A 144,179-nucleotide genomic window follows, 5' to 3' on the forward strand; every position below is an offset into this window, starting at 1 on the left:
TGCAGTACAGTTAAGTGCAGGATTAAAATAGTACAGGATTAACTACACGCATTTTTTTTTTTTTTTTGAGAAAGCATCTTGCTTTATCACGCTGGAGTGCAGTGGCACCATCAGGGCTCACTGCAACCTCGACTTCCTGGGCTCAAGTGATCCTCCCACCTCAGCTTCCTGAGTAGCTGGGATTACAGGTGTGTGCCAAAATGCCCAGCTAAATTTTTTATTTTTTGTAGAGACAGGGTCTCACTATGTTGCCAGGGCTGGTCTCAAACTCCTGGCCTCAAGCAGTCCTCCTGCCTCGGCCTCCCAAAGTGGTGGGATTACAGGCGTGAGCCACTGTACCTGACCCTAAGTGCACACTATCGTGCAACAGATCTCTAGAACTTTATCATCTTACAAAACTGCAATTAATTATCTATGCATTAAACAACCCCTTTTTCTCTCCCCATGACCAATCACCATTCTACTTTCTGCTTCTAAGAGTTTGATACTCTAGATACTTCATGTTAAGTGGAATCAGGCAATATTTGTCATTTTGTGACTGGCTTTATTTTGCTTAACAAGATGTCTTCGAGGTTCATCCATGTTGAAGCATATGACAGAATTTCCTTCTTTTTAAAGGCTGAATAGTATTCCATTGTATGTGTATACCGTATTTTCTATATCCATTCATCCATCAGTGGACGTTTGGGTTGCTTCTACTGTTTGGCTATTATGAATAACGCTGCAATGAACATGAGAATGTAAATATCTCTTCAAGATCCTGGTTTCAGTACTTTTGGATGTATACCCAGAAGCAGGTTTGTTGGATCATCTGCTAGTTCTATTTTTAATTTTTTGAGGAACCTCCATACTCTTTTCCTTAGCAACTACACTTTTATATCCCCACCAAGAGTGCACAAGGATTCCAGTTTTTCGACATCCTCACCAACATTTATTTTCTGTTGGTTTGTTTCAATAGTGGCCACCCTAACAGGTGTGTGGTGATAGCTTATTGTAATTTGTATTTGTATTTTCCTGATGATTAAGGCTATTGAGCAACTTTTCACATGCTGCTTGGCCATTTGTATTTCTTTGGAGAAATGTCTATCCAGGTCCTTTGCTGAGTTTAAAATCAGGTTATTTGTTTTGTTGTTGTTAATTCATAGGAGTTCTTTATATATTCTGAATATTAACTCCTAATCAGGAGTACGTATCCTTATTAGAGATATAGTTTGTAAATGTTTTCTGCCATTCTGTGCATTGCCTTTTTACCCTGTTGGTTGTTTCCTTTGCAGTGCAGAAGTTTTAAAGTTTGATGTAGTGTCATTTCTCTGTTCTTGATTTTGTTGTCTGTCCTTTAGGCGTCATATCCAATACATCATTGCCATTCAAATGTGATGAAGTTTTATGTTTTTTTTTTTTTTTTTTTTGAGTTGGAGTCTCACTCTTGTCAGCCAGGCTGGAGTGCAGTGGCACGATCTTGGCTCACTGCAAACTCCGCCTCCCAGGTTCAAGCAATTCTCCTGCCTCAGCCTCCCGAGTAGCTGGGATTACAGGTGCCTGCCACCATGCCTGGCTAATTTTTGTATTTTTATAGAAATGGGGTTTTGCCATGTTGGCCAGGCTGGTCTCGAACTCTTGACCTCAGGTGATCCACCCGCCTTGGCCTCCTGAAGTGCTGGGATTACAGGCGTGAACCACTGTGCCTAGCCTGAAGTTTTTCCCAGCCTGAGCAACATAGCAAAACCATGTCTCTTCAAAAAAAATTTTAAATTAGCAGGGTGTGGTGGTGTGCACATGTAGTCCTAGCAACTCAGGAGGCTGAAGCAGTAGGATTGCTTGAATCCAGGAGTTTGAGGCTGCAGTGAGCTATGATTGCATCACTGCACTCCAGCCTGAGTTACAGAGACCCTGGCTCAAAAAAAAAAAAAGAAAAAGGAAAGAAAAGTTTTTCCCTATTTTTTTCTAAGAGTTTCATAGTTTTCAGGTTTCATATATTTAGGTTTTTAATCCATTTTGAGTTAATTTTTGTATATAGTGTAAAGTAAGGGTCCAACTTCATTTTTGGCATGTAGATATCCAATTTTTCTGACACCACTTGTTTCCCCATTTTGTAGCCTTGGCAGCTTTGTCGAAGATGATTTGACCATATATGTGTAGTTTTATTTTGGGGCACTCTATTCCATTCCATTGGCTTATATGTCTGTCTTTATGCTAGTACCATACTGTTTTGATTAGTATAGCTTTGTAATATGCTTTGAAATCAGGAAGGGTAAGGCCTCCAGTTTTGCTTTTCCTTCTCAAGATTGTTTTGGCTACTTGGGATCCTTTTAGATCCCATATGAATTTTAAGATTCTTTTTTTCTATTTCCGCAAAATATGCCTTTGGGATTTTGATAGGATTGCATTAAATCTGCAGGTTACTTTTAATGGTATTAAGTTTTCCAATCCATGAAATGGGTTTTCTTTCCATTTATTTTTGTCTTCTTTAAATTCTTTCAGCAATGTTTTGGATTAGTGTACAAGTCTTTCTCTTTGGTTAAGTTTATTTTGATGCCACCATTGGTGAGATTGTTGTCTTAATTTTCTATTTAATTGTTTACTGTTATTGCATGGAAATGCAACTGGTTTTTTTGTGTTGATTTTGTAGCCTGCAACTTTACTGAATTCATTTATTAGTTCTATCAGCATCTTTGTTTGGAATCTTTAGAGTTTTCTAAATATAAGGTCATGTTATCTGTGAACAGAGATAATTATACTTCCTCCTTTTCAAGTTAGATGCCCTCAGTATCACAAATTATATCTTTTCATATTTTGCAACCATTAACATAGGTTTGGGTTTTTTTGGGGGAGTGGGGAGAGCTCTGTCACCCAGGCTGGAATGCAGTGGCACGATCTTGCCTCACTGCAGCCTCAACCTCTGGGGCTCAAGTGATCTTCTCTCCTCAGCCTCCTGAGTAACTGGGACCACAGGTGCATGCCATCATGCCTGGCTAATTTTGTTTGTTTTTTACAGAGATGAAACTTCACTGTGTTGCTCAGGCTGGTCTCAAACTCCTGGGCTCAAGCAATCCTCCTGCCTCAGCCTCCCAAAGTGCTGGGATTACTGGCATGAGTCACCATGCCCAAAATAACATAGTTTTATAGTTATAGTTATTTTTATGCTTTTATCTTCTAAATTCTATACAAGAATTAAGTGATTTACACAACAATTACAGTATTCCAGGATTCTGAATTTGTATATGTATTTACTTTTACTAGAGAGCTTTATATTTTTGTTTGTTTTCATGTTATCTACTGTTTTTTCATTTTAACTTGAAAACTCTCCTTAGCAATTCTTATAAGACAAGTCTAGTAGTGATGAACTTCTTCAGTTTTTGTTTATCTAGGAAGGTCTTTATTTTACCTTCATTTTTGAAAAAAAAAAGTTTTGTCAGATATAGTATTCTTGGTTGGCAGTTTTCTTCTTTCAGCACTTTGAATATATCATTCCACTACCTTCTAGCCTATAATGTTTCTGCTGAAAAATCTGTGGATAATCTTATAGTTGCTCTCTTGTACATTATGAATTGCTTTTTTTTTTTTTTTAGCTGTTTCATGATTCTTTCTTTGTCTTTTACTTGTAACAGTTCGATTTTGATATATCTTTGTGTGAGCCTCTTGGGTTTAACCTAGTTGGAATCCTGTAAGCTTCTTGAATGTGGATGTCCGTTTTCTTCCTCAGATTTGTGAAGTTTTCAGTTACTATTTCTTCAAATAAGCTCTCTGCCCTTTTCTCTTCTCTTTCTGAAGCTCTCATAATATGTGTATTGGTCTGCTTGATGGGGTACACGGGTCTCTTAGATTTTCTTTACTTTTCTCCATTGCTTCTTTTTTTTCCCCTCTGACTTGATAATTTCAAATAACGTCTCTTCAAGTTCCCCTGATTCTTACTTTTGCTTGATCAAGTATGCTATTGAATCCCTCTAGTGATTTTTTTTATTTCAGTTATTGTATTCTTCAGTTCCAGAATTTTATTTTGTTCTTTTTAAGTTTCTATTTCTTTGTTATTTTCAAGTTTCTATTTCTTTGTTATTTTCATTTTGTTCATACATCATTTTTGTGATTTTGTTCAGTTGTCTCTTTTTGTTCTCTTGTAGCACATCAAGCTTCTTTAAGATGATTATATTTATTTCCTCGTCAGGTAACTCATAGATCTCCATTTTTTAGGGGCAGTTTTTGCAGATTTACTTTATTTCTTTGATTGGATTATGTTTTCCTGTTTCATGTGCTGTGGGTTTTTGTTTTATTTTATTTTTTGCTGTGATTTGTTCATTTGAAAAACAGTCACAGCAGTCACTCCTCCCAGTCTTTATAGACCAGTATCCTACAGGGAAAAACCTTTACCAGTCAGTTCAGCCAATGATTCTGGGGCCCTCACAAACATTTTCTGAGGGTGTATCTTCTCTGGGCTTGTGTATATAATAGAAAGGCTTGCTGGTTTCTTTTTAGGAGCTTGTAGGCTCTTGTTCCTTCTAATGTCTGTTGGTAGTGCTGCAGGTTCTCTGGGACTGCAACAAGACACTGAGCTCTCTTTTGCTCTCAGTGACCCCTAGGCATCCAAAATGTGCCAGTTCCTCATAATTGCTCCAAGTAAGATGAAACAGAAACTAGTCCTGTGGGCATCATGCCAAAAAGCTGAAATGTTGAGTGTACATTCCATTCTTCTTTTTCTTTCCCAATGGAGAAGTCATGAGGTTTTTGCTCCTGATTGCACCAAGTTGTGCTGGCTTTGGGGAAGGGCTATCTTGTTTTTATATAAAATGATTTTTCTTGCCTGTTTCAATGTGGTTATTCTTTGCTTTGAGCTTGCGTGGGGGTACAACAGCTTCTTAAATGATTTCTGGGGTCTCAGAAGGCTTTTTGAACTGTATATTGTCAAGTTAATTTCCCTGTTGGGGAACGAGATCGGGAGCTTCCTATTCTGCCATCTTGCCCAGATCCTGAGCAAAGCCTCTTTGTTTTCCACAGTATTCTCGCTAGAAAAAATTAAAGCAGGGTGGAGATGCATATGGGCAGGGTCAAAGTGTGTGTATGCACAGGGATTGTTGGAAGGAGGAAAGATATTAACATTTGAGTACCCACAGTTACTCACTCAAGTTAGTGCTATCTCTTTTTAGCCTTGAAATGATCTGGTGAATGAAAACTATTTTTATTTTACAAGAAGGAAACAGGCTCAGAGAAGTTAGAAGACTTGCTCAGGTCAATCAGGAAACGAGGCAGCCAGGATTCCATCCCAGGTCTTGACAAAAAGGCCCACATCCTTTACAATCCCTGGAGAAGTGTTTTCTTTACAAGGAATTCCAAGCAGAAGGTGGTGGGGAGATGAGGTACAGGGGTGAGGATGCTCCCGAGCACATGTGGTGGGTCCTTACGTCCATTCTTTAGTCTAGTTGGTGGTGCTGTCTTCAAGTCTGGACTTGACTCCTCTATTGCATTTATGGACTATAGAAAGCATCCTTCTTGTTCAATGGATGGAAGCAGCAGTGGGGCTCACCTAGGGTGTACATTGTTAGATGCGTTGGAGTGGCCTTCTTCCTCATCTTGTTTGTTTCCCTTGGGTGGTTGGTGGACCAGTGGTACTTCCCCAGGTTGGTGGTGACCAGCTGGGCAGGGCTTCTGTGCTCTCAGGGCCGGACTCTCAATGGCAGAATCTGGAGAGTTCACGGACTGTCTTTTGGGTTTATTTGAAAAAGCAACTTGGAGATCAAAAGAGATAGGACTAGATAAAACTCACACTCCTTGGCCTCTGTGAGCCCTGGGATATCGAGCCGCTTCTCCCCTTCCTTCCTCCTTCCTCCGTTCTCATCCTGCACTGCAATCAGACTGCACGGGCCATTCCTTCAGTGGCTCCTTATTTCTCCACTCCAGCCTAGCACATGCTGTTCTGTCTGCCTGAGACACTCACCCTTATCCCCATCATTTTGTCTCTCAGCTAACTTCTCTTCTGTTATGTCACTTCCTCCAGGGAGTCCTCCTTGAAGCCTTGGGCCTGGGTAAGTGTTTAAAAATGTAGGTTTTATTATTATTTTGTTATGATTGAGATATGGCGAGGCCAATAGATAAGGAGATAATTGCCTTTGAAAAGATAGTTTGTTACAATTCCCAAGAGGAGGGGGCATACCCTGCCACTGGGCACAGGACACATAGGTTTAGAATTGGTGAGTTTGAATAATTTCAGTGGGCTCTGGGGTATAGGGATTGTCTCTCATCTGGTAGTACTTGGCCCTGGGTGATTAGGGCAAGTGGATAGTGGCCCTGAGTTTGACAGCTTGATAAGGGAGGTGGTTGGGGTATAGGCTCTAGTTTAATTGGTTTGTATATGAAAGGCATGCTTGTAGGAGTCCTTTACTATCTCTAGGAATTATTAATAGCTAGCCCTGGGAGGGGCAGTCCCTCCAGAGTGAGCAAGGCCCCAGATGTCAAAGCCTCAGAATGAAAAAGCAGGTTAATGTGGTCGATTGCCTCTCCTATGAATTCCTGCAGCTCACTGACTTAACTACACTGTGAGCCTTACAGCGCAGATGTTAAACCTCCAAAAGTAAGGTGCCCAGGCACGGAAGGTGATTTTCAGGGGCAGCTCATGCATGACTTTTTTTAAGTTATGTAGTTATTTTAATGTATATTCCAAATAAACCAGCATACCAAATATGTTACTTCATTGATAAAATAAATTTACTTTAAAAAATCATAACAAAAATGTTATGTAAAAATGTAAGTCCAGCATTAAAGAACAATTTTAAGCAAATAACATCAGAGGCTGCGAAGGTAGTGCACATCCTTTTGTTTGTCCCCATTTTATCTCCAGCACCCAATGCAATCTTGACACTCAGACCTTGTCTAAATGAGTGAATGAAGCAGCCCTGGGCTGCCGCATTGGCATCACCACACCCCAGAACATCTTGGAAAAGAGGATCAACAGTGGATGGAGCAGAGGAGTTGTTTTATCTGAACTTTTTATTGCAGATGAAAAAATTGGAAGCCAGAGCTAAAGAGAGGACTTCCTCAAGGTTCCACAACAAGTTCATGGCCAGTTCTAACCCAATCTTGTTCTTTCTTTCTTTTTTTTTTTTTTTTTTTGAGATGGATTCTGGCTCTGTCACCCAGGCTGGAGCACAATGGCATGATCTCGGCTCACTGCAACCTCTGTCTCCTGGGTTCAAGTGATTCTCTTGCCTCAGTCTCCTGAGTAGCTGGAATTATGGGCGCGCATCACCATGCCTGGCTAATTTTTGTATTTGTAGTAGAGATGGGGTTTCACCATGTTGACCAGGCTGGTCTTGAACTCCTGACCTCAAGCAATCCACCTGCCTCAGCCTCCCAAAGTGCTGGGATTACAGGTGTGAGCCACCATGCCCAGCCTTGTTCTGTTCTGTTCTCTTTTCTTTTTCTTTTCTTTTCTTTTCCTTCTCTTTCTCTTTCTCTTTCTCTCTCTCTCTTTCTTTCTTCTTTCTTTCTTTTTTTTTTGAGATAGAGTTTCACTCTTGTTGCCCAGGCTGCAGTGCAATGGCATGATTTCAGCTCATCGCAATGTCCGTCTCCTGGGTTCAAGCGATTCTCCTGCCTCAGCCTCCTGAGTAGCTGGGATTACAGGCATGTGTCACCATGCCTGGCTAATTTTGTATTTTTAGTAGAGACAGGGTTTCTCCATGTTGGTCAGGCTGGTCTCGAACTCCCGACGTCAGGTGATCTGCCCACCTCAGCCTCCCAAAGTGCTGGGATTACAGGCGTGAGCCACCGTGCCTGTCTGTGTTCTCCTTTCTTATCACTAAGATCAGCTGTGTTGCCACATAGGACTCAGTTCCAGGGCAGGACCCTTTGCTTCTTCCTGGAATCCCCTGTCTGTCTGCTGGCTCATGCAAGGCCTCCGCCAGGGGCTGGTCTGGAAGCAGCACTCCCAGCAGCAGCCTGGACCCTGGCTGGGTGCACTGGGGCTCTCAGGCACAGATTCTCCAATCTTCCAGGCCCCTGAGGCTCCGGATTTTCTCTTTTCATCAATAGAGGTTAAGGATGTATCCAGGGTCACACAGCTATAGCCAGTCAGGACCAGGTCAGAATTGGGTGTTCTTTTCAGTGTACTCCACCACCTCCCCATATGGGTGACTGGATGGAGTGGGCTGAAATGGGCTCTCTGGCAAGGTAATGAGCTCCCCATCCCTGAGTGTGCAAGAAGAAGATGAATATCCCTTCATAATCCCCCTGGAACTGTGACAGGAGATTTTGGCATAAGGTGGTTCCAGCTAAGGGCAGTGCTCAGCGAGGTTTGATGTCTGAGTCACTGAAGACCTTTGCTCTTCGGATTTCCAGCTTGTTGGCTGCTTCATGGGCTGGGCCCAAGGAGCTCAGTTACTAACACCACCAGGAAAGAGCTCTCAGGGAAACATGCTGGAAGCTATTTCCTTTTATTTGTATTTGCTGTCTTTGACTTTGGAGATTAGCTCAGCTCCTGGGAGATCTGTGGGGGATGTGTGTTGAGAGTTCTGGCGGTGAGCTGAAGGCCCTGGATCCTTGAGCTAGACCCTGCAGAAAGCGATGGATTCAGCCAAGGCCAGGGTTCTGCCTATGGGCTGATGGGAGCGTGGCATCCTGGGACACTTCCCCAGAGTGGCCACTAGAGGGAGCCCGCTCTCAGCTGCACCCCAGAAGTGATACCTGGAGGACATCCCTAGGTTGGCCCGTGATGGAGCAGATGGGATGTCAAGCTGGTCAAAGGTAATGTCTTTCAAACTTGTTAATTGAAATCTTACATGGGGCCCCACATTCCAGGGACAGTTAGCAGGGAAAAGTTTGGGGTGGAGGGGAAGGAGCAGCGTAGATAGAGGAAATCTGTCCATTTGTACACAGACTTCTGCTCAGCCCCTCTCCGCCCCCATGTTCTTGGCACTGGGCTAGGAGGGAAGCCGTGGACAAGACTCGAGGGGGAGTGGAGAGCAACACGATGGTCAGGGAAGAGAGAAGGTGCACAGCAGCTGTGTGTGCACACCCGTGCGTGGGTGCCCAGATGAGCCTCTGTCACTGCCCCAGAGGGGAGCTCAGCCTGATGGGTGGGCTGCGTCTCCAGCTGCCGCATGTCCAGCAGAAGGGGCTGGTTACCCTAATCCCCATCTGCCTCTGCATCAAGAAGCACAGCGTCCATGGTGAAACCCTGTCTCTACTAAAAATACAAAAATTAGCCAGGTGTGGTGGCAGGCGCCTGTAATCCCAACTACTGGGGAAGCTGAGGCAGGAGAATTGCTTGAACCCGGGAGGCGGAGGTTGCATTGAGCCGAGATTGCGCCACTGCACTCCAGCTTGCAGGACAAGGGCAAGACTTCGTCTCAAAAAAAAAAAAAACAAAAAACACAGTGTCGCCATTAACAGTCATGTATAAAAATGCAGGAGAAAACATCTAACACGTAGCGAACAACTCATGTTAAACAGTACAGTAGGACTGCATTTTCAAAAATGTGTGTATACATACAAAATGTTGATGTACTATTAATGATGCTGAATTCGGCTGTGGAATCCAAATTATTTTTATTGTTAAGAATTTTTGCCTCTGAATTTGTGCCTATAAATGCATTGCATCTGTAAAAGGAAAATAAATTAACAACAAGTGTTTGTTTTTCAAGCATGAGAGAGGGCCCACACCTGACTCAGGAGTGCAGCCTCTGCCTCTGGCTCCTGAGGCCCCTGCAGCAGCTGTTAGAGGCCTGCTTCCTGTCTCGTGCTGCCCTTGAGGGTCTAGGGATGGTGGGCAGACCCTGAACTGGGGTTCCTAACCCCCCTCTCTAAGACATGCCAGTGTCTTCAGCCCCTTGTTGCCTACATTCTTCTCCCACCGGTTCTCTCATTGTGCACGTCCCTCCCTACCTCCTGATCTCCAGAAGAGCTAGGCTGAGAGGTGAGCAGCAGTGGATTCCTTTGGGCCCCACCTCAAATCCTGACTGCAGCACCAGCTGCTGCTGCTTCTACTAAACACCAAAAGCCTGACAATCAGCTGCTTCTCCAACCAGGTGGCAGTTGCTGGGATCAGTTGTATACTACCATGAAACCCTCTGTCATCTCACTCCCAAACCCAAAATCCAATGCACAACCAAGAGACATTGCTCTAAGCTGAAGTGCACCTCTGGAAGCTACTAGAACAGCCAAAGATGCTCTTAACACATGTGTATACATGGATGCAATTGCAAATGAGGACATAGGCAGGTGGGTACAAACACCAGGTCCATGTTTGTACCCAAACACAGAAGCAGACACACACACCTATGCATACATAATCACATGTGCACACGTATGCATGTGGCACTCAAGCAGGTGCACAGGCAGAGTGGTGGTTATGGACTAGGACATCCAATTACCCAATTCTAGAGATGTTTATTGAGCACTTTCTAAAGTCCAAGTTTGGTTGCTGGGCTCTGGGGATGCAGAGATGGGTAAGCCACTCACAGAACATTCCACAGTGATCAGCTTCTCTGCAAAGCAGAATATGGTGTTGGGAGGAGTAGAATCACAGGATTTGGGGGCTGAGGGGGCAGATAAATTCAGGGGTACCTCCCATTTATAGAGTGTTTCGTAGTTTGTAGATCACAGCCACAGGAGGCAGCGCAGCTACTTTCCTGTTTTACTTTAGGATGTATGTGACCTAGGAGAGGCTGGCCTTGGGTCTTACAAGCTGTACTGCCTCCGGCTTCCTGTTACTGTAACTAGGGATTTCTGTGATCCCCGGGGTGGTGGTCCAGGCCTTTGATGGACCCGTGGTGACCCACGTGGCCCTGACCCATGTAGCCTCCACCTCCCCATCCCCTAGTTCGGGTCATGGGCTTCACACGCCACGTTGCTGAGGACACTGTAAGATTGCACTCAGGGCCAGGCGCGTGGCTCACACCTGTAATCTCAGCACTTTGGGAGGCCGAGGTGGGCAGATCACCTGAGGTCAGGAGTTCGAGACAAGCCTGGCCAACGTGGTGAAACCCTGTCTCTACTAAAAATACAAAAATTAGGCTGGTGTGGTGGCAGGCACCTGTAATCCCAGCTATTCAGGAGGCTGAGGCACGAGAATTGCTTGAACCCGGTGAACCTAGGAGGTGGAGGTTGCAGTGAGCCAAGATCACACCACTGCACTCCAGCCTGGGTGATAGAGTGAGACTCCATCTCAAAAAACAAAACAAAACAAAACAAACAAAAAAACCCCCAAACGTTTCCACTCTGGATGCCAGCTTGAAGGCTCTTGGTCTTGTCTTTGACTTTTAGGCAGTCCTTAGCTCCCAGAGAGAGTAGCATTAAAAATCATCATCAACAAAGTACCTCATTAGGCATAGCTTTTAATAATGCAGAATGCTCAATTTTTATTGAAATATGTTTGTCAAAACACAGATAGAAAGCACTAGAAATAGAGCACCCCAGAATGCCAGAGTTGGGAGGCATCTGAGAAGCTTCTAGTCTAATCTTCTCCTTTGACAGATGAAGTCTGAGAATCTGGGGGTTGATTCTCACTGAGGCTCTGTCCTGGGTTGCCCCAGGTGCTGTGAGGAACAGGAATGGAGGCACATGGCACCCACACTGGTCTCTGAGATGCCGTCACTCACAGCTTCTCCCCATCAGCCAGGGCCTTGGACACAGCCCCAGCCTGAGTTGAAACCTGGCCCTGGAACAGGAAGTGCTTGGAAGCTTCCCTGCCGTTGCCGTGGTGCTCACAACAACCCTGGAAACCAAGGCAAGCTCCCCCTGTCAAAGCACCTTGGCCCATAAGAAGAAAAGGGTGAGCCCCAGATGTGATGAGCGCTTCCAGGCTTCAGGCTCAGAAGGCGCCCAGCCCCCAGCTCTCCTGTAACTCAGAGGCCAGTGTGATGGGAGTTCCTCCACTCAGCACACTTCCCCTGTAAACACGCCTGTGGTGGGCAAGAGGGCTTTGGAACAGTAAGTACAATGGGTACTTTTCAGCCACTTCAGAGACCAAGAAGCGTGTCCTAGTGACAGGTGCTGCTTAGACTTGGGTCCCTCTGGTCTACTTGGCAGGGAGGGAGTTTGGGGAATCAGGAGGGGTCAGGGAGCCGAGAGACCATTGTAGGTAGCTCCTGCCCACCCACAGGGACCTTGGCACAGGCTCTCAAAACACATGAAGGGGCAGATTGCCTAGTGAGATGAAAAAAGAACACATTTCCAGGCCATTGAGATGTCCCCGGATTTCAAGATCAGCTAAAAAAGTTCTTAGATATTGATCTAAGAAAGCAGAAGCTTTCGGTAGCTGAGTGCAAACCCCAGCCTCCCTCTCTCTGTAACTGAAGCAGTGCTCCGTGGGCATAGCGAGTCCTGCGTGGGGTTTATTCTTTGCTGACAGGGTCTGCTTTAGAATGGAACCCTCTTCTCTTTTCTCAGATTCCTTTAGGCCACGTTGAGGATTCGGGGGTCTACGTCTAGGGCAGTGGGAAGCTGGTGAAGGGTTTTAAGCTGAGGAGTTCATCGTCCTGGCTCCTGTGAGGTAAAGGGATCAGAAAAGCATGTATGTGTTACCTGGGGTGGGAGAAGCCTCCTCAGGCAAGGTGGAAACTCAGCCATGAAGGAAAACACACATTGCTGTAAACTGAAGTGCACCTCTGAAAGCTACTTGAACAGCCAAAGATGCTCTTAACACACATGCATACATGGATGCAATTGCAAATGACACCGGCAGGTGGGTACAAACACCAGGGCCATGTTTGTACCCAGACACGTTTCTTTTTCTTTCTTTTTTTTTTTTTTTCCTTGAGATAGAGTTTCGCTCTTGTTGCTCAGGCTGGAGAGCAATGGTGCGAGTTTGGCTCACTGCAACCTCCACCTCCCGACTTCAAGTGATTCTCCTGCCTCAGCCTCCTAAGTAGCTGGGATTACAGGCATGTGCCACCATCCCCAGCTAATTTTGTATTTTTAGTAGAGACAAGGTTTCATCATGTTGGTTAGGATGGTCTTGAACTCCTGACCTTAGGTGATCCACCCGCCTCAGCCTCGCAAAGCGCTGGGATTACAGGCATGAGCCACCGGGCTTGGCCCCAGATATGTTTTCAAATTAGAGACTGGCAAAGGAAATACACACACACACACACACACACACACACACACACACACACGACATATTTTCATACCTAATGAAAAAATTTGTTTACCATAAACAAAGACAAATGATACACTTCTGCAACATGTATGGCAGACAAAATGTTAGTGTCCCTAGTACATAGAGAGCTCCTTAAAAAATGCTAAGGAAACTACAAGAACCCAGTAGAAAAATGCAAAAAGCCTATGATTAGGCAGTTTTCAGAAAAGAAAAATTAAAGGGCCAATAAATAGATAAAAGAATGCTCAACCCCACTGGTAGCCAGGAAAGTTCAAGTTAAAATAAGAATTTGAAACCATCCAACACTCACCAGCTTGGCAAAAATAAATATGATGATACTACCTAGTACTGGAGATGTTGTGAAAAAAACAACAACACTTATAAATTGGTGATAGGAATGTTAATTGCTGCAATTTTGGGGTAAGTGAATTGGTATTAACTATTTCAATTGAAGATACAGATCTCTGACATAACTATACCACTTGGAAGACTATTTCATAGAAATAAAAACAGTAACACAAAGAGATATATATATACACACACACACATATACATACATACACACATTATATATACAGATGCAGATATAGGTAACGTATAGATACATGTATACACACATGTACACAAACTGCCATAATAATGTGTATGCATATTGTTCCCATTGTTTTTATTATGGGAATAAAGGAAATAACCTCAATGACTTGGCAGAGGAATATTTTAATAAATAATGATGCATTCACTGTACGAAATATTATGTGGCCAGGCACAGTGGCTCATGCCTATAATCCTGGCACTTTGGGAGGCCAAAGCAGGAGGATTGCTTGATATCAGGAGTTCAAGTCCAGTCTGGGCAATATAGGTCAGTCTGGGCAACCCTGGCTCTAGAAAAATTAAAAAATTAGCCAGGTGTGGCAGTGGATGTCTGTAGTCCCGGCTACTGAGAAGGCTGAAGTGGGAGGATCACTTGAGCCCAGAAGATTGAGGCTGCAGTGAACCTTTATCACACCACTGCACTCCAGCCTGGGCAACAGAGCAAGACCCTATCTCAAAAAAAGGAAATGTAATATTATGCAGCTATGTTAAATTTTCCTTTCCTGTCATTGTATTGGTTCACTCGTTACAACAAGCATATATTATTAATACTTTTGCAATTAAAAAGTCCAATTAAGGCAATTAAAAGGCAAAGAAAAGCGTGTCTGCCCAAGTGGAATGCAAATTCTATGAGGCAAGAATCGTGTGCATTTTGCTCACTGCTGTCTCTCAGAAACGGCTAACACCTCTCTCCATATGGCGACTGCACAGGAGATGCTTGTTGGTGAATGGATGAACATAGCCATGGCTGTGATGCAGGTGAAGTGCTGTTTGGGGAGCAAAGGGAGGTCAACTGAGGTTCTTGGTCATCAAGTGCCGTGGCTTCTGCTGGTTTTACCAGCTCACCCACTTCTCCTCTTCTCTGATGTTGCTCTGGGGAACTACCCAGTCCCCAGTGAACGTTCTTGTTGGGAGAATTAGTCAAGGTGTCTCCCCTCAGGGGCCAAAGAGTGGGCCCCTGAGCTAAGCCAGGCCAGTTGGGGCCTCTTGTTGAGAATCTGGATTGAAAAGAACCCTGCATAGATGGACTGTGGGAGAGCCGCCTCATGCTAGAGGCAGCGCCTGACAACAACAGCCACCAACTCCTGGTGCGTGCCACCCAGGTCCCTGCAGCTGCTTTCCTGTTCTTTCCCAGAGAGTTCTCCAGTTTCCTTTGAGTCTATGAGACCCTCCTGTCATCACCATCCTTCCAATCAATCTTAACCTCCCCCCAACGCCATAATCAAATGGGTTTCTGTTGCTTGTAACCCAATAGCCCTGATAATGCTCAGAGATAGCTGGAAAGTCCTTCCACTCTTCCTCTTTCATGACCGTGTAAGCGAGGGTGACCATCAGTCTACAGGGCTCCAGGGCAGCCCTGGCCTACAGCCATTGTCCAGGCCTAATTCTTAATATCATCCCTTTAGTCTCCTGGTCTGAACAATCAATTATGTGATCAGCCTACTTATAGCTATCTTTTGGTCTTCCTCACTTTGGCAAAGGATTATCTTCTGTTTTGCTTTATCTGAGCCACTTTCCCAGAACAACAGCAGAGATCTGTCTATTCACCTGCTTACAAAAAAAACCAAAAAACAAAAAACAAAACAAAACAAAAAAAACAGCAACAACAAGATATTCTCTTGATTGATAGATAACCCACATTTGAGGCTTATTCATTATTGTTCCTGTGGCAAAATATAGATTCTTTAGGCCAATCTCCTCCATAATATTTTGAAAAGTATGGAAAATTTCACCTTTACCTCTTTTGTCTTCTAGGTTGCTTATCTTTTCTCTCCTGGGTAATTTCCACTTTCATTCATGATAATGTCGAACACGGTAAGTAGATCAGTTTCTCAAGAAGGTAGGTGATGAAAAGAAGCACTTAGTTATGGTCATTTTGACAATTTTCCACAAGGGACTGGGCCCTGCACCACCGAAGATCTCAAGCGTTATTGGCTGACTCGGCTGAAAAGAGCGCGTCCAGGCAGTGCCATCCAGAGAGCAGAGAGCAGGCTTGTGGTCTGAGCTGATGATGTTTTACTTCGACGTTTTACGTGACAGCAGGACTACATCTAGACTCAGATTCCACAGTTTTTAATCACTCGTCATCTTCTAGGCACTATTTCCCAAACTTTATTCTACTTTATACTTTTTACAACATTGGAAACAAGATGATATCCCCGCAATCCCCACCATCGCCATCCTCACCGTCATTGCCGCGATGACAATTACCGTCACCACCACCACCCATTATTCCCATTTTACACATGAGACCTGAGAGCCTCAGAATGTTAAGTAACTTGCTCAAGGTCACACAACTAGAAAGTAAAATTTGAACTCATATGCTCTAGTCCGTGTCCCATGGTCTCGCCACCTTTCCATTGGTGCCCTGGGTGGCTTGGGATCAATGACATCCATTCCTGTGGGTCCTTCCTGGTGCTATTTTCCTTGCTAGGTTGCTTTGAGCCTTCAGTCTAAGGTTTACATCCATGCTGGATATCATCCTTTTTTATGTAAATTGCTGAATTTCCCCTGGAGCCTCAAGAAAATGTCTAAGACCGAGCAGTTCTGCTCCTGGGCATATAACCAAAAGAATAAAAAGACAGGTGTTGAAACAAAAACTTGTCCATGAATATTCACAGCACTCTTCACAATAGCCAAAAGGTATAAAAAACCCAAGCGTCCATCAGCTGATGAAGGAATAAGCAAAATGTGGAATATTTACACAGTGGAATATTATTCAGCCTTAAAAAGGAATGAAGTATCAATACATGGATGAACCTTGAAAACATTATGTTATGTGAAAGATGCCATCCACAAAAGGCCACATATTGTGTGATTCCACTTGTATGCAATACCCAGAACAGGTGAAAACATAAAGTCAGAACATAGGGGCTAATCTTAGAAAGCAGGTTAGCGGTTGTCACGGGCTGGGGATATGGGAACAGGGAATGACAATTTAATGGGTATGGAATTTCTTTTGGGGATAATGAAAATGTTCTGGAATTAGGTAGTGGTACTGGTTGCATAACATTGTAAATGTTCTAAATGCCACCAAATTGTACACTGTAAAATAGATAAAATTTTATGTTTTGTATATTTTACCACCATTAAAAAAAATTCCTTGCCCAAGGTCTCCACATTTTAATATCTCTCTGTATGACAAGTTAGGATAAGTACTCAAAGGACAGTACTTAAAGCCTAATACTATCCCTGCCTGTGGATTCTTCAGAGAGCTACTTGCAAAAAACAATCTTTCTCCTTGACCTCTTACCCTCTGACACCTCTTGTCCTAGATCCTAAACTCCAAATTACTTTGTAGCTTGAGATCCTTGGTCTATGGGATACAGCGTCTTTGCCTTGAGATGTCTTGGGAGAAATATTAGCCATGTTCAAAAATTAACCAGCACTGTGAAATTTGTCTTGATTTCCTTCCTGCTATACAATTTGGAAAATCTGGCATTTATATGAAGTTAGAAAAAAAAGATGTCTTCTCTTTCTTTGATTACCAAGCAGCACAAAGCTCGGCTGGAACGCCGGGTCGCTGGCTCAACCAACCGGTGGCGTTTGCCCAAACAGCCTTTCTCTGGGGACCTGCTCTCACTTTCCCAGATGTGCAAGGCTCTGAGCATAGACTTTGAGGAAGCTTTGAGGAACCCAGACAGGTATGGAGACTCAAAGGTTTGTGGGAGGGAATGGCCCATCATTCCTGGGAGGGGAGGTGCCTGATGACCGGGCCACTCTGATTGGCTGGAGTGGCTGTCAAGGGCACATCTGCAAGGAAGGCTCCCTCTGGAGCCAGCTCTCAGGCATGGACAGGGTCATAAGTGGCTACTACCTCTGAGAATGTGGGTGGTTTCAAAAGTGCAGAGAAAGATTGAAATTTTTTTTTTTTTTTTACAATTTTTCTTCCCACTGGGAACTTTGAACCCAAACAGGATTCTGAGTTTATTATCCAGGGACCAACTGATTTTTTGACAAACAAAACTTAGTCCTGGCTCAGTGTTTAGACAGCTTGTGAATGTCCATTTTCACCCAGTCAATTGATCCTCTCTCAATCTCATGGCATTCCGAGCAGTAGGCTAGACCCTCACTTCCCCATATGATGAGTTCTCTCTGGCCTCTCCTGGAAACACAGAGCTGGACCCTTGCCTTAGTCTGTTTGTGTTGCTATAAAGAAATACCTAAGGATCAGAAATTTGTAAAGAAAAGAGGTTTATTTGGCTCAAGGTTCTGCAGGCTGTACAAGAAGCATGGCACCAGCATCTGCTCAGCTTCTGGTAAGGGCCTCAGGCTGCTTGTACTCATAGTGGAAGGTGAAGAGGAGCCGAGGGTGCAGAGATCACAGGGCAAGCGAGGAAGCAAGAGAGAGGAGAGAGGGGAGATCCCAGGCTGTTGTTGACAACCAGCTCTTGTGGGAACTAAGAGAGTGAGAACCCACCCCTGAGGGATGTTATTAATCTATTCATGAGGGATCTGCCCTTATGACCAAAATACCTCCCATTAGGCCCCACCTCCAACATTGGGGATCAAATTTCTACACGAGGTTTGGAGGAAACAAACATGCAATTTGTAGCAACCCTACTGCAGAAAGCACACCTCATTTCCCTGGTGCCATGGACCTGGCTTGATGCCACTACCATCCCTAGGCTGGCAGCATCAGTCTTGTGAGCTCACAGCCTAATCAAAGTGAGCATGGACTGTACTCCTGGGATAGCACCTGGCACAGAAGAACTGCCTGCTCAATCTTTGTTCAGCAAGTAGCCAAATCTTCCCTCTCTAGAGCCATTGGCCAACCCTGTTCCGTTGCCCAGTTCCTTAGTGCCAGGGCTGAGCCAGGGATGCAGATGCTGGAGCTAGGCCTAGGACCAGAGGCAAAATGATCCCAAAAGCTGATGAGAGGGTCTGGGCAGCAGGAACTAAGTCTCTAGGAGTCACTGAGCTAAACTGGAGGTGGTGGCCTGAGGGGTGGGGTGCAGAAATGGCATTTGGTGCTGGGCATTTGGACTGTTACAAGCAGTCTATCGATAGGGTTGGAACTCCCACTCCACGCTAATTCTGTGACCTTTAGTCAGTGGCTAACCCTCTTTGGGCCTCAGTTTCCTCATCTTTCAAATGGTTATATAGCACCTTCTTCAAGATGAAGAGTCATCTTGAGGATTAAATGAAGCCATATGTTGAAAATGCTTAGCACTGTTTCCGGCAAATAGTAGATGCTTAGTAAACAGAACTATTTTCTTTATTGCCTGAGCCACATTTTAGTAATTAATCCCGGTGATTTCATCTTGGGGTGTCTCAGCTCTGTGCTCTGCCAGTCAACACCCCCTTTATTTCACTCTGCCTCCTTGCACCTTCCCCAGTTCCTTCCTCCAGGACAACACCTTCCTCCAGCACAACAGGGGCAGAGGAACCGGTCTTCTGGGGAGAAGCTTTTACACATCTGGCCCTCTCCTTTGTGATATTGGGAAGCTGCATGTCCAGAGGCAGCAGATACTCTCAGGTGTTCTGGGCAAGTCTACAGCCATGCATCTGGTGCTCAGCTGATCAGGATTGGTTCTGCCAGGGCACTTGGGCTCTGTTCCATGAGCCTCTTGTCCTCCTCCTGAGATAGTGGGCTGGCCTGGGCACATGCTGATCATGGTGACAGCAGAGGGCACGAGGGTAAGCCCAGGAGCTCATGTGTCTTTCAAACCTTCCACCATTTCACGTTCACTAGGCCCCATGAACTGAGGCAAGTCACGTGGCCAAACTCCCAGTCAAGGGACAGAAAACACACTCCATCTCCTTATGGAGAGAAACTTTGCAGTATGGAAGCAGAAGGTTTGGACAGAGGGAGGGATGAAGAATTGAAGTCACTGGTGCAGTCTACTGAGTATGGGAGAAACTGATGTTCTGTAATAAACACAAACTTCTCTGGGCATGGTGGCTCATACTTGTCATCCTAGTGCTTTGGGAGGCCAAGGTGGGAGGACTGCTTGACGCCAGGAATTTGAGACCAGCATGGGGCAACATGGTGAGACCCTGTCTTTACAAAAAATTTTAAAATTAGCCAGGTATGCTGGCGTGAACCTGTAGTCCAGCTACGTGGGAGACTGAGGTGGGAGGATCACTTGAGCCAAGGAGATTGAGGCTGCATGCAGTGACCTGTGATTGTGCCATTTCACTCCAGCCTGGTAGACAGAGCAAGATTTGTCTCTAAAAATAAAAAAGAGACAGGGAAAGAGAAACACACACACACACACACACACACACACTTCTTTGTGTTCACAATAGGAATTTGTTCCATGTGATTGTGAATAACTTCTTAGAAAGAATAAAGGTTGTGTATAACATGAAGGGCTTATTCCTGGTAACTCTTGTGAACCTTCAGGCATCAGGCAACTCTCAGGTGGCAAACTCCACTGTCAGTAAGGGCCTGGAATGCCCCATGCAACATACGTTATATCCCCCAAAGCACTACATGGCTGTTTCTGCCCCACCGGGCAAGCTGTGTTCATGTCATGGATGGTGTCATTGCTGCTTTTCCCACCTGGGGGTGCTGTCTGCTTGGACAGGAGCTGGACCAATCTATTTCTTGAGTTACAGAAAGGGTCATTCATGGTGGAAAGCTGAGGGAACAGGCTCCCAGCTTCTCGTCTATTTCGGGTATGTAATTGTGCCCAGCTGGCCAACACTTCCTTCTGCTGTGTCTGGGTTTTCATGACGCAGGGAGTTCCTGGTCAGCCACTCAGAGGCGCTGATCTTCAGGCTGCTGATCTTCTTGCCTTGGTCCTTTTGCAGGTTCTGGGGCACCGAGTGTGGAAGAAGAGGCTGAGAGGAGGAAATGTTAACTTCCTTGCGAGTACCCTAATCTTTTAGTGCCTTAGTTTATGTGCAAATCGGGGATGCTGTCTTACAGGGTTGCGTGAGAATTATATGACATGATTCATGTAAGGAGCTTAGAAAAGTGTCTGGCACATATACGCTGAATGCACATGTGTCAAGCATGTCCCTGGGGTCCACAGGTGTGTATGGATGCGTGCTGTCATGGAAACCCAGAGATCCAGCATGGGAGGTGTGACTCAGGCCAGACTGGGGAGGGAGCACCCCCACGAAGGCTTAGGGAGCTGTGGCCCTAGGAAAGACCCAGAGCCCTCCCTGTCCCCAGCTGGTGAGGCTGCCTAGTGGTTTTCTCCCTTTCTGCCCGCAATGCCAAGTCCATTCAAGAGTGGGAAGAGGTCATGCTTAAGAGGTGAGAATGAGAAGAAGGGACCCCTATATTTTTATTTTATTTTATTTTATTTATTTTTAACCAGAGAGCAGTTCTGGGATAGTGGGACTAGAGACCAATAACCCATGTTATAGAGGTGTTAACCTAAATAGCAAACAGAGAGGAGAGGAAGACTCTCTAAAAGAGGCTGATGTTTATTCTGGAACAGGCATTGCAATGGAATACCAGTGCCACTGTAAACTATGTGTGTATTCAGGGAGGTAAAGGAAAACAAAGGTTTTTTTGTTTGTTTTCAGACAAGTCTTGCTTTGTTGTCCAGGCTGGAGTGTAGTAGTGCAATCACAGCTCACTGCAGCCTCAGCCTCCCAGACTCAATTGATCCTCCCGCTTCAGCCTCCCAAGTAGCTGGGACCACAGACATGGCCACCACATGCTAAATTTTTTATTTAATGTTTTGTAGAGATGGGGTCTCTCTATGTTGCCCAGGCTGGTCTCGAACTCCCAGGCTCAAGTGATGCTCCTGCCTCAGCCTACCAAAGTATTGGGATTATAAGCATGAGCCACCGTGCCTGGCAAGACAAAGATTTCTAAAGGAAAAGTGAGGAGGAGTATATCATTGCGCTGAGATAATTATCCCTGGCTTCAAGGATCCATAACAAGGGTGACACCAGTTTGAGTTGCTAGGCAGATGTCCTCGCTGTACTTTTTTTTGTGTGAGGTTGTGATGGCCTTTGTGTGCGGCTGTAGGTTTCACAGCGTCTTTTGTGATAGTTCTTAGTATGAGTCATTCATGTGTGAGAACTCTCCCTTCCTGGCCTTCCCCACCTCTATTTGTTGGGTGGATTTTTTTTGTTCTGTTTTTTTTAAAGAGATTTAGAGACAAGGTCTCGCCCAGTTGCCCAGGCTGGAAGGCAATGGCTATTCACAGGCACGATCACAGCTCACTGAAGCCTCAAACTCCTGGGCCAAAGCAATCCTCCTGCCTCAGCCTTGCGAGTAGCTGGGACTATAGGAGCATGATACCATGCCAGACTCCATCAGGGTTTTTAACACATCATAACTCCGTTTTTATTTTGATACCTTTCACAGAGACAATGAAAGAGAGAATGCTAACTGAAGGCATGTAGGTGCCAGGCATTCCAAACATTCACTCTTTCACTCCTCCCTTCCTCTGGGACCAAGAAGCAGAAAATGGAAGGACTGGGGTCCAGCCCCAGGTCTATGTAACTCTTCCTAGTTAATCAAATTGGCATTTTGCCCTTTGGATAGTTTGCTCCAGGAAGTCCGTACGTCCATGAGAAACTTACTTCCTTTTCTTCCCCTTCTGCCTTTCTCCATCATGGTCATAACCAGCCTAACAGCACGTTCCCAGCATCCCCATACCAGGCATTGCAATGGGAGTTCATCTCAGACCACTTAGTCCCAAACAGTGAGACAACTCACAGATGCCATGTGTTCCATTCACTTTTCCAGTGATCCTAAAATGAACCACAGCCCTTGGGAACAGCAGAGCCTACATGATGAATGGTATATCTTGACAAGCAGCCCTCACACCCAGGAGAAGGCAGTGTGCTCGCCTCTGTTTCCCAGCATCCCTTTGCTCAGCCAATGACACTGATGTTTGTGAGCGTAGTTGAGTTCATGGACCTTGCGCCATATTTTCCAAAGTCTGTGGCTCCATTTTGGGATCATGGTCTGAACTCTTGACTCTGGCCAGCTCTTCCCAGATGTGTCACCCAAGCCACGAGGGGGATCGAGGGAGGAAGCGAGGGTGGCTTGGGTCAGATCTCCACTGCTCCTGTTGAATAAGCAAGTCCAGCTCCCACTGCCTGCCTCAGGCTGAGTCATTGGCAGCCATCCTCCCCTCTTGGAAAGGGCAGCACGTGGTTGGTAATATTCTGGACACAGGCTCCCACCCATGCTTCCTGCATGCACCCTGGCCCATGGGGTCTCCTGGGATTGTTGGAGACAGCGTGGTGAAGTTGACACTGCATGACACAGAGCAGCTGTGGGCACAAATGTCTCTTGGCTGGCTGGCTTTCTGGGATGACTGTCTTTAAGCTGCGAATATGTGACTCAAATTTTGTTTCACTTCCTGGCTTAGCACGATGAGTCCATGGTGTTTATCTATGTGGTCATGGATTCATTAATGAATATTTGCTGAGCACCTGCATGATGGCTTGTGCCGGGGTCATAGCAGTAAACACATGCCCCATCTGTCTTGCAGAGGATACACAAGTAAACAGGCAGCCACAAGATACTCCAGAAGGAGTTTTAAGGGGGAAATCCCAGGACGGGCAGGGGTAAAGCCACTGGCCCAGCCTCCCCAGAGAAAGCAGCAATGAAGTTTATTCTGAAGAATGAGTAGGAGCTTAGCAAGGGGAAAGGCGAGGAGGAGAGCAATTGGGAAGAGATGAAAGCAGCAGTTGGCAGGTCCAGGTGCAGGCTGCTGAGAAGGGCTGGAGTGGGGACCGTTGAGGAACCAGGCTGCAGAAATATGCAGGAGCTGGTTAGCCATGCTAAGGAGTTTGGGCTTTCCCCCAAGAGCAATGGGGAAACACTGGAGTATTCTCAGCAGGAGAGAGACAAGACCAAATTTGCATTTTGTGGGAGGCAGGCCTCCGAGCAGAGCAGGGCTGGAGGCTGGGAGACTTTGGCAGTGACTGGAGGGAGACCACAGGGGCTTAGAGGAAGGCTATAGCGAGAACACCAAAGAGAGATGGACAAATTCAAAAGATCTAGGCAAGTGATGAGATGTAACAACACTCAGCATGCTGGCTTGGGCAACTGCAGGCTGGTGGTGCCATTTCCTGAAATGAGAATCTGAGTGAGCAGGGTAGGATTTGGGGTAGATGCTAAGTTTAGTTTTTGGACACACTGAGAGTGGGACCTGTATGACCTCTAAACAAAATTGTTGGTGAGTTCACATCCCAGAAATGAGCAGAACCCTCTATTCTTTTCTCCCAGCAGATATTTACTGAGTATCTACTATATGCCAGATAATGTTTTAGACACTGAATAAGGTGTCATTCAGGCAGCCAGTTATGACCTCACATATCTCCTCGGTAAGGCCTACCACAAACTGAAAACAGGAATCAGCATTATGAGCCAGCTATCAGAAAGCCTACAGTTTTTCAGATCGGCAAATGGTGACCTGAGGAAACTCTTCCAAAGGGCGAGATATGATTAGCTTGATCAATGGGTGCTTTAAGGACATTTATGCTAGAATAATGCATGTTGTAGTTGGAGAAAAATGTCAATATTAACTCCTGGATTTTATGTTTGCATTTTCCCTTGAGGTTATGCATGTCACAAATCCAGAAGTTTTTCTGTGAGAATTTCAAGAAAAAGGACATCCAAAGTGGGGAAGCAGGTGAGTTTGTGTTATCCGTGGATTAAGCCAGAATGTTGCTGATTTCAGGGGCATCTTGTGGTCTTTATGGAAGGAAACCAGTCCATAAGCCAGGGCGCTAGTGTATAAGTTGCAATTCTTATCCACTTCCCAGCGTCTAAGAAATAATAGGTGCCCGGTAAATATTTGTCAAATGTGCAGTGAGTGAAGCCAGCCTTGGTAAACACATTTTCATATGCTCCTCGCCATGATAAAGACAAACGTGTTGATGTCAATAAATAGCCCACACCTGTAATCCCATCAGGAAGGCCCAGGCGAGTGAATCACTTGAGGTCAGGAGTTCAAGACCAGCCTGGCCAACATGGTGAAACCCCGTCTCTACTAAAAATACAAAAACTAGCTAGTCATAGTGGCATGCACATGTAATCCCAGCTACTCAGGAGGCTGAGGCAGGAGAATCACTTGAACCCAGGAGGAGGAGGTTGCAGTGAGCCAAGATTATGCTACTGCACTCCAGCCTGAGTGACAGAGCAAGACTCCGTCTCAAAAAATAAAGTAGTCTTTGTATTGAAAGACTAAACAGAGTGCAGCAAGCATAAAGCAGCTGTTCTTTGTCTCTTTGGGCTCTAACCAGTCATGACTTGGACGTTCACAGCTGCACTTGTTCAAGAGGACTTTTCTAAGGCAGGATCAAGAATCAGGATAGGTCCTTTTTTGCTAGAAAAAGGTTCATTGAGCCTCATGAGGAGGCAGCTTCTTAAAGCGGATTTTTTTTTTTTTTTTTTTTGGATAAAGCCTACTGCATGGTATGACTGCCTGAGATCAGATCCAGACTCCTTTCCTAAGAGAGGCTAATAAATTCTTTTCTCACCTTCAACTCTGAACAGGAGAAGTAGTCTGAGACCATCTCCTGGCATGAGAGAAAGGGCTCTGGATTGATTAGTGATGGCTGCCATGTATTGGCCATCCTGAAAGTGGAAATTGACATCCAGTGAGTGAATATGCTATATCCACAATTCCGCTCCTGCCTATAATCACCCTGATGGGCTGACACTTTTTCTAACTCAGCATAACCAGACCACCTAAGGTGATGTAATATTTGAGATGCAAACCCCCCGAACCCCAGCACTAAACAATATCATAACATTGGTGAATAACATAATAATAACAATAACAGGAAGAAGAATCAGGTACCCAAGGTCACACTGTGAAACTAATGGCAAAATCAAGAAATACATAGATGGGGCTAGCGGCCCTTCAGGTCCTGTCTGGCATTCAGATTGAGGGTTCTAGGCACCTCTCCTTCCCCCAGCTCTGTACTAACAACATAGGAGGTGAGCCATGCAGAGTCCTCTCCCCATGGCCTCTCAAGCCTCACCTGGCCTGGCATCCTTGGTTTCGCCATCTGCCCTCCTCTATCAAAAAGCCTTTTCTTTTAGCGATCACTGATTTTATCCTCAGGTTAGATGCCCCTGAAGAAAGTCTTCTACAGTTTGCAAAGAGCCTTGTTTATATTGTCAAAGGAGGTCATGAGAATCCTACCCTAATTGGTGGGCCTGCTATTGCCTTTCAGATGGGTCATGCCCATCTGAATTGTATTGGTATTCAATACCATCTGAATCTGTTGGTATTCATAGCCCAGTAGTTCTCAACAGAGAACTGGGGGGTGATTTGGCTTCACTACGGACACTTGGCAATGTCTGGAAAGATTTTTGGTTGTCACCGCTGGGGAGGGAGTGCTACTGGCATGTAGTAGGTAGATGCCAGGGCTGCTACTGGCATGTAGGTAGATGCCAGGGCTGCTACTGGGCATCCACAGTGCACGGGACAGCGCCCCAACAGGCACGTATCTGGCCCAAAATGTTTACAGTGCCGGGGCTGAGAAACACTGTCATAGGGGAAGCCAGAATGAGGACCCCCAAGAGTGCCCCAGACAATGTCCTTGTTCCACGAAGCTTTTCCTCATTCCCCACATTGGAAGGCAGCACGAGTGCCTCTGAAGTCCTACAGCTGTTAGCCGACAGCTGTCCTGGACATGTGACATGTCCTGGGTGACCCTGTAAGACTGGTTTGGTGTCCCCCTCAAAGCCACTAAGCCCCCGAGGCCCACACTTCACTGCTTCCTTTCTGAGGTGCCTGGGGAGGCTGCTTGCCTGCTTCATCTGCTTAATGATCCACCAAGCAAAGGAGTTGGGGGAGAGGAAGCTGATGCATCTTTGGGTGGGGACATTATTGATGTGTTTGCTCAGCATCATTTTCTGTCCTCAGATGTGATTCTCGAGTGCCTGGGCTTCAAATGGGAGCTCCATCAGCCCCAGGTTTTTCAGTCTGAGACCTTGGCCAAGCTCTACCTCAAAGCCCTGGCGCAGGGCACCACACACCCCCTGAGGGAGCTGGAGGAGCTTCTGCGAGGTACTTCCTCCCTGGCGCCCAGTGCTGGAGCCCCAGTGCCCTCTAGCTTGACGGTCCCAGCTTGGAACATGGTTATCTGTTTTGAGACCACGGTCACTCTAGCATTCAAGAGCAAGGCTCCACAGTGTTATCTCATCCTGTGACAGCCTCAGTTTCCTCAACTGTAAAATGGGGATAATAGTTCTTAGGATGTGGCTTTTAAGAGTAGCGGAGGTACTAGGTGTGAGGTTCTAGAACAAGGCCTGGCACACAGCAAGCACTCAGAACATGCCAGTTATTATCTTCGTAATAACCCGAGTCTTGTCTGGCCAGCCCAGACATAGAGACTCTACCTACTTCTTTGAAAAGAAAAAATGGGCTATGTGGAATTTTCTGAAGAGCTTTCTGGAAGGAAGGTGGAGTTCTGATATCTGTGGCTTATTTGGCCCTAAGTATGCTAGTTCAAGTCCCACATGTGTGCATCTATTTTGTTGTTGTCTTTGCTTTTCTTCCCTCTTCTCTTCTCGTCTCTCTTCCACCTTATTCCAGAAAGAATGTAGGCCACTTCTTTGTTTGTCTCCTTTTCCAGTCCTGACCGCCCCAGCCTCCTCTCACCTGGTCTCTAAGTTGTCTCCATCTGCACTGCCAGCTGCTGCTTTGGGCTACAGGTTGGCATCCCCTTGGGCTGACTCATAAGCAGGTGCCATGGAAAATTCGAGGCCCCCAAAGCCAGCCAGCATACCAGTCATGATGGACTTTCTATTTCCAAGACATGACAGCAAAGCCCTGTTATTCTAGAGCCAGACAGGCAGCCGGAGCCCCCAGTCACTCCCCCTCCCTGAGCCTGAGCCTGGAGGGAGAGCCCCGTGACCTGCGGGAATCTGACTCAGCCCTTCCCTGTTGTGCAGGCAGTGAGAGCCAGCTGGGCTCCTGTAGAACTGCAGCAAGCTCGGTGCTGGCTCATGAGCCTCTGTGTTTTTCTGAAGCCTTTGTCCCAGTGTCTTCAAGGGCCAGACTGGGCTCTTCCATCTCCCCTGTACCCAAGTCAAAACATTCACCAGGCCATCAGTGAAAGACTCTGGTGAGCCAGACAGTGAGTTCATGGAAAAGCAGGAGAATTTGGAAGCGGAAATGGAGTCATTAACATTACAGTCTTTAACATGTCTAGAATGGGTCCCTAAAATGAAAACATTTAGCCCTGCTAAGACAGCCACTCTGATCCAAGCCTCCCTGCTAGAGGCTACGCCTGGCTGAGAGACAAGAGGGAAGGTGCAGAGATGAAACCCCAGTGCCCTGGACTGTCACAACTCCAGGGTCTCCTCGCAAGCTCCATGGACCAATCAAGCCCTGGGATTCACGTCTTTCAATAGGAACAGTCACAGTCCTTCATGTGCCTTTAAAAGTGAACATATCTCACAATGGTGGTTTGCATACCTATCTCACGGTTATCACTTTCATGTTCTTGAGATCATCTGTGTTGCTATCCTGGAACTTCTGGCCAGACCCTGGAGTGCTGGACTCTGCAGAGATGCACAGGCACTCCAGCTGCTCGATTTCCTTCCATGGAGAGTGGAGGAGCAGCTGTCCTGGAGAGGACATGTTTATTCTCTAGTGTGGAATCCAAGGAGGAAGTGGCCCACTTACTAAAAACAAACTAACCACCTTGGCTTTGGAGAACTTTGGAGAAGAGTATGAACAAATTATTGATATCTTATCCAATTTGGGGGTTTTACTCGACCTGGAGGGAATACTGAATTTCTGTCTTTCACTTACTCTGACATAACTGATTCCCTCCCTCCTTCCCTCCCTCTCTTCCTTCTTTTCTTCCTTCCCTCCTATGTGGAATGCTTAGCTTATGCCAGGCATTGTGCTAGGAGCTTACCATCTGAGGGGACAGACAAGCCCAAAATGATGAGAAAGCATGACAAATATTGTGACACATTATAATATTAACTGCCACCTCCTGCATGCCTACTGTGTGCCAGGCGCTCACATGCATCCTCCCATTTACTCCTTGCCATGGGGTGGATGGCAGGCTGGCGTGAGCAGATGGGAGGCCTTGTAGTCATACTGGAGAAGAATGTGACCCAGAGTGGAACAAGCCTGGTGCTTAGTAGGTTCTCAGTGAGTATTTGCTGAGTGAGAGCCAGCACAGAGCCAGCTGACGGATGACAGCAAGGGGAGATGGAGGGGAAAGGATCCTTTGCTCTCTCTTTCTTTATAGTTGCACAGGATGATGGACTTTTTGGCTCTGGCTCACATCATTTTTCATTATCTGGAACCTTGAGCTCCCTGGTGATGGAATCCATGTGCTGCATTCATTCAGCCGATATTTACCAGCACCAGTGTGTGCGAGCCTGCGGTGGGCCCAGGGGGTGGAGCGGCGAGTGAACCACCGCAGCTGAGCTGCTGGGGGGAAAAGCACAACAGGGACACAGAGTAGTAAATAGAAAGTCATGGTCAAGTTAGTCTCTGAAGAAGAATAAAGCCAGTTAGCGGGGGAGTGGGGTGCTACCTTACATTTGGGGTCAGGAAAGGCCTCTCGGGGGAGGGACATGTGAGAAGACCCCCGATGAGGAAGGGAGGGTGGGAGCCCCACACCATCCCGAGAAGCACGCCGGTGAGGGGGCAGGTGAGGGCATGATGGGCAGAGCGGTGGGCAGAGGTTGCAGGCCATGTGGGAATTGGGGCTGCTAGTGGGGCCTTGGCTTTTGCGCCAAGGGTGTGGGGCACCTCTGGAGACCTGAGAGCAGTGCCAGTCTGTAACTCACATTCTAGGATGACTGAGTGGATGGCGTTGGCTAGTGATGAATTGGGCTACCTTTTCCCTTCCGCCTGGAAATCCTCGGTGGCAGGGGTCCCCAGAGTGGAGCTCTCTGGGGCAGAGTGACAATAGCCACTGCATGGACACCTCAGTCCCATGTTCACCCTTCAGCAGGTGGCACTCCCATTGCCTGCCTGCACTGCTCCAGGTGCTTGGGGTACAGAAATGACTGAGGTTCACTCTGCCCTTAAACTGCTCAAAGCCTAATAAGAGAAAGGATGGGGGAGGTCATAAATATGTAAAATGCAGTGTGAGCATCAGTTTCTCAGTTTTGACAATGCACAGAGCTATGCAGGATCGTTGGGGGAAGTTAAGCGAGGGATACGTGGGAACTCTGCACTATTTTTGCAACTTCTTATGAGTCTTAAACTATTTCAAAGTAAATAAGTATTTAAAAATGCGTCTATAGGCCGGGTGCGGTGGTTCACATTTGTAATCCCAGCACTTTGGGAGGCCGAGGCAGGCAGATCACCTGAGGTCAGGAGTTTGAGACCAGCCTGGCCAACATGGTGAAACTCCATTTCTACTAAAAATGTAAAACTAGCCAGGCATGGTGGCGCATGCCTATAATCCCAGCTACTTGGGAGGCTGAGGCAGGAGAATAGCTTGAACCCAGAAGGCAGAGGTTGCAGTGAGCCTAGACAGTGCCACTGCATTCTAGCCTGGGCGACAAGAGTGAAACTCCATCTCACGCACAAAAATTAATTAATTAATTAATTAATTAATTACATCTATGAAGCAAAGAAAATATAGTGTGATACATGTCTTGATACCTCATGGTCATGCCAGGGTGGTGGGTGCCTGCCACTGTGTCTTCACACATATCGGTTATCATATCTGTTATCATATCGGTTATCACATCCATCCATCATCATCTCATTTCCTTTACTAGCTCAATCACCTAAGAAGACCAAAGAAAAATCTCCTGCAAAGAGGATCATCATTTCCTTGAAGATCAATGACCCACTGGTCACTAAAGTCGGTATATATATACCCATCTATATTCTGAAAATGCCGTTGAACAAATGGTCCTCCCAGATTTAAAAATGAACAAGCAACAACAAAGCAAAACAAACCAACAGTAGACAGTGTTCAGGGCTTTCTTATTAAAAAGGCCCAAACGTGCAAAGAAAGAAGGAGGGAGAAGGCTAGGGTGACTTGGGGGAATGGAAGAAGGTGGAATACTACTAAAGAGAGGTTCTTGTTATTGAGAAAGGGTGTAAAGGATGCAGAGACTGGGAGAAGATAGCGGCTTCTCAGAGATGGACTCAGCGGCAAAGGAATTGCCGCTTTAGGCTCACACCCACCCAGGGAAGCCATCAGGCCCAGCCTTGCTCCCAAATAACATTTTACCTGCCTCTTCCTGCCAAGGACCACCCCTTACCTCCCCCAACTTGGGATCACTCTCTCCCCATCCCCTCACAGCCACTCATGGGCAGACTTCTTTGTTTGTGCAACATCCGTGATGTCACGTGATAGCACTTGTTTAGGAATCACTTGGTGAGGAAACTTCAGCACTAGTTGGGCCATTTGTCGCCAGAGGACACTGTGACGATGAATCAGCTAAGTCCATCTGGCCCCTAGCCAAGGCAGTTCAGTTCCTGAACCATCAAATTATTCTGGCTCTTTCCAAGAGTCTTTAACCTTTTTGGAAGTCCCCAGACTCCAAGGAGAATCTGCTGTAAGATATATGTTGTCTCCAGAAAAAAAAATGCATGACTTGCACACAACAATCTGCACCTATATGGGCAGTCACATTCCTGCGCAGGCCACAGACCCCAGGTTAGGAGAGAACCCAAGACGGTCTCACCCCTGAGAACAGGATCCTTTCAGCAGAAGCTCAGCTTTCTTTAGCTTCAGCCTCAACTCCTTTGGGAAGGCTGGTAGCACAGATCGTCAGCTTCCGGGTGGTGCCTGCATCCAGGTCAGAGGTGGCGCATTTTCTCTAAGGGCACCTCTGCCTGCCCAGCTGCAGGAGTGAGGGAGGGCGCTGGGTGGTGTCCTGCGTGCAGAGCCCCACACTGATGGCTGTCTTGGCTGTGCCTCCCCAGCCTTCGCCACGGCCCTGAAGAACCTCTACATGAGTGAGGTGGAGATTAACTTGGAAGATGTACTGGGAGTGCTGGCTTCTGCCCACATCCTCCAGTTCCGTGGCCTGTTTCAAAGGTAAGGAAACAAGGCTGACTTCGGGCAGGGCCAGGCCTGGGGGAAATCGGAAGGGCAATTCCTGGCCCATTTGCTGGAACATTCCTCTTCACTGGGCTAAGACACCTCAGGTGTCTTTGTGCCAAGCATGGCCTTGAGCCTGGAAAGGAACTGAGACACTAATTCACACTAACAGCTGAGCCATCTCTCCAGCAACATGCTAGTTTTAACCAAACGATTCTCGACTCACAGGAATGAAATGCAAATGGGAGGATTTCTACCACTGGGACGGACTTCATGTGTATACACAGTGACTTCCTAGTAGCCCCCAAACCAGGCTTGCTTATCAATTTCACCTCTTTTCATTGTTGGCTAAAAGAAAAAAAAATCTCTCTCCTTTAAGTCATACACACACACAGAAGCTGGCCATTGGAGGACAAGCTGACTTTTCCATCACTGTTAGACCTACATTTTCCTGCTCATTTGAGATAAAGTCTCGTTTTTTCTTGTAAGTAATATTTTTGTTATAAATGTTACGTACGGTCATTGTAGGTCTTTTGGAAGAGAGGAAAATGCAAAGATCAAAGTTAAAATTGCCCTCAAATCCCCCTGCCCATTTTAGGCATAACCTCTCTTTTGGACATTCAGACCCTGCTGGCCCCCATGGGCTGCCCATCGGGAGGATTCATCAGGGTGTGTTGGGGGTGTGGGGACGAGGTGGTGGGGAACCAGGAGGCATTCAAAGTGGGTTGGCATTGAATGTGAAAGCTTCCTCATCCTGACGAGGGTTGCCTGGGCTCATGGATGCAGAAATCATGAGCATGATGGGGTAACAGACATTGCTTGGTGTTTCCACCTGCATCCGAGCAGCCGAGGAAACGCACCCTGGAGGGGTGAGAGTCAGAGCTCCCAGTTTGCATTGGGCTTTTCCTGCAAAGTCAAAAGCAACCTGGGTCCGTGCAGGTTCTGTGCTCAGTTCTGCAATAAGGTGCCCCTTAGTCTCTATGTACGTTCGCGGTCTCTGACATAAAATGTGGCTTATAACATTTGTCCCATCTACTTCCCAGGACTTTGTTGGGGATTAGGGGATGTCAGCACATAGGGCTTTGGGTTGGAGTGTTTGCCTTTCGGTTCTCAGCTCCTTGCAGGGATGACCTCATTTCATCTTCCCTGCAACCCTAGGAGGTAGAACTATTACTATGCTCATTTTACAGATGAGAAAACTGGGGCTTTGGGAAGTAAGCAACTTGGCCAAGGCCACACAGCTGCCAAGTAGAGAAGCCAAGACTCAAAGGTCAAGGGGCCCCAGAGCCTGGACCTCTAACACTGTACTATACCACTTCGCTTGGGTGAGGTGGTAATGTTGTCACTTGCTCATTTGTGGTTCTGACCCTCCCTTCAATGGCATCTAGTCAGGAGAGGTTTGCTTAGGGTCACTCACTTGTCAGTTTATTCACTCACACCTACACTCATTCATTCATCTGCCTCAAGGACAATTTCTTGGGCTTCTCTGGGAGGCCAAGGAGACAGTGAGGGACCAGATGGGCAGGATCCCTGCCCTCTAAAGTCTCCTGTCCAACAGTCTCCACGACACCAGAAGTGAATAAAGGTGGATGGAATGAAGTCTGGGAATTCCTAACTGGCAAATGTTGTGCGATGTATTATTAAGTTCAAGCGAAATTAATATCTATAATAAGAAAGAGCATTGCTTAGAATTTCTCCTCCCTTTTTTGTGTGTCCTGTAATATTCCTCCATTCCATTAATGCTTATGAAAGGAAGTGAACCAAGTAGAAAATTATTCATGGGATTCATTTCTCTAGAATATTTTGTTTCATCTCCTGGGCTTTTTGAGGGATGTGTGCCTACCGCACTGATGTCCTGAAGACAGAGGTGGTATATTGTAGCTTTTTTTCCTAATTCCTGATGCGATTCAGTATAAAGAAGAGATCAGGGCAGGAGGTGGTCTGCCTGTTTTGTTTACTTCTTAAGCCTCAGGCTCATTATCTGACTGAATGAAGGAATGAAATAATATACCATCCAAGCCAAGAGAAGACATTAGCTGCTCTGCAGAGGGGAGAGACAGGTCTCTCCTGGGGATCTTACAGGTTTCAAGTCATTTTTTGTAGAGTTCACACGGTCAGATTCAATCCCATGAATGTTTTTGAGCTGGTGCCTCATTCTGGGGGCTCATGAAATGACTGGGTCCAGGCCTTTGATCTGGAGCATGTGGCAGCCTCATTGGGAACGCAGGCGCCTGGACCTCTCTGCAGGGGACACACATTGAAGAGGGCCTGGAGTCTTGAACAGGCACTCCAGTGTGTCAGCATGGTCAGACTGTGGGGTTAGGTGGCTGTGGTAGATGGGAAATGAATAGTTGCAGGCAGAGCCAACTGGTGTAGCGTCTTAGAACCATCTAAGGAATCTGGCCTTGACCCTGATGGTGGTGGGGTGAAAAGTCCAGGTTTTCCTGAGATTCCCATGTCCCTTCCATTGTATATATCACCCACTGTCAGCCCAGCATAGCCTTGTGATGTATAACCATGAAATCACAGCTCCTTTACACAGAGCATTTCTGAGCAGCTATTTCCTGGTGCGGTCCAGGAAGTTATCTCTGACCTGAATGCTGGCAGGGTAGCTTCTGTCTTGAAGTGGGGCCTCTGGCCACCTTCTGTCTCCAAGCCTTAGCTGCCCTACCTTAGGAGCAGACTGGAAGCCGCATCTAACCTTCAGAACTCTCGCCCTGGCTTATCCAGAGATGAACCAAGAAGGGCAGCTTCTTCATCCTCTTTTCCCCTCCCCCCACCTTGTTTTGAATGCCAGAGCAGGAAGGGCTTTGCAGTTAATGAGCCAAATCTTTCATTCCACTGATGAGCAAACACAGGCTTGCCTGAAGCTGATGGGACCTGCCCAAGATTCTCCAGATAATTGTGGTGGGGCTGGGATTCTAGGTCAGAGGCCAGGGCGAGCCTGCACACAGTTGGGCTGGGTCTTGCCTGCCTTTGAGAGGCTGATGGTGCAGTTGGCAGGGTGTGGCACCAGAGGATACATGTGTGTTTGTGTGTCCATGTAACAGAAGTGCCCCAGGTCACTCTGATAGCATCACAAGGTTCAGGGGCTGAATGAGACCTCACAGGTTATCTCAGCTGAGCTCCCAGGCAGTGGGAAATTGCCAGATGACAGCTTAATTCTGAATCACACATACCCGAGGCCTCCCATCTTGAAGGGAGGCAGTGTGTGCACACAGCTTCCACTGGGTGATGTTCCTTTGACTCTCATGTCAATATCTTCATTGGCACTTGGGCTGGAGTCACAGCGGGGATTATGGCTGTCACATGCCTGTACCAGCACATACATGCATGCATGTGTATGCACACACACGCTCACACACATACACGTGGAGCACCTCCCTGGTTGTCACTTGGGTTCCTCCAGGCTCACAGGGCCAGAGGGGCATTTCCTTGCCTGCATGCAGGGCTGAACTTCCTCTGTGGGCAATTTCCTGGTCCTTTAGAATTTCCGGAAGAGGAAACCCCCCACTTCCCTGAGCCCAGAGGCGAGCCCGGGTGGCTTTCTTTGCTTCCTTTGGTCTGGGAAGTCTGATCATTCCAGTCCAGCCCAGCCAATGGGTTTGACAGTGAAGAAGGAGAAGCATAAGAAAAGGTGCCAGCCTCCTGGGGCACTCATTTCTCCCCCGCAACTCCAAGCCCAGCTAGTGCTCCCTGTAGGTTTTGACAGACAAAAGCTGGCACCTAAAGGCTCCTGTGCCCAATGAGGGTGGGGCCCGAGCCTCCTGTTCAGCCTCGTCACACCTTGGGCTTCACCCTCTGCTGACTGGTGAGGCCATGAGCTCCAGGAGGAAAGGGCCTCCACCTGTCCCTGGTGGTATTTCCAGAACCAGCAGCACAGGTCAGCACAAAGCTGGCACTCAGGACGGATTTGTATGGGGAGCACTGCTTCCCGGCAGTCTGTTGTTTCATGGGAGGTGGAGGGAGGTAAGGAACCAGGTAGAAGGAGGAAGGCATGGAAATCAAAACTAAGGCAGTATGTGGGGAGGAACAATCAGGGTGACTTCCAAGAGGAGGTGGTGCTGGACCTGAGCCTGGAAGAATTACAGCAGTCAAAGCGGGAGAGAGAGGGGACAGGGTGGAGCAGCATCAAACTGGGATAAGCCTGGCCACTAAGACCCAATGCAGCTGCAATGGCCAGAGGTTTGGATGAGCCCAGGTTATGCAGGATCTTGTAGCCACATGAGCAGGTCTTGGTTCAGTCAGCAGAGCAGGGAGCCTGAGCTTGGGAGGGGAGAGTGGCAGAGCCTCTGTGGTTTAGGCTGAGCCCCTCCTGTGTGAAGGATGTGGTATAAATGTGGGAGGCTGCCGGGCAGGGAGGCTGGCTGTTGAGAGGCCATGCAGAGGCTCAGCCGAGAGACCAGGAGGGTCTGAACTAGGTAGGGGAAGTGGGGGCGGGAGGAGGGGCACACTCAAGAGACAGCCAAGATGCAGGATTGACAGGACTCAGCAGTCTTAGAAGGCAAAATGCCTAGAAGATGACAGCAGCGCCTCATGTTTACTCAGCACAGGTTTCCCCAGTACTCAAGACAACCCCTTCTAATGGGTAGAGTTAGTCTCCGTGTCTGAAGGGCCGATCCTAGCACACAAGGGGGTAGAGTGCCTGGCCATGACCAGATTATTTATTCATTTATCATTTCTTACCTTGTTGTAGTAAAGGCTTTGAGTGGCTTCCATGAATACATGAAATAAAGCCACAGAACACCATTTTTTTTTTTCAGGAGGAAGAAAAAGATGGAGAGGCTACCATTGTATACTAACTCTAATAACCACACTTTCCCTAAGATGGGCCATACATTCAGCTCTGAACTTGCTAGCGGCAGATAAAAAGGGAAACTTGATCAGTGATATTAGATACAAACTAGATAACAGTTTAAAAAACAGTTCACTTGGGAGAAGTACAGCTACTATTAGTATGAAAACTGTGGATGTCTTCAGCAGACGACCCCAAGCAACCTAATGGTCAATGTCCTCAACAATATCTGTAGAGTAAATGCAACAATCAATCTTATAATGCTTTTTTTTGATGTTGGCAAAAGCAGCACACCAAAATGCAACTCAGTAAAATCTACTCTCCAGGGATGTGGTTGGTGGTGGTAACGAGACCCCGTCTGCCTTCTGGTCTGGCCTTATGGAAGGATACATTTTAGAATAAGTGCAAGGGGTACTGGATGTCCTTTAAGCCTCTGCCCATGAGCAGTGTGTATCTCAACTGAGTTTAGGACAACCATTGAGTCATAATGAGTTCAAGGTTGTGCTTCTGTATGAGATCCCAGTGGCTACTCTCTGGTGCTCTGCTCAATGAAGTGAACATGCTTCAAGGCAATTTTGCTGCAGAGACGTTAATATTAGCTGTGAAAGTTCAGTCACTGAAACATCTGTGACCCTACCTGCCACATAGCACATCTACCACACTCCATTCACCCCGGCTCATGCCCTTCTTGGAGGGAGGCAAGGAACCAGGTAGAAGAAGGAAGTCATGCAAATCAAAGCTAAGGGAGTATGTGGAAAGGAGCAATCAGGGAGACTTCCAAGAGGAGGTGATGCTGGAGCTGAGCGCAGACGAACTACAATAGTCAAAGAGGGAGAGAGAGGGGACAGTGTGGAGCAGTGTTAAACTCAATGGCACTGCAGCTATGCTAGCCCTGACATTCCCTCAAAGTGTGGCACCTGCTCCTGCCCCCAGGGCCTTTGCACATGCTGTTTCCTTTTCTTGGAAAGCTAGTCTTCAAATCCCTGGCCCGGCCAATTCTTTGTCCTCCTCTTTCAGGTTTTAAGTGCTTCTCTTCTGACTTCTGGTCACTTTTCTGATTTAACCACACTAGGCTGAAGTCTCCATTTTCTGCCTTCCCATCACACCTTGTTCTTTAACTTTTTAACCCTTAACATGACTGCCAAATGTGGTTATCTGTCTGAAAGTTGACTTAACATGTCACCTCACTGGCCCATTTGTTCTTTGCACACCAAGAACCTCTCTGGGTGCCTAGCACATGGTATGTGCTCAGTAAATAGATCCTTCATGGGTGGGTGAGCCAAATCAGCGGGTCCTGGTCATGAGCTCACAGAGACCTTCATCTGAGAGCTGCTCTTTGATTCCATTTGTGCACAGAGAGGAATGGGACTTGAGGCCCCTCTGATGGCACCATAAGGGTCTATACAGGAAGACAGTTCTCAGCCAGGGGGATGACCAGATGGCTATGTCGGCTAAAATCAAACCTCAACTCAGCACCTGGTGGCACTTCAGCTTTGAGCAATAATCCTTGTTCCCTGCTATAGGGTTACTTTGTTTTCTCCTGAAGGATTTGATCTCTGGCCTCATCTCCCAGCCCAGAGCTATTTCTAACAAGCCATGTTGGTCTTGTCCTCTGGCCAAATGTCCATACCCCTAAAGCGAGGCTCCCTTCCGTGCAAAAGTCTGCTGCTGTCCTGGAGTTGAACGAGAACCTCTGGGACTTTCCAATTCTCCAAAAGTAGCGTGGGGTTCCTCCAGAAACTGCAGTTCTCTCTCTCCAGGTGCGTGGATGTGATGATAGCCAGACTCATGCCAAGCACCATCAAGAAATTCTACGAGGCCGGCTGCAAGGTGAGAACAACCCAGACAGGGCACATCGCCCCTTGCGGGGGGGGCCTTCAGGAGCAGCCCAGATGCTGGGATTTTACCCGCCAGGCCTATTTCCCTCCAGAATATCTATTTGAAGTCACCAAATATTTTATTTTGCCACATGAACACATTTGTTTTTTTTTTGTTGTTTTTTTTTTTTAAATCATTTTGTTTTTAAAAGGATGTTTGAACACCAAAAAAATAGGAAGACTTTAATCTTAGATGGGGGACGAAGCAGCATAGCCTTTCTCACTGAAATAGCAGAAGACCTTCCAGGACATTCTTGCTGGAGTTGTGAGGTCCGGACTCACCTGGGTCTAATCCGTGTGTCAGGGTTAGGAATAAATGATAGAATCCAACCTCATTCTCAGAGGAGAAAACAGAGCCACGGAGGGCAGCAACCTGCCCAGGGGAACCAGCTGGGTCCGAACCCCAGGCGCCCTAACTTCAGCAATCTCTGTATGGCCACCAGTGACCTGGGGGGGGATACCAATCAGCATACCACAGTTCTCCTTTCATCGCGTCCTCCCCTTTGCCCCACTGGTAATTCCAAGGCCACTTGTGGTGGCAACTGCATCCTGGTCAGCATTTCTCAGCAACGCTTGGGCTGCAGAAGGACCCCAGGCCCTGAAGCTATTCGAGGTGTACTAAAGCTCTTTCAAGGTCCCTGGCTCTGGGAAGCCTTTTCCACTTTCTCTGCCCTTTAATTCCTGCTTTTTGGGTGTGTTCACATCAGAGCCTCAGAACTCCTGCGAGGTACACCCCTTGGGCCCTCCATGATCAGCCACTGACTTGAGCCCATGGGCAAGGCCTATGGTCAGGCTGCCTGGGTTTGCATCTGGCTCTGCCACTTACGAGTTGTGTGACCACAGGCAAGAGCAGGAACCTGGGAGCATCAGTTTCCCCACCAGTGACACAGGGATAACAGTGAACCCACCTCATAGGTTTTCGATGAGGATTGATTTAAATCAACTGAGTGCAGCGCCTCGAGCATAGAAAACACTTAGAAAATGTATCTGCTGTAATTCATGTATTTTGTAGAAAAGGTTTGCGTGCCTCTGCAATGACTCTCCCTCTGAGCAGACGTGTAGTGTCGTCGCAGGCCAGCAGAGGGTGCCAAGAGCTCAGGACTTCCTTCATCAACTGGCTTTTTTTGTCTTAGTACAAGGAAGAGCAGCTCACCACCGGCTGTGAGAAGTGGCTGGAAATGAACTTGGTTCCTCTAGTGGGGATGCAGATCCACCTCCACAAAATCCCGCAGGACCTGCTCCACAAAGTGCTGAAGTCTCCCAGGTCAGAGCTGGCTCCCAGGGTGTGGCCCCTGAGAGGGGGATGGGAGAAAGTAGGGGCCAGGCTGGGGAGGGAGGTGCTCTGGTGGAGGCTGCACCCCCACCTTAAGCTTCCTGCCCTCCTGGACAGCTGGGCCTTGGCTGGGGCTGGAACTCAGGGTGCTGTGTGTGGGGCTGGGGAGAGGGCTCCCTTCACACTCCTTCTTGTGGGTAGGGACCCTCTGAGTACCTGCTGTCTCAGGTATTTTCACCTGGGTGTGAAAAATGAAGACTTAATTGCCTAAGTAATTTTTAGAAAAAATCCTGACAACATTAGTGCACATTCATTATAGAAAATAAAATCTCTCACCGTAAATCAGTTTACATCTCCGGCGCTGACTCCTCTGCTGAATAACTCTACACCCACATATCTGATCGCCTGTTTGACCTCTCTGACAATTAAGATTAAAAGCCATTTCTCGGTGCCCCTGCCCTTTCCTGCACTCCAACCCTGCCCCCAGTGTTCCTCCACCATCTGACTAGCGGATCAAGCTAGAGCCTTGATAGTCCTGGACGCCACTTTGACCACACCCCAACCCTGAGGTCATTTCTACTTCCAAATCAAGTCCAGCGCTATGGGCCTCACTCCAGGGGTAGCAGCCCCAGCCCAAGATCGGAGGTCCAATGTCTCTTATTTTGGACCAAGGTGACCTCTAACTGTCTTGCTTCTGGTCTGGACCCCCTTCTAATTGTGTCTCTAGTCAACAGCCTTTGCCTCTGGTGACCTGGCTCCTTCAACTCACACAGCATAAGTGCAGCCATGGGGCTCCCCTCCCGAAACTTCCCTGATGAACACCTCCCCATACCGGGCCTTGGTTCATGCCTATCCTCCTGCCTGAAATGCCTGTCCCCTGCCAGGCTCCTTCTCCCTTACAGCAATTCATGGAGATGTTTCCTAATGCCGGGCTTTTTAGGTTATTTCCAATGTTTTACCAATATAAATAGCACACTGGTGAACATCCTTCAACATTTGTCTTCATCTCAGATTCTTCCCCACATTAAATTCCTAGAAATGAAGTTACTAAGTCAAAAGAACTTTCTATTTTGTGTTAGTCTCTTAAACATTTTTATTTGAAAATAATTTCAAACTTAAAGAAAAGTTGCAAGAATAATGCATAAAATATATACAATATATAATGCATAGAATATATGCAGTAATGCATAGAATATACATTCTATTCTATGAAAAGAATATATGCATAGAATATATACACAATAATGCACAGAATATATAGTTACACCCGGTACTGCCAATCACCCTAGAGTTCAGTTTCTGCCCTGCTTGCTATATCATCTGCATCTCTACATGTATCTACAAATACACTTGTTTTTTCTGAACTATTAATATTTGGGAGTAATTTGCGTTTATCAAATTCCTTTACTCCACATGCTTCAGTGTTTATTTCCTAAGAAAAAGAATTTTTGAAAAATATAACTATAGTGCAGTTATCAACTTCAGGAAATTTACATTGATGTAATACTTTAATGTCATTTGCCAGATACTGCCTTTTATACATTTTTTCTTTCTTCAGTGCTGTTTAGGACCACATAGTTGTCATATCTCTTTAGGACTCTATTTAAAAGGATCTTGGTACCCATTTCCAAGTTACCAAAATTTTATTACCTCTCAGTAAATTTCAAAAGTGATAACTAAATTATGCTGAAAATCCTAGGAGAATATTAGAAAATGAGTGTTTACTCATGTGTATGTGTGGAAAGTGTTCTGATTTCAGAAATTAGATTTGGAAAGATTTATTCTACTGTTGATTTGAATTGGCTATGTAGCATGCAATGCCCTCATGTTTACAGAGATGCAAGGCAGGTAGAACAGAGTTCTGGGACAGAGGGAAGGAGACCCTATTCTCTAGGAAGCCTCCAGGAGTCCCAGCCTCATGCCAGCCCAGGGCACTGGCTCACTCCTAAAGTCATTCCGTGGTGTTCTCTGCTTTTCCCCACTCAGGTGCTCCCCTACTCCCCAGCGGAGCAAAGGTTGTGCAATTGTTGAAGAAAAGATAAACATGGCATCCCTTAGACTTTTCATTATATTGTCCCTCCCTTGGAAAGGCTGAGCTGTCACACCCTGGCAGCATTAACCAAGAAAGGAGAAAAAAAAGTCTGACCACAACCAGAAGGTTAGTGGTGGGATAAGCCTGACAAACGTACGCTGGGCAGAAAAAGAGGTCAAGAGCATTACGTGTCAAGTGTCTAGACTCACCAGCTTGGCAGACATGACTGATGTGGAAAATGGGTCCTGCTCCTCCGGCCCCTCCCCAGGAGCTGTCTGCACAGACAGTCCAGGGCTATCACTGAAGGGGAGAAGAGCCCTGTGTGGCTTCAGGCATGTTATCAGCCGTGTGCCCAGGCTGACCACTCCCCAGGCTCTGCTCACATTTTCTGAGGTTGATCTCCAGTGGCTGCCGGCATTAAAGCTTGAGGGAAGTGGGAGACAGGGTTCAGGAAGACGGGGGCTTGTTAGAAGTTTCACTGGCTAGAGCTTCTCATATTAGGGTGCTTGTGAGTTTCAGACTGCTGGCCGGTGGATTTGGCACCACGGCCCACAGCTGTTTCAGAATGCACCTTTCTCGAGCTAACATTTTGGTGTGTGCTGTGTGCTATGTGCACTGTCCCTTTCTATCCCCACCACCCCATGTGGTGGGCACAGTTATTATCCCTGATATAAGAGGGCTAATGATGGGCAGGGCAGGGCCTCCACTGGCTCCAAAGTCCACGTCTTGCCCTGTGTGCTGCACCCCTCGTTGTTGGTCATGGAGGCCAAGGCTACCAGCGACAAAAAGGACATAGCGAGAACTGAGTGGTCCCAAGGAGCCACGTAGCCCCAGAGTGGGATGTGTGGAAATGCAGACTCCAAGGTCAGGGGTGGAGTGGCCCTTGGCCTGACTTATCTGCCCCTCCAGCTGTGGGGCCAATTCCCTGTTTGTGGTCACATGTGTTTGGAACAACGTCCATTTCTTAGCAGATGCTGCAGCTTCTGGGCCATTCAGCCGTCTCCATCTGAAGTCCCTCGAGCTCATCTTCCTTCAGGTTTTGCTTTCCATTTTGTAAACCACATGGGGTAAAATATGCCACAGTTTTCTGACCTCCTGGGCCTCCGGTTTAAATTTATTTGCCTGGCATTTGGTTTCCAGTTAATTCTCTTCTTATAGGTCACTCTTGGGTTACCCTGTTCTACTAACTCTAATATTAAGAAACTTTCATTCCAAGTTCTGTTTTTCTGGAAGCCAAGCTCCTCAACGGATTTAGGAGGATGGAGACCTCAGAGCACTGTCTAGCTCCCATCTCAACAAAAGACTACCTTGCAACCAGGGGCACTGTATCCCTATGTTTCCAATTCTCCCTGACTTCCCACCTATAACCCGAGAGGTCTCGCGGTCTCAGGAATTCCCTAAGAAGAGCTACGCATGTCCTTGTCGCATCTGTCCCACGGCTTTGCCCTCCAGCATGGGACAAAGTTCCCATGGGTGTCTGGGACACCCCTGGGCACCTATCTCAAATATAATAGTGCCTGAGTCCAATGCTTCTTTAGCTAATACTAACAATACCCACCAATTATTCAGCACTATACAGTTGTTGTTGTATACAGAATACTCTGAGTGAGTTATCCAGACTGATTCCTATAGCAACCTAATGAGGTGCATACTGTTATTGGCATTTCTTGCCTGTGGAATAGAGATGATAGGAAATGACGGGATCAGCTGAAGGTCTCCTCCTGCAACATGAGAGTTGGGATTTGAACCCACATCTGAGTGGTCTAAAGCCTGTGGTCCTTACCAGCTGACTGATGTGCTCTGCATGAGGCCTTCTTTTTCCTGATTGATGGTCAAGAACAATAAGAATATTGATATTATTTTTACTGTTAAAGTATATCTCCTTGTAGTTTCTGGAAAAAAAAGTATAAAGGTAGAATTATAATACAAAACACAATTGTACTCATCTCCCCAAATGAACGAATATTAATATTTTGTCTTAAATTGAGAAATCAAACATTTCCAATGAAGCAGAAGTCACCTATGTTCCCCTCCCAGTCCCATTCCCTTCCTCATTTCTGCCTCCTTCCCCTCCTAAAGACAATTAAACCACTGTTAGGAACTTGTGCAGATTTAATCTATGTAATTTTACTCTTACCACATGAATAATATTGCTTTAAAAGATTTAAACTTGAAATACATGTTCTCATCATGATTGTAACGTTCTGCAACTTATTCACTTATAGTGTGTTGTGTTCTCTCCATGTTGATATTTGCATATCTAATAAGCATTTAAAATTTTAATTATAAAGGGTTCTATTGAATGAATGCACAACGATCTCTTTTCACTCCCTTCCTAATGGCCTTTTGCTTTGTTTTGTTTTGTTTGTTTGTTTGCTGTGACAAGCGATGGAGCAGTGGGCATCCTTGTTCATATCTTACTCACGTGGTCATGGCTTTCTCTATGGTCTACATACAAAAGAGGGCTTTTATTGTTTATATATAATTTTCTCAGTGAAAAATAGAGGACAGTGTCTTATGAAAAGTATTTTTTTCCCCTAAAGAACAATTACCATTTACATTCCAATGGCTGCTAGTGAGTGCCAGTAAACACACATGGTATAGCCCATAGAGGGAGGTTCAGGTCCCTGTGGGTTCTGTCTTGATTGAGGCCATCAGAGCTCTTAGGTAAATGAAAAGGTGTGTGAATGTCTTTGGGGTGGTTGTCTGTTGCAGAAACAAATACTTTCAGGTCTGATATTGACCTAAAGACAGAGGAATTTACTTTAATAATTATCCTTCATAAATAACAGAACCGGGATTCTGATTCGTGGAGCTCCCAAGGACTCCCCCATGTTGCTGCTAGCCCCTCTTTAGTAAGACCTCAAAGGACATTCTGGGCTCGAGGACCTCAGGTGTGGAGTCTACACTGGAAGTCACACCACTTTGCCAGCCCAGCTAACAAAGTTCTTCACGGGGACATCATACCAAGTGGCTCTGAGGAGAGTCTCCCCTTCCGGCCTCACGATGATTGCCAGATGGTGACAAACTTAGTCCTGTCTGGCCAAAGTCCATGCATTTGTAGGTGGCCTGAAAACCAAAGGAGAGGAAAGAGACAGTTTTACTCTGTTCAGAAATAGCATGAGAGGTGGGTGACATTTTCATTGTCCTTTAGAGTCACGGTTTGTCTTTCGTGCCACCCACCATAACCACATACAGTGGTTGAATGTGGAAGCAGTGATGTATTTTAAGGCCAGGGTGTTATGTCCATGGCCAGAGACTGAAAATGTCAACGGTTTAAGAAATGTTGAAATGGCTCCATAGATAACCATCAGAGGCTACTAGAGAAGGAGGTTGGGAGATAGCCACACTTACAGAGCTGACATTACGGGGTAGCAGCTATTCTTTTTTTTTTTTTTTGAGACAGAGTCTCTCTATGTCACCCAGGCTGGAGTGCAGTGGTGTGATCTCTGCTCACCGCAAGCTCTGCCTCCCAGGTTCACACCATTCTCCTGCCTCAGCCTCTCAAGTAGCTGGGACTATAGGCGCCTGCCAACAAGCCTGGCTAATTTTTTGTATTTTGTATTTTTAGTAGGGTTTCATCGTGTTAGCCAAGATGGTCTTGATCTCCTGACCTCGTGATCTGCCCGCCTCAGCCTCCCAAAGTGCTGGGATTACAGGCGTGAGTCACCGTGCCCGGCCAGCAGCTATTCTTTGGCAATGCTCATTTATGGAGGAGAGGCCTCATGCTGCAGCAGGTACTGCACGGGCTCTGGAGCTAGGACCTGACCCTGCCACGTATCCATAAGAGCTTCCATCCGCTGAGCATGTCATGATGTGCCAGGCACTGTACTAAGCACTTCGTATGCATGCAGTCAGTAGAATGATGGCCCCACAGATGTCCACATCTCACTGGCTGGAACCTGTGAATATGTTAGGTCGTATGGCAAAGGAAACTAAGGCTGCAGATGGAACCAAGGTCACTAATCAGCTGATTCTTTTCTTTCTTTCCAATTTTCATTTTAGGTTCAGGGGTACATGTGCAGGTTGTTACATGAGTAAATTGCATGTCACAGGGATTTGGTGTACAGATAATTGTGTCACCCAGGTGATCAGTATAATATCCTTGATATAGTTTGGGTGTGTGTCCCCACTAAATCTCATGTTGAGTTGTAATCCGCAGTGTTGGAGGTGGGGCCTGGTGAGAGGTGACTGGATCATGGGGGTGGATTTCTCACTAATGGCTTAGCACCATCCTCTTGGTGCTGTTCTCCTGATAATAAGTGAGTTCCACTGAGATCTGGTCATTTCAAAGGGTGTGGCACCTCCTGCCTTGCTCTCTCCTGCTCTTGCTCTGGCTGTGTGACCTCCTCCTCCCCCTTTACCTTCTGCCAAGATTGTAAGTTTCCTGAGGCCTCTCCAGAAGCCAAGCAGATGCCAGCATCACGCTTCCTGTACAGCCCATGGAACTGTGAGCCAAGTAAACCTCTTTTCTTTACAAATTACCCAGTCTCAGATATTTCTTTGTAGCAATTCAAGAACAAAACAGTACAACCCTGTACATAGTTTTTCAATCCTCGCCCTCTTCCTACCCACCGCCATCAAGTAGGCCCTGTGTCTATTGTTCCCTTAATGGTGTCCATGTGTACTCAATGTTTAAGCTCCCACTGATAAGTGAGAACATGCAGTCTTTAGTTTTCTATTCCTGTGTCAATTTGCTTAGGATAATGGCCTCCAGCTCTACACATGTTGCTGCAAAGGACATGCCTTCGCTCTTTTTTATGGCTGTATAGTATTTTATGGTGTATATGTCCCACGGTTTCTTTACCCAGTCCACCATTGATGGGCACCTAGGTTGATTCCGTGTCTTTGCTATTGTGAAAAGTGTCCGCTGGCTTTAAAATGAGGCGCTTATTCTGGATGTCCTGGGTGGGCCCATGGTGATCACAAGGGCCTTGTAAATGTGAAGAGGGAAGCCAAAGAGTCAGAACCATAGAGAGATTTGAAGATGCTGAACTGCTGACTTGAAGACTGAGAAAAGGGCCATAAGCAAAGGAATGTGGGTGGCTTCTAGGTGCTGGAAAAGGCAAGGAAACAATTCTCCCTTGAGCCTCTAGAATGAACACAGCCCTGCTGACAACTTGATCTTAGCTTGTTTGGTACTTCTGACCTCCAGAATGATGAGAAAATAAATTCGTGTTGTTTTGAACCACTTGGTTTGTGACAATTTGTTATTGGAGCAATAGGAAACTCATACACTCACCTCATCCACTCTGCACCACTCTCCTCTGAGCAGCTGCTGTGATCACACTTTCACAGATGAGGACATTGCAGCTGCGGGGCAGTTAAGCAACTCACAGGAGGTTCCACAGCCAGTCTGGTGAGGAACTGAGATTCTAACCTGCCCTGTACCCAGGTCTGAGCCCAGAATTGTGTGACCTTGGATAAGTTATTCAGGTTTCAGCCCTCAATCATGGCCAGAACTGAGGTGAAGTGAGTGAGGCACCTTGGTGCAAAATTTAAGGGAGCACCAAAAAAACTTAGTCATCAAGATGCAGTATATTTTAGTGTAATATATTAGAATTAAAATTGATGCAAAAAATGCCATGATGAACAAAATACTAAAATTTTAAATAAATGTAGGGTTAATCTCAATTTCTACATCTATAAAAGTAAGGACTATATCCTAACTTTGCAGGATGGTTGTGTGGAATTAAATAAAAAAATCTACACATAACAACTTGGGAACACCTGGCATATAGTAAGAGCTCATTAAATGATGATCATTGTTTTGCAGGGCACAGAGGGTGGGTGAAAACACAGGCCCTGGTGTCAGGCTGCTGAGATTCAAATCCTAGCTCTGCCATTTCCCAGTTGAGTGGCCTTGAGTAAGCTGTTTACCTGCTTGATATCTGAGGCTACCTTCAGACTCAAAGGTGGTGTCACCTCATTCCCAAACTCATTCTAACCAGTTTCTTACAAGCAGCATGATTTTGTGCTATTTCTGAAATTTCTTCTCAATCTTTTTGTTTTGGCCAGGTTGTTTACCTTTAGTGAATTCCATCTTCTGAAAACAATGCTTTTGTGGGTCTTCTTGCAACTAAACCACAAGATTCAGGCAATTCCGACTTATGAAACCGTGATGACATTTTTTAAGAGGTAATATAACTTAGTGCTGATTGATGAAATACACAAATACTGAAACGTACAAACACTGCTCATAATATCATGGGGGAAAACCATCAGTGATATAATTTTTCATAGCATCATTCAGAGGGCAGGTTTTTTTTTTAATAGGGCCTAAGATTATAGGATGCTTTCAAACCACCAAATTACCTGGAAAAGTAAACAACATGTAGGTGTTGTACTAAGATAATCAGGTGCTTCTGGGAACTTGCTGTGTCCAGTAACAGGCATGATGCAAAAGGTACTCCTCTGTTCAGGAAAATGACCACACTACCCTGGCCTTTAAAACTTCATTAAAAAAAAAATCAGCTTTCTTAGGTTGACTAAAACTCACTTTTTCTGTGGAAGTAACTGGTGGTATTACCCTGTTAGGTTTGTGTTTCTGGTCCCCACAGCCTCAGGAATGAGGGCTTCCAAGCGTGACGAGGCGAGTTTAAGGAAGTGGAAATAAAGATGCTTCATTTCTTTTGCATGTGTGAGTTTAGCAGATAAACACGTCTTCACGTAGTGACCTGTATAAGCCAAGTTTCATTTGCATTGTTTTGAAGCATTTAATTCATTTCTGGAACAGAACATCTGTGCACTGCGTTAAGTAAAGAGCCCACTTTTTTCTCTGTCTTGTTATTTGAGGAAAGCAGTATTCAGTGTCGGAATTATATGTACTTTGTTTAGTTTCCATATAATTTGCTTTGAACCCAAATGTTTTACCCGCCCTCCCCCACTCTTTTAATAGCCTATGAGACACTTTTTCCAATGAGTCATGCACACCGGGAGGAATTGCTGTTTGGCTCCAGGTCAGCTCTCCTACTGGAAACGTCTTAGCACTGGGAGATAGGAAAAAGAGCTAGAATGTGGTGATTCATTAGAACTGTGTTTTTAATATGGAAGAAGCAAGTGAGGAGCAGGGAGTTAAGGTGTGGGCCCCCTGCCAAAGTTGCTGTTTCCGAGGCCTTCGCTTGTGCTCCCGAGCCAGAGACGCCGCAGCTCTTCCCTGGAGTGGCAGGCACAGGGGTGTTTCTCAGCACCACAGCCTTTCCATTTTCCTTTCGAATCTACATTGATTTGTCCCAGACCTCACATCGCCATGCATTTCCCCAAGCCCCCTGATCCTGTATAATTTTCTTCTTTGGAAACCATTTGCTTCTTTCCAAGTCATGTCATTGCCGCGACCTAAGCAGTGATGACAAATCTTTCAACAGGGGCCAGAGTCCTCTCAATGTAGAGTGGAGGTGGCTCCAGACAGCCAGAGCCTGCTGTGTCCCTTCCCCAACCTCCCTCCTTCCCTGCTCGGCCCTCCCCTCTCTCCAGCAAGCTTTGGGTCAGACTGGGAGAAAAGATGGGGAAGTGTAGGGCTTGGATGTTCTCCCCTGCACACTGTCCAGGCCCACTCTGTCAGCAAGGAGGACCCTGTGGCCCACTTTTAGCACTGTGAATGGTTCTCCTCCTGCCCAGCTCAGCTGCTCCAGAGTGGTAGCACCTCACAGTTGTGTCTTTGTCATTGGCCTCCATCTCCCAAATGCATCTCCTGAGCCCCGGGCTCCTTCACCTGGGGGTCTGCTCTGGCTGCTCCTGCTTCCCCCAGTCCCTGCCTGCTCTGCCTTCTCTCTGTCTATCCGTGATGGGGGCCTCCCACCACAGCTGCTCTGCCCAGCCCCTGATGAACCCCTCAGTTCATGTATATGTCCTGCCCCTCCCAGGGACATCATAAGCAGCTTCAACAAAGGACTTATGATCCTTTCTCTTGCCCCAACTTGCCTGGGACCTTGCTGGACTGTGAGTCTCCATCAGACTTTTTTTTTCTTTTTTTGAGACAGGGTCTTGCTCTGTCATCCAGATTGGAGTACAGTGGTGTGATCATAGCTCACTGCAGCCTCAAACTCCTAGGTTCAAGTGATCCTCTCGCCTCAGCCTCCTGAGTAGGTGGGACTACAAGAGCATGTCACCACATCTGGCTAATTTTTAAAATTATTATTTGTAGAAACAGAGCCACTGTTGCCCAGGCTGGTCTCAAAGTCCTGGTCTCAAGTGATCCTCCCACCTTGGCCTCCCAAAGCACTGGGATTACGAGCATGAGCCACTGTGCTGGGTATATATATGTGTGTGTGTGTGTGTGTGTGTGTGTGTGTGTGTATATATATATATTTTTTTTTTTTTTTTTTTTTGAGGCAGGGTCTCACTCTGTCGCCCAGGCTGGAGTGCAATGGCACAATCTCGGCTTGCTGCAACCTCTGCCTCCTGGGTTCAAGCAATTCTAGTGCCTCAGCCTCCCGAGTAGCTGGGACTACAGGCACGTGCCACCACGCCCAGCTAATTTTTATATTTTACTAGGGTTGGGGTTTCACCATGTTGGCCAGGCTGTTCTCAAACTCCTGCCCTCAAGTGATCCTCCCACCTCGGCCTCCCAAAGCACTGGGATTGCAGGCGTGAGCCACCGTACTGGGTCCATTTTTATGTAGCTCAGTTCTTCTCACAGAAGTGGGTCTTAAATGCTGATGGAAAATTCAGAGAACGTCATGCGTGTGGCAACTTGATATCATAGAGATAGCAGACCCATTTCCGTTTCTATTGATGGGTGGCACCCGCTGAGTGCACTAGCCCAAGAAGGATTCTCAGCTCTTCTCTAGGCTCTGAGAAGAAGAATGTCGCAGTAGATTAGCGGTGTCTATCTTGGCTGCAGGAGCCAGGCTTGGTGGCGCCCTGGCTCCATGTTTGCCATCTCCTGCCAAGGATCCCCAGGGCTGACCAGCAACAGTGCGGGGGCTTTGTAGCTGCTGCTGGCCTAGCAGGGCTGGTGGCCGGAGGGCTCCAGCTGCCCCGAGGCGCCTCAGCTCCCTGTGGAGGTGGAGGGAGACTGCAGGGAGTCACGGACAGCCTGGGCCAACATTGTGTCACCAGGGGAGTTGAGCTACAAAGTTCAAAGGGGCAAAGGGAGCAGCTAATCAAGGAAGCTCCAGTGGTCACTGACAGGGATGTGGCAGGAGCATTTCAAAGTGAGACAGAGGAGCAGACCCCGGGCCAGATGGTAAACAGGCTCGGAAATGAGAAAAGAAGGAGCTATTTGGCCCAATTTTTAAAATTGCAAATATTGATCAAATAATTTCAATGACAGAGCAATCTACTTCCCGGGGAGGGGGACATGTTGAGGCCATCACATTATGGGAACTGACAAGTTGGAACTGCACTTTCCTAACATGTCAGCAGTGGGACAAGCTGAACAAATATTAGCTCACCCGGACCTTGACCCTACCAGGAAAGAAGCTGAGCAGCAACTGCGGGCATGGCCTTGGCTGGCCCAGAATCCGGAAAGGAGGGTCGAGAGCCATTAACTGAGTAAAATGAGTCAGACGCCCCTTTCCTCATCTGTCTCAGCAGTGTCCGGAAGACAGGCTAGGAGGGAACGTAGTTGAATAATTGACTTCTCCAGCAACAACTATACCCAAAAATAAAGACATACGTCCAAGCCATTTCTACTCTCCCATTTTCTTTTGTTCATTAATTTTTTTCAATCTTTCATTCAACAAATATTTTTTGAACATGTGCTCTGTGCCTCAGACACTGACATAATGTTAAAGGGGCAGTTTCTCTGCCTAGCCAGATGTTTAGAAACAACTTCAAGTTTATTTTTGTTGCTATCCAAGAACATCAATGTAAGAAGGAAACAAACACACATGCACGGTCGTGTGTGGCTTGCAAACACATACAAACACACACCTATGTGCACATAAACACACAACTACACACATCTAAAGCATAAACACACACACACACACCCCTCTACACTCTACAGCCTGTTTTCCTGGCAATAGCTGGTTGAGAAAAACGAATAGGCTGTCCCAAATTAAATTTAACATCTCCTTGTAGGAAAAACAAAAAATGTAAGCAAAGCTGTTGCCTTCACCCATGAAGGAAAAGTCATCATTTCATTCCACTTGGTAGTCTGAGAAGTTCAGGAAAGCTGTAAAAACTTGTAATCGGAGAAAGGGCAGAAGCAGGCAAATTTTCAACTTTTTAAAAGAACATTTTAAAATCAAGGCATAAAATACAGAAAAGTGCATGAACCTTAAATGAAGAGCTCAATGAATTTCCACAAAATGAACACACCTGTGTAACCAGCACCCAGACCAGAACAGGGGACATGGCCAGTCTCTAAAGCCCATTATCTCAGTCCCTACCTCTTCCACCAAAAGTAAACAGTATCCTGACCTCTTTTACTACCGATACATCTTCCCTTTTCTTGAACTTTGTATAAATAGAATTCTGTAGCATATGCTTTTAAATGTCTGGCTTCTTTCACGCAATAGTGTATCTGTAAAATCCATCCATGTGGCTGCATGTAGCAATAGCTCGTTCATTCTCATAGGATATTTCATTATATGATTATACCACAATTTATTCAGATGTTGGTGGACATGTTCAGCCGCTAGGAATAGTATTGCTATATACAACCATGTACATGTCTTGTGGTACACATAATTATGTGCTTCTATTGGGTAAAAACCTAGGAATAGAATTACTATGTCATAGGGTATGAATAAGTTCAACTTTGGTAAACACTGCCAAATGGTTTTGCAAAGTGGCTGCGCTAATTTATTCCCTAACCAGCAGTGCATGAGAATTCTGGTTTTTCCATATCCTTGCCAACACTAGGTATCTTCAGTCTTTCACTTTTCTTTTTCTTTTTTTTTTTTTTTTTTTTGAGACAGTCTTGCTCTGTCTCCCAGGCTGGAGTGCAGTGGCATAGTCTCAGCTCACTGCAACCTCCACCTCCCGGGTTCAAGTGATTCTCCTGCCTCAGACTTCTGAGTAGCTGGGACTATAGGCATGCACCACCATACCCAGCTAATTTTTGTATTTTTAGTAAAGACGGGGTTTCACTGTGTTGGCCAGGCTGGTCTCGAACTCCCAACCTTAGGTGATCCACTCGCCTTGGCCTCCCAGCTGGGATTATAGGCATGAGCCACCGCTTCTGGCCAGTCTTTCACTTTTCTAATGGATGGAGAGTGGAACTAATTTGCCTATTCCCTCTTAATTTACGTTCCCCTGCTAATGAGGTTGAGCATTTCTTTATATATTTGTTAGCCATTGGGTATCTTTTTAGTGAGGTGCCTGCACAAGTCCTTTCCCCATCTTTTCTTTGTTCTTTTCTATGTTCTGCTACGTTCTGGTCCGTGTCCTTGTTGGATATATGAATTCCAAATCCCTTCTCTCTGTGGTTGGCTTTCTCACTTTCAGAATGGTCTTTTGTTGTTGTTGTTGAGAGAGTCTCACTCTGTTGCCCAGGCTGGAGTGCAGTGGTGTTATCTCAGCTCACTGCAAACTCTGCCTCTCAGGTTCAAGTGATTCTCTTGCCTCAGCCTCCTGAGTAGCTGGGATTACAGGCACGTGCTACCACGCCTGGTTAATTTTTTGTATTTTTAGTAGAGACGGGGTTTCACCATGTTGGCCAGGCTGGTCTCGAACTCCTGATCCAGGTGATCTGCCTGAATCAGCCTCCCAAAGTGCTGGGGTTACAGGCGTGAGCCACTGTGCCTGGCCTCATAATGCTCTTTTGATGAACAAAATTTTAAATTATAAGGCAGTACAATCTATCAAGCCTTTCTTTTATAGTTAGTGCTATTTTTTTTTTTTTTTTTTGAGATGGAGTCTCACTGTGTCACCCAAGCTGGAGTGTAATGGTGCGATCTCAGTTCACTGCCACCTTTGCCTCCTGGGTTCAAACAGTTCTGCGCCCTCAGCCTCCTGAGTAGCTGGGATTACAGGCACGTGCCACCACACCTTGCTACTTTTTGTATTTTTAGTAGAGATGGGGTTTCACCATGTTGATCAGGCTGGTCTCGAACTCCTGACCTTGTGATCCTCCCGCCTTGGCCTCCCAAAGTGCTGGGATTACAGGCATGAGCCACCGTGCCTGGCCTATAGTTAGTGCTATTTAAGAATCTTTGCCTATTCCAGTGCCATGTGGATATTCTCCTATTTTCTTCTAGAAGCTCTATTGTTTTACCTTGCATTTAGATCTAGAGTCCATCCAGAAGTATTTTTTTAAGTATGGTGTGAGGGAGGGACCGTGGTCACGGTCCTTCTTTTCATAAGGATGCACAATTGATCCAGCACCGTTTACTGGAAAGGCCATGCTTTGCTCACTGCTCTGCAGTGTCACCTTCATCATAATGTATTTTACATGCTATGTGTTAAATGTTACTGTCATACAACTATATGTATGACACATACATCATTTTTAGTATCTCTATTCTGTGCCATTAGTCTTGTCTATCCTTGAACCAATACCACACTTTCTTAATTACTGTTTCATTATAAATCTTGAGATGGAATAAGACATTCCCCAATTTTGTTCTTCTCCAAGATTACTTTGGTCATTCTTGGTCCTTTGGATTTTCACATATTTACTTTAGAATCAGATTGTCAAATTCCACCAAAAAAGACAAGAGAAGAAAATGCTGAGATTTTAACTGGGAAGACATTGAATATGTAGATCAATTTGGGGAAAATTAGAATACTGAGATTTGTAATCCATGAAAATGGTATAAGTCTCCATTTATTTGTCTTTTAAAATTTCTTGGCCAGGCTCAGTGGCTCATACCAGTAATTCCAGCTCTTTGGGGAGGCCTGAGGCCAGGAGTTAGAGACCAGCCTGGGCAATATAGTGGGACCTCTTTACAAAAAAAATGTAAAAAATTAGCTGGGCATGGTGGCACACTCCTGTAGTCCCAACTACTTGAGAGGCTGAGGCAGAAGGATCACTTGAGCCTGGGAGGTTGAGGCTGCAGTGAGCTGTGATTGTGCCAATGCACTCCAGCCTAGATGGCAAAGTGAGACCCTGTCTCAAAAAAAATTAAAAATAAAAATAAAATTTCTTTCAATAAAATTTAATAGTTTATTGTATAGAGGTCTTGCTCATCTTCTGTTGTATTTATTCCTAAGTATATGATGTTTGCTGACTCTATTGTAAATAGTATCATTTAAACATTTTTATATTCTAATTGTTTGGTGCTGATATATAGAAGTACAATAGTTTTGTATATTGACTTTGTGTTCATATATTGATAGATTTTCTTATTTTAGTAGACTGTACATTCTCTTGTATGTTTTCTACATACAATTATGTGATTTTTAAGAATAATACTAGATTTATCTCTTTCTTTCCAAATCTTGTGTCTTTCACTTATTTTTCTTCCCTTATTGCACTAGGTAGACTCTCCAGTATGATGTCGAATAGATATGAACATCTTTTGATAATGACATGAACGTCATCTGATAATGAACATCTTTTTTTTCTTCCCAGTCTCAAGCAAAAAGCTTTCAGTAATTCCCCAATCTATGTATGATGTTTGCTGTGGGTTTGGTGTAGATACTCTTTATCAAATTTTGAAAATCCCCTTCTATTTCTAGAGTTTTTAATCATGAGTGAATCTTACCAACTTTACTAAATGGTTTTCAGATTCTCTCAAAATGATATATAGTTTTCTCCTTTTTGCTGTGAATGTGGTAAAATATATTGATTTTTCAAAGCAATAAACTTTGAGGTGTGATTTAATTACAGCAAAATGAGTACATTTTAAACGTACGGTTTGATGACTTTGATAAATAGATATGCCTGTATAACGAGCACTGCAATCAAGATATAGAATTGTTGATTTATTTTTTAATGGTAAACCAACTTTGTATCCCTAGAATGAAACCAACTAGGTCAAGCAATGTTATCCTCTTTTATGTCACTGAATTCTACTTGCTGACTGTTTAGAATTTTTGCCTATATATTCATGAGAGATATTAGCTTGAAATTTTCCTTTCTTGGTTTATCCTTACCAGCTTTTAATTAATATTGAGGTTATACTAATTTCATCAAATACATTTCAAAGCAGTCCCTCTTTTTCCATTTTCTAAAAGAGTTTGGGAGAGACTGCTGTTCTGTCTTCCTAAATGTTTGGAAGAATTTATCAGTGAAGCCATTTGGGCTTGAGATTTTGGAAGACTTTGTTATAGATAGAATTTTCTTTATATATAGTATTATTAAGATTTTATGGGTCTTTTTGTGTCAATTTTAGTTATGTTCTGTTTTTCAGGGAATGTGTACTTTTCATCTAAATTGTTTTAAATTTGTTGACACCAGTAATTAACAAACTTTATCTTTTGAGAGCTTTTTTGAGGAATAATTGGAACTCAATAAACTACACATAGCTAATGCTTCAATTTGATGAGTTCCAGTGTACATAAGTACCCACAAAATGATCATTACAATAAAAATAATGAAAATATCCATCTCACACAAAGGTTTCCTTGTGACACTTAATAGTCCACTCATAGGCCGGGCACGGTGGCTCATGCCTGTAATCCCAGCACCTTGGGAGGCCGAGGCAGGCGGATCACCTGAGGTTGGGAGTTTGAGACCAGCCTGACCAACATGGTGGAACCCCTTCTCTACTAAAAATACAAAATTAGCCAGGCGTGGTGGTGCACGTCTGTAATCCCAGCTACTTGGGAGGCTGAGGCAAGAGAATTGCTTGAACCTGGGAGGCGGAGGTTGCAGTGAGCCGAGATTGTGCTATTGCACTCCAGCCTGGGTGACTGAACGAGACTCCAACTCAAAAACAAAACAAAACAAAACAAAACAAAAATCCACTTGTCCTCTTTGCTCCAGCCCTACCACCACCATTGGTGGGCAAACACAGATCTGCTTCTATCACTCTAGATTTGTTTGCATTTTCTAGAATGTTATACAGTCATGCGTCACTGAATAACTAGGATGTGTTCTGAGACATGCACTGTTAGGCTATTTCATCCTTGTGCAAACATCATAGGGTGTGCTTACACAAACCTAGATGGCATAGCCTAATACACACCTGGGCTATATGGTACAGTGTATCACTCCTGGACTGCAAACCTGTACAGCATGTTCCTGTACTGAATATCATAGGCAGTTGTAACACAATGGTAAGTATTCGTGTATCTAAACATAGAAAAGTACAGTAAAAATATGATGTAAAAGATAAAAAAAAGGGTACACCTGTACAGGGCACTTATCATGCATGGAACTTGCAGGACTAGAAGTTGCTCTGGTGAGTCAGTGAGTCAGTGGTGCGTGAATGTGAAGGCCTAGGACAATACTGGGCAGTACTGTAGACTTTTTTTTTTTGAAATGGAGTTTCACTCTTGTTGCCTAGGCTGGAGTGCAACGGTGCAATCTCGGCTCACCGCAACCTCTGCCTCCCAGGTTCAAGTGATTCTCCTACCTCAGCCTCCTGAGCAGCTGGGATTACAGGAAAGAGCCAGCATGCCCAGCTAATTTTTTGTATTTTTAGTGGAGACGAGGTTTCTCCATGTTGGTCAGGCTGATCTCGAACTCCCGACCTCAGGTGATCCACCCGCCTTGGCCTCCCAAAGTGTTGGGATTACAGGTGTGAGCCACTGCGCCCAGCCTACTGTAGACTTTATAAACGCTGTGTACTTAGGCTACACTCAAATGTTCTTTCTTCAATAACAAACTTTAGCTTACTGCAAGTGTTTACTTTATAATTTTTTTAATTTTTAAAACGAATTTTTCATAATAACACTTAGCTTAAAACACAAATACGTTATATAATTGTACAAAAATATTTTCTTTATAATCTGTTCTATAAGCTCTTATCCTGTTTCTAAAAAGTTTATGTTAATTTTTTACTTTTTAAACCTTTTTGTTAAAAACTAAGCCACAGGCCAGGCGCGGTGGCTCACGCCTGTAATCCCAGCACTTTGGGAGGCCGAGGTGGGCGGATCACAAGGTCAGCGGATCGAGACCATCCTGGCTAATACGGTGAAACCCCATCTTTACTAAAAACACAAAAAATTAGCCGGGCATGGTGGCGGGCACCTGTAGTCCCAGCTACTCGGGAGGCTGAGGCAGGAGAATGGCATGAACTTGGGAGGGGGAGCTTGCAGTGAGCCAAGATTGTGCCGTTGCACTCCAGCCTGGGTGACAGAGCGAGACTCCGTCTCAAAAAAAACAAAAAAAAAACAACTAAGCCACAAACACATGTATTAGTCTAGGCCCACACAGGGTCAAGACCATCAATGTCACTGTCTTCCACCTCCACATCTTGTCCCACTGGAAGGCCTTCAGGGGCAATGACACCCATGAAGCCATCATCTCCTATGATAACAATGGCTTCTTCTGGAATACCTCCTGAAGGTCCTGCTTGAGGCTGTGAACTTTTTTTTTTTAAGTAGAAGGAAAACACTATAAAATAAAGATTAAAAGTATATAATAGTAAGTACATAAGCCAGTAACAGTCATTTATTATTCATTATTAAGTATTATGTACTGAACATAATTGCATGTACTACACTTTTATCCAACAGACGCACAGTAGGGTTTTTTTTTTTTTAACACCAGCCACACCACAAACACATGTGTTGTGCTATAGAATCACTAGACCATAGGACTTTTTCAGTCCTGTTTTTCAGCTCCATTATAATCCTTTGGGACCACTATCTTATATGTGGTCTGTTGTTGACTGAAACGTTGTTAAGTGGTGCCTGACTGTATATATAGAATGGTATGTAAATAAATCATGGAGTCTGTACTCCTTTTTTTCTAGATTCTTTCACGCATCGTAATTATTCAGAGATTCATCCATGTTGTTACATGTATCAGTAGCTCTTTTTGTTGATTGCTGAGCGATATTCCATTCATGGATTACCAAAATTTGTTTTTCTATTCATCTTTTCATAGACATTTGGGTTGTTTTTAGTAACTTTATAAAGAAAGTTACCATAAATATTCCTGTACAAGTCTGTATGGGAGAATATACTTTCATTTATTTTAAGTAAATAAATTCCTGGGAATAGAATGACTAGGTAAAACGGTAGATGTATGTTTAACTTTTTAAGAATCTGCCAAACTGTTTTCCAATGTGGTTGCACTATTTTTTTTTGTTTTGTTTTTGAGACAGAGTCTCACTCTGTTGCCCAGGCTGGAATGCAGTGGCATGATCTTGGCTTGCTGCAACCTCTGCCTCCCAGGTTCAAGCGATTCTCCTGCCTCAGCCTCCCGAGTAGCTGGGATTACAGGCACATGCCAACACGCCTGGCTAATTTTTGTATATTTAGTAGAGACAGGGTTTTGCCGTGGTGGCCAGGCTGGTCTCAAACTCCTGACCTTAGGTGATCCACCTGCCTCGGCCTCCCAAAGTGCTGGGAGTACAGGCGTTTCATTTGCTCCACATCCTTGCTAACATTTGGTCAGCCTTTTTAATTTTTGCCAATTTAATGCGTTTGTAATGGTATCTCATTGTGATTTTAACTTTCATTTCCCCAATGACTAATGATGGTGAGCATCGTTTCGTATGCTTATTTGTCCTTCATTTATCTTCTTTAGTGAAAAGTCTGTTCAAACCTTTGGCCCATATTTTTAAAATCGGGTTGTTTATTATTGACTTGTGAGTGTTCTTTAAATATTCTGGATACAAGTCCTTTGTCAGATACGTATTTTATAGATACTTTCTCCAAATCTATTACTTATATTTTCACTTTCAAAATAGTGTAGTTTGAATATCAGAAGTTTTTTATTTTGATGTTCAATGTGTTGACTTTTTTCTTCTTTTCAGTTCATTCCTTTTGTGTCCTACTTAATAATGTTGCCAAAGCAAGATGACTATGATTTTTCCTCTATGTTTTCTTCTGGGAGATTTATTGTTTTAGCTCTCACATTTATATTTATGATTAATTTTGAGTTAAGTTTTATTTATATACATATTTATATATATATATATATATATGACGTAAGGGTTAAGGTTCATGTTTTGCATATAGATATCCAATTATTCAGTAAGATGTGTTGAAAAGAGTATTCTATTTCCTTTGAATTGCTTTTGGCACCATTGTCAAACATCAACCATATGTGTGTGTTTATTTTGGGACTCAATATTCTGTTCCTTTAAACCATATTCCTATTTTACACTAATACATTATCTTGATTAGATAATTCATTTTTACTAAGTCTTGACATAAGGTAATGTAAGTTCTCTAGCTTTGTTCATTTTTTTTCAAAGTTATTTTGACTACTCTACCTTCTTTGCACTTTCATATTAATTTTAAAATCAGCTTGACAGTTTTTGTAGAAAAATCTCGTGGAATTTTGATAAGCATTGTCTTCAACGTACAGGCCAATTTGGGAGGAATTTACATCTTAACAAGATTGAGTCTTCTGATCCATGAATATGGTATATCTTTCCATTCATTTAGGTCCTTTTAAACATCTTTCATAAATGTTTCATGTAGTTTTGCACAGTGTTTAGAAAATTTATCTCTAAGGCTTTCATATTAATACTATTGTAAAAGGTATTATTTTAACTTTGATTTCTGATTGTTCTTTGCTGTTACGTAGAAATACAAAATTAATTTTTTTACATTGACTTCGTATTATACAACCTTAGTAGAACTCAATTGTACTTCTAGAAACTTTTTTATAGATTCCTTAGGAATCTACATAGGCAATCATATCACCTGTAAATAAAGACAATTTTATTTCTTCCTTTCTATCTGTATGCCTGTTTTTGTTCTTGCCTTATTACACTGAATAGAATATTCAGCACATTGTTGATCAGAAGTGGTGAGAGTGGACCTTCTTGCCTTGTTCTAGATTACAGGAGGAAATAATTTAATCTTTCATTATTAAATAAAATTTTAACTATAGGTTTTTTATAGATAGGCTTTATCATGTTGAGGAGGTTCCTTTTATTTCTAGTTTGATGACAAATTTTATCAGGAATAGATGTTTTATTTTATCAAATGTTTAGTTTGCCCTTCTTTTCCTGGTTTCATAGGTGGAAACTTAAGTCATTGGTTTAAGACCTTTTTTTTTCTAAGTGTTTAGTGCTATAAATTTCCCTCTAATTATTGCTTTAGCTGCATCTCAGAAATTTTGATATGTTGTGTTTTAATCTTCATTCAGTTTAAAATACTTTCTAATTTTCCCTTTGAGTTCTTCTTTGACCTATGGATTATTTAGAACTGTGTTCTTTGTTTTGCAAATATTTGAGGATTTTCTAGATATCTTCCTGTTACTGTTTTCTAACTTAATTCCATTGTTATCAGAGAAAATACTACATATGATTTTAGTTCTTTTAAATTGTTGAGACCTGTTTTATGGCTCACAATATAATCTCTCTTGGTAAAAATTTTTTAAAAGTCTTTATGATTGTATTTTATGTCTATTTTTAAAAATTTCAACTTTTATTTCAGATTTAGGGGGTACATGTACAGGTCTGTTACATGGATATATTACATGATGCTCAGGTGTAGTACAATGGACCCTGTCACCCAGGTACTGAGCATAGAATTCAATAGGTAGTTTCCCAGCCCTTGTCTCCCTCCCTCCCCACTCTAGTAGTCCCTACTTTCTGTTATTCCCATCTTTATGTTCATGTGTACCCAATGTTTGGCTTACATTTATAAGTGAGAACATACGGTATTTGGTTTTCTGTTTCTGCATTAATTCACTTAGGATAGTGGTCTCCATCTGCATTCATGTTGCTGCAAAGAACATAATATATATATTTTTTAATGGCTGTGTGGGATTCCGTGGTATATATGCACTACATTTTCTTTATCCAATCCACCATTGATGGACACCTAGGTTGATTCCGTGTCTTTGCTATTGTGAATAGTGCTGTGATGAACATATGCCTGCATGTGTCTTCTTGGTAGAATGATTTATTTTCCTGTGGGTATATACCCAATGATGGGCTCGTTGGATCAAATGGTATAGTGCAATTTTCAGTTCTTTGAGAAATCTCCAAACTGCTTTCCACAGTGGCTGAACTAATTTACATTCCCACCAACAGTGTGTAAGTGTTCCCTTTTCTCCACAGCCTTGCCAACATTTCTTATTTTTTGAATTTTTAATAATAACCATTCTGGCTAATATAAGATGGTATCTCACTGTGGTTTTGATTTGCATTTTTCCGATGATCAGTGATGTTAAACATTTTTGTATATGTTTGTTGGCCACTTGTATGTCTTCTTTTGAAAAGTATTTGCTTGTGTGCTTTTTCTACTTTTTAATGGGGTTGTTTTTTGCTTGTTGATTTGTGTAAGTTCCTTATAGATTTGGGGGTATTATACCTTTGTTGGATGCATAGTTTGTATGTTTACTCTGTTGATAGTTTCTTTTGCTGGGCAGAAGCTCTTAAGTTTAATTAGGTTCCACTTGTCAATTTTTGTTTTTATTGCAATTGCTTTTGAGAACAATCACAAAATTCTTTGAAAAGACTGATATCCAGAAAGATATTTCCTAGGTTTCTTCTAGGATTTTTATAGTTTTAGGCCTTACATTTAAGTCGTTAATCCACTTGGTAAATGTTTATTATGTTTTTAGTATCTGTAGAATTTGTTGTGATGGCCCTCTTTTCATATCAGATATTGATAATTTGTATATTTCTCTTCTTTCTTTCCTCGATCAGCATTGATAGAGGTTTATTTTATTCATTTTTTAAAAAAACACCTTTTGACTTGACACACCTGTTGATATTTTTCAATTGTATGTTTTCTATTTCATTAATTTCTCTCTTCATTATTTCCTTCTACTTTCTTCAAGAATTATTTGATATGCTTTTTCTAACCTCTTGAAATGGGTATTTAGAGATCTGATTTCCAGGCTCTCTTCTTTTCTGATTTAGAGCTATACATTTCCTTTAACTGCATCCCACGAGTTTTGATATAATATGCATGTGTATGGTGTATTGGGTCAGGAGTGGGGGTGGCTTTATCAGACATTCTAGTAGGGGACAGGTGGGTGGAGAAAGTGAGGAGGCCTTGGGAACAGTTGCCACTCTCTCCATGAGGGGCAAAGGGTCTGAGCTCTGGTGATATCAAGAAGATGGAGTGGAAAGAGTGTCTGTAAGAACAAATATGGTAGCAAGAGAATTAATTCATTCATCTGGTTCACCTAGCTAGAGAAGGAGATGAAAGAAGATGCGAAAAGCAGCCCATTGCAGTTTGGAATCCACGGTGATTTATACAGAAATATGGCACCTGTGGAAGATGATCTTATTTTGGATTAATTATGGTGAATTTAGAGAGATCAACTCATTTATCGGGAGCTCAGGGGTTTGGTGTATTTCAAAAGCTATCTTGCTAGAGTGATCCGCTTGGCTCAGTTATCCCCAAGAAAACCCTCCAAGAGTACCCTCTCTCCCCACAGTCTGATTCAGATGCTCAGTCTCTGGTCTCCATAGTATTGCATGCCCATCTCTGTAAGCTTTCTCACTTGTAAATAAAATAATTATTGGGATTATCTGTTCCTAAGCATGGCTCCCACACTGGCCATTTGCAGCAAGGGCTGTGTCTTACTCGCTTTACCCTCCCAGTCCTCAATCTTTCATTAAAGAACAGCTTCTAGCTGTTGACTAAGTACTGAATGAATGGTGCTTTGAATGTTCTTTAATGGCGGTTTTAACTTCTGAAATATTTCACTTTAACTCTGAAAATTACTCTGCATTGCATGTCAGGTACACACTGTAAGAAGGAATATAGTGACTTTCTGGCCAGTTGTTTAGTGTTAAATGGAAACAAGTGTCATGTTTACAGAGTGATAGCTTGAAGTGCACAAAGCATGGGATGGTTTCAGTCCTGCTGGGTATGGATTTGACCTTGATTTGCAACTTTCTCCTTCCAGCCTTAGGCATTACAGTGTGTGTGCTACATTTCAAGTGGAACAGTCTTCTCAGGGCCTAGGGATGACTCTCCAGTTGCTTTGTGTATGTTCAGGCTCAGCAGGAGATTGACAAGTAGCTTCTTGCTTCGTATGTGTCCTTTTATGGTATGTGGGACAGGGCTGTATCTGAATGACTGCTAGAAGGGTGGAGAATTCAGTCCTCAACCAGGTGAAATTGGTCAGTATTATTAGAAGCAGAAAATGTCTTCCCACCTCAAAAACCCTTCTGCGGGAGGATAGTGTAGAACTCTTCTTGTGATTATACTAATTGAAATGAGTGGCAGTTTGGGAGCTACAGGACAGCAAAATGCATTCAGTTCATGTCAGTTTGTAAATTACTCACTTTACTAAATCAAAGAAGGTTGATGCTGGAAAGTGCCTTAGAGATCATCTGGTCTCACCCTTTCATTTTGCAGTTGAATAAGCTAAAGCCCAGGGATAATGAGGAGGTTACTTAGGCTCCTTTTGCAAATTGATGGTGGTCCTGGGGTTGACCTCGGTCTTCTAGGTCTTCTGACACTCTTCGCTCTTAGGGTCAAGGGCAAATCATAACAGACATGTAATTCTAATCCTTAGCTGATTTATTAATCACTAAATAGGTATCTCTCAGACACTGAAGGGTAGATTCTGGCAATGAGCTTCCACCTCACCAGAAGGAAGTAATTTGAATGTAGCCAATGAAGCCAATTCCCATATGATCCCAACTTCTAGATTCCCCTGATTCTCCAGCTGAGTCTCTTCTTTCCTGTGCCCTGCCCAAATCTGACCCAGCCTTTACAGAGCTGGACAAAGCCGGTTCCAGAAAGCCTTCTCTGATCTCACTTGTGCACTGGGTGAATTCCTCTTCTTAGCTCCTCTTTGCGGAGAGAACAAGAGCATGTGCTGGCTGTATGGGTGTGCACTGGCGAACCCAACAGCACCTTCCCCCACCCATTCCCCCACATACCATTCCCAAGGGACCGCAGAGGGAAACTTTTAAGGAGAGCTTCCCTGCCATGCCCTGTACCGTGGGTGCCCTGAGCCCACTGATATCTTGAGGGAAATGTGCTATGATGCTGTGTCCCCAGGGTGGGCGAGGCCATGAGCCTCTTGTGATTCATGAATGACATTTGCAGATGTAGCCAGAGTTAGCATGAAACTGGTCAACCCTGGTGTGTCAACACTGATCTCTTTACCAGCACATTAATTTTGAAATATCCCATGAGTCATGGACATTAGGGCCATTAAATTGTTCTCTTTTAGAATAGCTCAACAAAACCTTGTGCAGGGAGGTTGATATATTCTGGGTCAAGAGGATTTCTCATCATCTGATGTTCATGCTTCTTGCCTTGTTTGTGTCTTCTCTTGCTCTGAGAGGTGATGACTCTGCTCCCCTTCAACTTGGATCTCTGGAACCTGAGTCTCTCTCGTTCTCAAGGTCCATAAATATTATGCTTAGTTCTTACTAACTTTCCACTTCCACCACGTTGCTTCTTGGCTTTCCAGGCATATTGAGAAGTGCCAAAACATACCTTCAACAATAAGCATGGAGGAGTGGAAGGAGCACAAGAGTCTGGGTGTAGGAGGTTCTTAAAAAGGGCAGCTGTGGTTATGATTAGACAGGATTTCCCTTTGTGCTAGGGTCAGGACCATCTTGACAGACAGAAGGACATTGAACTCGGTCTCAGTGAAAAGCTGATAGGTCATGGTGACAGCAGACAGGACCACATGGGCATGGAGATAGTGGCATAGACTGGCCTGTATGTGCAGCAAGTGTGTGTGAGCATATGCACCAGGGCTGGCCCTACTGGCCTAGAAGATAAGTTGTGGGTGAATGGAGGCATGGGATGATGGAAATGAGGCTGGAAAGTTTGCAGGGACCAGGTCGTTCATCCAATTAATTCACCCAACATATTGCAAGCTAAGTGCCAGGCACCAAGAGTACAACAATAAACAATGCAGACACAAACCCTGTCATCATGGAGCTTGCAATCTAGGAGCAGAGACAAGCAATAAATCAGACGTATGTTAGAAGAAGTCAGCCCCGAGTCTCAGCCCCACCTCTGCCATTCACTGCCTGTAGACTTTGGGCAAGCACCCTAAGCACCATGCATGGAGGTAACAACACACACTCACCAGGACTGATGGGTGGGTCAGCCCTGACTCGAAGAAAAGGCCCAAGACAGCATGTGACAGGGGTTCTAAAATGTGGTGACCTTTGGTAGGTTATGATGTGGGGGTGGCAGCAGGAATTATTGTTTCATTTACCACACTTGAGTGTTAGGAGCCAAGAGGACCATTTCCTGGTTTTATATATATATATAGATAGATTTTTTTTTTTTTGAGATGGAGTCTCGCTGTGTCGCCCAGGCTGGAGTGCAGTGGCATGATCTCGGCTCACTGCAACTGCTGCCTCCCATGTTCAAGTAATGCTCCTGCCTCAGCCACCCAAGTAGCTGGGATTACAGGCACCCGCCACCATGCCTGGCTAATTTTTGTATTTTTAGTAGAGACAGGGTTTCACCATACTGGCCAGGCTGGTCTCCAACTCCTGACCTCAGGTGATTCGCCCACCTCGGCCTCCCAATGTGCTGGGATTACAGGCGTGAGCCACCGTGCCCGGCCTCCATTTCCCGGTTCTTTGATTTCAGGAGTGTCCCAAGTCTTCTACACTGAGTTATATTTTGAAAAAAACAAAAAACAAAAGCCACTTTCTTTTCTCATTGTGAGTTATTGCCCTAAAATGTGTATTTTTTTCAATCATTGTCTTAAAATTTAATATGTTAGTTCAAGTGTTTCTCAAATAAGCAAAGTCACTTTTAACCCTAATGTCTTTTTTAAACTGGGGCAAAATATGCATAGCATGAATTTTTCCCATTTGAACCATTCTTACGTGTTCAGTTCGGTGGCGTTTTTATTCACATTGTTGTGCAGCCATCTCCAGAACTTTTCCATCTTCCCAAACTGAAATTCTACCCATGAAACAACTCCCATTCCCCTTCCCCAGCCCCGGGAGCCACCATTCTACTTTCTGTCTCTATGAATTTGATGACTCTAGGTACCTCATAGAGTAGAATCATCCAGCATTCACCCTTGCGCCTGGCTTACTGCTTCCAGGTTCATCATGCGGTAGCATATATGTATGTTAAGGCTAAAATCTGAAGTGCTGGGACTATCAGGGCTGTGGGCCTGATACTCGCAGGAAGGGTGGAAGGCTCCAGCAGATGACAGGGTAGAGGAAGTGAGAAAGTTGTGGCGAAGAGCACCTCTAAAATACAATATGTACCCATCAGAGGGAGACTTGTCCCCAGATACTGTCTTTCCGAGTCTATGGGAGATTTGTCCCCAGGGTCTGGCAAGTAGGACCCAGAGCCAACCTGGATGTATCTTTCAGTAGCAAGGAACTGTGAACTGTCTTCCCTAGAGGGGTCACGCCCCAGGGTTTCTCAGTGAACTTTGGGAGGCATAGACCATTACCTGAAGTTGTCTCAAAAAAGTAAGCGCTAAACCAAAAGAGGTCTTTGCACAAACAGAGCGCAGTACCAGGGAAACCATGCCAGTCTTTGAGTCCACCAGTGTAGCCAAGCACAGTAGTCCCCAGACTTAGCAGCTGCTTGCTCCCTCCCATCTTACGTGACACCATGCGAATGCACTCACCACTGGACCAGAGAGGAGCAGGTGCCTCCGCTCCCAGACAGTTAAGTGGTGCCAAGTAAAATAGAAAATGTGCTGGACAGGCCCTGAGTGGCCTGTGTAGGACACTGGCTCCAAGACAATGGACCTTGCTAGGCTCCCAGAGCCGGGTTATATTGATCGGTTCTGAGGGTGGACCACAACCCTTAGATCCTTTGAGACTTCAGGAAATCAAAAGCTGAGGACACCACTTTCTTTCTTTGAGGTGGCCCATAACTTGGGTGATTTGGAGGGTGGCAATGATGATGAATACCACCAAGAACAATTGCCTGCATTTGACGCTGCTTGAGTCCATTCACTTTCCCTAGGGCGGGAGGACAATGGTGGTGCTTATAGGTGTTGAGGGCTCACTGGGTGCCAGCAGCCGGCCCAAGCCCTTCCCAAACACTGTCAGCTTTACTCCTCCCTTCTCCTCAAGGCACCACCTGTGGCTACTGCTCCCACTTGATGGAGGAGAGTAAAGCTCTGAGAGGCCCAGTCACAGGACTGTGGCTGGCTGGGCTGGGATGGGACCCTGGTCTGCCTGCCTCGGGGGCCCCAACTTGGTTGGATGATGAGATGACTCATGGCCTCTCCATGTCAGCCACAGAAGTGGGCATCATTGCCACTTCCCAGAGGCCCCGAGGGGTCATAAAGTCCAACCAGCTCTCTCAACAAAGCTGTTTCCAAATCCTCTGGGACAGGATGGCTGTCCAGAGAGGCCCTGGCTGAATGGCCTTCGGGTCTGAGTGCCTCTCAAAGGGAGGATCAGGGTCTCGGTTCCTCTTGCCCCTGCCAGCAGCCTTGCCGTGCCAAGCACATCAGCAGAACCGGCGTCTGGAGCTTCCTGGTGGAGGGCAATGCTTTCCTCCAAATGAGTCCTTTCCTTTCTGGGATTGAATCTGTATTTCAGCCGCAGCTCCAGCCGGGGCCCACTGCTTAGGGCAGCACCCGGCTGTGGAGTGCTGGCCATAGGTGCTGGCTTGTCCCTAGAGCACTGGGCAAGGCTAGGGAGGACGGTGTCAGCTTGGCCCCTTCTTGCCCCTTGGAACCTGCTGCCTAGCCATGATGACGCCTCAGCTGTTCCTCCATGACATGATGAAAAATAGGCAGAAGAAGGAGGAGGCTCAGATCATCTGAGGAAAGGAAGTGAGCGAGTGTTGTTTGTCCCACGAAGATGTCAGTGTTTTCAGGGCACAGGCACCGCACCCACCAGCCCCGGCTCCACTTACCCTCAGTAATGGAGGGCTATTTCCAGAACCAGTAGTTCTGCACTCCTGAAAGCATCCGCCTGACCTTATTTATGGCTGCTCTGTCCACCTCCAGAGACAGGCACAGGGTAGATACTGGTAAATAACCCTTGAATTGAATCAGAACTCACTTGTCTTTGTGCCTACAACTTTTCTGCACCTCTAGGCCTATCTTCTGGGACCACTGGCGTGGAGCAGTTGGGCGGTCCCAGGAATTCCCAGATCTTATGAAAATAAACGGTTCCGGGAAAGCTGGTGGGCATCTCTGACAGAGGGGACCACAGGGCCAGTGGTGCCCTCTGTCCAGCTGGGACAGGGTGTGACTTGGACACCACTCTTGATTTACGGAAAAATAATCTACAAGTACCCTGCGTGGGTCCTATGCAGGCTCTGCCTTGAGGGAGTGACTGCATTTCCAAAGGGACTTGGAAACATTGTTCCCCATTGTCCCCATTTATGAAAAGTGACCATTTTTGTGAAGTAAGTTATTTCAAAACAAGGGCAGGGAATGCATGTCTGTGTGTGCGTGTCTTCTCAAAAAGAACTGGATCTTCTCAACCCAGCGCTGACCTTCGGCTCCATGAGGAAGTTAATTGGAGCTTGGTATTAACACTGAGTATAGCAGAACTGATCCTGAAACCAGCTGCTAAAACTAGTTCCCCACACAGCCATTTTCTTCTTCTTTTTAATTTTATCAGAAAGCACTTTTGCAGCGCCTAATTTGGTCGCTTACTGGAAGGGCAGCGTATGTACAGGGGGAGTCAGGAGTCCTGGGTTCCAGTCCGAGCTGAGCCTCTTTTTCCTATCTGTAAAATGGAGCTCACGATCCTTGCCCCGTCTGCCCCACAGGAAGTTTGTGAGACTCAAGTGAGAAAATGCATATTGAGGTCCTCTGTAAAGTAACATGTGTTCCCGTCAGTCACTTAATACACATTTATTGAGCACCTACTATGTGCAGAACTCAGTGGTAGATGCTGAGGGGAATATAAGCATTTGTCTCTATTACCATCTCTGGGGCTGGACTTTATAAAATGTCATCTAAGCCACCACCTGCTTCCATATACCTGACCCCTCCAGAGGGACGGAGGCCCCATCTTCCCCTGGCTGGTGAAGCCACTAGTCTCTACAACATAGCTTTCCCTAGCCCGAGCTAATTCCAGAGAGGAGTTTGCTGAAGGTCTGTTATTCTTCTTTATGCCTCTGCTAAGCTTTCCCGAGAACTGTTGCTTTCTGGACCGGGACATAGGACAGAGCTTGAGGCCACTCTTCCTCTGCTTGCGTCTGCATGGCATCACCAAAGGTAAGTAAGCCCCGGTCCAGGCGAGCACATCCATGGGAAAGCTGCTGGGCACCTGCCCACCCCTCAGCCACTGCTGGGGGAGCCCCACCTGATGTTTCCAAGGGAATCACCTGAAACATGGCATTGTCACTTCCAAGCTATGTGACTTCGGGAAAGTCATGTAGCCTCTTGGTCTCACTTTCCCTGTCTGTAAAATGAGGGTAATCTGAGCTCTGATGAAATATAGTGATGGCTAGAAGGGGCTTATATATTGTGAAGCAGTGTATAGCTACCAAGGGCTGTTTTACTGGCATCTAATTGTATGTCCTACCTCTTCACATGTTTCACTTCTAAGCCCCTTGTTCTGCAGTTTGGGAGAAAACTCTGGATTTGTGCTCCCTCAACCTCATGCTCTGGGCACAGGGGATGGTACCTGTAACTTGGAAAGAGGAAAGAAATGTTGGGGAGTATGTTTTCAGCAGTCCAGGAGGCCACCCAGTGAGATCTTTGCATCTGAAAGGACCTCTGAGAACATTTTCAAGGCCATTTCCAGCTATCCAGATATAATAAGTAGCTCTAGAACTCAGGAATGGTTGATGGGGCCAGGTAGTTTTGTCCAAGTTGCTTCTAAACACTCCAGAAACACTGATTACCTGATCTCAAACCTCCTTTCCCAGGCAGGATTGCAGCCAGGGGGCCGTGAATGTTGGGGTGAGGCGTGGTTGTGGGGGAACACTAACTCTTCCCCAGGGACCTGGGAAGGGAGATCTAGCAAAAAGTATGGGGAAAAAAATAAAAATAGAAATTTTAAATTGGAGCTATGTGCAACCTAAATATCTTCTTCCTTTTTACTTTGTAATTTTTTTGATAATATTGTGAGAACTGAAATATCTTTAAAGAATAAGGAGGACTGGTCAAAGCTGACCTTCGAGGGCCACTGATGGCTTTTCCTTTAACAATAGTTCTCAAAGTACCTTCCAGGGTTCACTGGGCAGCAATATCTTCTTGCAGGATTGTTAAGAGTATATTTCATTCAAAATAATATGTTACACTTAAATTTTACATTAATATGTAGTATAGACATTTTTTTAAACTGAAGTTGAAATGGCCATCCAATTTGGAGTGAATGTATTGGTTCCTTTGGAAGTTTGTTTGTATAAGGTGGTTTTTTTGCGTTTTTTTGTTTTGTTTTGTTTTGTTTTTTTGAGACAGAGTCTCACTCTGTCCCCCAAGGCTGGAGTGCACTGGTGCAATCTCGGCTCACTACAACCTCTGCCTCCTGGGTTCAAGCGATTCTCCTGCCTCAGCCTCCCAGGTAGCTGGGATTAAAGATGTGCACCACCATGCACAGCTAGTTTTAGTAATGATGGGGTTTTGCCATGTTGGCCAGGCTGGTATTTCTGTACGTTCTTAAAAGAGAATTGATTTGGAATATAAAAGTAATTGATTCTGAACATAACCACAGTGACCCTGAGATGTTTTATTTCCACTTTGTCAATCAAACCTTAAAGGAGACCATCCACCCCTTTCCCTTCCCTCAGCTCCTGACTTCTTCCTTTTCCTTTCTGTAAATGAGACTTTTGAGGCTCTGGTGTGAATAAAACTAAAAAACATTCTCTTTGTGTTTCTTCCCAGGCAAAGATCTGGAGGTGCTGCGGCACATTAACTTCTTCCCAGAGTCGTGGCTGGACCAGGTTACAGCCAACCATTACCACGCAGTGAGTTGCCTGCTCTGCAAGGACACAGTTGTCGAAATTTATTGCCTCTCTGACTTTGTTTTTTCTGGAGATGTGTTTCACATTTGAAACCTCTAAACCTCTGAGGTCAGGACATATCTGGATCATCCTCCAGGGAAAGTGGGGAGAGCAGTGCCTGGGAAGGAGAGAAGGGAGGAGACCCAGCCTTGGAATCCGGGTAGTTCAAGCTCCCATCATATGCATTTTTGTTCTTGGTACAAATTAACAAATGTTTGGACGAAATTACTCTTCCTCCAGTAATAAATGAGCATGTCTCTCTCTGTGCACCCTCAGCAACATAGAGCATTTAAATTTCAAATCACTTTTCTTAATTGAGAAGGGAACAACGGCGTCTCATTTTGTAACATACATTTCCTTTATTACTGGTGACTATGGATGTTTTCCATGTGGCATTTCCCCTTTGTAAATTGTCCATGCAAACTGTCGTAGTTCTTATGTGTTTTCAATCTCGCGTTTTTAGAGATGAAGAGGGGCAGTGTATGATGTATGAGTCACCAGTTAAAATTCAATCCTGCTCAACAAATACCTATTGTAATGTGCAAGCCACAGTGCTCAGCGCTCCACGCACCGTAGATCTTGACTCCGTGGAAGGAGGTGCTTTTCTGGGGCATAACTCAGGACCATGCTCTAACAGGGCAGCAGAGGACTGACAGAGAGGGGACAGTCTGTGCAGACAACTCGGGAAGTCCCCACCTTCCTCTTGGTCCTCTGACTCTGCCCACCTCCTTCCTTTTGTCCCCTGCTGCCAATGTCATCCTCTCGAATTCCGCTCCCTCTCCTCCCCAGCCCTCACCTTGAGCCTCCCATGAGGGGCCTTGCTTGCTCTTGATTTTGTGACCGTGATCATCTCTGCCCCATGTACACATTTTATTTCCCAAGTGAGACTGCTCAGGTACTTTTCTTTTTCTCCTTGCATCCTCTGAAAGCAGGATGCAAGGTACTGTGGTGACACAGTACCAGACACAGTACCAGACACAGTAGGTTTTCAATAAATGTCCGTGAACTGAATGAATGGCTGAATGTGAGTCTAGAGGCAAAACTCTTTTTCAAACCTGGTGAGGAGTGCAGGGATCAAGGAAGAGGCACAAAGATGAAGAGAGGCACTCGTGTCCAGAGGATCCCACTGTGGTCAGCTGTGTGCATTTTCCTTTCAGCTGGAGAATGGGGGCGACATGGTCCACCTGAAAGATCTTAACACCCAGGCCGTGAGATTTGGGCTGCTCTTTAACCAGGTACTGAGAACTGCACCTGAACAAGGGGAAGAACTGTCCCTCTCATGCTTAGTTAAGAACCTTTGGAGGGCAGCCACGATCACTTCTGGCTCCTGGTAGGAAGGTCGGGGGACCAGAAGAGAGAACCGCAGGTGTCTTTCCTGCATGGTCGTCAGCTCCCAGGAAATAAAATTCACAAGGCAGAGGCCTGGGACAGGCCATTTAATAATTTCCCCACTAAGGAGACCAGCGGTCCTGGTGGTACTGGGATGGAGGAGTTGCCCTGGGATGTAGGACTACAATTCTAAAACCAGGAAACGCCAAGGCAAACTGGGAAGGGTTGGTCTTTCTATTTCCCACAAACACCAACAGTTGCAAACTGGCTCAACAAGAGACTCCATGCCAAGTCCATGTTTAAGCTTATAGGGATGAACTCAGTCTGGGCAGCTATTTTGATGGATCTCAGAATAAAACTGCAGTGGGTCAAGGAGCTTGATTGCAAGGCATCTTGGCACTTAGTGACCAGGGGAGCGTTGGGGTTGGTAGCTGTGCTCCATGCTGGGTTCCCTGTGATGGAAACAATTCTCCAAGAAATCACTGATCTCCTTTGATTATTTCAAGGCACCCCCGCAGTGATCTCAAAAGAATTCACGTTTCAAGAACTACGGGTGCCGAATGTATCATCAGAGAGTCCCCTCTGAGTTGTCCCTGGAGAGGCTAGCTCAGCCTTTTGGTTGCAGAGACATCGTGCCTAAGTGGGCAGATGCAGAGCCAGGACTTCCTGCAAATGCTATGAGTGGCTCTTGGGCCCATCAAATTGAAAAAACATGCTTTGTTTCAAAGGTCTATAGACCACAGGTCATCTAAGAACATACCTATCCTATTCTTTACCTCACTAAGGAACATGGAGAGTAAATAATGTTGTCACTGTTCAGTAGCTACCACTAAGTCTACTACTAACTTCTACTAACTGTACCAACTGTTTGTAGTGAGACCAAGGAAAGGAGGGTCTGAACCCTCCAGAAACACTGGTTACCTGATCTCAAACCTTCTTTGCCAAGCAGGATTGCAGCCAGGGGACTGTGAATGTTGGGGTGAGGCATGATTTTGGGGGAACACTGTAACTTTTGCAAACTTGATGGGTTCCCAGGGACCTGTGAAGGGAGATATAGGGAAAAGTATGGGGAAAAACATAAAAATAGAAGAAATTTTAAATTGGAGCTGTGTGCATCCTAAATATCTTCTTCCTTTTTGCTTTGTAATTTTTTTTGTAGTATTGTGATAACTGAAATATTTTTAAAGAATAAGATGGATCAGTCAAAGCTGACCTTCAAGGGCCACTGATGGCTTTTCCTTTAACAATAGTTCTTGAGGTAGCCTCCAGGGTTCACTGGGCAGTGGTATCTTCTTGCATGATTATTGAAAGTATATTTCATTCAAAATAATATAAGTTACAATTAAAAGCATTAATATGTGGTATAGAATTTTTTTTTAACTCAGGTGGAAATTGCCATCCAATTTGGAGTGAATTTATTCCAAATTGTTACTAGTAATTACTACTACCAAGGATTTCAGTTTAGCTTTCCCCATGTTTCCTGGGTTAAAATTGCCATTGTATTTTCACTTTCAAATCAGTTGCTGAATGAGTGACGTTTGTTGTTGTTGCTATACTTTGTTTTACCATGTCCTCTTGACTTTTTTTTTTTTTTTTTGAGATGGAGTCTTGCTCTGTCACCCAGGCTGGAGTGCAGTGGCGCAATCTCGGCTCACTGCAAGCTCTGCCTCCCGGGTTCACGCCATTCTCTTGCCTCAGCCTCCCAAGTAGCTGGGACTACAGGTGCCCACCACCACGCCTGGCTAATTTTTTGTATTTTTAGTAGAGACAAGGTTTCACCATGTTAGCCAGGATGGTCTTGATCTCCTGACCTCGTGATCAGCCCACCTTGGCCTCCCAAAGTGCTGGGATTACAGGTGTGAGCCACCGTGTCCAGTCTTTTTTTTTTTTTGAGATAGAGTCTTACTCTGTCGCCCAGGCTGGAGTGCAGTAACACAATCTCAGCTCACTGCAACCTCTGCCTCCCCGATTCAAGCGATTCTCCTACCTCAGCCTCCTGAGTAGCTGGGACTACAGGCACGCGCCACCATGCCTGGCTAATTTTTTTTTTTTTTTTTTTTTTTTTGGTATTTTTGGTAGAGATGGGGTTTTGCCACATTGGCCAGGCTGGTCTTGAACTCCTGACCTCAGATGATCTGCCCGCCTCAGCCTCCCAAAGTGCTGGGATTACAGGCGTGAGCCACCACGCCCGGGTGACTTTGAATACTAAATATTTTCCCCCCTTCACTTTGTTGTTTCTCTTTCCCAATTTAGGAGAATACAACTTATTCAAAAACGATTGCTCTATATGGATTCTTCTTTAAGATAAAGGGACTCAAACATGATACTACCTCTTATAGTTTTTACATGCAGGTAAGGATAGAGTGCATGAAAGTTATGTCTCTGAAACAGTCTTTTAGAGTTCGAGTCAATCCATGTTGAATTAATAATAACTGATTCATCATTAATTACTCATTGACATGAAATGTATTGTAAGTGCTAACCATGCTCATGTATGTGATGTCATTTAATTTTTACAACAACCTTGGGAAGTAGGTATTGGTAGCCCATTTAGCAGATGAGGATCTGAAAACTGAGCGTCTTTGTGTTCATATGGCCTCTATTGGTAAAGTCAGGATTAGATTCTAGTCTTCTATCTCCACATGTGGGGCTCACTTCATCTTCAATTTATACATACAATTCAGTTATTCGCCCATGAAGATAACCGGTAATGCCCCCAACTGGGAGAGGGGGTAATTTTGTTTAGCTGCAAAGCGGGCTGTGGGCAGGACCCCAGAAAAGTCAGGAGGGTGCTTGACTTCTCCATAGTGCTCCTGCAGGACTTTAGGAGAGGCAGGAGAATGTCACATTTAGGAGTGGAGAGTCCGCAGGTGAACGGCCTGCGAGCTATAGGACCAGGGCAAGTGCCAGGAACTCTCCTCTGTGCAGTTTCCTCACCTTTAAGACAGAGAAGGTAACAGGATATACCTCACCGGATTGTTGTGAGTTTAGATGTGTTAATTTGTGCAGGGTGGCTTGGAACAAGCTTGACACACAAAGCACTATATGCATTAGGGAAGATGAAGATGATGATGTTGACGACGACAATGACAACTATGATGAAAGATTGCTGTGTTCCACTTAAGATTTGCTTACAAGTCTCTTCCCTAAACTGCAAGCTTTTGAGAGGCCATATCTTATTAATCTTTTTATTACTACTGCCAATCACAGTACCGAGAACATAGAGGAGCTTTATTTTTTTATTTGTCTTTATTTTTTGAGATGGAGTCTCGCTCTGTCGCCCAGGCTGGAGTGCAGTGGCATAACCTTGGGTTACTGCAACATCCATATAAAGGGGCTTTAAATGACTGAATGAATGAATGAATGGATAAACAAGTGAATTAATGCATGAATGAAGAAACCAGACTTTTAGTCCCAGCTTTGCCAGTACCTCATATGTGCCCTGGAGCAAGTCATTTCTCTTCCGCGGGCCTCAGCTCTTGGTCTGCACTGACTCAGGCATCTCCCTACACAATGAATTCTTCTGGGTGGAAGAGACGAATTATGTGACAGCAACAGTCCAAATGCCCTTATGAGTACTACATTGGTTTTTTAATTCTGGCAAAGGCATCATAAAACTTGACTTAATGGTGTTTTCCTAGATTGGCCAAAGCCCAGGCCATCAGCCACTGGTTTATGTATGGTGGGGGCTCCAATGACAACTGACCCAGCAGCAGCAACTTTTAGGAGATGGTGCCAATTGGGAAATGCCCTCTTGCTGCCTGCACACATTATATACCAGGGTCTATATGCCAGACTCCAGCTTTCGCTAACTCCGGGCCACCCCGATTGCAGTTCCACCTAAGGTGAATCACTCTCTTTGCAGAGAATAAAGCACACAGACCTGGAATCCCCCTCCGCGGTCTACGAGCACAACCCCGTCAGCCTGCGAGCGGCACGCCTGGTGAAGTATGAGATCAGAGCCGAGGCCCTGGTTGACGGCAAGTGGCAGGAGTTTAGGACAAACCAGATCAAGCAGAAGTTTGGGTTGACCACGTCATCCTGCAAAAGCCATGCAAGTGTTCATGTTGTCTTTTTCTTTTATTTCCTTTTTGCTCTTTCTCTCCCCCACCCTTTTGGGGATCACTGGCTTCTAATCTCCAGTGCTCTACACTGAAGATCCCTGGAAAATCTGGCTCAGTTTCTTAAGGATTATCACAGCCTCAAATAATGCTAAAGAGAAATCTCTTCTAGAATGAAAAACCATGGATACAGATAACTATAACCCAAATCAGACTACCTGATTTGGGTCACACCAGATCTATTTTATAAGCATCAAAGGGTATTTTTTTTTTAGGTGAGGAGGCTCCGTGGAGTGTATTTGCCATCACTACCTCCACTGATGCCTGTGAGTGGCACATTAATTTCCCTGAAATCCACAGCCCAGACCCACCTGCCTCACTCTGGCCCACTGGGGAAGGGCTGGGCCCATCTACCTCAGTGGGTGGTTGCCAGCATCTAGGCAGATCCACTGCCTGGCCTGGCTTCTGACCAGAATAAGACTTTGCTACAAGCCAGTGAGTAATTCCCGGTCCTGACTGCACATCAGAATCACCTGGGGGCTTTATAACTACCAAGGCCAGAGCCCCACCCAGATCACCAGACCAGATAGATACTCCGTGGGTTGGGCCAGGGTATCAGTATTTTTAAAAGCTTCCAGGTTATTTTCTATGACGTTAGAAATCACAGTAACAATTTCCTTTGTGGGGGTGAGGGAGAGGGGCTGGGAAATTAACTGACAGAGAACATGAAGGAGATTTCTGTGGGGTTGGAAATATTTGTTTTTTTTTGTTTGTTTTGTTTTGTTTTGTTTGAGACAGAGTCTCGCTCTGTCGCCCAGGCTGGACTGCAGTGGTGCAATCTTGGCTCACTGCAAGCTCCACCTCCCGGGTTCACACCATTCTCCTGCCTCAGCCTCCTGATTAGCTGGGACTACAGGCGCCCGACACCACGCCCAGCTAATTTTTTGTATTTTTTAGTAGAGACAGGGTTTCACCATATTAGCCAGGATGGTCTTGATCTCCTGACCTCATGATCCACTCACCTCAGCCTCCCAAAGTGCTGGGATGAAATATTTGTCTTGTTCAGGGTGATGGTTACGCAGGAGCATTTACTTGGTGAGAATTTATCAAGCTGTCCTCTTCAGATTTGTGCACATTATTGTGTTTAAGTTATTCCTAATTTATTGGCAGTTTATTTCAAATAACCTCTGCAGGTTATTCTGATGTGCAACCATAGTTGAGAGCCAGCATTTTCTACAGCTGTTAGTCCTTCCTCTTTCCCCTTCTGGGGGGCAATTGTGTTTATCCTAAAAGTCACATTCACTTTGTTTTGTTTCACGTTTTAGACCTTGAAAATCCAAACTGTGGGCATCCCAATCTATGTAAGTTTTGCATTCATCTTCCCAGCATCTTGACAGTTTCCAGAAGAATCTATGGGATTTTCCCCCACTGGTCTGCATAAAAGAAAATAAAATGACATAAAAGGGAGCACTCAAGCATTCCGTTGCCTTTCCTAGTTCGTTATGGTCTTGTTCGAACTTTTGTCCACGTTTGTATCATTTGAGGGTGGAACGTGCCAGACCCGAGAATGCATTTACCAGCGCTGCCCCACAGCACCCTGAGTCCAGCCCTGACTTTTTGCCCTCTCCCAGCACCATGGAAGCACCAGCAGTGGCAACAGACTACGGCCAGGAGCATGGAGCACTTCCCTTAGATACAGCTCTGCCTGCTACACAGAACAACATGCCTGCCAATCGTCCCTGGCAGTTTGGGCTCAGACAGACAAGAGGTAGGAGGGAAAGGAAGTGATTCTTAAGTACAGAGTGACTTATTTATTATCCCATCTTTTAAACTGAAGCTCTGCAGTTTGGAAAGAGGGAAGTAGAGAGCCTTCCTTCCCACTTCATTTATTTTCTATTGCAGTGTTACAAAGGACCACAAATTTGGTGACTTAAAACAACACATTGATTACTTCAGTTTCCATGGTTGAGGAATTCAGGTGTAGCTTCACTGGGACCTATACTCAGGGCCTCATAAGACTACGGTTTAGTGGCAGGCATGCTGTCTTCTCATCTGAAGAGATGGCTGGGAGAATTCATGTCCAAGTGTGTTCAGGTTGTTGGCAGATTCATTTTCTTGCAGCTGTATGAACAAGGGCCCCAGCTGCTACTGGGGTAGAGAGAAGGCTGCGCAGGCCCCAGTGGCCCCCTGCAGTTCCCTGCCATGTGACTCTCTACAGACATTTCAAATCATGGCTATTTGCTTCTTCAGGGCCAGCAGAAGAATCTCTCATTCTAGTCTGCTAAGACAGCATCTTATATAACGTAAGGTAATCATAGGAGTGGCAGCCCCTCCCCTCTGCCCTACTCTCTGGACTAGAAGGAAGTCACACGCTCCACCCACACCCAAGGGGACAGAATTATACAAGGGGTCACCTGAGGGTGTGTCCACCACACTGTATTACCCATTGTCTTTGGAAAAGTGATGGAGAGTCGATGACACTATGCAGACAATGAGGTGGATAAGTTTAGTCTAATAATCACCTTAGAGTCAGACACAGCTGGGGGAGCCTCCTTCCCAGCAGAGGAACCTGTGCAGTGTGACCTGGCAGGGAGGAGCAAAGGAACGGGGTGTTGGGAGCCTGTTGGCAGGTTCTCCCCGCCCGTCTCCAAGCCCTGTTTCCCAGGCTGCCTCACCAGTCTGCTTCTGGCCATGTCCAGTCAATGGGAGGTGGGGATGGGAGCTTGGAAGAGAGAGAACAGGAGAGGCCTGGATAGTTTGTACCCTCTGGGCTCAGAGGACGTTTTCCAGCAGTAACTATGTCTCCTTCCTCCGCTGCCCAGCTCGTGCCCCAGCTCATGCCCACGGCCTCCTGCCAGGGTTTCAGCACCCATCAAAGGTCCCTGCTTCTGGTTCTGATACCACCTCATCCCTGTGTCCCTCCAGGCTCTGGGGCAGTGGGGACTTCCTTCACTGCAGTCTCTGGGTCGTCTCATTCCCTGTTTAGCTTCTTGAGCTTTACTTCATCTGGGAACCAGTTCTCTGTATTATATTGATTCTGTTTGAAACCCCTAGAGTAGTTTATTTTCCAGGTTAGTTCCTAATGTGAAGGGTTTTGGTGAGTTGGCAGATGTGGCTCAGTGGGGTGGATGATTGGATAACACGGCCTCAGTGATTCTTCCCATCCCTGCAGGGCGGGGTCTAGGGTGAGGCAAGTGAGGCACTTGCTCGGGCATATAACCTAAAGGGGCACCGAAATACTTAGTAATACAGATAAAGAGTATTTTCATTCAATGTTTTAAAAAACCGAAATCAACACACACAAATCTATGATAGAGCTTGGTGAATTGTCATAAGGTGAACACACCCATATAACCAGCACCCAGATCAAAAACAAAAAGAAAATAACTAGCACCCCAGACACCTCCAGTGGACCCCCCAAGGTGAATACAACACTGACTTTCATCTCCATGAATTAGTTTGGCGCTTTAGTTTGAATATCTTACAAACAATCTGACAGTGCACACTCTTTCATGCCTGCATGCTTTTGTTCAACATCACATTTAAGAGATTCATCCAGGTTTTCACCGGGAGATGTAGTTTATTTTCAAATAAGATGATGGTTTCACTTTTTTACTTTTTAAAAACTAAACGTTACTTCAATAAAATAATACATGTTGTCACAGAAAAGTGAGAAAATACAAAGAAGAAAATCGAACGGCCTGGGACTGCTGTCACTGAGATGTTTGGTAGGCGACCTTCCAGGAGGAATTTTAGTGCATTTATAATTTTCTTTCCATTTAAAATGGGATTTGCAGTTCAGAGCTTCATTCTTCTCTTGAGAGAGCTAAACAGGATGGCAGGGTGTAGTGGCTCATGCCTGTAATCCCAACACTTTGGGATGCTGAGGTGGGTGGATCCCTTGAGCCCAGGAGTTCAAGACCAGCTTGGGCAACATGGCGAAACCCCATCTCTACAAAAGATATAAAACTTAGCCGGGCATGGTGGTGCGCAGCTGTAGTCCCAGCTACTTGAGAGGCTGGAGTGGGAGGATCGTTTGAGCCCAGGCAGTTGAGGCTGCAGTGAGCTGCAGTTGTGCCACTGCACTCCAGCCTGGGCAACAGAGCAAAACCCTGTCTCAATTTAAAGAGAGAGAGAGAGAGAGAGAGAGAGAGAGAGAAAGAAAGAAAGAAAGAAAGAAAGAAAAAAAAGCAGAGAAGGCAGGGGAAGTTAAACAGGATAACAGGATGATTTCTTTAATAGGGAGCACAGTATTTGCGGAGGAAGGAGATGGTGTGTTTGTTTCACCTTCAAATTGTGGGGCATCAGAAAAGTCACTTGTCACTTACCGTCCATGACTGTCATTTTCTGATCTATAAAAGGGACATAAACTCACCCCTCTGCCTCCCTCTCAGGGGCTGTGAGCCCCGCAGGCAGCACTGTATGTAAGGCCTCTTTATGGACCAGCCCCTGTGCAGATGCCTGGGGGCTTGGTGTTACTGGCTCAAGAAAAAATGCAACCTTGTGGCATTTTACGACAGCTCTATAGGATAACAGGGGTGACAAGAACTAAAAACACTGACAAGCAAGTCTGTGGATGTCTAAGAAAGGAGAGGTTGTTTGGAAGCGTCTCTGAAACATGAATGATTGCCCAGTCTCTAGGGGAAACAACTGTTAGGTATTTGAAATACGTAAACTCATGCACCAGGAGTTTGCAAGAGTGGGAGAAACTTGCCAAGCAGCGATGCCAAAAATGTGTCTGTAAGGTGAGCGGTAAAGCAGAGCGGGGAATGTTAGGGAGGGGCTGGGGCAGGCAGGAGGAAGGCAACCCCAAAGGGAAAAGGGAAGGACTGAAGGATTGGGCTGCCTCCCCTTTCTCTTGGGCAACAGGAAGGTACTGGAGACAGTAGGACTTGGGGTATCAGGGAGGGGCCCTGTGATGTCATTTCCACCTCCTAATTGTACAAGGGGGAAATGGAGCCCCAGCAAGCTGGAGTAATGATTCTGGTGGGAAAATGCTTGGTAAGCACCGTCTCGCTGAATCCTCCCGACCCCATGAGGTAGGTGTATTTTCCACGTCTGATAAGAAGGAAGCTGAGGCCGGGCACGGTGGCTCACACCTGTAATCTCAGTACTTTGGGAGGCCAAGGTGGGTGGATCACTTGAGGTTAGGAGTTCAAGACCAGCCTGGCCAACATGGTGAAACCCTGTCTCTACTAAAAATACAAAAATTAGCTGGGTGTGGTGATGCGTATCTGTGATCCCGGCTACTTGGGAGGCTGAGGTGGGAGGATCGCTTGAACCAAGAAGGTGGAGGTTGCAGTGACCTGAGATTGTGCCACTGCATTCCAGTCTGGGCCCAGATAAAGTAAAGTAAATTTATTCATCCAAGTCTCCTCAGTGTGACAGAGTTGGGAGTCCAGCTCAGGCCTGGCCACAGGCCTATCTGTTTCTATTTCCCCGATGGCCCACTGAGAAGAGTGGAAATGTTTTAGGGTGTTTAATTCAGGTATTTCTTGAACATCTATCTGTTCAAAAGCAATGTGCACGGAGCATATGCTGCGCGCCAGGCTGTGGTGTGCAGGGTGTGCCTCATATGATATCTCATTCGATTATGACGGGGCCTTGAGCAGGGGCAAGGGTGGGAGAGTGGCACGTACCTGGACCTGGAAGGATGGGGGGTTGTCCTTGTAGGTGGGGATGGAGGGAAACGGTACACAGGTGGTGTTCCAGCCTCATGGCTCTAGGACTGAATATGCATCTGAATTACCTGGGACTTCGTGCATGTGCAGATCCTGGGCCCCAGCTGAGAGAGGCTGATTTTTGAAGTCTGAGAGACAGTCAGAAATCTGCACTATAACAGGCTTCCTGGGGGATGCTGATGCAGGGTGTCTGTGGATCACACCCAGAAACTGATCTGTGTGTCAATTCCACAGCAGGGTTTCTTACTGTGCTCCACACACCCAATTGTCTTCCTTATCCAGTGCCAAAACAAAATCCAAACAATAACAAAAAACCTGTGAATTGATTTCACCACACTGGCTGATTCGGAACAAAGCAAAACTGATTTCCTAGAATATGAAATAAACAGAACTTAGTAATGAGGCCCCTCCTGTGGGTGAGCCATAAGTCACAGTCCACCCCTTTCCACTAGGGGGCATGGTCCACCTCAAAAATTTTAGTGGCAAAAATTTGCAACCTAAAAATTCATTTTACAGCAGGGAGTCCCCTTGCTTTGTGGTTGAAAGTGGAGCTGTACATCCTGGGAGAGGCTCCGTTTATCCAAACATCCACAGTATGCACATCATAAAATCTCTGAACTTGAGAAGTGTTAGTCTTGAGACAAAAAATCTTAAGATAATTTTAGAAGCTTTTCTTACAAGGGAGAAGTTCATAGAGATTCAAGGGAGAACTTGAATTTTAAAGCCCAAAGTCCCAATGCCCAAAGCAGTGGCCGTGAGCACTGGTTAACGAAACATCTTACGTGCCATGTCTGAAACGCCTCGTTCACTTCTCCCGATGCCCTTCTGGCTCACCTCCTAGCCCCTCCCCTCCAACAGGGGAGATGGCCCTGGACTCATTTGGTGCACACCATGTCTTTCGGGTTCTAGAGTACAACTGACCTGGGTTTGGGTCTCAGCCCTGCCCCTTACCAGCTGTATGGCCTTAGGCAAGCCATCTAACCTCTCTGAGCCTCAGAGACTGATCTGAGATAGGCAATCAAACTTATGGTAAGAATTAAATAAGTTGATGTTTTCTGTAAAGCACCTACCACATAATACGTGCTTTATAGAATTTATTCCTTATTTTTTCACCCTTATTGCTTGGAGTCAGGTAGTACTTGTTGAAGGTCAAAATGGTTGCTGTGCGATCTTAGGCCAGTCCCTTTTCTTTCTCTGGGCCTACTTCCCTTTATGCAAAATGAAAATGTTGACCCAGGTGCTCTCTGCAGTCTTTCCGGCTGCAATCATCAGATTCTCAAATTCTGTGAATACGGAAGAACAGATGTGAGTGGTTGAGCCTGTGAACCAGAAGGAGGAGGATCTGGGGAAAGGAACTGTCTTATTTTCCTGTGGGCTCATCAGAACGGGAATGAATTGGAAAGAGTAGAAGGTTTTTCCTCGCCCCTCTTCATAGGGTTTTGCATCCTGGAGACTGGTGCGTCTTGTAATACCCGGGAGGAGAGAGTTTGTTCTTGCTCTTGTAAGCCCAGGCTACTGTTTGGGGTTCGCCAAGCTGTTGGAGAGAAGAGTGAGCTTCCCAGGGATGACCTGAGTACCAGAAGTCCCAGGCCCTGCTCGCACACGGGGGTAGGTGTAGGATATGGGGGATTGGGCCTCTGGGCCCTGAGGCCTTGAGAGCTGGCGGGTGTTGAAGGAGGTTCTCCTGGAGGAGACAGAGACAGAAGAAACCTCTGTGAGACAGACCCTGAGGGCAGCACCAGCCAACAGAACTTTCTGCAATGATGGGAATGTCCCATATCCACTCCATCCGAGGTGGTATCTGATGTGGTATCTGACGTGGTAGCCATTAGCCATGCGTGGCCTTTGAGCACTTCAAATGTGGCTGGAGCCAATTGAGAAACTGAGTTTTCAATTTTGTTTCATTTTAATTCATTTAAATTTAAATTGCCAGAAGCTTAAGTAGAAGAAGCAAGGTAACAACAGCACCCAACATGAAACCAGAACTGGATGCTTCCTGGCTTTGCAGACTCTCTAGGGTTCTGAGCCTCTCAGTCTCTTCCCAGGCCCCCGACGAGTGGAGCCTCAGTGGCAGGCCGTGCCCATGCCTAAGGCTCAGTCTGAGGCCGCCTCAGACTTCTTTCTGGAGAAAGTCGTGCTGCGGAAAAGGAAGGTTCCCATGCTGGGGAAGCGGAGCTTAGCTCTGTATTGATATTATTCTTATCTTGCTCCTTCTACTTGCGCTAACCACTTAAATTTAAATAAATTAAAATGAAATAAAATTTAAAATTTCACTTAGTCACTCTAGCCATGTTTCTTTCTTTCTTTTTTTTTTTTTTAACTCCTCCTTGCAGAGGAGCGCTAACTCACAGGCGGTGCGCCCAGAGTTGGCCAAGCCGTGTTTCAAGTGCTCCGTAGACTCAATGGCTAGTGGCTGCCCTGTGGGCATGGCAGATGTGGGACAAAGGGCTCCTATGGCTGCTCCTCATGACTTTGAGCTTTGTGACTTTGAATGAGTCATGTGACCTTTGTGCTTTCGTTCCTTGACTTTACTCACGCCACAGATTTACAGCGAGCTGCTGCAGGCCAGGCTTCGGGTGAGGTTGTGAAGGTGAACAAAACACACACTCTCTGCCATCTCAGAGCCTACCGTGTGTGGGGAAAGACAGTTATTAGTGGAATATGCACTAAAGAATGCCTGGGTGCCCTGAAGAGCACAGTTGCCTGCAGCACAGTTTCCAGAGAGCATAAAGCAAAGAAAGCTGACCTAGATCCTGGTGTGGGGGTCAAGGCCCAAGGAGAGCCCTCCCAGGGGAAGCAATACTTACACAGAGAGCTGAAGTCAGAGTGGGAATTGAAACAGGTTTAGGTGAGGATGTAGAGAAATGGCTACTCATATGCTGCTGGTGGGAGGGTGAAATGGTGCAGCTGCTTTGGAAAACTGGTGGCTCCTCAAACAATTAACGTAAGCACCATGTTACCCAGCAATTCTCACCTCTAGTTACATACCCCAGAGAAAATGAAAACATATGCCCACCCAGAAACGTGAACACGAATGTTCGTAGCAGCATTATTCACAATAGGCAAAACATGGAAATTAGCCAGGAGCGATGGCGTGCACCTGCAAAAGGGGTGAGGTGCCTGTAGAAAGGGGGTTGGCTCATGCCTATAGTCCCAGCTGCTTGGGAGGCTGAGGTGGGAGGATGACTTGAGCCCAGGAAGTGGAGACTGCAGTGACCCATGATTGCACTACTGGACTCCAGCCTGGGTGACAGAATGAGACCGTCCTTTACAAAAAAAAGAAAAAAGTGCTCACTTTGGTAGCAGATATACTAAAATTGGAGTGATACAGAGATTAGCATCACCCCTGCAAAAGGATGACATACAAATTTGTGAAACGTTCCATGTTTTTAATAAATTTTTTAAATTAAAAAAAAGTAAAAGAAAAAAAAAAGAGAAGTGGAAACAACCTAAATGTCCATCAGTGGATGCATGGATAAACAAAATGTGGTCTACCATGCAATAGAACATTACTCAGCCCTAAAAACGAATGTAGGACTGGCACGTGCTACATGGATAAACCCTAAAAAAAAAATCATGCTAAGTGAAAGAAGGCAGTCACAAAAAAACACGTATTATATAACTCCATTCATACAAAATGTCCAGGGGAGGAATGTCTACAGACAGAAAGTGGATTCGTGGTTGCTTAGGGCTGGAAGATAAGAGGATGGCCACTAAAGGGCACAGGCTTTCCATTTCAGGTGATGAAAATGTTTTAAAATTGAACGATGGTGATGGTTGGACAACTCTGTGAATATGCTGAAAACCACTAAACTGTACACACTTAAGTGGGCGAATTGTATGGTACATTAATCCTATCTGAATAAAACTGGGGTTTTTTTGAAAAAAAAAAAAAAAAAAAAAAGAGGAATTGGGGGCTAAGGAGAAGATTCAAGCCCAGACAACATGTGAAAGTGAGCCTGGTGCCTTTAAAAAACATGGGAGAAGGCCCCAGTGGTCAGAGCTAGCACAGCCAGCAGCAGAGGCTGGAGATGTGGGCAGCTGGGACATCCCTGGATTTTGGTCTCTTTCTCAAGAGCACCTAGTATTCAAGAGTTTCAAGCCTGTGGCCACCCTGATGAAACCCGGGTTTTGAAAAAGTTTTTCTAGATGCTGTTCGGCAGCAGAGGTGAAGGGGGGCTTGGGCAAGAATGCCAGGTGTGGCAAGAATGCCAGGTGTCAACATGGTGTGGGATGTGTTGTGGGTGAGCAATGACTATCTGGGCCAGTGATGCACGGGTAAAAGAATTTACCAAGACAGTTGTAGATAATGAAAGGCAAATTTACTAGAGAAAGTAGGAAACCATGTTGTGAGAAGGCAATGGGCAGGCCAGCAGAAGAGGAGCTGACTGCAAGGAAACAAAGGCTGGCTGGAGATTTTATAGAATAATGCTTATGCTATATGCCAAAGAGGGCTTTGTGCAATACTAATAATGCAAGGTTGCAGTGAGCCAACTTGCAGATGTCTGGTGGTAAGCTGGGTGCACGAGGGGTACCTGTTCTGGGCCATGAAGAAAGGCAGATTTGCGGCTTACCTGCCTCTTCTTTTTGCTTTCTTTTGCTCCCACCAGCCTGACTCCTTTTCCCTAATTAGAACTCCACAGGAGGACAGGCTGGGAGAAATGTAGAGCCCCTGCCCCATCCCAGAGAGGGAGGGAGGATCCCTTAACTTCCCTGCATGATTCCTCAACTTGCCCTGGTCCTGAGTTACCACTGAGGGGTGTGACTGTGGCCCCTTGGGGAAGAAAGCTCCTCTGCTATCACATATCACAAAGGGGTTGCACCAGTTTGTTTAAAGGCACACATTCCCAAAGGACACTGGCTGGTGGCAGTATAAATTGGCACTGCCTTTCTGAGATCAGTGTGGCAGCATACTAGAAAAGATCTTAGGATGTTAATTACTGTGGTAGATGATGATAACGATGCCCCCGGTGAATCACACCTCCCTGTGTCCACACCCCTTGGCTTTGTGGTGCCACCCATCAACAGATGAAGTCTATTTCTACATCCTCTTGAGTCTGGGTTGGCCCTGGGGCTTGCTTTGGCCAATAGAGTGTGGCAGAAGTAACATGGTAGCATTCAGTAGTTTGGAGCTCAATGTGCCTTGCAGCTTCTGCTCTGGCCTCTTGGAGCCTTGGGACCGTGTAGTGCAGGGGCCTCTACTGACCTGCTGGAGGGTACGCGGCCATGTGGAGGAGAACCTCAGCCCAACCACCAGCCCCAATTGCGAGACATGTGAGTAAGGCCATCTGGAACCTTCCAGCCCAGTCGACCCTCCTGTGGAATGCAGCCTCATGAGTGACTCCAGAAGAAACTCTGCAAAGGATTTCTTTAGCCAACCCTCAGAATCATAAGAAGTAATTAATTGTTGTTTTAAATCACTAAGTTTGGTGGTGGTTTATTACCCTGCAAGAGCTAACTGAAATACATACCCTTTGAATTAAGCAAATCCACTTTAGTAATTTATACTTAGAAAATAAAAATCCAGAAAATAGCCCATGATTTAGGTACAAAGGCATTCCTTATAGCATTGTTTGTAATACAAAGCATCAGCATGATTTTAGATGCCTAACAGCAGGAATTAAACAGAATAGGGTAGATCTGTACACTAGACAATCATTAAAAAGTTTTTGTTGAAGCAACCTAGTGGCAAGATTTCCAGAATATACTGTTAACTGGAAAACTAAAACAATTTTTTAAGTATGCAAATATGATCTATTAAAATATGCATATTCTAAATATATTTTAATGAAATTGATGGGTCCAAAAGCATATGCAACTTTGATCTGATAGTATAAAATCGCTCTCTAATGTGGATGTGATAATTCGTCTTCCTCCCAACACTGAGGAACCTTGATGCTGCTTTCTGTCGCTGTTGCTGGTGGTAAAGGGCCCTTGACTGACACATTTGAGAGGCTGGTCAATCCATGCACAGAGCTGATGTGAGTTAAGGCAAAGGAAGCTTCAACCTTTATTTCACTTAGCAGGATTCCCTGGTTTCTTGGCCACCCAGAGACACCTTCTCGGGACTCATTTCTCACCCAACCGAAGGGGCCTGATGTGTTCCCGGACTCCTTTAAGGAGAGAGAAACTTTGGGTGCAGCATCACAAATTGTAAGCAGGAAGCCAGGCTTCTGAGAGTCAGATGGAACTGCAGCCGGGAGCAGTGGGGGTTGTCATTTGTCTGCCCTGAGCCACCAGAAAGGGTTCAGTGAGTCTTGAACACAGTGATTAACTTCTCTTTAATCTACGCATCACTGCACAGCACAGCCAATTGCTTGGCTTCCCCAAGAAGAGTCATGAGTCATTCAACGTCTTACTGTGGCCTGAGCACGTTTTATTCCAAGCAGGTGCGACTGTCCCTGTATGTGCCTTCGAGATACCCAGGAAATGAATAATGCTTGTTGTCCCCCTCCAACAGCAACTAAACATTGAATGAATGGTTTACTATTTTAATAACAAGTGAATATTGCTCTAAGACTCTTTTTTTTTTTTTTGCTTGTTCAGTGCCAGGGAGATAGGTTCCCATTTCTTTTCCTGGCTGTTGGGTCACGGCTGAGGGTCCCTGGGATGTGGGGCATCTCCGTAAGTAACAGGAAGTATATTAACTCGTGGGTTAATTGAGAAAATCATTGACAAAACCACATGAGTGTGTGCTGTGCAAGTGACCCTTGGACTGCCATAGAGGCCAGGGATAGAGAGGGAAAATTGGACCCAGCTGTGGCCTGCTTAGCTCTTTTCTTCCAATGTGGGTCACTCCTTGAACTAGGACAGTCTGCAGGTGTTCCCATTGTGCTCAGACAAACACTCAACTCTTAACCCTTGAAAGAAAGAAGTAGGAACAAAGGCCTGCTCGGGCATGTTGGAGACGCAGAAATTGTGGAGGGAAAAGCAGCGGGCCCTTTTCACATAGTGGCTGCTTTATCCTCTCTTACTCTATTATACAATCTGTTCAACTTAGTTAAGACCCTATAGATCTAGATTCCACTCCCTCCTTCGCTACCACTCTCTGGCTGGGTGACTTTTGGCAAATCGTCTATCTTTTCTGAGCCTCAGTTTCTCATCCTCACAGAACCATTGTGAACACAAAATGAGGGGCAGAATGGGGACATGTGATAGGCAGAATAATGGCCCCAAAGACAGCCATGCTCCAATCCCCGGAACCTGTGAAAGTTAGCTTATGTGACAAACGGAGCTCTGCAAATGTGATGAAGTTAAGGATTTTGAGATGGGAAAATGATCCTAGATTATCCAGGTGGGCCCAATATACTCAAGGGGTCTTTATAAGAGGGAGGCACGCACTCAGAGAGGCAGAAGGCAATGAGACTACCGAAGAAGAGATGGGAGTGATATGGTCACAAGCTGGGGGATGCAAGCAGGCCCTATAGGAACAGACTCTTCCCTAGAGTCTTCGAAGGAACCAGCCCTGCTGACGTTGACTTTAGCCAAGTGAAACTGATTTCGGACTTCTGGCCTCCAGAACTGTAAGAGAATAAATCGGTATTATTTTAAGCCATTAAGTTTGTGATTTGTTACAGCAGCTGCGGGAAACTAATGCAGGCTGATTTGTAAAGTCCTCCTGTGAAAATGGAAGAATCTCCTGTAATGTAGCCAGAGCCAGGTGAGGCCCAAAGGGGTGGGTGTGCCTGATAAGCCAGGAACGTGTCAGCCCGCAGGTGTCTATTTGCATGAGCTTATTTGCAGGGTGCTGCCTGTGAGGCTGGATTATGCCTGCTGCCTGACCCTGCCTGGTCACCCAGATATGAGCCCAAGCCCAGTGAGGAGAGACTCCATGGACAGAGGTGAAGGAACTGTTCTCCAAAGGATGCTGACAGCTTGTGGGTACAAGCCGTGCTGCTTTGGGGCCCAGATGACAGGTGAGATGTGGAAGGGGGCAGGGACATTTGTTCCATGTCTGTTGCACACTTTATGGCATGGCTACAGCCGGATAGACACCACCTGATGTATTCTGACACCCTGAAGGCTACAGACATCTCAAGACCACTAGCTGACCTCAATCTTGATCACTGCCCAGGTGGCAGTGGAGAAATGTCTTCCTGCAGGCAGCAGGCATCACCAAAAGGTTTGAGCCAGAGATATGACGCTCCCCTGAAGATACCATTGCAGGTGGTTAAGCAAAAGCCACTGGCATTCGGATTAATGCGTGTTGGTGCCCACCCACAGATAAGGCCTTGGGACCCCCAGGCCACTGCAGGGCCTGCCTTTTGGCATGCACCAAGGTTTCTCTCCAGGACACCTGTTCCCTATGGACCCACTGACCTGAGTCTCCAGCACAGACATGACCACACCTCCCGTTTTGCAAGGAAATCATGTATGATTCTCTGGGAAAAATGCTTTCCAGTTCTTATTACTCCTCCGTACCTGCAACACATATTCTGAATCCACCTGGAGAGCCATGAAACTCGATGGCAAGTGGCAGGCCAGATGCCACCAGGCTTCTACTTCTGGCCCTGTGTCTTCACTCTATCTTATTTTCTGGCTTCTTGCCACTCTCTAGACTGATCTTGCTCATTTCTGGCTTGTTCATCATGACTCCATGAGAGCGTGGACTTTGCCTTTTCCCCCGTGGAACGCCTGGCTCTGACACGGCTGCACAACACGTCACAGCACTCATATCTCAGTGAATTAATTAGTTGACACCCCAAGCATACTGAGGGTGGAGGGCGGATGCCTGGGACTTGAAAGACGTGTGGCACATCTCCAGGTCCACTGCGCACTGGGCTGGAAGATTTCAGAAACGAGCCGTGTGGAAACGGCACAGGAAGCCCACAGAGCGATTCTTCCGTTGCAGTTGACTGAGGGAGGGTCAGTGGAAAGCTGTGGGAGAAATGGACCTGGTCCTCCCGCCACGTGACAGCTTCCTCTTCCCTGAGGGTGCTGGAGAGACTGGGGATGGGGGAGGGAGGAGGAAGCAAGCTGGGTTTCTCCTTTGGATCTTTCTCTTCCTGCCTTCTCCTCCTTGGCCTCGTTTTGTAGCATCGTTACAGACTGCAACTTCCGTCCCCGCTGCCATCTTGCCTGTCCTCCCTTCTCAGGCTTGACTTCTCCAGCCAAGTGTTAAGAGTATTCTGGAAAGTTCCTTCTGGGTCACCCAGTGCTTAAGAAAATCTCACAAGAGGATCTTAGCATCACTGTGTTTTCCATCTTGAATCATTCTGGTACTAAAATTTGTGGTACCAAGGTAGAAAGAGGAAGAAAAGGGGAAAGAAAGAGGCAGAGGACTTCATTGATTCAAGGTTTTCTCCTTCTGGAAGTCAGTCCACAAAATCCCAACTGTTCTTGATCTCTGAGACTCTCAAAGCCCTACATGGATAATGCTTGTGTGTGATAGGAACCAATTTTTTTCCCCTAGTTCATCTTAGATGGACACTTGTATGAAGTACAAAGAAAAATGAGTAACTCAAAGATATACAAAATACAATCTCACTCATGGTGCATTTGTGTGTGGCAACACTCCAATGCTCTAAAGGTTTCTAAATGCTTACTCCCCATTTCTGCAGCTATCCCATTGAGCATGGACAATAACTGTCTGTGCACTGGTACCAGTCCGCAAACACACTTGGAGCTCACAGTATAGATTCATGGACAGACTGCCTGTTTAAGGCTGGAGTTCTGCAAGTGTTCTTTATTCTTTAGTATATGAATCTGCAGCCAAAGACTTCCTCAGTAGAGAATGAAAAAGAAAAGCCAGTCTGATGCTTTCCCACTCACCCTGGTCTTGCTACAGGGAAAAAGTGAGCTCCAACAAACAGAGGGTCACTAAGCCACTGTCTCCTTGGCAGCAGACAGAGAGGGCCTTGTTTGGTTGTCCAGGACTGTCAGAAAAGGGAGAAGCCACACTTCTGCCATGAGAGAACACTGGAGGTCATGTTGGGTGGGAAACGGGGTGTGTCATGGTGCCCTCCACCAGTCCTGGCAGGAAAGCTGGCCCATGTGAGAGGAATGGTTACTGCCACATTAGTTCCGAGGATTGGCATGAATTTTGTGCCATGATTTCAAAGTCGTGATGACTCCATTTAAAAAATGATATTGGAGGGCTAGGAATGGTGGCTCATGCCTGTAATCCCAGCACTTTGGGAGGCTGAGGCAGGTGGATCACCTGAGGTCAGGAGTTTGAGACCACCCTGGCTAACATGGCGAAACCATGTGTCTACTAAAAATACAAAAATTAGCTCAGCATGGTGACTCATGCCTGTAATCCCAGCTACTTGGGAGGCTGAGGCAGGAGAATTGCTTGAACCTGGGAGGTGGAGAGTGCAGTGAGCTGAGATAGCACCATTGCACCCCAGCCTGGGTGACAAGAGTGTCTCAAAAAAAAAAAAAAAAAAGGTCATTGGTACCTAGGATGGCTTGAGTGTTTACTATGTGGTCGGCTCCCAAGGTGTCATCTTCAGCTACCCTATTTGGTTGTTGCCATTGTTATCATTGTCACTTCACAGATAAGGCAACTGGCCTCAAAGAGCCAGAGGGCCCGGCCAATGAGGTGAAGCTTGTGCATGGCAGCTGGGATCTGAACAGGGACCATCTGGCTTCAGGGCACCCTTATCTGCTGCATCAGGCCACCTCCCAGGTCCGTAAAAGGGGCTATTCAGGATGCTTTGGAAAAATATTCCCTAGCACAGGGCTCCCTGGAGTCAAAGGCAATCTCTGTGCATTGAAACTATGTAAGAGCAAGAATACAGCCACAGAAGTCACGTAGAGCAATAGTTCTCAAACTTGAGCATGCATCAGAATTACCTGGAGGGCTTGTAATCACACAGACTGCTGGCTCCCAACCCCAGCAATTCTGACTCAGTAGGTCTGGGTGAGATGGGAGAATTTGCATTCAGCAAAGCAGCAGGTGATGTTGAGGCTGCTGGTCCCTGGCTCACACTTTGGGAGTCCCTGGTGGAGAGACAGGCAGGACTGTGCTCTGGGACATGGTCTGAATAGGATTGTTACTCCCTGGGTGAGGCGGTCCTGAGGGGGTGCAGGTGAAAAGCCTGCTGATAGCTCCGCTGTCCACTCCAGACATCCTCCCTTCACCCCTTTGCAAAGGACAAGTCTCTCTAAATGCAACACAGCCGTACTCAGCTTTGGGGCATGAGGGATCAAAAGCAGATGCTCTGATACCTCTTGGACTATGTTGCTAGCCCCATGCCAGGTGCAAATTAGGTGTTTACTAAGTGCCCAGGTAGATTCTCTTCGATTAGCAAATCCTGTGAATTCCTAGATATCCCCTGAGTGGAAGAAAGAGCTGATACTTTTCCTCCTCCCCATATTATTTTACTTATTTTTAAAATTGAAGATGTACTGACTCAGCTCAGAAATGACAAGGTGATACGGTGTGGATACTTGTCCCCTCCCAATTCCATGTTGAAATGTGATCCCCAGTGTTGGACATGGAGCCTGATGGGAGGTGTTTAGGTCAAGCGGGCAGATCCCTTGTGAATGGCTTGGTGCCCTCCCCATGGTAATGAGTGAGTTCTTGTTCTATTAGCTCATGTGAGAGCTGGTTGTTAAACAGAGCCTGGCTCCTCCTCCTTCCTCTTGCTCCCTCTCTCACCATGTGACATACCTGTTTCCCCTTTGCCTTCTATCATGATTGGAAGCTTCCTAGGCCCCCACAACAAGCCAAGCAGATGCCAGCACCATGATCCTTGTACAGCCTCCAGAACCATGAGCCAAATAAACCTCTTTTTGTTTGTTTGTTTGTTTTTTTGAGACGGAGTCTCACTCTGTCTCCCAGGCTGGAGTGCAGTGGTGCGATCTCGGCTCACTGTAAGCTCTGCCTCCCGGGTTCACACCATTCTCCTGCCTCAGCCTCCTGAGTAGCTGGGACTACAGGCACCTGCCACCGTGCTTCGCTAAGTTTTTGAATTTTTAGTAGAGACGGGGTTTCACTGTGTTAGCCAGGATGGTCTCCATCTCCTGACCTCGTGATCCGCCCACCTCGGCCTCCCAAAGTGCTGGGATTACAGGCATGAGCCACCGCGCCCGGCCATAAACCTCTTTTTAAAAATAAATTACCAGCCTCAGGTATTCCCTTATAGCAATGCAAAACAGACTAAGATACATGGGAAGGCAATGGAAAATGAGATTCCATAGGGAAGTTGAAATTTTATGCAAGAGAATGAATAAATCAATCCAGCACTCCTACAGCCCAGGCAGACAGGCTCTCAGTGCGCTAGAATCCAACCTGCACACGGTGGGTGACACTGTGTTGTGACAGGCGATTGACTTCTGCCTGAAAAGTGAATTGCTCTGTGCAACAAAACAGCATTAGACTTGACAGATGGCACTATTATTTTAGGACCCTCTTGGACCTGATCTTACTTTTTAGAGGATCCACTTCATATCACAGCAAACATGTGAAAACTCAGCCCCTTCCATATTACATCTAACCTATTCTGTTGTCAATTTTGAAAGGATTTTTTATAATTGTGCTTTTGGAATTATTTAGCCATAAGAAATATTTAATGTATAACTTGGCCATGATTCCTTAGCAGTCTTGTATATTCAGAACTTTTTGTGAATTGAAAGAAATCTAGGCTGGGCGTGGTGGCTCATGCCTGTAATCCCAACACTTTGGGAGGCTGAGGCAGGTGGATCACCTGAGGTCAGGAGTTCGAGACCAGCCTGGCCAACATGGTGAAACCCCGTCTCTACTAAAAATACAAAAATTTAGCCAGGCATTGTGGTGGATGCCTGTAATCCCAGCTACTTGGGAGGCTGAGGCAGGAGAATCACTTGAACCCAGGAGGTGGAGGTTGCAGTGAGCTAAGATTGCACCACTGCACTCCAGCCTGGGTAACAAGAGCATAACTCCATCTCAAAAAAAAATTGTGTGAATATTTAATTAAATATGTATTAATTCCAATGTTGTTATTTCTTATTTTAGAGCTAATAGATTTTTTTTTCCTTCAGCATTTAATCATGTCCAAAGGCTCGTAGGACCAGGCACTGGCTTTTTAGTGCCTACAGGTTAAAATATTCCTGCCACAGGTAGGGATGCTCTTCCACAAACGCCTCAGCCTGGGCACTGTCCTGTGGACGTCTGTGAAGCTCATTCCCTCCCTTCCACCAATTGTGAGCACAAGCGTCACCTTCACCATGAGGCCAGCCCTGGCCACACTCTCCCTTCCTTGGCCTCCCCAGTCCACTTTACTCTGCTTGCCTTTGCCACCTTCAACAGATCATGACATGTACTCACTTATCATGTGTACTGTTTACTGTATGTCCCTCCCAGCCCAGCCCCACCTACTCCATTCAGATAGAACAGAAGCTGCAAGAGGACTCAGGGCTTTGTTTTTATCCCAAGTACCCAGAAACATGCCTGGCACTTAATAAATATTTGTTGGGTAGAAGTGCACATGTAATTGCAGCTAGGGGTCAAGATACTAAATGGGGGCTTTTCCTTATGTGACCTGAAGCCAAGGAAGGAGACAGAACCTTCTCTTGCATAATAACATCTAGGAGAGCTGTTGGCCAAGCTTTACCTAGAGGATGAGGAAGGTCTGGGTGTTGTTTCAGTGCCCTAACTGCCAGAGCTTGAACTCAAAACTGGGGTTGTGCAGGCAGGATGGCTTTAGTTGGGTGCAGGGAAGTCCAATCCAGGTAAATGTCATCTGGTGCCTCCTTGACCTAGATGGCCTAGTTGCCTCTGATGGCCAGATGGCAAGGAGGTAACAAAGGGAGTCATACTTCTGGAACATACTTCTACAGTCTTCATGAAGTGCCCCTTCCCAGACTTGTTCCGTCCCTCATGTGCATACAGTGCTGTTGAAATCATCTATGTCGTATCTTCAAAAGTCACCATCAATTTGCCCTCTGAGCCATTATATGTGCATTTGTTTTAATATCAATAATTATTTGTCCCCCACCTTTACTGTGTGTTATTGAAGTACCCCAGGCATACCACGTGGAATCCTAGGTGGGCAGAGATGTTCTCAGCTATTGGAAAAGCTCTGGACCCAAGGATTCTCCTATAGAATCTCTGAGCTGAGTGCTCATGGCCTCACTGAGAGCCTGTGGGGCTGAGGGAGCCCCTGCCACTGAGCCCCAGGCACACCCACCAGGAATCCACAGAGCCCATGGTTCAATTTCCAGCTGCGTCTTGTACCGCATATGACAGGGAACATTTTCTGGTTTCCTCTGACCCCAAAATCAACCCATCTACAACTGGGAGGCATGGGAAAAGGGAGTAGCCGTGGCATCGGAAAAGGGAGCAAGGTAAGAGATACTGTGAGAAAGTGAGGAGCTTTGGAATGTTGATGGATTCCTTGGGATTGATGATATTAATAAAAAGCTACAGCCCATGACAGGGTTTAAATTCATTCTGGCTGTCATTCACTCTGTCATTACGAGGGCAAAGAATCACTATCTTCCTGATAGACCTAAGTTGGTCAATGTATTTAAAAGGCATTCTTGGTTAACTAAAGGACATTTTTGCCCTCTCTTCCTGAAGGAAAGGCCAGTGAAGATGGTGTAGAAGAGTTATTTTATCCTAAGGAAAATAGAAAGTGATCCACTGGCAGTACAGGTGATGCCCACTAATGACATTTCAGAAAAGAGCCTTTGGCCTAATTGCTCCCCTCCACCCCCAAGCCTGTCCCACTGCCTGGAATCCTGCCATTAGAAATCTATTTAAAACAACATTAGAAGACTGTTTGGTGGAGAAAAGAAGACAAATTGGCTAGACACTTTAGGACCCGAGGAATGACATGGTAGTGAGTTCCTTGGTCTTCTTTTTGTCCCCCATGTTCCAAAATGCACACTGGAGAAGCTGGCAACATGGAAATACCAATGGCTGCAAACAAAGAAACTCCCAAGAAAAGCGGACTGTCTATAGCCAGAGGACCAGGGAAGGGGCAGCCAAGCAACACAGAAAACTCTTAGACAGCAGCCACTCTACTGCAGCCAAACTATAGGAAAAACTGTGTCCCCACTACCACTCAAGCCAGCACAGCTGAGTGGAAAGCTTAGATATCCCCCATCAGCAGGCTGCAATGAGTTGCTCCAATTCCACCCGCCTCCACACACACACTTGGGTGCCTACAGAACAGGCCAGGTGGGAGGATAGGACTTGTAGCAACAAGCCTCCGACCCCTCGCCCCACCCACAATGTTGGTTGAGAACACCCAGGGGACCTGGACTTCCACTGCCATCCAGAGATGATGGGGTGCCACTCCCCTTCCTTACTGGTGTGGTGTCAGAGGAAGGCTAATGGAGAGCTAGAACTTCCACTCCTGCTCAGCAATCAAAAAGCTCCTCCCCTCTGGGTGTCAATGAAGGTCAAGTCAAGGACCTGGAATTCCACCCTTACCTAGCAGTAACAAATTGACACACCTTGCCACCTGCCACAGTGGTGTCACAGAAGACCTGCTAAAATACAAGGGTTAAATAAGTTCCAGAGTCTCATATCAACATGTCCACGTTTCAGTAAAAAATTACTAATCATACCAAGAACCAAGAAAATCTCAACTTGAGTTAAAAAAGACAATCAACAGACATCGACACTAAGATGACACAGATTTAGAATAATCTGACAAAGATTTTAAAACAGCCAGCATAAAAATGCTTCAACAAGCAATTGCAAACATGCTTGGAATAAATTTTTAAAAATAGAAATTCTCAGCCCGGAAATAGAAGTTTTAACAAATAAATAGAAGATTCAAAGAAAAACCAAATGGAAATTTTAGAGCTGAAAAATACAATAAGCAAAATTTAAAACTCTGTGAATGGACTCAAGAACAGAATGGAAAAGATAGAGAAAAGAATCATGATCTTGTAGTCCCACCTGCTCAGGAGGCTGAAGTGGGAGAATCAACTGAGCCTGAGAAGTCTAGATTGCAGTTAGCCATGATTGTGTCACTGCACTCCAGCCTAGGTGACAGAGTGAGAACTTGTCTCAAAAAAAAAAAAAAAATCATGATCTTGATAATATAAACATAGAAATTACCCAATCTGAGCAAAAGAGAGAAAATAGACTGAAAAATAAACACAGCCTAAGGGACATATGGCACTATGACAAAAATATTGTCATATGTCATCAGAACGCCAGGAGGAGAGGGGAAAGAGGGTGGCGCAGAAAGGGACCAAAGAAATAATGACTGAAAATGTCCCTGATTTAGCAAAAGACATAAACCTAGATTCAAAAAGCTAGCTGAATGGACCCCAAATGGGATAAACTCAGAGTAATCCATGCCAAGAATCATCATAGCCAACTTCTGGAAACTAAAGACAAGTAAAATATCGTGAAAGCAGCCAGAGAGAAATGATGCTTTACCTATGGAGGTAGGGGCGGAACAAAAAACAAACAACAAACAAACAAAAACTATATTTGAATGACAGCAGATTTTTCCATCAGATACCATGGAGGCCGGAAGGATGTGGCAAACATTTTTTCAAGTGCTGAAAGAAAAAAACCATCAACCTACAATTCTATATCCAGTGAAATACCTTTTAAGAATGAAGAGAAGGCCAGACACGGTGGCTCATGCCTGTAATCCCAGCACTTTGGGAGGCCAAGGCAGCAGGATCACTTGAGGTCAGGAGTTCGAGACCAGCCTGGCCAACATGGTGAAAACCCATTTCTACTAAAAATACAAAAATTAGCCGGGTGTGGTGACTCATGCCTGTGCCTGTGGTCCCAGCTACTCAGGAGGCTGAGGCCGGAGAATCACTTGAACCTAGGAGGCAGAGGTTGCAGTGAGCCAAGACTGCACCATTGCACTCCAGCCTAGAAAACAGAGCAAGACTCTGTCCCAAAAAAAAAAAGAAGAAGAGAAAATGAAGATATTCTCAGATAAAGAAAACCAAGAGAATTTGTCACTTGCAGACATACTCTAAAAGAAGAGCTAAAGGAAGTTCTCTAAACACAAAGAAATGATGAAAGAAGAAACCTTGCATATTACACACCTATTAGAATAGCTAATATTTTAAAAACTGACAAGAACAAATACTGGTGAGGATGTGGAGAAACCGGATCTCTCCTATATTGCTGATGCAAGTGCAAAACGGTACAGCCACTCTGGAAAATGATTTTGCAGTTCCTTAAAAACTAAACATATGCTTACCATGTGACCCAGCAATTTCATTCTTGGGTGTTTATCACAGAAAAATGAAGGCTACGTCCCCACAAAAATCTGTACATTATTGTTCATAACAGCTTTATTTATTTATTTATTTATTTATTTTTGAGACAGAGTTTCACTCTTGTTGCCCAGGCTGGAGTGCAATGGCACGACTCAGCTCACTGCAACTTCCACCTCCCAGGTTCAAGCAATTCTCCTGCCTCAGCCTCCTGAGTAGCTGTGATTACAGGTGTGCAACGCCACTCCTAGCTAATTTGTATCTTTAGTAGATATGGGGTTTCACCATGTTGGCCTGGCTGATCTCGAACTCCTGACCTCAGATGATCCACCTGCCTTGGCTTTCCAAAGTGCTGGGATTGCAGGCGTGAGCCACCGTGCCAGGCCCATAACAGCTTTATTTGTAAAAGCCCTAAGCTGGAAACAACCAAAATGTCCCTCAATAAGTGAATGATTAAGCACACTGCAGTACATCTGTGCCATCGGATGCTACTCAGCAATAAAAAGGAATGGACTATTAATACACACAACAACTTGGATAGCTCTCAAGATCAATCTCAAAAGGTTACATGCTATGTGATTCCATGTATGTATCATTCTCAAAATGCCAAAACTATAGGGATACAGGATAGAGATGTAGGACGTCAGTGGTTTCCAGGGGCTAAGGATGTTGGGGGATGGGGTGGGGAGGAGTGTTTGCGACTATAAAGTGTAGCACAAGGGAGATTGTTGTGGTGATGGACTAGTTCCACATCGTGATTGCATTGGTAGTTACACAAATGTAACAAAATGGCATAGAGCTATACATGCACATTGTACCAATGTCAATTTTCTGGTTTTGCTATTGTAATATAATTGTGTAAGATGCAACCATTGGGGGAAACTCGGTGAAGTGTACAGGGGGTCTCTCTGTACTATCTTTGCAACTTCCTATGAATATTTCAAAATAAAAAGCTTTTTGACAAATAAGTATTCAGAACATGATGTCCTTTTGTAAAATCTCTTAGCTGTACCTACAGGTGAATGTATCTGTGTGGAGAGGTATCTGGAAGGATGTTTACCTAGTTTTTGAGTGATTATTACTGAAAGGTGACATTGAGGAGTGATTTTCACTTTCTTAATATTCTATTCATTATTTGAGTTATTTTAATTTAACATCTAAAGTAGATAAAAGGGCCCTTACAGGCACTGGGAAGAGGGAAGGAAAATGGAAAGAAGGACACATTTCATTTTGCCTTGGCCTGTGGTAGGCATGGACTATGGGTGATTGGATGGATTTGAGGCCCAGAGCCCCAGGAGGGATTCTTGCCACTTTCATTATGGGATAGCCTCTCTGAAGAGCCCAGTACCGCACCAATTGCTTTCCTGATCATCGATCAGGGCAACTAATTTCCTAGGCAATTAACCTGCATCATCCCCTCACCCCTCTTCACTATGCCCTTGAGAACGTCTCAGTTAATTAACTCAGATAATTTCTAACTCTCACTTGAGCCAGCAATTCTTAAATTCAGTTTAAAACTCAAATTTAAAACAGACAATAGAGATCCTGCTGTCTTTTTAGACTGGTGGATATTAACACTTCCAACTAGTAACAACACTAATAATGTAATCATAATTTTTTGAGCCCCAGTGTGCTAGGTAATGTTACCACCAACTCTTAATACATTATAGAAGGATCCTTTCATGCAGGTTAATTAGATAAACATATGTAAATTTGATGGCATTTTTCTTCATTTTGAAGAGCAAGGATTTGTTTTGATTTTCCCAGTGGGGAATTTGTGTGTGCAGGATTATGATGTTAAGTTGAACTGCGGTGTCTGTGTGTGTGTGTGTTTCTGTTAAGCCCAGCACTCTTGTGTCTTTTAAGATTGTCATGGTAGACATGGCAGGAAATGCTAGACCTTGAGTCCCAGCTCTTCCATTTCCTAGGTGCATAATATGCTCCTCTTTCCTCCTCTGTAAAATGGGACACACACCTGGCAGGGTTGTACCAAGCTCTAAATGAAACTACATGTGCAAAACTGAATCTAAAACAGTGTGGCCCACACAGTACTTTGGTTTTGCTCCACTTGTCTGAGGGTCCATCATCAAAGAAGACATAACAAGCCCATTGCCTTAAAGAAGTGGTAAAAGTCTAGGTGCAAAGATGCAAAAGGCTCTAGATGAGAGAATCAGGCAACAGGTGCAGGTGCATGGCTTGCAGAACTGACTGACTGTTCAATGAGTTGATAGAAAGCCTTAATTGAACTGGAACTGGCTCTCAGCTTTATCCTGTGAGCGTGTAGAGAAGATGGGGGCATCAAGAGACTCAAGGGGATTGCTCAGGCTCTGCTGTCACTCTCTAACCTTGAGCACATCTTTTCCCATGGAGGGGGCTCCTTATCTGTATAAGGGTGGAAAGAGAAGCTGGCACAGCCTTGCTGCCTCCCTCCTAGCATGGCTATGAGAGACAGCACTTGTGAATGGCTCCTCAGTTGGGGTACCTCACAGACATGCCAACTGAGGGTGATGCGGTGACTGACAGAGCCATCTCCAACCCACAGGCTCACAGAGAGTAGGATGAGGGCCATACCCCACCTCCAGACTCCCTCTTCCTAGGCTTCTAACCTGCTTCCCTGGCTTGCTGATGTCAGTTGCATCTTCACTAATGAAGCAAATGATGCACTTTCTTTCCCAGAAGGAGGCTGGTGGCTGCAAAAGAGACAGCCCCAACTCAGGATGGGAGAGCACCTGGGCTGATGTTCTTCTCCAGTGGCAGCTTGGAGTGGGCACTTCCTTTGGTCCACGTAGCCCCAGAATGTTTGCCTTTGTTACCAAGATAGGCCCAGATGCACTTTCAAAGAAACCAGAAGCTGCTTCTCTTCAGGAACTTCGTTACCCTGGTTACGTGGCAGGGACATCTGTCTGCCACAGGGGGAGGCCCTTGATGGTAACTAGTGCTTTACACACACCACAAAGGCCAGGTCAGAGGGGCTTGGCCTCAGGGCCACAGGAGAACAGTCATTTACCGCCATGTCTATCCTGTCCTGCATTTGGTGACTCGTTCTCTCCATTCATTGTTCATTCATTCAGGCACTCATTTGCTCTTTGGTTTTATTAAACTATCAGTTTGGTCATCCATCCATTGATTCATTCAGTTATTCAGTTAGACATTCATTTGTCCATCAATCTTCTCATTCATCCATCCCTCCATCCACCCATCTCCCCATTCCTCCATCCATCCACCCATCCATCCTTTCATTTGGTCAGTCAGGAATTAAACTAGCCAGGCAATCAATAGATGCATAGGTACTCCAATATCCAAAGCACTGTCTTCTGGGAGCAAGGAGGGAAGGGCACTAACATCCATTGCCAGATTACAATGTGCCAGGTACAGTGCCAACCTCTTAACATATTTGATTTTCACATTAATCCCAGAGGCAAGTATTATGCTTCCCACCTACAGAGGAGGAAAGTAAGGCCAGAGAAACTGGATGACCTGTCTAGAGACGGTACAGTAGGAGACAGAGCCAAGGTTCCAACCCAGGTCTTCCTAGCTCTTTAGCCCATGTCTTTTCCAGTTTCTGTTTATCATCACTATTTACAAAGTGCTTTGGTATTCCTGTGATACTTACCACAATCCTGGGAGATGCATCATATTGCCCCACTGTGCAAATGACGAGAGCGTGGCTCAGGGAGGTTGTGAGATGCTGGAGGCCACACGGTGGCTAAGGACAAAATTAGAACTTGAACTCAGGTCTTCTGAATGCAAAGGTTTTGTTCTTTCCACAGCATTGTGTGCTCCAAGAATTAGCCACATGGAGTAGCAAGTTCTGAGTGGCTCTGTTTACTGGGTATACGGGAAAGAACCCTGGGTTCTCGGGAGGGGGTGATGATCAAGTGCTGGGGGGCAGGGGAGGATTTATAAAGGAGAGAGAGCCAAGCCAGGCTCAAAGGACTAGGGAATGTTGCCAGGTGGAGAGCACTCCGAATGAGGCAGAGGTGTAGAGTCTGTTTAGGGGTTTGGCTACAGCAGGACACCTGTGTTGGGCAAAGAAAGATGGAATGTAGGTGGGGCCTTACCTTCCAGAAAGACTGCTCAAAGAGTCCAGAGGACTTAAGTAATCCACAAATCTGACTGTGTCTCTCTCTTACCTAAAATTCTTCAATATCCCCTTTCCATTTCTTCAGGATAAAACCCGCACCCTTTGCCTGGTTTACAGGGCCCTCTGTCCCTGTCTCTCTCTCTCTGTGCACCTGACTGACCCCCAGCAGCCCTGCCCACAGGGCATCCTACCTCTAACACGTCTGTGTAGGTGCCTGGATGCAGTGGCTTCTCCCGGCAATGACTCAGGGAGCAACTTTTGTTTCAAGGAACCGTATGGGCAGGCCCGCCACTCCCTGGCTGGCCTCTTCCATCCAAAACAAACAGTCTGGCAGGCAGCATGTGGGCCCCAGAATTAAGAGAAGGGCATTTCAGGATAACCAGGAGAGCTTCCAGAGAAAAGCTCATTTGTTGTTAGGAAGTAAAGATGAACCCAGGAACAGGCCTGGGTAGGTGTGGGTGTGTGACTCCTCTCATGGCCCCATAGACACCATAATAAAAGCCACTTATTGAGCACTTACTGTGTTCTAAGTCCCATCTTCACAACTTCTATGCAGCAGAGGGATCATTTGCCCAAGGAGGAAACCGAAGCTCAGAACCCTTTAGCCAGTGGCTCAAAGTTCCACAAGCCAGCAAGCAGTAGATTTGAACTCGGGTTTGTCCGTCACCAGTAGCACCCTTTGCAACAGCATCATGAACCAAAGAGCTTAGATCGCAGAGATGTGATCATTTAGGTCTTTGCAAAAGATCAATCATTTTCATATTTTTAGAGCAATTTTCCTAAACAATGTGCCAATCATCTCTTTAGGACAAAAAGCCCAAATGGATGGAGAACTATTGAACCAGGACATTAGGCTTTCTGAGTGGTGCTGCTGGGTTGCCATACTGGATTGAGAACTATACTGATGGGCTTATGTAATCAACAAGAGAAAGGACAAGAGAAATCAGAGAAGGAATCCCACAATGAATCCCAGAATGGTCCCCTCTGACCAGCTTCCTGGGCAGCTCCACATTCCCCAACGGAAGGGGGGCAGTAATGGAGAGATCAGGGCCATGTAGCAGTGCCCACGATGGAGCTCAGGGCAATGCCAGGACTCCAGCCGCCAGTCCCTTGTAGGTGGGCTCACTTATGCCCCACCTAGGGGCTCCATTCTCCCAGGCTCTTAAGCCCATCTCCACAGGGGCCATATGGGGCTCAGCATCTGATGTGAAGCCTAGGGGCTTGGAATTAAGTCACCTGGAGCTGCTACCAGGAGTGAGCCCTGGGCAACTGCACATCACATTCAAGCTGAGTTTGTTCCACTGGATTTCCTGTCAGACTGTCCACAGGGGTCTCCAGTTCCTTTCCAGGCCTGGGGCTTGCCTAGTTTCTGCCAACCTCCCTTCTGAAAGCCAGATTTGCCTCCAGGCTCATCCACCACACCACTATCCCTTGATGACCCCCCCCACCTCCGCTCTGGCCAGTAGGTGCTGACGCTATTGAGGTAATTAAGACATGGTCCCTGCTCTTGAGGAAATCATGATTCCCAGGGGAAAACACCACTATAATCTAAAAATGGGGAGCAGTGGGGTTGCAGAGGAGAGAGGGCCACTTCTGTAAGCTCAGAAAGATGTCTCAGAGTCAATGAGTTTTGATTGGAGTTAATGTTTGTGTTCTAGTGTAGGCAGATTTTATTTGTGAGAGGTTAGGGGGTGGGGTGGGGCTGAAGGAAAAACCCGTTCTGGGCAGAGGAAGCAACGTGAAAAAAGACACAGGAGAGGAAACAACCCAATAGCCTCCAACAGGTGAATGGAGAAACAAACTGTGGTGTATCCACACAAGGGAGTACTATCCAGCAACAGAGAAGAATGAATTGATACATGCAACACAGAGGAATCTCAAAATACTTAGGCTGAGCCAAGGAAGCCTCACATAAAAGAGTACATACTGTATGAGTCCATTTATAGAAAGTTGTAGAACATGCAAACTGTAGTAACAGAAAGCAGACCAGTGGTTGTGGTTGGGGTGGAGAAGGTAGTCGGGGGGAAAAATAAAGGGGCAGAGGGCAGTTCTGGGGGTGACAGATGTGTTCAGTGTCTTTTTTTTTTTTTTTTTTCTTTTTTGAGGCAGAGTCTTGCTCTGTCGCCCAGGCTGGAGAGCATAATCTTGGCTCATTGCAACTTCCACCTCCTAGGTTCAAGCAATCCTCTTGCCTCAGCCTCCCAAGTAGCTGGGATTACAAGTGTGCGACACCACATCTGGCTAATTTTTGTATTTTTAGTAGAGATGGGGTTTCATCATGTTGGCCAGGCTGGTCTTGAACTCCTGACCTCAAGTGATCCACATGCCTCAGCCTCCAAAGTGCTGGGATTACAGGCATGAGCCACCGCGCCTGGCCTTGTTCATTGTCTTGATTGTGGCAATGTTTTCACAGGTGTATTTATAGGTCAAATCTTACCAAATTGTACTCTTTCTATATGCCCACCGTTTATTGCATATCAAGTATATCTCAATAAAGCTGTTTTCTTTTTTAAGTCAGGGAACCTGGAATAGCTGGGGTGTGGGGAACCCTAGGCAGTTGGATTAGCCTGAAACAAAGTATCTGAAAGCTTAGAGGCCCAGGGAGAGTTGTGGCAAGGAGCTCGGATTTTATTCCGAGGCAATTGGGAGCCATTGAAGGCTTTTAAGCAGGATAATGGCTCTATCAGGTTTGTATGGGAAAATGATTGTTCTGGAGAGAGGCTGGTGAGGAGTCCAGGCACAGATGGGAGGACCTAGGAAAAGTGAGACAGAGAGCACTGATGGATTCAAAAGGTGTTTAGGAGTCAGAATTGGCAGGACTTGGTCTCTCACTGGATATGGGGAAGGAAGACGGGAAGGAGTCAAAGGTGGTGATCAGGCTTCTGTTTGGGTGACTAGGAGCTGGCAGAACTGAGATGAGAACTCATAAGGGGCTAAGCTTTGCCAGGTGTTGCCCTCAGGATGCTGACTGCTGTTTCCAGGGCTTCTCCAGGTATGGACAGCAGCTTGGAGTTTCTCTGCTTTTGGGCTGTGGTGCTTCGGACCACCTACATGCTCTCCCTGGAGCCAGCCTGAGGGGCTTTGCCAATTCCTTCCGCTCCCTCTCAGTGGTGCTAAGATGCTAAAGTCATGCCCAGTTTCTGGCCCAGATCTGTCCTTGTTCTGACAGGGAGGCAGACAAATACTAAGCATCCAGGGAGAGGTATCATGGGAAGATTCCTGGACCAGGAGTGGGGAGCTCCAAGTTTGACTTTGACTGTTTCTCCTCTTATCTTCAGTTTCCTGTCTGTAAACTGAGGCAGATAAGATCCTTGGGTCCCAGCCCTGGCTGTGCATTAGCATCATCTGAAGGTCTTTTAAAACTACTGATGACACAATGAGATTCCATTACACATCTACTAGAAAGGCTAAAATAAAAAGGTTGGCAGTATCAAATGCTGGTGAGAATATGGAGCAACTGGAACTCTCATACACTGCTGGTGGGAGTAAAACTGGTGTACCAATCTGGAAAACAGTTTCACTGTTTCTTATAAAGCTAAATGTACTCTTACTATATAACCCAGGAACTCCACCCAATATCCAAGAGAAAAGAGTACAATTGTCCACCAAAGACTTGCATAAAAATGTTCATAGCAACTTTATTCATAATAGCCCAAAACTAGAAATTCAAAAGTCCATCAACTGGAAAACAGACAAATTGTGCTTTGTGTGCAAAAGAGAATATTACACAGCAATACAACACACATTGACGAAGATAAATTTTATAGACACAATGTTGAGCAAAAGAAGTTAGATCCAAAAGAGTATAATACATACTGTGTAATGACAATTATATGAAGTTCAAGAACAGACAGAACTAATCTATGTAGATAGAAATCAGAATAGTGGTTACCTCTGGCTGCCAGAGCTAGATGAAGCCTTCTGGGGTGTTGAAATGTATCTTGCCCTGGATGATGGACACATAGTTTATTGAGCTTTATACTTAAGAGTTGTAGACTTTACTATATTTAAGTTACACCTCAAAACAAAGCAAAAAGAAAAGAAGGAAAAAATAATAGTAATCCCAGTTTCTTGTGACCAGAGATTCAGATTGGGCTGGGGTAGGGTCTTAAGAATTTTTTTAAAGCACTCCCAGTAGTTCTAATGTGAAGCAGATTCTAACGTGCGTGACACGCATGAGAGCAGTCCCTCTTAAAGACCTTCTTTCCCCAAGGATCCAGGACTTGGTGCAGGAGAAGTCTGCTGCTAGGCTTATCCTGGAATGTGCAGACTGCATTTTCGGATGAGGAAATAGGTAGAAAGCTTTCTTTTATGTGAAGGAAGTTTTGCATGAAGTGCTGGTGCAGAGATGGCTGCTGGAGTCTCCAGCATGGGAGCAGTCTGGCTCTGTCACCATGCCGCTGCACTGGCTTCTCAGAGTCAGCCCCACATGCACACCTGCACTGGCTGCCCTTGGCTGGGGCCCAGGCTTGGCATCCCTTCTCGGCCCCTGGAAAGCCGCGCCAAGGAGTCAGGAAAGCCGTGATTCGCATAAGTCGCAGTGGGACTGGGCGAATAATTGTGAATGGAATTCGTGCTTGTGACTTCTGGTTCTCACAGCTGTGGATGGGGGGGATCACCATGGGAATTCTGAGTATTGTTCAGCGCTGACTGCAGCTTCCATTGTTGGGCTCTGATTACAGCTTTTGTTTCACCATAACGTACTGTTATTAAATGCCAGTCAGGAACAAAGATGTACTTACATGCCAGGGGGTCAGGGAAGGCATGCTATTTCTAAAGCTGCCCCTGCTGTTAGTCTAAGGGCAGGTAGGTTGTAGGGGGAGGAGGGCAAGCTGGAGGCTTTTAGATGAAAGTGAAATGTTTCTGAAGGAGCGAGACAAGATGGGAAATGATGACGTCATCACAGCCCTGCTCTAGTCTTCCCATGTCAGTTCATTTATACTTATTTATTTTTGTGGCCAGGAGATAGTGGGGGTCGGGTGCACAACCAAACATCTACTGCACATTAGAATCATCGGGAGTGCTTTTCAAAAGTCTTAGATTTGTGGGGAAACAAATTCAAGTGCCCCCTTAGCTTGGCGGCCTGAGCCCTGCTAAGTCAGGCCTCTGCTACGTCCCCAGCACCATATCCACATGGCCCTGTTCTCCCATCGCACCAGATTCCACGAGATACTACACCACAATCCCATCCCAGTCACCCTCATATGAACAAGGACCACAGCAGTCAAAGTACTTTTAGAACCTACCCACTGCCCACGTGAGAGACTCTGAATGTCTTTTCGCCTTGGTCAGGTGGGCTCAGGGAATCGGGCCGAACTAAGTCATAGAATTGCTGACATTGATGGAGCCACAAATATGTGCCAGACCTTTATTGCATTATTTTATTTAGGACTAATGATGGGGCTGTGAAGTGGGAACTATTGCCAGAGAAATGAGGTAACGTGTTCAGCTAGTCAGGGCAGATGGACTCCAGGGCCCCAGCTTCTTACTTTCCTTTCCTGGGCTGGGGCCCATGACATCCTGACTCTCCTGGTGGAAGCAGTGACTTCTGTGCTTCTCTTCCTTTTTTTTTTTCTTTTTTGAGACGAGGTCTCACTCTGTTGCCCAGGCTGGAGTGCTGTAGTGAGGCGATCTCGGCTCACTGCAACTTCTGCCTCCCGGTTCAAACGATTCTCTTGCTTCAGCCTCCTGAGTAGCTGGGATTACAGGTGCCCGCCACCACATCCAGCTAATTTTTATATTTTTAGTAGAGATGGGGTTTCATCATATTGGCCAGGCTGGTCTCGAACTCCTGACCTTGTGATCGGCCGCATCTCGCTCTCAAAGTGCTGGGATTACAGGCGTGAGCCACTGCGCCCCGCCTGGTGAGGGGAAGGGGTCTGAGGGTACAATTCCCACAGGCCAAGGAGCTTGTGAAGCCCAAGATGGACTTGTTCCCAGATCCTCTCTCCCAGCTTTGTTCGCAAGGAGTCTTCACCTTCTAGAATGCTCCCTACTTCAGTGCTGCAATCAGCAACCCAAGTGTGGTCCTGGATGATCATCTTGATTCAGAAAATCTTGTTTTTCAAGTTTTCACACCACATTGGAGCAAGAGTCCACATGTTTGGATGACAGCAAGCATCCTGTGCTCTGCAATTTTAGGGTTTACCACCATCTCAGGCCTGCCACATGTGGTCAGGGTAATTAATGTATGACCTAACTAGGGTGTAGATGTAGCTGGAACCCACCAGACCCCCAGAGATTATAGGGTTGTTGGGGACCTTTAGAACTCCAGTGGCATTCAGCAATTTTAGATCCTGTCCAACCCAGATGTTCAGTGTTGGGCTCCCTTCCCTGTCTGATAATCCTAAGGCAGGAAAGACCTAGTTCTGCTCTCTACAAGTCTTGGAGGCAAGCATCTCCCCGGATGCCCAATTTTTTTTTTCCTTTGTGGGCCTGGAATTTGGGCTGGTTGCTGACTTATTCAGAAATCCTATTCTTGCACTTTGGTAAGCATAAAATGTGGACAGTCTTTCGTGGCACCTTCCTGAAGGAGGATCGTTGTGCCCCAGCCCTGGGATGCAAGAATTAGCTCCAGAAGGAGACTCCAGTCACCTCATTGGTAATCTGGGCAGGCCACTTAATCTGTGCCTGCTTGGGGTGATTACTGAGAATCATGCTTCCCCTCACTCGGTCGTTGCCAGTTGTGTGGCAGGGTCAGAGAGCCAGCTCCGACTCTTCACCCACAGAAGCAACCCCACTGACTCGCTGCCTGGAGTTCTTGTGCCATTTTTACACTAAAAAATAGGGAAGAGCCGTTTTTAACTCTCTGCTACCCAGTTTCTGGAGGGGACACAAAAAGAACAAAGCTGGGTTCAGAGAGTGTTCAGTTCATGTTTAATTCTTGTTTTATTTTGGTTCTGATTTCTGGTTAGAACAGAGGTTTGCTTCTGGAGGTACTCCTGCTTGGCTTCTGATGCTGGCTCTGTCCATAAAGGGGGCTGTGGCAATCATCATTCAACACATACTTCTGTTGTAGGCACTCAGGATACAAGCAGGAACAAAACATAAAATCCCTGGCCACATGGAGGTTACAGTTTAGAGGGATACGCAGAAAAAAATATATATATATGCACATATATAATATGTACGAACGTGACCATTGCTAAGGCGAAAAAGATAATGCAGGAAATGCTGCAGACGTCAAATATTAGAGAGGTGACTAGCATTCAGGAACTTTCTGCGTGCCTCTGTATGCTGCTTTTTGTGTTGTCAGAGGGGCTGACGTCTGTCTGGAAGCCCCAGAGCCCAGCACTAAGCATATGGAAGGGGCCGAAGAGCTATTTTTGAATGAAACATCAATGTACTTCACACGTGCAAAGCATGATGATAATGATGACAGTGATACTTTAAAGGTAAACTGCAGGCCAGGGCAGTGGCTCACACCTGTAATCCCAGAACTTTGGGAGGCTGAGGAGGGGGTAGATCACTTGAGGTCAGGAGTTTGAGATCAGCCTGACCAACATGGAGAAACCCTGACTCTACTAAAAATACAAAAATTAGCCTGTCATGGTGGCAGGCACCTGTAATCCCAGCTACTTGGGAGGCTGAGGCAGGAGAATCACTTGAATCCAGAGGCAGCGGTTGCAGTGAGCTGGGATTGTGCCACCACACTCCAGCCTGGGTGACAGAGTGAGACTCTGTCCCCCCCGGCAAAAAAAAAAAAAAAAAAAAAGGAAACAGCTAAACTATAGATCCTTGAATTCAGACTCCTCCTTTTTCTTCAGATGAAAAGTAGCCATGGAATATTCCAGCATTCCTCAGTGCCTTCAGTGAGTCCTGAGTGTTCTTGGTTTGCTCCCAGACTGTAATTTCCCCGTACTATTTTTTTAAAATAACACTGAAAGCACTGTTATGTAATAAACCTCTGCATCCAAAAAAAAAAGGCTGGAAGAAAAGCAGAGAGCTTTTTTTTTTTTTTGTCTCTGTATTTACTGGCTGATCAGGAGCTATCAAGTTCTGGTTATACTGCAACCTCAAAGCAGTCCTGGGATTATCTTGTCGTGTGTCCTTGAGCAAACTGAGTTATTTTTCTGGCTTTCTTCACTGTATGTAAATATGGCTTTCAATGATAAACAATTTTGGGGGCTTGTTATGCAAAAAGAACAAAGGAACAATTTTTTTTTTTCTTGAGTCCCGTTCTGTCCCCCAGGCTGGAGTACAGTGGCACCTTCTCAGCTCACTGCAACCTCCATCACGTGGGTTCAATTGATTCTCCTGCCTCAGCCTCTCGAGTAGCTGGGACTACAGGTGCCCACCACCATGCCTTGCCAAGTAGAGGTGGTTTCACCATGTTGGCCAGGCTGTTCTCAAACTCCTGACCTCAAGTGATCCGCCCACCTTGGCCTCCCAAAGTGCTGGAATTACAGGCAAGAGCCATCACACTGGCCAAAGGAACAATTTCAAACCACTCATCAATGATGTCAAACAACATTCAGGAGAGAGATCCGGCGGGTCCAGCCTGGAGAGGGTGAGAGGCTCTTGGCCTAAGTGTTCTATTCTCAGGACCAGTATTTTCAGATCAAATAAAAGATGTGAATTTGACTTTGAATTTCAAATAAACAAATTTCCCATCTGGAATCTTCTAGGATTCTAGCACTGACAAGCTAGAGACTCCTTCCAGACCTTCTAGCCAGGGAAGGCAAACTCAAATGCCTAAAGGGATAAGACAGGTGACACCTAGATTTTTATTTTTAAATGTTAACCACACATTCAGTTAAATCAACAAAAACCCACTGTGTGGACCAAAGGAAACAATCTGCTCTGGCTACTTTATAAACTATAGTGAGGCCAAACCCTTTCAACCATTATACAGATGAGGCTCCCAAAAGGGACAGATGTCAGCAAGGCTGCATAGCTAAGATTTCTTTGATTATCAAAAGATAATCAACGTATCACGTTGGATGAAAGGCAATTGAAAATGCCAAGTCTCAAAGAGGCAGTTAGAGAGCCGTTGTATGCAGTTTGCAAGATATTTTCACCTCCATCAATTTATCAGACTCTGAGAACATTCTGCAAGGCAGGCAGGGTGGATGACACTCATTTACAGTCGAGGTCACTGAGGGTCAGAACGGCAAAGTGTCACTCTCTGCATAAAGTCACATAGGTAAGTCTACACTGGAAAATCTAGGGCTGTTCTTCACTACACCTCTGATTCAGATAACAGGTAGACTTCCTCCAAGATTTTAATAAAGACAAACTCAAAATCCTATATGATGCCCCATGAAGAGAAACAAGTCAGGAGGCCAGGCTGAGCGCCCAGACTTCTAACCCAGTTCGCAAATAAAGAAGTGGCAAAGTAGTCAGATTCCAGCCTGTCACCAGGGTTGTGTCTTCTGTCCTAGCAGCTGTACAGCTTGTCTTACCACTGGACATTTGTTTCATGTACATTTTCACGTAGGAAGGATATTCTAAAAGATGTTGATAAAGATTTTTTAAAGGGTTTGAAGGGGATAGGATGTGATCTAAGGTTGTGCAAGGAGAGGAAAGGAAGAAGCACACAAAAAGAAAAAATATTTATTAAGAGCCTAGAGTGGCATGCGCTGTGAAAGGCGTGGCATGTAATTCTTTCCCAGTTCTTTGCATGTCTGAATATTTCTCATTCTTCAGGTTTCAGCTCAAATATCACATCCTCAGAGAACTTTCCTTGCCATTCTCTCTGAAGAGCCTCCCCCACTCCCCGCCACCGCTACTGTCTCTTGAACTTTCTCAGTCTGGCCATTCTATTAAAATCTGGAACGATTTTGCTAGTTTGCGGACTAGTTTCCCCCAGGCTGCAGGCTCCATGAGGGCAGTGACAGTGTCTCTTTCTCAGATGAATGCCGGGTTGCCTATCGCGTACTTGGCACACAGTAAGTGCTCGAGAAATTGCTAAACACTCAACGAATATTTACCCGAATACATATTTATGCCCCACCGTTGCTAAAAGAATTTCTACTAATCCTTCTTTAAGTCTCTCTTATCCTCCTGTACTATTAACACCATTGTAAGTACGCGGTGGAGCTACATTTGCAGGGAGAGAGAAGAGCGAAAAATTGGCGCGCAGAGCTGTAAAGCGTTTTTCTCCAGGTCACACCGCAGCCTGTAAATTTGTGCCACTTGGACCGATTATGGGACAGCTTGCAAACAAATTATCTGCAAACTAACGAAGCCTATTTTTAAAGATCCCTGTTCCTCGCAGCTCTAGGCGATGACATCAGAGAACCCGGAGTTCCACCTCCGAGCCAAGCCCGGTGGTGCTCAAAAACTACGAATACCAGGAAGCACCGCGGCGCGGCGACCCAGAGCTCCTCACGCAAGCCTCCCCGGCCCGCCGAGGCCGCCGCCGCTGGAACCAGGAAGACGCCAGACACCCGGCCCGCCACGCCGCCGGGACCCGCGCGGGGCCTGCCGGGACTCGTAGTCTCTGCAGGCTGGGAGCGCCCTCTCCGGAATCTCAGCCGCCGTCTGAGGGCTGAGGCAGCGTGGGGACGCGTGCGCAGTGCGCGGGCTGGCCGTCGTGGACGCCGCTCCGGGCAGTCGAGCCTCTGTGGGAGCCGGGGCCGCGGCGGCGCGGGTGCTCCGGGCCGAGGCCGCGGTAAAGTTTGGCTTGAAGAAGGCGACCGCGCTGGAGCAGGGGTGGGTGACGGGGCCGGGCGCGAGGTGGCGGCGGCTGCGGGGCTGCCGGGCTGCTGGACCGCGGTTCCCGCTGAGGCGAGCGGGGAGGCGTCCGCCGAGGGGCCGTGGGTGCGGGTGAGTGCGGATCCGGCGCCCCCTCCGCGCACGTCCGCCCCACGCGCCACAGCACCTGGAGGCCGCCGGGCAGGCTCACCTGCCCTGGCTCGGGGCGGCGGGAGGGGGCGGCGTCTTCTTCCCGTGGATCCCCGATTGTTTTCCCGACGTCAGCCCTCGGCGGCGCCCGGCGGGGGAGGGCGGGAGGCCCGCGGCGGTCGCGGGGCCGACGAGCTCCTCGGCGTCTCCGCCCCCCGAGAAATCCCGCTCGGGGCGCGGTGCGCGCAGCTGCCCGGGGATTCCCGGTGGCGCCGGTCGGAGCGGCTCCGTTCAGGGCTGTGCCCGCGGGGCGCGCGGCCCCGGGCATCCTTTCCTGGTGTTTAATGCATTTTAGCTTCAGGACTTGCCGAGGCCGAAGCCGGCTCCGCCCTGGGCCCTGAAGTCGGGCGGTGTCCGCGATTTACCTCCGCACCTTCGGGGCAGGTCGCCAGAGGCAGCGTTGAAAGCGACTTGCCCAAGGTCACGCAGGTGGCACCGGGGAGGCGACCAGACCCAGGTCTTTCGACGCCGAGGCCAGCTGCCAACCGCAGAGCTTTGGGGCCGTCTTGAGTGGTTTGTGGTTTGTTTCAGATGCTTTCTATTGACCTCCTGGAAAGAGGGGAAAGTGTGTCATAATGAAAGCGGTCCTGTTGCTTATAGTGTTTACTGCCTTTAGTAGAATTCTGGTGAGGCTGTGCCCACGAGCAGAGCATCTACCGTGGTCTGGGCGTGTAAATAATGAAACTTCTTTGCTTTCTGGGGGCAGTACAAGAAGAGGTTCAAGGAACAAATAAATATCCAGGCTGTTTCTGCGTTTTCCTCTTCTGTTTCACCTTCCGATTCTGCAATACTTGTTTTCTTATTTTACAATTGATCGTTGACTGTTTTAATAAGATTTTCTTTGTTTTAATGAAGTCATTGCCCCTTGTGAGTTAGTTTTCTAAATAGAAAATCTTATTTCCTGTGTGTTTAATGACTGGAACAAATAGTGCACTATGAGGTTTACACCATTGTCTTTTATCTTAGAACTCCTGATCAATCTGCTTTATTTCCTCAAGTACTCAGCTTGCATACTTTCTATGTTAATTTGATGCCACTGAAACCATTTACAGCAAAGTTTGGGTAAGAGTTATGTGATTCTTTTGTGAAACTGTGTTTTTTTTCACAATCTGAAGAACTTGAAGACCCGTTATATTGAAACAAGATTTATTCTGACCAAAATACCTGTTTACTTTTCATGCTCTTAATATTTCCTGTTGCCACACTTGTGGAAAAGAAATATTTCCCCCAGTGGAGTTAGTTTAAGTATTTTTTATCTTGGCCAATTTTCCCAAGGAAAATTGCATTTTAGAGTACTGATACATTTAAACAAGAGTATTTAAGTTTGACAGAATTTGAATTAATAAAGTAGTTAATTTATTTTATAGTGCTGTGAACCTTACACTGTATCCACTGACAGTTTTCTCTTGTAGCGTATACCTGTATCAAGATACATGGCTGTGAATTTAGTGACATTAAGAAGATATATAAATATATGTGTATACACACCGCGCGGGCGCGCGCAGAGCTTCCAATCTTCATCTTGTTAATTAGTATTTTCATTGTCGCTTTGGGAGGGGGGAAAGTAGCAGGTTTGTTTCTTTTTTCTCCCCAGTTTTAGCAGTGTAACAATAGGAAAGATGGTATGTAAAATTGAGTTTGTCATAGACTAGGAGAGACAGTGAAACAGGATAAGTATACAATTGTGAGGAAACTGCCATGAGTTCATAAGCCGGAAGGACCTTTTTAGAAGTGTTTAAGGATGTTAAGAATAGCATTGGATTCTTTTCTTTAAAAGTCATTCAAGTATCGGTTGCTAACATATAGGATATGACAATATTGACGACTCCTAGGAAGATACTTGGGAAAGGTGGAAACATTTTACATTTTTATGGGGACTTCCCTCCACAAAAAACATTTAATGGAGATTTAAACAAAGTGGCTTTTTGACTTAAGCCTGGAAATTCTTTATTATTATTATTATTATTAGTCATGCTGCAAATCCCGAAGTTATTTTAGTTGTGTGATAATTTGTAACCCAGAATGAAATCTAATAAATAATTTATTAATATAATTTAAGTCATACTTTGACATTGACATATTGCTTGATGTCAAGTCATTATTGTTTAAGTAACTTATTTGAGAATGGGGAAGATAGTTTTCTGAATATAATGTAGTAATTGTTTGTGACAATAGTAACATTGCTTTTATTAGAAAATGTTGGGTTGATATAACTAACTGCCTTAAAGTATTTCCTATTTGATTCCAACTGTGAGCTGAGGTAATATGCAAATAATTACTTTTCTCATGCTGGAGCAGTTTACTTTTGTTAATATTAAAATTTAAATTTCAAGATTAAAAAATCTTGTTTTAGATCTGCAATGATACAATAAAATGACTTCAGTAGGAGGTAAATATTAAGATTTGGTTTTAGGTTTTTTGACCATTTGTGAGTACATATCCAGCATTTAAGAATTTATTGACATGGTATCTGAAAGGAACGCTTTCAGAAAGGGCAGAAAACTTGGTAGCTTTAGATGATTGTCTATAATGCTTAATTATTTTTAGAAACATAAAAATATGGGATGTTTTTATGTAAACATAAAGCATCCTGTTATTTGTTATAGCACTAGAACTCTCTTACACTTACTGAGCAATATTAAACCATTGGACCCTAAGTAACTTTTTTTCTTGTGGGTAGTGTCTAATAAGGGATATGTGAGTTTGTGATTCCTAGAAGATGCTTAAGCAAACATATGTTTGCTATTTATTTTAGTAAGCCTTTTAATTAGTTGAATTGATTATATTCAGGAAGATGGGGTTTTTGGGATTTTATAAGCTTTCTTTGAACTGGAATTTCTGTTGGATATAAAAGAAAATTAGTCATTTAGGATTTTTTTAAGTTAAATAAGTTTTAGAGCAAAATATTGTTTCCTACATGGAACTCTTATCAGGCTTGTGAGTCTGATAGCTTTATTCTCCAGAAAGTTGTGGTTTTTAGCCCTTTAGGCAGCCTAGCCTTTTATGGTTTAACCATTGAACTCTAGATTCTGGATTGAATTTAACCTCTTGAAGGAAAAGACAATCACAGGCACTAGAATTGGAAGTGATCTCAGAGGGCTTCTAATGTAGCATCTTACCCGGTACAGTAAATCCCTCCTGAGAATTTCCATGTCAGGTGTTCCCTCCCATTATTAAGGATGAGAATGCTATTGCATATGTCATCAGGTTATTCAGCAGTCCAAGCTTACTGAGAACAAACACAAGAGTTTTAATGAGTTTTAATTTTCACCATTCACTGCATTTAAGTGTATTTTGTAGGCTCTTTCCCACCGCACTGTCCTCCACCCCCCATAACATGGGTAAATGATAGCTTTTCTGTCATTTACAGTTATCAAAAAGCTCTAGGGTGGGCTCAGTGGCTCATGCCTGTAATCCCAGCACTTCAGAAAGCCGAGGTGGGAGGATAGCTTGAGCCCAGGAATTTGAGACCAGCCTGGGCAACATGACGAAACCTTGTATCTACAGAAAATAGAAAAATCAGCCGGGCGTGGTGGCACGTGCCTGTAGTCCCAGCTAGTTGGGAGGCTGTTGTAGGAGGATCCCTTGAGCCTGGGAGGCAGAAGTTCCAGTGAACAGAGATTGTGCTGCGGCACTCCATCCTGGGTGACAGGAGAGTGAGACCCTGTCTCCAAAAAAAAAACCAAAAAAACAAAAACAAAAAACTGCAGTCTATTCCCATTTGAATATTCAATCTCATATATATTCAATTTAAAGGGTTTTTTTTCCCTTCCTTACCCCATGGTCAGGCCACTTACTTCCTGAAGCACTTGGGCTATGGATGGCTTGTGGTAAGCTCCTGGGATACCTCTTTCCTTTCCCTCTTGAGGGATCTGTTTGGATACAAACGTGTCAAGAAGAGAAGTAGAAAAAGACAAGTGTTTATTATCTGGTGCTATTAGAGTCCTCTCTTGATTAACAGTGTCAGGCCATTGCAGTCCACTAATAGGCAACCAAACTGGCATTTTTTGGTGAGATCTTGCAGGGAGACTCCTGCTGCACAGTTTCTGGGTATGAAATTTTCTGTAGCTAAACCTTTTCCAACCTACACACCCATCTGCTTGCTCCCATCCTGTCAGTTTACCCACTGGTTATGTGAATGTGTATGAGTCGGGGTGAAGATGTTTTCTCTCTGCAGCGAGATATTTTGATAATGGCAAAACAACTCCAATCCAGGTACGCTGTGGTTTCTATTCAACCCACTGGAAACTCACTTCCTTGTGATGTCGAATAGTGGCATACAGACTACTTAAGTCTGCCTTCTTTCTGTGCCCTGCCATTTCTCATCAATTCTCTTTGTCCCCCTTTTCAAGTAGACACATGGGGTCAGTCACTCAGCCTGCTGCATAAGCAGACGTGGAACTGGAGAATGGGATGCAAGTCTGTTCTAGGCCCCTCTGATCTTCGTGAGTGATTTCTGTTAGAGGCCCCGCCACTGTTTTGGTTGAAGACCTTCTTTTCCCTGTGTTCTTCCTGAAGACTTACAGTTCTTTCCCTCTCTTCTGTCAGCTGCTCTTGCAGAATGGAAGGATGGTGCTGATTAGGGTGCCAGAGCCAAGCCTGACTCTACAGATACTTGATCCTCGATGTCTGTATATCCTCAGCTTTGTGTTTGTCAGTGATTGTGGGGCAACAGGACTAGTCCCACTCGACGTGTTTTAGCAAATAATAGTGAAGGCTTGTGGGCCTGATGAGGTCTCACTGTACAGAATTTAATTTTTCTTTGCTTTTTCTTATATCACTCAGGCTGGTTCTGTGTTTTGCTTTATTTTTGGCTTCCTGGTTCCTGACCGATGAGGTGTTAACTGTAGTTATGTTAATTTATGACTGATTTATAAGATCTAACTATACCTTAGGTATGAGTAAAGCTGAAGGAGAAATTTGGGTTGGGGGGCATGTTGATAATATAATTGTGTCTGTTTTTGCCTCATGTAAGTTTTACTAAAAATATAAATTCAAATGGAAATACAGTGTTTGAAACTTTTTCCTTCCATTATTTAAATAAATCACTTAAATCTGGTAAATGATTCTTGTCTGATGAGGAAGAAACAACTTTCTATCTGGAAACTTAATGTTAATCTTTGATGCAGTAATTATGGATTACTTCATCCTTCATTCAACAAAATAGTTACTGAGGGTCTTGCATGTGACAGCCACTGTGTTAGGCATTGGAGAAACAACAGTAAATAACAAATCCCTGCTGTCATGGAGCCTACATTACAGTGTGGGGAAACAGACAAGAAACAGGTAAATAAGTAAACTGTATCATTCGTTAGATAATCAATAAATGCTAAGGAGAAGAATAACATGGGGAACCAAGGTGGACATGGCAAAACGGTTTGGAGGATTTGCAATTTTAGGTAAGATCTAAAAGGAAGTATTCACTGAGAACGTGACTTTGAGTTAAAAGTCCCTGAGTGGGAATCTTGTCTGGTGAGTCCAGCGGCCAAATGAATGAGTAAGGTGGGTATTGGGATGGGGTAACAGGGCAGACGAGGCCTTAGTGGTCTTTATGAGGGCTTTGGTTTTTAGGTTTTTACTTTGAGTGAGATGGGATCTCATTGAAACAATGGTTGTCAACCTTGGCTGAACGTTAGAATTATTGGGGAAGCTTTAAAAAAGTACTGATGCCTGGATCCCATCCCAGAATTTCTGATTTAATTGGTCGGCGGTGGTGGGGGAGGCGATGTTTTAACGTAGGCATCAGGAATTTTTTAAACTCCCAGGTAATTCTGATAAGTGGCCGAGGTTGACATCTATTGCATTGAAGAGTTTTGAGCAGAATGAGGTATTACATAGTATTGAGGAGTGTGACTCTAGAGCCAGACTCCTCCAGTTTGACTCCTGGCACTGCCACTCCCAAGCATGTGACCTTGAGCAAGTGCCTTAGTTTTCTCATCTGTAAAATTGTTATAAGGATTAAATAAACTAATATTTAGGTATTTAGAAAAGTGTTTTATGAGTAGTAATATGTGTAAGTGTTTATTAAGTGAACACTTGAATAAATGTTTTAATGGGATCACTTTGACTGCCATGTTGAGAATAGATTGAAGTGGGGTAAGGGCCAGATCCAGGAGAGGCCCTTGGCAGTAATCCAGGTGGGAGGTCATGGTCACTTGGACCAGAGAGGCAGCCAGTGGTGAGAAGTAGGATTCTGGTTATAATTTGAAGATGGAGATAACAGGATTTGCTGATGGATTGGACGTGGGGTAGGATATGGTTTGGATTTGTGTCCCCACCCAAATCTCATGTCCAATTGTAATCCCCAGTGTTGGAGGAGGTGCCTGGTGGGAGGTGATTGGTTAATGGGACAGACATCCCTACTTTCTGTTCTCATGATAGTGAGCGAGTTCTCTTGGGATCTGGTTGTTTGAAAGTGTGTACCTCTCTCTTCTCTCTTTCTTCCTCCTGCTCCTGCCATGTAAGAGGTAACTCCTCCCTCTTTGCCTTCCACCATGATTGTAAGTTTCTTGAGGCGTCCCCAGTCATGCCTCCTGTACAGACTGTGGAACCGTGAGCTAATTAAACCTCTTTTCTTTGTAAATTACCCAGCCTCGGGTAGTTCTTTATAGCAGTGCAAGAATGGACTACCACAGGGTGAGAAAAACTTAAGTGTGACTTCAAGATACTTTTCCTGAACAACTGGAAGAAGGGAGTGGCCCTTTACTGAGCTAGGGAAGGCTGTATCAGGTTTCTGAGGGGAATATCTGGAGCTCAGTTTGTTAAGTTTGAGATGGCTTGTTAGATAAGTGGAACTGTAGAATAGGCAGTTGTATACATGGGTCTGGAGGTCAGCAGTGTTCAAGGCTGGAGATAACAGTCTGGAAGTCATCAATATTTAGGCCTGTGAGAATGAGTAAGCTCACCAAGACACTGAGTATATATAGGAAAGAGATCCACAGACCACCCTCTGGGATACTCCAACAATAGAGGTCTGGGAGATGAAATATTCCTTAGGGTTTCTAATGTACTCTAGAATGAAAGACAATTGTAATTGTTTCTTTTTTTAAAAAAAGCTTTATTGAGATATAATTCACACCATATAATTCACTTATTTAAAATGTATGGTTTAGTGCATTCACAGTTACGTGGACAACACCACAATCAATTTTAGAATATTAGTATCATCCCCAAAGAAACCCTGTACCCTCCCATCCTTAGACAACAACTCATTTCCCCTGTACCTAGGCAACTAGTAATCTACCTTTTAGCTTTATAGATTTGCCCATTCTGCATATTTCATGTCAGTGGAATCATACTATACTTGGTTTGTTTAGAGAGAAGTGGTATCCATTAGTACCTAGCTTCTAAGATTCAATAGATACAAAGTTATTTGGTAAAGGTGGGGGCTATAAGATCTCTCCAGTGTAAAGATACATCCTGTTTAGTAACACAACTGTGGGGTGATATTTTGAGACTGAATATTCTGTTTCCTAACAGCTTTTCATCTAGTGATTTTAGTGTTCATTGAAGATGCTTGTGTAAATCAGTGAGACATTGGGATTACAAAGTGGTGATTTTCCATTACTGTCATATCTTCAGAAATTATGTAGTTCATATTATTTCTAATTCAGACGTATTGTACACAGTTTGTTCTTTTGTTTTTTGTTTGTACCTCTTTTCTCTCACTGTGAAAGTCTTGGTTCCTAATAACAAATAAATGTTTTATTTTAAATATAATCATATCAACATATTTACATTATCCAATAATGTACATTATAATGGTCTGGAAGTCTTATCATACCTAAAATGTTTCACATTACAGTACCAAGTAGGAATGCTGGATCATAGGATAAAAGCATATATGATTTTGTTAAATAGTACCAGATTCACCCAGTAGGGTTTTACCATTTTGCCTTCTTGCCAGCAATGTAAGAGTTTCTGTTTTCTTACAGCCTCATCAGTATAGTGTGTTGTCAAGCTTTTGAATTTTTGCCAGTCTAATAGATGAGAAATGGTATATCTGTATAGTATAGATTTAAAAAACTTTTCTATTATGGAGATTTGTGAACATCCACAAAAATAGAATAGTGTAACCAATCCCATGAACACCATCATTTAGCTCCAGCAACTACCAACCCAGCCACCAGTGCCTCCTCTGTTTATTCCCTTCTCTCAAATTATTTTGAAACAAATCCCAGATAACATTTTTTTCTTTTCTTTCTTTCTTGCTTGCTTTTTTCTTTTCTTTCTTTCTTTTTTTTTTTTTTTTTTTGAGAATGGGTCTTGCTCTGTTGCCCAGGCTGGAGTACAGTGGCACAGTCATAGTTTACTGCAGACTCAGTCTCCCGGGCTGAAGCGATTATCCCACCTCAGCCTCCCAAGTAGCTGGGACTACAGGCACACACCACTACACCTGGCTAATTTTTTTTTTTTGGTAGAGATAATGTCTTGTCATTTTGTAGGCTTGAACTACTGAGCTCACACAATCCTCCTGCCTCAGCCTCCCAAAGTGCTGGGATTACAATTGTGAGCCATCATGCCTGGCCCCAGATAAATAACATCTTATTTTATATCAGTAAATATCTCTAAATGAAAAGGACTCCTTTTTTTTGGTAACAATCACAATGCCGTTATCACACCAAAAATAATGTGTCTGTTTTCTTAATATCAGACAATATTCAAATTTCTGATTTTCTTAAATATGTCAGGTTTTTTTTTTTTTTTTTTTTTAAGAAACAGGATTTAAATAAAATCCACATGTTGTGATTGGTCTAGATATCTAAAGTCTTTTTTAATTCATAGGTTTCTCCTCTAGTTCCTTTTCTTCTCCTGCTTTTGAATTTAATTTTAAAGAAACCAGTTATCTTTCCTGAGCCATTTCTTACCGTATAGATTTTGATATTTGAATCCCTGTGGTAGTCTCTCGTGTTCTTCCTGTTCTTGCGATGTCATTGGCAATGGCCACATCTCGGTATGGTTTTTTGTATTTGTCCTATTGTGAGTGATACTGAATATCTCATCATGTATTTAAGGGCCATTTTTATATCTCTCTTGGTACAATGTTCATGTCTTTTACTTATTTTTCTATTGAACGTTTGATATATTTCCCTTAACATTTTTTGCAAGCTCTTTAAATGTTAGGGAGATTAGCCCTTTGTCTATGATATAAGTTGCAAATATTTTCTGCTGAGTTTGACTTTGCTTATCAGGTTTTTGCCATGGAAAGCTTTTAAAAAACTTTATTTGGCCGGGTGTGGTGGCTCACGCCTGTAATCCCAGCACTTTGGGAGGCTGAGGTGGGCGGATCACGAGGTCAGGAGATCGAGACCATCCTGGCTAGTACGGTGAAACCCCGTCTCTACTAAAAATACAAAAAATTAGCCAGGCGAGGTGGCGGGCGCCTGTAGTCCCAGCTACTCGGGAGGCTGAGGCAGGAGAATGGTGTGAACCCCGGGGGGCAGAGCCTGCAGTGAGCCAAGATCGCGCCACTGCACTCTAGCCTGGGTGACAGAGCGGGACTCTGTCTCAAAAAAAAAAAAAAAAAAAAAAAACAAAAAAACCCTCTATTTGTAGTCATTTATAAATGAGTTTTTAAAATTGTTACTAGTCCAGGTGTGGTGGCTCACACCTGTAATCCCAGCACTTTGGGAGGCCAATGTGGGTGGATCATTTGCTGTCAGGAGTTTGAGACCAGCCTGCCCAACATGGTGAAACCTTGTCTCTACTGAAAATACAAAAATTAGCTGGGCGGTAGTGGCGCGGTGCCTGTAATCTTAGCTACTCAGGAGACTGAGGCATGAGAATTGCTTGAGCCTGTGAGGTGGAGGTTGCAGTGAGCTGAGATCTCGCATCTGCACTGCAGTCTGGGCAACAGAGTGAGACTCTATCTCAAAAAAAAAATTTTTTTTTTAATTGGTACTGGATTTTTAACCTTTTGAAGTTACATTCAATAAACTGTATCTGTTTAAAATGTATAATTTGATGAGTTTTGACCATGTCTGCAGCACATTAAGATACAGAACATTTCCATAACTCTGAGAAGTATCCTCATGCCACTTATAGTCCTTCCCTTCACCCTCAGCTCCAAGCAACTACTGATCTGCATTCCATCCCTATAGATTGGTTTGCAGTTTTCAGAATTTTATAGAAATATAATTATTTCTATAAATAAATAACACTAAAACCACTAGTTGAAATGTTAGGAAACAATTATTATAAAAGGCTGTATCCTTTTGTGTCTGGCTTTTTTTTTTTTTTGAGACGGAGTTTCGCTCTTGTTGCTCAGGCTGGAGTGCAGTGGCGCGGTCTAGGCTCACTGCAACCTCCGCCTCCCAGGTTCAAGCAATTCTCCTGCCTCAGCCTCCTGAGTAGCTGGGATTAGAGCATGCACCACCATGCCCAGCTAATTTTGAATTTTTAGTAGAGACGGGGTTTCTCCATGTTGGTCAGGCTGGTCTTGAACTCCCGACCTCAGGTGATCCGCCTGCTTTGGCCTCCCAAAGTGTTGAGATTATAGGCGTGAGCCACTGTGCCCAGCCTATTTCTGGCCTTTTTTCTACTTAGTATTATGATTTTGAGATTCATTCATGTTGTTGCATCTGTCAGTAGTTCCTTTTTACTGTAGAGCAGTATTCCATCTCTACTGATTTGTTCTATGTCGCATATCCTTTTTGGTCTGGCTTCTTTCACATACCAAAATACATTTGACATTTATTAGTTGCACATGTATCAATAGTTTGTTCCTTTATTTTGCCAAGTAATATTTTATTGTATTGGATGCACCACATTTTGTTTATTCATACACCAGTTGAAGGACATTTGGGTTGTTCCTGTTTTTTTGCCAGTTATGACTAATACTGCTATAAACATTTGTATCCAATATTTGGTGTGAACATAAGTCTCAATTCATTTGGATAAATACCTGGGAGTGGGGTTGCCGGGTTGTTCGCTAAGGATATGTTTAACTGTAAAAACTGCCAAACTGTTTTCCAAAGTTGCTATGTCATTTTGCATTTCCACCAGCAATATATGATAGTTCGTTTATTTCACATCTTTGACAGCATTTAGTGTTGTCAGGGGTTTTTTTTTGTTTGTTTTAGACATTTTAGTAGGTATGTTATAGTATCTTGTGGTTTTTATTTGCATTCACTTTCCTGACTAATTATGGTAGGCATCTATTCGTGTGCTTATTTACTATTTTTTATATTCTTTGTCAGCTTATGTGTTCCAAGTTATTTTTACCATTTTCTTATTTGGTTGTCTTATTATTGAATTGTAATAATTACCTGCCTGTTCTAGGGTATCATTTGCTGTCTGGATACATACATATTGAATATTTTCTTCATTTTGTGGCTTGTCTTTTAATTTCTTTATGGTGTCTTTTGAAGAGCAATTTTAAAGTTTGATTACGTTTCAAATATATCAACTATTATATGGTTCAGGCTTTTTGTGTCTTATCTAAGAAATATTTGTCTACCCCTAAGGTCCTGAAGACTTTGTCCTATATTTTGTTCTGGAAGCTTTATCATTTTACATTGAGTCAGTGATCCATTTGAGTTAGTTTTTTTCCTCATAGATAGTCGATTATTCCAGTCTTGTTTGTTGAAAAGACTGTCTTTTCTCTACAAAATTGCTTTGGCACCTTGGTTGAAAATTAACTGTTCTCTCTTCCTGTTTACTAGAAGAGTTTGTAAAAGACTGGTGTTATTTTTTTTCCTTAAGGGATTGGTAGAATTCACATATGAACTATTTCTAGGCTTTGACTTTTCTTTTTGGGGTTTTAGTAATGAATTCATTTGCTTTAGTAGAAATAGGTACTTCAGATTTTCTTTTTTGTCTTATGTCAGTTTTTTCAAAGTTGTGTTTTTTCAAAGAATTTGTTTACTTCTAAATTGTCAAATTTGTTTGCATGAATTCTTATTATCCACTTAATGTCTATAGGGTTGTAGTGTGTACTTCCTAATATTGGTGATTTGCTTTCCCTCTTTCACTTGGTTCACATAGCTATAGATTTATCAATTTGATCTTTTCAAGAAACAGCTTTTGGTTTTAATTTGTATTGTTTGTTTTCAATTTTATTAGTTTCTTTTCTGATATTTATTATTCTCTTTCTATTTTGGGTTTACTTTACCTTTTTCTAGCTTTTTAAGGTGGAGTTTATGCCGTTGATTTTAGACCTTTTCTAATAAAAATATCTTGACTATAAATTTTCCTTTAAAATCACCTTTAGCTGCATATTACATAATTTTGACTTTTAAAATTTTTCATTTAGTTAAGAATGTTTTCTGATTTCCCTTTTGATTTCTTCTTTTACCCATATTTTATTTAAAAGTGTATTTTAATTTTCAAATAGCTATTCAGGTGATAATTTCATCTATAGCACTAAAAACCAATGAAAATTCTGACATATACTTGTTTATAAAATTCCTTGAATGCTCTGTATATTGTATTTATATGGTATATGCCTGAGGGCTTTTCTGTAGCATAAAAGAACAGTTCATTATTTTTCACTGTTCTCTGGGTTGAAGGAGCTTTTGGGCAGTTCCGTCTCGGGGGTCTCTCTCTTGTAGTTGCAGTCAGATGGCAGTTGGAATGAGAGTCATCTGAAGGCTTGACTGGGCTGGATGGTCACGATAGCCCCTTCACTCACTCTGCTGGAATTGCTGGGACAGCTGGGTGTGGGCTGGTCACCTCTCTCTGCACAGCTTCTTCATGGGACTAAGTTGGCTTTCACACAACAGGGCAGTCTGAAGGCAGTCAAATTTCCTACATGACAGCTGACTTCTAGAGTGAGCATTCTAAGACATTTAGTTTTTTCAAGTAGATAATTTATTTGCTCTACTCTTTTAAACTAAGAAGTAAGATAAACGTATGGGGCCAGTCATCGTAGAAACTGCCTGGTAAGTAACGTTACAGCATCCTTTTATTTTTTTAGTCGAGGTGAAATTAGCATAAGATTACCCATTTTAGTGCGTACAACCCAATGACATTTCATACTTTCACAGTGTCAGTGTTGTGCAACTATCACCTATATCTACTGTCAAAACATTTTCATCACCTGTTAAGCAGCTCTTCTGCATTTCCCACTCTCTTCAGCCTCTGGCAACCACCAATCTATTCCTTGTTGCTCTGGATTTATCTATTTAGGATCTTCCATATAAATAGAATCATACAACATGTACCTTTTTGTTGCTGGCTTTTTTCATTTAGCATGTTTCCAAGGTTTATCTAGGTCGTAGCATGTATCAGTACTTCATTCCTTTTTATGTCTGAAAAATATTCCATTGTATCCACATTTTATTCATTTGTTGGGGTTGTTTCCACCTTTTGGCTATTTGTGAATAGTGCTGCTATGAACATTTCATATACAAGGGTTTATTTGACTACCTGTGTTCAATTCTGAATATCTGAATCTCAGAGATACTGTGGGTTCAGTTTCAGTCCATGGCAGTAAGATAAATGTTGCAATAGAATGAATCACACTAATTTTTTGGTTTCCCAGTACATATAAAAACTATGTTTACACTATACTGTAACCTATTAAATGTGCTATAGCATTATGTCTAAAAAATGTACACACTATAATTTAAAAATATTTTATTGCTTATAAATGCTAACAGTCATCTCAGCCTCTTCAAATGAGTCGTAATTTTTTGCTGGTGGAGAGTTTTAACTCAATGTTGGTGGCTGCTGACTGATTAGGGTATAGGTTGCTGAAGGTAGGGGTGGCAGTGGCATTTCAAGAAACTGCTTTTGTTTGCTCATCCATAGAAGCAACTCCTCATCTGTTCAAGTTTTAGCATGAGATTATAGTAATTTAGTCACATTTTCAGGCTCTTCTAATTCTAGTCCTTTTGCTGTTTCTGCCATATCTGTAGTTACTTCCTCCACTGAAGTCTTGAACCCTCCCAAGTCATCCATGAGAGCTGGAATCAACTTCTTTCAAAACCTTGTTAATGTTGATATTTGGACCTCCTCTTGTGAATCATGAATGTTCTGAACAGCATCTAGAATGATGAATCCTCTCCAGAAAATTTTCAATTTACTTTGCCCAGATCTATCAGAGGAATCACTATCTATGGCAGCTATATTTCAAATCACAAATATATATTTCAATATCACAAAATGTGTTTCTGAAATAATAAGACTTGAAAGTTGAAATTACTCTTTGATGCATGAGCTGCAGAATGGATGTTGTGTTAACAGGTGTGGAAACAACATAATCAACTTGTACATTTTCATCAGAGCTCTTGGGTGACCACGTGCATTGTCAGTGAGCAGTGATATTTGGAAAGGAATCTTCTGAGGAGTAAGTCTCAATAGTGGGCTTAAAATATTCAGTGGCTGGGCGTGGTGGCTAACACCTGTAATTCCAACACTTTGGGAGGCCAAGGCAAGCGGATCACCTGAGGTCAGGAGTTTGAGACCAGCCTGGCCAATGTGGTGAAACCCTGTTTCTACTAAAAATACAAAAATTAGTTAGGCATGGTGGCATGTGCCTGTAATCCCAGTTACTTGGGAGGCTGAGGCAGGCTGAGGCAGGAGAATTGCTTGAACCTGGGAGGTGGAGGTTGCAGTGAGCCAAGATTGCACCACCACTCTAGCCTGGGTGACAGAGCAAGACTCCATCTCAAAAAAAAATTTTTTTTTCAGTAAAACATGCTGTAAACAGGTGTGCTGTCATCCAGATTTTGTTATTCTATTTTTAGAGTACAGGCAGAGGAGATTTAGCATAATTCTTGAGGGCTCTAGGATTTTCGGAATGGTAAGTGAGCAGTGACTTCAGCTTAAAGTCAGTAGCTGCATTAGCACCTAACAAGAGTCAGCTTGTCCTTTGAAGCTTTGAATCAGGCATTGACTTCTCTAGAGCTGTGAAAGTCCTAGATGGCATCTTCCAATAGAAGACTTTCACATACATTCAAAATCTCTTTAGTGTAGCCAACTCCTTGATCTCAGCTAGATCTTCCTGGATAACTTGTGGAAGCTTCTATATCAGCACTTGCTGCTTCACCTTGCACTTTTATGTTATAGAGATGGCTTCTTTCTTTAAAAGTCATGAACCAACAACCTCTGCTGGCTTCCAGCTTTCTTCCTGCAGCTTCTCACCTCTCTCAGCCTTCAAATAACTGAAGAAAGCCTTTCTTTGGGTTAGGCTTTGACTTGAGGGGAATAGTGTAGCTAATTTGATGTTCTGTTGAGACCAGTAAAGCTTTCTTCATATCAGCAATAAAGCTGTTTCACTTACCATTCTCATGTTCACTGAAGTAGCACTTTTAATTTCCTTCAGGAACTTTACCTTTGCATTCATAACTTGGCTGTTTGGTGCAAGAAACCTCACTTTTGGTCTGTCTCAGCTTTTGATATGCTTCACTTACTAAGCTTAGACATTTCTGGCTTTTGGTTTAAAGTGAGACACTTGGCTGGGCATGGTGGCTCGTGCCTGTAATCCCAGCACTTTGAGAGGCCGAGGCAAGAGGATTGCTTGAGGCCAGAAGCTCAAGACTAGCCTGGGCAGCATAGTGAGATCCTGTCTTTACAAAAAATAAAAAAGTTAGCTGGGCGTGGTGGTACATGCATGTAGTCCTCCCACCTATTCGGGAGGCTGAGGCAGGAGGATTTCTTGAGCCCAGTAGTTTGAGGCTGCAGGGTTGCCACAAACCTTCAGTTTGTAAAAACCCCAATATCTGTGAAGTGCAATAAAATGAAGCACAGTAAAACGAGGTGTGTGTGTACCTAGGTACCTAGGAGTAGAATTGCTGGGTCATATGGTAATTCTATGTTTAACTCTTGGAAGAGCTGCCAAACTGTTTTACACAGCTGTTGTACCATTTTACATTCCCACCAGCAACGTAGGAGGGTTCCAATTTCTCCATGTCCTTGCCAACACTTGTTATTTTCCTCTCTTTTAATTATAGCCATCCTAGTGGGGGTGAAGTTTTATCTCATTGTGGTTTTTTTTGGATTTCCCTAATGACTAATGATATTGAGCATCTTTTGATGTTCTCGTTGACCATTTGTTTATCTTCTTTGGATAAATGTCTCTTCAAGTCATTTGCCCATTTTAAACTTGGACTAAAGTTTTTGAGTTCTGAAAGTTACTTATATATTCTGGATACTAGACCCTTGTCAGATATATAGTTTGCAAATATTTTCTTTCCTCCTGTAGATTTTCTTTTGACTTTCTTGAAGTCGTTTGATGCAAAAAAAGTTTTAAAATTTGATGAAGTCCAATATATCTTATTTTTGTTGTTGCTTATGCTTTTGGTATTATATCTAAGAATTCATTGCCAATTCCAAAGTAAGATTTACCCTATATTTTCTTCCGAAAGTTTTCTAGTTTTAGCTCTTAAATTGTTAATCCATTTTGAGTTAATTTTTATATATGGTGTGAGGTAGGGGGTCCAGCTTCATTCTGTTATATGTGGATATCCAGTTGTGCCAGCACCATTTGTTGAAGAGGCTTTTTTTCCCCCACATTGAATGGTATTAGCACCCTTGTTGAAATCAGTTGACTATAGATGTATAGGTTTATTTCTGTGCTCTTAATTCTTTTCCACTGATCTATGTCTATTCTCATGGCAAGTTGATAGCTTTTACCTGTGGTATATGGTAGTATAGAGTATTGATTTTTCAAGCTTTGATTACATTGTGAACTTTTTTTTTTTTTTTTTTTACAAACTTATGGTAAATTTATTAAAGAAATTATTTCCTTTGAAGTATCAGATTTATAAGAACAATAACAATAATAACACACAAACTTAATGGATAGTTTTATTTAGAACTTTTTGGTGTATTTTATCATTTCTCTGACTGCATATGGAATAGTGATGCAGATACATAGTATATCAGTAAGCATTGTAATTGAATTTTCACTGTAAGTTAAATTTACCTTGAGCCTCTAAATAAAGAACTAGTTATGTAAATTCATCCTGCCAAAAGATGTGATGGTGCCAGCTATAGAAGTATCAGAATAGTAACAGCTGTCTGGTGCAGATTTGGGCTAAGCATCACATCAAGAAGGAATCACATGTCTGTAGTCTCTAGAGAAACAGTGCTTGGCACCTAACCGTTTTTTAACTTTAATCAGTACAACAAAAGTTGCAGTACTTTAGAACCAGAATATGATACACCTTTTAAGTCTATTTTAATCTATAATGTCTCTTTTTCTTTTTTTTCTTGTAATAATTTACTTGCTAAAGAAACTTTTTGTTTTCCTTTGTTTCTTATAGTCTGGCTCTTGCTGATTGAATTCCTTTGGTGCAGTTTAGCATGTTCCTCTGTGTTCTGCATCTCCTGTAGATTGGTATTTGGATATAGAGGGGATCTAAAAAACATTTTTTCTTGTTGCTTTATGTTCACGTGATAGGTGATGTTTGTGTCTTCCACCAGGAGGCATATCATACCTGCTTATCTCTCTTTCCAGTACATTAACTAGTTTATTTTGATTCACTTTAGTTTTAACAATTCAAGGGTTTTTTTAAGAAAGGATGGTGTAGAGCATAAGATTAAGAGCTCTAGAGTGCGGTAATCTGGATTCAGGCTTTGACTCTTGGCCTACTAGTTTTGGAATTTTGGAAAATCACTTCCCCTCTGTGTTAAGTTCCTTATCTGCTGGGGATGATTATGCCTACTCCTAGGATTGTTTAGAAGATTAAAAGAGTTAACGTATGGAAAAGAACCTTATACAGAGCCTAGCATGTAGCAAGTGGTCACTAAATGTTAACTGTTGTTGTTTTGTGAATTTAAAAATATTCTAAAATAATCTAAAGGATAGATTATCTTGATTTGTGAGGAAATTAAAATTTGGATAACTATTTTTCTTGGCTCACCTGGGGTTTTTTTTAGGGAAAAAGTAAGTAAATTATTCAGCTGAGGTGAGTAGCTCTCTGTTGTCCCCATCACAGTGAATAAATAGTTACATTTAGTAACCACTCTTCACAAACTTAATTTCAAAAGTGATTTTTGTCAATGCCTCAGATGTTGGTGTGTGTTCATTTTAATTGGCCTTACCTAATGTTGGCAAGTTGCCCCCTCCTTGAACAGATTTGCAGTCCGTGAGAAATACTTTCCTGTTTCATAGGGAGCTTACTGTTAATATTTTTATTTTACAGTGTAATGTTCAAGCTCAGAAATGCCTTATGTGGATCGTCAGAATCGCATTTGTGGTTTTCTAGACATTGAAGAAAATGAAAACAGTGGGAAATTTCTTCGAAGATACTTCATACTGGATACCAGAGAAGATAGTTTCGTGTGGTACATGGATAATCCACAGGTTCGTAAAATCCCAAGGATTATCTTTTAAAAGCATAGAAAGTTGTATTTAAGTATTTAACATACTATACAGGCTTTAGAATTTGTCTTCTTAAGCAGTATATTTTTAGATTTATTTCTACTGGGTGTCCTCTCTGCCCTGCACCCCTGACCTCTACTGTCTTGTTTGAATTTCAGAAGGTGAAACTAAGTTTATTTGATAAAAATTAATGCTTTTGTATATATTTTTCCCTCGAGAGAGAAATGCTCTCTCTGGTGGAAAATTAGGTTTTAGAAAATTAGATCTTGAGTCACAGAAAAAATAACAATTGAAGCTGTCCCCAAAATAAATACTTTTTTTGTAATACGTATTTCAAACAACAGCTAAAATAAAGACCAGGGATAGATGATTTTCTTGTATTAAGGAGGCTTAATACCAGGGTCCCTTTAGTGAGATTAAATTTAGGTTTAAGATGCTGTATCTAGGATAGAGACTATTATTTTTAAATAAATAAATGACTTAACCACATGATACTCTTGCACATATGTAGTCCTTTTATTTTGTAGTGTCAGATTTGAGTCAGTCATTGTAATGCCATCCATGAACTGAAATGCAGTTTGATTTTATTGTTGCCTTGCAAAACATAGGGGTAAATGTTATAATTTAAAAAATTGGCATCCCAGCCTTAAGAGGCCTGAGATTAGATATCATCTGTGAAGTAGTTTTAAACTTTCAACTTTCTCTCCTTTTTTTTTTTTTTGAGATGGAGTCTCACTCTGTCACCCAGGCTGGAATGCAGCGGCACGATTTTGACTCACTGCAGCCTCTGCCTCTTGGGTTCAAGTGATTCTCATGCCTCAGCCTCCCGAGTAGCTGGGACTACAGGGGTGTGCCACCACACCTGGCTAATTTTTTGTATTTTTAGTAGAGACAGGGTTTTGCTGTCTCGGCCAGGCTGGTCTTGAACTCCTGACGTCAGGTGATCCTCCAGCCTCAGCCTCCCGAAGTGCTGAGATACAGGCATGAGCCACCGCGCCCGACCTTTTGGAACTTTTTATCTTCAAATAAAAATTGGTGTAGAAGTTAAAAATGGGGTTGTATGTTGCAAGGAAGTATGTGCAAAGCAAGGGATGAATCTCCAGCAGACTTCTAAGCTGATTTTTGTCCAGTAGGCTTCTCGTGTGGGTGAGGAATGGAAGGTCTAGGGAAGAGCAGAGACTTATACAAGGTTCTGTTCTGTTTCACAGAGCAGGAACTAGGTCTCCTGATAAGTAGTCTCGTATTCTTCACTATATACTGATTTTAGATTAGACAAGATATGTATGTGTCTATATTAGATACTAATATGTGTATGTTTATTTATGTAGAATTTGAGTTGTAAGGGACCTCTCCTCACCCATATGAGCCATTGCACAGTTCTGCCTATTTTCTCTCCCTGATTTTTCTCTCTCTTCACAAGGTCTGGTTGACATATGTATGGTTTCTCCTGAATTTTACTTGAAACTCCTTGATGATTTTTCTGTGTTCCTACATAATAGATTCTTCTTGTCATTCTTCCTTTATCAGTACTACCCATTTAACAGAGCTAAAAGGAGTTAAGTACAAAATAGAATATATTTATTACCCTGAATAAAACTTGAACTTGGAATTCAGAGGAAAGTTATACAGCTAGTAGAAGGAGTTGAAGTCTTCATGGAGATGGTAACATTTGAAATTGACTTAGAAGTTTGGATATAATATTGGCTAAGAGATGGAAAAGTTGAGTATTCCAGTGCTCAAAGAATAATGTGGGCAGAGATCAAAGCAAGAGAGCCTGTGGCATGTTTGGAGACTAGATCACTTTGGCTATAGCACTCAGCTAGGTCTTGTCCACATGAACTTTTAAAAGCCAGATCTCTATGTTAGAATTAATGCACTGGCTTTTCTGGACACAGTGCCAATTTTTTTTTAAGTACAGAATTTAAATATTTTTTAGTTTTTTCTTATTAATTTTATATCTTCTTTCCAACTTAGGAAATCTTGATTCTGCCAGCCAGTGTATTAGCCATTAGTACCAACTTGGTGTCACTTTTAAACGTAATAATCAAGACATATCTACTCTTGAAAACTTCAGTAAAATGTTTTGCTAAGATTATTATATTATTTTCTTTCTTTATCAAGGTTATTATGTTCAGTATAACCGTGTTATTGCATCTTGACATAAGCAATTAGATTGAACCATATGAAATTGCTAATATACAGCCATTTTGAATTACTAAAAAAATGGCAATTTCATATGGTTCAATCTAGTTGCTTATGTCAAAGTATGATAACATGGTTATACTGATCATAATAACCTTGGTAAAGAAAGAAAATTAGTTTGATTCCTCTATTATTAGGAAGCCACTTCTTCCCCTGACCACTGCTTCCTTTACCACTAACCGTGGGTTTAAAAATTCATTCTAGTGTTCATTAGGGATCACTTTGGGGCTTCCTGTGTTTTGTCCAGGAGGTTGGTAATCATGGAGAATGAAATAATTAAGTTGCTGTACGAGGGAGTGCATTTGAAGAGATTCGAAAAAGTATTTGGCAAAATGAGTTTAGGAACTCATAATCAACAAATGGCCTATTTCCCGTTTTTTCTTAAATGTTCTATTAGTTTGTTATTTCTTGTTCATTGTCAAGTAACAAATTTTGAATCTCATTTTTTTCCAGTCAAACCTGATGGTAATCATACTAGTGCACAGAAACTGCATATTTTGAATATTGTTTTTCTCTCAGCTACTTACATTTCCCTGTAGTATGCTACTATTACTGTGACACTTTATGTCATGCTTTGGTTTCTCATTTGTCTTCCTTCCACAATGGCTTAGAGCTGTATTCAGCAGTTAAAATAATAGGCTCATGAAAAACTAAAAAGAAATAAATTATTACCCTTGAATGGAAGGGTAGCAGTTTTTGAAAAAATCACTTTGGTAGTAGTTAGAGATTCTTGGAGACATATTTACATTTCTTCCTTCTTTAAAGTTAAAAACCAAAAACCCATAAATCTAAAACGTTATACATAAGAATACAAATAGCTTTTTAATGTTATACGTTAATGAATTATAATTTTATTTTATATGCATACTTACTATTTATGATTTATATTTGGAAGCTTGTACATAGTATATAGTTTAAAGCAGAACATAATTAATGGAGTTTTACAATATATAGGTGTGAAAGTTTTTAAAAGATCTGTCCCTGTCAACAATAAGCAGTTCATGTTTGGGACTCTAAAGTCTTTGAAATGTCTAGGCTTCCAGTTACCTCCTAATCATTCATTAGAACAAGCCCATAGATTTTTTTATTTTTCAGTACATTATTATAAAGTCTGTTGAAAAGTTGATCCTGTCTTATCTCCAGCAGAAATAATTTTCAAAATCATCTAAAACTAATGTTTTCATTTTTACTTCTGAAATCTTCTATCAGTCTTTTATCAGTCTTCTATCATATAAATGAAATTTATATTCTTTATTTCTTTTCCCCAGATTCTTTTGTCTGGTTTTCCTACCTCTATCTTCCTCCTCTATAATCCATTCAGTTTATTATAAGATATATTATTAAAAAAGCATAATTTTGATTCCAGATCTGCTCATAAGCCTTCTTCGTTGGCCTCAAATTCTCTACAATATAAATTCTTTGCTACTTTGTTTTTTATTTAGGTCCTCTATGATTAGGTTCTCAGTTCAAGTTTTCAGACCACCATTTTGTACTATAATCTTATAGGACACTGCATTACAGCCCAACACAGCCCCCTCTCTCTTTCTAGTACAGAGCTGTGCATCTTCAATTGTTTGCCATAGTTTGTCCATTTTCTCTGCTTGGAATATTCTCCCCTGCTTTTTGGGTTTCAAAATTTTCCTTAACCTCCAGCCTAAATGTTGTTCATCACTTCAGTCTTTCTGGATAGCTTCAACCAGAGTTGATTCTCCCTCTTTGTTTACCTTTAGCTCTTTTGATGCAAACCACATCTGAAACTTAACGGGAAGAATGAAAATACTGTGTGTGAAAGTGCCTACATTCCCTGCATATGATAAAGAGAAGCAAACATTTTTTTTTTTTGGAAAAAAAAGTATCGATGTAGATTAATATGGTATAAAAAACAGTAAACCATTTAAATGGGGGGAAATGCAGTCCATTTTTGTCAAGAGATACTTGATAAAGAAATTTTAATAGAACAAAGTAATATATGTAGTCTTTTTAAGTATCTTACAATTATATTTGTTTTCTGCCGCTAAATATTTCCCCCTTGCTTTCAGGAACAAAATCTGATCTTATTTCTGGCTTTTTAAGCTCATGAGAAAGAGTATTAGTTTAGCTCCAGTGATAAAAATAGCCTTTTAGTCCTAGAATGCATGATGATGGAGCAGAGTAGGATTCAGTTTCCTTATCCAAACTATGGACTTGATTTCAGACCTAGTAAAAACTTGAACAGAAGAAAAGTTTATTTGTAAAATGTGATATTAAAAAATTGAGTTTTTTAACTTTTCAGAAGTATATGTGGAACATTACATTATAAAATGAATTCATAATATTGGATATTAATTATATATTAATACTTTGTTTTAGAACCTACCTTCTGGATCATCACGTGTTGGAGCCATTAAGCTTACCTACATTTCAAAGGTAGTCTTTATACATTGTCTTATATTCATGTGTGAATTAAAATCCCTGTGAATGAGAGTATGAATAGAAGCAGCAGTTTCCTTTCCATGTCCTTTAACAGTGATGTTCAGATTCCTGTCATACTGAAACGGTACCTGATTACTATGTTTAGAAGATTCTTTAAATCGATACAATGATGAAGAATATGATTTTAACTTACAGGATGTGGCAAATTGCAAAAGTTAACATTAACTTTTATGATCAGGTATACGAACATCAGAAAGGGAGAAATCAGTGAAACAAATTCTATCTTGAGAAGGTCTGGAGATTTTTCTAAGTCTGTATTATGTTTATTTAGACTGTTTCCAACTTTTAAATCCCATTGTCTTTGATACTTTGTTTCTTAATGTTTTATTTTGAGGAAAATATGGACCATTTTCACGTTGAAAGGATGATTTTTCCCCCTCTTTTCACTTTGTCTCTTTTCATTTCTGTTTTCTTGTTTGTTTTTCTGGTAATTTTGCAATACTATTTTTTATTTTTTAAAATTTTGATTTTATGTTTGTCAGGTGTATTTTTTTCTTATTTTCTTCTATTAATGTTTAGGGAACTAAGAGATGCTGAGGTGCTAGCCCTATGGGTTTGTGTGTGTGTGTGTGTTACATAAAAGTAATAAAAGTTTGTTGATTACTTATATATGAGATGCAAAAGGTAGCAACACAGTATTATTAAATAATATGGGTACTATTATGCATGTACTGAGATCTGTTGGCAAAGGTAGATCACTTCAACAGAAGACCAGTTTACAAATGTGCCTCTGTTTAGAAGATAGATGTTATATAAATAAAATACTTTATATTAGTATTACAATAGAGGTATTCATTCTCATTGACCAAAAAGAAAAGAAAAGAGCCCTTGGACAATAAAGATTACACATTTAAAAGGAAACATTTTTCTGTTAAGATCATACTATGTAAATTTACATACAACAAATATTGTATGGAAGCTCTTTCTTGAAATCAGTAAAGTAGGTAGGGTGACTGGCCAGCTGCTTTCCTCTCCTCCATTGCTCTTCTTTTAAAATAGAACCTTTTTTCTGTGCAGTTCTGTAACTTTCATTTTGTCCTCCCGCTTCCTGAAGTTTAAATTGTGCAGTTTGTACTCTACTTTGGATGTACCACTTTTTTTCCAAAAAAAATTTATTGTTCCAAAAATTTATTTCTGGAACAAACTTTTGTGTGACTCAGAACTGTGAGTTTGTAGTTGGGATCAGTGAGGAACCCCAGGCTTAGAATTCCTTTTGAAGGTGCAAAACGGATGCTACAATTATAAGTTGTATCACTGGACAACAGCATGGCAATAGTTGTGAATGAGCTTCTGGGAGGTACTTTATTTAAAGGGATAGAAGCAACCAAATGCAGCTAGTTGCCTCATCTTCTAAAATGAACCATGAGCTGCATTTAATAAAGTGATCCCATTATCCTAGGGCATTCTCCTGTACAAGAGAGGATCCAGTCCCATTTTGATCTCCTCATAGCAGATTAATGTCTTAATCTTAATTATTAAGATTAAGATTAATTCAATTAAATGCCTGGATTTGTGGACTTTATTTTTTTTTATTTTTTTATTTTTTGAGACGAAGTCTCACTGTCTCCCAGGCTGGAGTGCAGTGGCGCGATCTCGGCTCACTGCAAGCTCTCTCCCCCGGGTTCACGCCATTCTCCTGCCTCAGCCTCCGGAGTAGCTGGGACTACAGGCGGCCGCCACCACGCCCGGCTAATTTTTTTTTGTATTTTTAGTAGAGACGGGGTTTCACTGTGTTGGCCAGGATGGTCTTGATCTCCTGACCTCATGATCCGCCCGCCTTGGCCTCCCAAAGTGCTGGGATTACAGGCGTGAGCCACTGTGCCCGGCCTAGATTTGTAGACTTTAAATACACAGTCTCCCCTTTACCCAGCCCCATTTTTGCTTAAAAATCATAGCTAATTTAGAAATATGTTATTTGGGAAGAATGCATAGTTCTTGTAGAATATTCATTGAAGGTATTTTGAAAATTATTTTAAACTAAAAATACTTGTACGTATGACATAAAGCCTAATGGTTTACTTTCACCTTCTCTCTGACATTTCTTTGAAGAGAAAACAAGTTGTTCAAAGAAAATATGGAAGTATTATTTGTTACCTCTTACAATTGGGAACCGCATCCTATGTATTTAATTTGCTGTCCTTTTTCAGTTGTCTTTAATTTTAAGTCTATTTACTAAATGTGTATGATTATTGGGGAATCATACATGTGGAAGTTTACATAGTATGTAAGGTTGGTTTTAGGATTATATGGAGAAGTGAGGAACCCGTCTCTATTTTTCTTTTTAGGTTAGCGATGCTACTAAACTAAGGCCAAAGGCGGAGTTCTGTTTTGGTAAGTAGCCATATTATATGTATTTTAAATAGACTGATATAATTGTATCATATTGTAAAAGAAAACTGTTGCAGAAAACCACACAAAACCTATGGCTTAATGAATTATTCTAAAGTGAATTCCCTTGTAACTGTTATACAGATAAGGAAATAATATTTTGCACCCTGTCTCCCCTAACCCTGAAGCCCCTTTCCTGTGTGCCATCCTAGTTACAACCATCTCCTTCTACCCGTATGTAACTGTTATTTTGGCATTTATAATGATCATCTCCAGTGAGATTTCAGGGAATTTTTAACTTTCTACGTCATGTTATTCTATATTAAACATATTAATAATTAAAAGGATTTGGTCTTTAGCTTTTGGGTGGTGAGAAATGCTCAGTTTGGGGTAGGAGTAGTTGAGGGTATTGGATTAACTTACTCAGCAAATGTTTAGTATATGCCAGGCACTGTGCTTGGCACTGGAGCTGTAAGATGAATAAGAAACAGTTGCTGCCCTTAAGGCTGGTTGGCTCATAAATAAAAAATACCAGGCAATTAATATTGCAGTTGTCACAACCTGTAGATAAAGGGATATGCAGTCTATTAAAGAAGCACAAAGAATGACCTTCAAATCTTTATTGGGGAGCTCAGGAGTCGGGGAGCCTCACTGGAGGAGGAGATGCTTACATTGGTGGCCAGCTAGCTTTCTGCTTATATCCTTTACCACTGCAGAGAAAAGGCAGGAGGACTACATGCAGAGGCTTGTGGGGAGAAGAGCGTGGTGTCTCTGGAGCTGAACACTCTGAAGCTAGAGGGTATGATAAGTGGCTAGAGAGTAAAAAGGCAGGCAGAAGCCAGGGTGCTGTGTTTTGATGAGCAATAGGTTTTATTACTTTGAACAAAGGAGAAGAAAAAGAGAGCATCTGGAAAGCAGACATAAGGTGAAGGAGGGTTTTTGTTTGTTTGTTTGTGTTTTTTTTTGTATGCATAGGAAAGTTTTGATGTAGGTAGACTGGGTAAGTGGCTTTTGAACTACTGTACTTATGTAAGGTCCTGAGTTAGGGTGGTGGCAATAGGAGAAGGAGGAAGGGTGAAAAGAAGGAAAAGTGCAGGGGCTTGGTGGATATGGGGGAATTGGAGGGAAGAGAGAAGCAGGGACGTTTGCTTCAAGTAAAGAAATGAGAAGTCAGGGAGAGCTGGTTACACAAGGTAAAATGTTTGCTATGGAGTTGAAATGATGGGGAACTTCCAAATGGAAATGTTCTGTTGACAGTAATTGAGGACTGGATGGAGCTTTAGGGTCAAGAATGGAGAAATTCGGAGTCTGTTGAAAAGTGGGTGGTAGTCGAAGCTAGGAGAATTGATACCCTCTCAGAGAGTATGTTAGTGGACATTAGTGACTGAAGGAACAAATATTTGGAGTGGCCAACTAACATCAAAAGAGACTTTCACATTAAAGTGAGAGATACTTTTGGAAGTAGAATTGGAGTTCTTTGCTCTCTTTTGCTTGAAAAGGGCAGATTTCTTTAGGCAGTAGTTAGGAATAGCATCTTGATATGAGCAAGATGAAATGTGGCTGTCAAAGGAATCCTCTAAAATGCTTTTATCTCACTATGAAGCTATTTTTAAAAGTTACATGTTTATTACTAATTATAATTTTGGTTACGAAACAGGAAAATGCCTCAGAGCCTTGTAAATGAATGGATATTGCAAGTCAGATAACTAAGAACTTTGTATTTTAGAATGTATAATGCACATACTTTTGACAACCCTTTTTTTCCTAAAATCTCAAACTTACAGGAATAGTAACATACAGTAATAGACTTGACATTCATAGTTATTGGAGTATTTAGAATGGGTGATTTTAGTTGGAATCAAAAACTAAGATTAGTCGTTCATTGGTCAGGCAATAGTTTATTAGTCCTCTACTGCTAGTGGGAGTAAAGATTCATGAAATGCTTACCTTCAGAGAGAGAAGCACTGACTTCTAAAATAGAACCACAACTTTCATTCAAAGTGGCAACATATTTTCTCTCAAATTGTCCCAAACTAGTGAGAACAAGAAACGCGCAAGCCATTTTTGATGGAGGGAGCAGAGTATCTATAACCCTCCGTGTATAAAGTTGGAAAGTAGATAGAGGAATGGTAGATGATTTAGCAGAGTGGAGGAAGAGGCCAATGAAAAGCTCACCATTTAAGTGTTCTGCCCCCACCCCAACTCTACTAGATAGGCTTAGGTATAGGAGATAGATTTTCTGGGGAAGCAACAGTGAGGAAGGACCAAAAACAGGGACTTCGTTTGCATATCTATATCAGAAACAACCTCTATTCCCTACCTCCATCTAGCTCAATCAGGCAGACACCCTTCCCCTGTCCCAGCAGGTAATGGGATGTGTGGTGTCTCCAGGAATAGAATCAGTGAGGCTGTATATTTAGGGGCACTAGTCCCAGAGAACGAAAGGAATGAGGCATGAAACTGAAAATAGGAAGATTAAATGAAAGTCTGCACAATCAGTGCAACCCCAGCCCCAGAGCGCTGGGCAGCCAGGTTTAGGTGAGTAAGATCTGAATACCCTAGAGAAAAGATCCATAAATACTGACTGACATCTGGGCATTTCTACTGGAAGAGCTTGCCGTAGTTGACTAGTAAGGTCCACAATCAACAGCCCTACAACAACCCAAGAGAGCTTTTCATCAGTCTTTTTAGCACTTTCTTTTAAAATATGAATAGACAGCCCAGGATGACTGAACATTTGATGAGAGCGGATTATCAAACAGGAGAAGGAACATGAGACAATGCAAAACTTGGAAGAAAAAGTCAAAGAAATCTGAAAGTAGAACAAAGGTAAAGATAGATAATGGAAAAGAGATAAAAACCATCAAGTCCAGCATCTGATAGAGACTGTGAGAGGACAGAGGAAAGTACAGAATAGAGAAAACAGAGTGGGGAAAATTGACAAAGAATATGATAAAATACCTTAGAACCTCTTGATCCAAAACTGTATATTCATAACCAGTTGATCTCAGGTTGTGAGATGATTTTTGTTTGCAGTTAAGCTAATGTTTATGCTTCAAGTTTTATCCATTTTATGTATTCATTCTAATCATAAAGATTTGAAATTAAATACTCAAGTGGAAAAGGTAGGAAGCATACAAGCTTCTAGGGATGCATTTATTATTCACAATGAAACACTTGCTTTAGGGTTTTTATGGCAACTTAGCAGTGTCAGAGTTTTTTTTTTATTGTTCAAAGATTTTATTTCTTTCCCTTTCTCCCCTCACCACCAATGTTGCTAAACACCACATTTCAGTAACTTGCTTTCCCTTTTTTTTTCTTTTGAGATGGAGCCTCACACTGTCCCCCAGGCCGGAATGCAATGGTTTAATCTTGGCTCACTGCAACCTCCACCTCCTGGGTTCAAGCGATTCTCCTGCCTTAGCCTCCCAAGTAGCTGGGATTACAGGTGCCCACCACCATGCCTGGCTAATTTTTGTATTTTGAGTAGAGACAGGGTTTCATCATGTTGGCCAGGCTTGTCTCGAACCCCTGACCTCAAGTGATTGGCCTGCCTTGGCCTCCCAAAGTGCTGGGATTACAGGCGTGAGCCACTGTGCCCTGCTTTACATTTTTTATAGTGCTTCCTTACTCCTTAGAAATCTCCAGATGATGGCAGTGAGGAATATTCTGTACCAAGCACTGTGTTAGTTTCTTTACATATATGATCATCACCTCTTAAGGAGGTGGAATGAGTGGCATTCCCAATTCACAGATGAGGAGTATCAGGCTCAGAGAAATTAAATAATGTTTAAAAGATGATATTGCTTGTAAGTGCATAAGCTAGTTAGGTTAGATTGATTCTAGGCTGATTTTTTTTTCTAGATCATACCTATATATCTACATCTTGCCATGAAGTAATTCTTAAAGTACATGAGATTTTATTCAGATTGCAAGGTATACTAGGGGTCTTTTTTAGATATATATTTGCATCTCTTCCTTCCCTTAGAAGAGATCCTTATATAAATATTTATTCAAAAGAATATATATTAAGCACTTACTGTGTACCAAGTGTAGTATATTAATAAGTGCATAGATTTTTAAACTCTTCAGATGTTCTGGGCAGATGCCCAAAATAACATTGAGGGGAAGAAGCCATTATGAATGAGGAGAGCTCTGCTTCAGCCTAACCTGAAAAAAGATTATAAAAGGAAGCCTTACCGATGGCTAGAAATTAAAAACAAAAGTTATTTATTGATAGATATAGCATCCTAGTGAATTACAGATTTATCTTAATATATATTTATGGCAATTATAACTTTTCCAGTCTCTAGAAAGATGTACAAGAACAGATTTCCAGTGTGTTAAATTTCTTTTAAGGTTATAGACTGGTTGTTTTGCAG

At 44.0% G+C, this 144,179-nt stretch overlaps 2 protein-coding genes and 1 non-coding gene across 38 annotated transcripts in view; all 3 read left to right on the forward strand.

The window, feature by feature from the left end:
* The first annotated feature begins 11,680 nt into the window (after window positions 1-11,680).
* On the forward strand, window positions 11,681-79,154 carry BTBD16 (BTB domain containing 16). Of its 12 annotated transcripts, none has more exons than XM_054522982.2 (17): window positions 11,683-11,916; window positions 12,376-12,478; window positions 15,434-15,493; window positions 17,171-17,322; window positions 24,167-24,240; window positions 26,488-26,631; window positions 30,327-30,416; window positions 31,486-31,600; window positions 38,159-38,228; window positions 39,409-39,539; window positions 47,599-47,718; window positions 69,564-69,655; window positions 71,270-71,352; window positions 72,546-72,623; window positions 74,971-75,069; window positions 76,583-76,771; window positions 78,104-78,255. In XM_054522982.2, exons 3-17 carry the CDS (start codon window positions 15,476-15,478, stop codon window positions 78,170-78,172), a joined length of 1,524 nt encoding a protein of 507 aa, XP_054378957.2. In that variant the 5' UTR covers window positions 11,683-11,916; window positions 12,376-12,478; window positions 15,434-15,475; the 3' UTR covers window positions 78,173-78,255. The 12 variants fall into 12 exon arrangements, with proteins under 12 accessions (XP_054378965.2, XP_054378957.2, XP_054378959.2 ...); XM_054522983.2 differs by having other exon boundaries at window positions 11,684-11,916; window positions 17,174-17,322; window positions 78,104-78,251; XM_054522984.2 differs by lacking the exon at window positions 47,599-47,718 and having other exon boundaries at window positions 78,104-79,154.
* A 6,592-nt stretch (window positions 79,155-85,746) lies between these two features.
* Window positions 85,747-85,850, forward strand: LOC112135269 (U6 spliceosomal RNA). Its single transcript, XR_002916575.3, has one exon. It is a non-coding gene; the product is annotated as a U6 spliceosomal RNA (small nuclear RNA).
* Window positions 85,851-113,997: 28,147 nt separating this feature from the next.
* PLEKHA1 (pleckstrin homology domain containing A1) overlaps window positions 113,998-144,179 on the forward strand; it is a 57,668-nt gene continuing 27,486 nt past the window's right edge. For 6 of the 25 annotated variants that reach the window (XM_054521761.2, XM_054521765.2, XM_063727205.1 and 3 more), the window contains exons 1-4: window positions 114,163-114,332; window positions 132,617-132,777; window positions 137,347-137,403; window positions 139,755-139,800. In XM_054521761.2, coding sequence (XP_054377736.1) covers window positions 132,637-132,777; window positions 137,347-137,403; window positions 139,755-139,800 — 244 coding nt within the window. In that variant the 5' untranslated portion in view covers window positions 114,163-114,332; window positions 132,617-132,636. 25 annotated transcript variants of the gene reach the window in all.

The sequence above is a fragment of the Pongo abelii genome, chromosome 8 (genome assembly GCF_028885655.2).
Source record: "Pongo abelii isolate AG06213 chromosome 8, NHGRI_mPonAbe1-v2.0_pri, whole genome shotgun sequence".
NCBI lineage: Eukaryota > Metazoa > Chordata > Mammalia > Primates > Hominidae > Pongo > Pongo abelii.

What these genes read in the sequence shown, in the direction of transcription:
- BTBD16 (XM_054522982.2), top strand. An exon ending in CATCCAAAGTGGGGAAGCAG is followed by an intron (nt 24,241 to 26,487) that starts GTGAGTTTGTGT and finishes TTCTGTCCTCAG; the next exon opens with ATGTGATTCTCGAGTGCCTG. An exon ending in TTGGGCTGCTCTTTAACCAG is followed by an intron (nt 72,624 to 74,970) that starts GTACTGAGAACT and finishes TTCCCAATTTAG; the next exon opens with GAGAATACAACTTATTCAAA.